The 144,179-nt window shown below is 44.3% G+C and overlaps 1 protein-coding gene and 1 non-coding gene across 8 annotated transcripts; one reads left to right on the top strand and one right to left on the bottom strand.

The window, feature by feature from the left end:
* Positions 1–32,833: 32,833 nt before the first annotated feature.
* Insc (INSC, spindle orientation adaptor protein) lies at positions 32,834–140,301 on the bottom strand. Of its 7 annotated transcripts, none has more exons than XM_063285287.1 (14): positions 139,981–140,301; positions 114,442–114,542; positions 90,718–90,782; positions 90,437–90,642; positions 89,457–89,509; positions 87,573–87,696; positions 76,388–76,501; positions 70,348–70,473; positions 53,082–53,253; positions 47,601–47,779; positions 41,274–41,340; positions 38,214–38,369; positions 36,918–36,994; positions 32,834–33,406 (listed from the first exon to the last, which is right to left on the bottom strand). In XM_063285287.1, the coding sequence occupies exons 1-14, from the start codon at positions 140,074–140,076 to the stop codon at positions 33,278–33,280; spliced, it is 1,665 nt and encodes a 554-aa protein (XP_063141357.1). In that variant the 5' UTR covers positions 140,077–140,301; the 3' UTR covers positions 32,834–33,277. The 7 variants fall into 7 exon arrangements, with proteins under 7 accessions (XP_063141357.1, XP_038962368.1, XP_017444461.1 ...); XM_039106440.2 differs by lacking the exons at positions 114,442–114,542; positions 139,981–140,301 and adding exons at positions 33,737–33,766; positions 137,888–138,361; XM_017588972.3 differs by lacking the exon at positions 139,981–140,301 and adding exons at positions 33,737–33,766; positions 137,888–138,359 and having other exon boundaries at positions 90,437–90,782.
* On the top strand, positions 50,058–50,185 carry LOC120100423 (small nucleolar RNA SNORA17). The gene has a single exon (XR_005500181.1). It is a non-coding gene; the product is annotated as a small nucleolar RNA SNORA17 (small nucleolar RNA).
* Positions 140,302–144,179: the final 3,878 nt, after the last annotated feature.

Genomic DNA, 144,179 nt, shown 5'->3' with positions numbered 1-144,179 from the left:
CTGAAATTGTCCACAAAGAATAGAGGGCATCTTGCTGGAGGCTCGCAAACACAATGCAGTATAATTATATGCTGAGACACTTAACCTCAAGAACACATGGAAAATTTACAAAGATCAATTGCTCATAAAAAAAAAGAAAGAAAAAAGTTGCTAATCAAATGAGAGAGTTATCTAGTAAATGGTTAGAAAATTGATGGGAATTCCTTTGATAATACCATTTTGATTTGATTAGTTGTACTATTTTTATATCTTTAGTAAACAGAGTTTGATTAAAACCACTGAGCTCTTTTACTGCAGAAATATTACAAACTCATTAGTAGCTAAGAGAAAAGTGTAGAAGGGAGATTCAAAACTCATTTTTCTAAAGCACCGACTACAATCTCTCCTCCCTGCTCTCTGCTTGTCTTGTAGCAGTCATTAAAGTAAGCTCCCCTGGCAGCACAGTCGGGTGATTTAAGTAACAAAGGTTGTGAAAAACTAGTGAGGGACTGAGGGGCCAGTGGGGTAGCTTTCTTTGACAGCCTCTCCTTTTGGCTGTGAAACTGATACCTGGGAACACACACACACACACACACACACACACACACACACACACACACACACCCCACTGCACCAGGTTCGAATCTCATAATTTAAAGAATTTAAGAATGGACTCAAATGGACTTTTGAGCATGCTTTTATTAGAATTTTTAAAGAACAAATCCCAGGGTAGACGGGCTGCTATTTTGGCAGCTTCCAAGAGGAGAACGGAGGAGAAATGGGGCAAGACCATGCCATTTGAGTGACAGATGTAAGGTCTGCCAACACAGCATCAGACAAACATATAGATGAAATAGGTGGTCAGAGAAAGAATAAGGAAGCCCAAAGATTGAGAGAAAGCATACTCATGTTCTAGCCAGCGCCCAAAAGAAAGAGATAGGAAAAAGGAAATTTTTCATCTGACTCCAAAAGGTAGGCAGACTCTGAACTTCAATGGCTGCTTAGGTTGTAAGGACCTCACTGGGGAGGAGGGAATTCTGGGAAGAAAAAGTTAGTATACTAGAGGAATAATTACTTGTCCTATCTCTTTAGCATGGCTTAAGGTGGAATAGCCCCTTTAGGGTTGGTCCCGAGGCCTGGCAATGGGCCAGTACACCTGGAATGTAAGCTGTTCACCCAGGTCAGAGGCTCTATTCTCCTGACTAGAAGTTTCCCCTAAAGGGCCTTGACTGCTGCTCTCACGAGATGACCATTTGTCCTGTCTTCTCGCTGTAGCTGCCAATGTCTGAACTGCCTCTTCTTACAAGGACCCTCATCACGCTGAATTAGGTTTCAAGATCTGTCTCCAACTACAGTCATCCTATAGTACGGGGATTGGGGGTGGGGACATAACTGGATGTTACATCTCTGTCCCCGTTTTGAAAGAGCGTTGCTTCCTTAACAAAATTACTCCGAAAGAGCCACAGGATGCAGGTCTGTCACCTACATCGAATCACTAGCGAGCCTCCTGACTGTCAGCTCCTAAGATCTCTCCACCTCTCACATGGACTCTTAGAGCAGCTTCCGGTCTGGCCTCTGCTGACATCTAGCAGCCTGAGTGATCTCCCACAGAAAAGTCTTGCAGCTGCCGCTTGCTTAAAATACCTCCTGGCTATTTAAGTATCCAAAAGTTCTAAAATGTTGTCAGTTATATTTATGTGTATTTAATGAAAGGAAAGAATCAAGATATGCAAGTATACATTTGCAAGAAGTTCTATTAAAGCATCATTTACAAAAGACAAGACAAAAAATCACCTAGATCCAGCAATACCTTAATACAAGGTGGCTGAACAGCCGTGTGTGTGTGTGTGTGTGTGTGTGTGTGTGTGTGTGTGTGTGTGTGTGTGTGTATGTGAGTGAAGGTACCTGTGGGAGTCAGGAGAGAAAGTCAGATCTCCTGGAGCTAGAGTTACAGGCTGTTGTAAGAAACCTCACTTGGGTGCTGGGAGCTAAAGTCTGGTCCTTCAAGATAGCAGCAAGTGCTCTGAACTGTGGAGCCGTCTCTCCCCGGCACTCTTCATTCTTTAAGTTCTGAAAACTCCACAAAGCAAAACCTTGCACAGCTCTCCATTATCCGCCTTCCTCGCTCCTTACCCTCTCCGCACAGTGTAAGTTTGGACTTCTTACACGTTTAACAGTTACTACTCCTGTTTCTGAAAGATATTCTGATGTGACTATAGGTGTAAAATACACATACCACGAGTAATGAATCGTAAAGAAATGCACTTAAAAACAATTGCTTGACATACATATAATTTTACCATCAATTAAAGATGGGAGTGAATCTGTATCCTAATGAGATGGGTGTGCTTTGTCTATTTTAAAATTAAAGATTAAGCCAGGGTTTAATATTTGATACCACAAAATTTAGATAATCTCTAATGCTTTTTAAGGCTACTAGATATTTGGATATTATAATCAATGCTAAGAACACCTCTGTGTGGTTCAAAATGGCAGAAGGATGGTGTGTATCATTCAGAATTGCCAGAAATTCTGTCCAAATCCCAAGCCAAAACTCACTGAATGACATTTTTTTAAAAAAAATGAAATCAAGTCAGCAATTCAGACAGCACTGTTAAGAAGATCAAACATTTAAATGAAGTGCAACCATAATATACACTAATTTAATGATTATATTCTAAGAAATAATGGCAGAAAATATTAAAAGACTTTGTTTTCTGCATTTAGAATGTTATGATTTTATTAGAAAACTTTGTATGTAGAGAGAAGGCTTCTCAGTGTAGGAAGCACATGAGTCTCAAGTCTGAGCTGAGGTCTTTGGGGCAGCTGTCATTGACAATGGATGCTGTGACAGCTAGCTCAGTGCTAAGTGTATAGGCTGTGTTCTCAGACCCAAGGCACGACATTACACAGGCGATCACTGTTAGAAACACCTTGGATTCATTACACATTTGATTTTGAATTAGTGTTTTGTCATTGAACATTCAGAAACCTTTAGCTGTTACCAAATATTTGTAGCCCCTGCATTCAAGTGTGTGACAACCCCATATGGGACATAGCCCACAGCATAAGAAGCTGGGATCTAAGCTGCCATCATCTACCTTCTGGATCAATCCAAGCACATGTTTAATTCAACTGGCATGTTGTAGCAAAACTTCCTATTAAAGAATAAATGAGTATTCTGGAGAAAACGACTTATCCACCTGCCTGCTACTTACAGATTACAGGACAGCATCAGCCCATAGACCTCATACTGAGTGGCATACTATACATTCTTACATAGCAGAGTATTTCTTTATTGATTCAGATAATTTATTTGGTATATAATACTGTGTGTCCTGATATAAGTATATAATTTGATAGCCTCTTATATAAAACTCTTGTCTAGTCACTGCATACAGATACCTATTTTTGCATACCCATAAGGCTCCTCTCATCCTTCATGTCAGAGATAAGCATTATCTTGACTTCTATCACCACAAATTAGTTTCCCTGTTCTTGAACTTAAAATAAATGAATCAGTCTATGTGTGCTACCACATGCAAGGTTAAGTTTGCAATAGTCAGCATACAGAGAGAGAGAGAGAAAGAGAGAGAGAGAGGAGTGTTTTAGGTGTTTTAGTGTTTCTCACGGCTCCTAACTTTACATGTAATCTCTCCCCTGTTCTGCCTTTGCATCTGATCTTTCATCCATGAGTCCGTCAGGCACTCTTCAGTATACACTTCTGCATACACGCTTACCTTCTTCAGGCGCTCAGCTCTAGGTTGCCCTTCGGTCTTAAGATTCAATCCTCCTTCCTTAACTCAAATTTTTTTCTGACAATCCCTACCCTTGCCTAAGCCTAGACCAATTTGTCCATTCTTGTCTCAAGTTGTTCTTTCTGCTGAGACTGCTTCCCCTGAGAGCAGGAGTCACACATGCCCCCTGTATTGACCACTGCACCCCACCACCATAGGGACTCAACTCTTCAACAAAGAAATACCAAGAACAGTATCCAGCTTAGCGCCTGGCCCACCTCAGGATATAGGCATGGTGTTCTCTTCCCTTTGCCATGGCATCATGAAGTGTGAATACTAGACAGTGTGTTCTCTGCCCAAGCCATGCCCATCTTGTAGAGGAGGCCCAGGAGAAGTCATACCATAGTCCCTCTACACAATGATCCTTGTGCACAAGAAATGAGGGGAGCTCTAACACTGCTTCACAGTGGACTGTGACTTGTTTTTCTTTACAGCACTTCCAGGAGGGACCCCCGTGAAGATCATTATGGAAAGTGTGAACAAGGATGAGGAGAAGGGGAAAATAAGGATCAGGATAAAAAGAGAAAGACAATGTGAACACTGGCTTCCTCAGTGTAAGACCGTCTTTTCTGGACTTTAATTTCTAAATTCTCTATATGTAATATGCTTTGCATTCATGATAGTACAGTGTAAACTCTAAGAAAAAGTCAGCTCTGCATGATCTGCAATGATCATGGGGGATTAGTTGAAATGCATTCTATCATCTATACACAGGGCAGTTCCCACAGCCTACGGAATGGAGCCTTTTCTTAGACAGACTGGGGAGAGGCAAAGGAAACCCAAATAAATATAACCACAGGTCAGTCCCCTACCCAGATCATGGTCTAAGTAGAAAGTATGTGCCCATGTAAGCATAAGATCTCCCACTCGCTGGCAAAGCTCTGAGCGGACAGAACCTCAGAGAGTTGCTAGGTCCCAGAGACGAAAGTCCCAAATCCCTGCAAATAGTTGAAGGCTGTTTGACCAGCCACTGCTCTGGGTGGTCCTGTTGCCCATTTGAACTCCCCACCTTGAGTACACTGACCTTCTTGTCACTCACTTCCCTACTTTGTCACCTCCATGCAGAAGCTTCCAGTCTCAACAGTTAACCTTGAAAGCAGCTCCCACAAGCTGTGCACACCTCTGTTCTGAGTTGCTCACTAGGGTCTGCCTCAGGACGGTGCCTTCCTGCCCCCGAACACTTTAGATTCACTGATGATAAGATTCTGTGACAACAGAGGGGCTTAAGGACAGAGGGTCTCTAATTAGAGTGTCCTGTTCAAAGCCAGCTCTAACACTGTATGACATTGACTAAAACCCTTGGACATCTCTGTACTCCTGCTCACTGTTCTGCAAGACGGTGATGCTGATCACCACTCCCACCTCAGAGGCCAGCAGGGAGGATCGAGGGGCTCACCTGAGGATGAGGAGGCCTCTTCTGCTTTGTTTTTAGGAAGAAAAGGCAGGAGCCTCTAAATCTCCCTCATTGACTGACGCTGAGATTACAGTTAAATACCTCTCAGATTTCCCCACCACTCCACCTAGGAATTGTTAATTGCTTTTTGGTTCTAAAGGAGGCAGAACAAATTTGCATCTTCTTTTTCCCAGAGAAATTCCAGAGGAACAGTGAGAGACAAAATGAGAGAGGAGCAGAGAAAGAACAGTGGCAGAGAAAAGAGAGAGGCAGAGAGCCGGTATACATAACAGACTGGAATTGCCAGTCTGGCAGCAGGAACGAAGCCTCGGAAGAGATGCTCACTTGCCAGCTGGGTTTCACCAGCCAGGGGAGGCTTTTTTTTTTTTTTAATTTTCTTTTTCATTTGTGTTCACACTTCCCCCTCTTGTGGCTCATAAGAAAATCACAGGTACTGTCTTGCTCTCAAAACTTAGGGATGCACCTGGCTAAAGGGAGCCAGGCAAAAATAACTAGGTCAAACTCTACTTGAATTATAAAATACGGGTGCATGTGGGAGGGGCAGGCTGTTATATACATGACCCAGCCCCCAGACCTTTCTCCAAATGTCATGTGAGCAAAGGGAGCCTCCGATTCTCATCTTCAAGATGAAAGGACAGCTCCCAGAGACCCATAAAAAGCCGCAACCTCTGAGGAAGACCCCCAAGGAGCTTAAGGAACTACCGGGATAGACTCACTTAGGGACAAGCCAGCAGAGAGACAGATGATATGTACAAGAGAGCCCAAAGGAGAACTGACCCTTTATTGCTATACTTACCACACCAAAGCCAGCTCACATCAGTGGGTTACACTGTCGTGGATACCCAAAGTGCCCTTTCTTCAAAGGGTTGAGTAAATGTTACTTTTCCTCGTGTCGTCTAACACGCACCCGCCCCCGGCCCCCAGTCCTTACCTCTAGTTGAAATGTGTTGCCCTTTCCCTCCTCATTTTACTTTATCTCTTTTCCTAATGCAGCCCCAGCCTGGCCTGCTTGCTATTGCAATTATGTTTGCCCTGGTCCCACCCTCCCCTAGGAATGGAAGGAAAAAGTCTGGGCTTCGTGCAGCTCCAGGGATTCAGCCTCCTGAAGGAATGTGTGCAGTAGTGTTTCATAAATGTGAGTCATCCACATACAGCCCCATTCCATACCAGACAGACAGACTAGGAGAAACTGTGTCTGAAGCTAGACACAGTTTAAATAAATAAATAAATAAATAAATAAATAAATAAATAAATAAATAAATAAGTAAATAAGTAAGTAAATAAATAAATAAATAAATAAATAAATAAAGTTTTCCCTGAGAACTCTGCAAAGACAGGCGGCGGGGGGGGGCGGCGAGAAAGAAGCAAGGAAGGACATACAAATAGTGAGAGGAAGGAGGGAAGAAATAAGAGGTTTGGGAAGATGAAAAACAGGAGGGGAAAGGGAGGGAAGAAGGAGAAGAAGCTGGATGGGCAGTAACAACCCAGCTGCAGGATCCCTGGCTATCTGTATGCACCGGAGTTTTCTTTATTATTAATTATTTTCTTTATTATTAATAATTAAAAACTGGAGTTTCACAGACAAAATATTAAGGTAAATGCAAAATCAACTGTATTTAAGATAGCTTGCAAGTTTAAAAGTGAAGTAAGTATGTGGGTTAAAAAAAACACAAGTCAAAATGAATTTTCCATCCCAGAGCACAGGTGGGCTTTAGGGCTTATAAATAAAACATAGGTGAGTATAAGTTCTGTGAGTGTGTATTTTTCTAGGAAGACATTATTTACAGCTTTTATTAGGTTTTTAAGTCCCATATTCTCCCAAAGTGTTAAAAAAATGGCGACTTATAGAGAGACAAAAGAATTGTTATTAAGGAGCCAACAGTTGTAGGATAGAGTAAACCAGTCAAATTTCAGAGACAAGAAGTAGCTTGGAAAGGGTTCAGCTTTGACACCTCCCACCCCATCCACGTATGAAAGGCCAGCCTAAAGCAAGCTCAGTGAGACTGACTCCAACAATGTAACAATGTAACAATGTAACAATGTAACAATGTAACAATGTCACTGATTGATAAATACAACTAGGACCGAAGTGATTGTCTTATGTCACAGGCCTCCCCGTCTCCTGCAAAAGCCATTCTGAAAAACATTTCCAGACAACAATGGCCATCTTGTCAGCTCTCGTAGACAAGGGCATGCATCTTTATTTGAAACCAGATGAACGCATTCTCACAGGGCTGATTGCAGAGGAAGCTTTGTAGAGCGGGTTTGAGGCATATCACGGGGACCACAGATATTCTCAGCTGTAAGCTACAGGAAGCCATTAACTAAGATTGATGGACAGTGCCAGCCCTGGCAGACCGAACACAATGCTGGGACGGCCAAGTGGGGGAAGAAAATTAGTTTGCAAGATTAGAACATATTAACACAAGTCAGACAACTGTCATGTCACAGCTCCTCACCGTAATGCTGATTGGCAGGCAAGCATTTCTGATTCTGGTGGTCATGGAGGCGAAGCGTCTGCAATCTGTCTCGCATGACATTCCGCCGGCTGGCAAGTCCCCGCTGCTAGAGAAGTCAGCTTTTCTTAGAAATCTGTCCCCTCGAGTCTTGTTTGTCAGAACCCCAGGCCAAAGGTGCACGGTGAGGTGGGACAGAGCAGAGTGGATATACCATCTATCAGTAGCATCAGCTGCCAAAAACAGGGAGGCTTTCTGAACTTTAGTAAATGCTGTCGGACAACTCATAGACCTGGTACTGGGCTGGTGAGGGCAGAAAGATACAAGAGACAAGGCCTCAGCCCCAAGGAGCGTCTTACATCACCAGAGAACCCTGGCCTACATGTATGGTCAAGTTCAGTATTGAAGCAAAGCAGGCCAGTGTTAGCATGGTCCCTTGGTTAAACCTCATTTGGTTGATTCCAATAAATGCCACCATCTTGCCTCCACCTCTTCTCTCTGAACTCCACAGCTAAGAAGCATATTTGTTGACATTAATATTAAGCTAGAGGAGTTGGAAAGCAGTCATGATTCAGTGAGACCCAAGTCCTAAGTGGCACTGTGTGATGGGTTTGTACTGTATGGTATTTTCAATACCTGTCTTTTATTTGTTTTTTTTCCAAGATGTTGTTTTATGTGTAGCCCTGACCATGACCCAGACATATAACCAAAATAGAGGCTGGATGTGTAACCAGAAAAAATGCTACACAGTCCCCCTGACCTACACCTGGCAATGATGTCATTATGGTTTGGGCCTTTCTAAACACTGTACTGCTGTGCTTCTGGGCCTTGAATTCTCTGGTGCAAGGGTCTGTGCCTCTCACCAGCTAATGAAGGACTCTAACTTGTCCTTATATGCATGGTGGTCTGTAACTTTCTTGCCTGGACTATAACACTTTGTTCTTCTAGCTCCTTCATTTCAGTGTGAGGCCAAGAGTCACACACATTGGCTCTTTCATTCACACACACCATTATATACACACACACCTAATCCGCCCAGTGCCTCTATAGTTCCCTGGCTTAAACCAATCACATGACATTGCTGAACTTCAAGGGCATTTAAAACAGGGAAGAAAGGGATTAGAAGGTGAGAGAATGCATGTGCCACAGCATGCTAGCAGGGGGTGAATGGTCTCATAATGCATGGAGTTTAATTAAAAGAACCTCATTAGTAGATTGTTATGTGTGCCTCTCTTAGACACCAGCCTCCCCTCTTCCAGAATTTTTCCTCACAAATAACCATCATTCTGATGGTTAAGAAAAGATCTCTTCTTGACCTAATCATTTTAGCTACATGGTACTATTACTCTAGGCACCATGTGACTCGGTATTAGTTCCTACTAATGGAAAAATCACACTGCATGCATTTTGTGACTTTACATTTTACTCAGCATTAATAAAATTTATTCATTTTTCTGCACAATTGCAATGTATTTTTCAGTGTTTTAATCCATTTCCACCGAAGGATTATGATGATGAACTGTGGGCCCACACCTACTGATGAACCACTGCAATGCCCTACCTACTACTGAATGAATGACTACATTGACCACACTGCCTGTTGAATGAAGGACCACAATTACCCATGCCTATTGTTGAATGAAAGGCTACAATGCTCACACCAGTGCATGGACACTTAGATGTCCCCAGGTTTGGACAACCCAGAGATATTGTGTGCTGTGTATATTCTTGATCATGTCTCAAAAATAAATTTGACCAATACTGTCTCTACAGAAAGTTAGTAGAAACAGAATGTGTGAGATGTAAGAATGGACGAAGACACTGGTTAATATGTGGCTATAAGCACATTTTGATTATACAAAATAGCAATCTCTAATAGATTATAAAACAAGCAAGAATATGGATTCAAAACAGTAATGATTCTCCAGCAAGAATTGATTGAAGATGTATCCTATAATTTATTGCTTAATTTGGGGGCTCCATTAGTTAACCATACATCATATAATTCTAGAGTAATTATAAAATAGAAATAACAGATAAAATTACAAGGCAAAAAAAAAAACAATTAGAAAACAAGCAGAGGAAATCAATCTGACTATTTTACTCCCGATTCTAAGTGAGATTCAATCATCCTTGCTTGGGCCTTCCTTCTCGTTTAGCTTCTTTGGGTTGTGGAGTATATCCTGGGTATTCTGTATTTTATAGCTAATATCCATTTAAGGTCACCATGCATGGCCTTGTGGGTCTGAGTTACTTTACTCAGGATAATATTTTCTAAGTCTGTCCATTTGCCTGCAAGATTCATGATGTCTTTGTTTTTAGTAGCTGACTAGTACTCCATTGTGTAATGAACCACATTTTCTGCATTCATTCTTCAATTGAGGGACATCTGTGTTGTTCCCAGCTTCTGGCTGTTACAAATAAGGCTGCTATGAACATAGTGGAGCATGTGTCCTTGTGGTATATCAGAACATCTTTTGGGTATATGCTCAGGAGAGGTAGAGCTGGGTCTTCAGGTAAAACTATTTCCAATTTTCTGAGCAATCTCCAGAGTAGTTATACAAGTCTGTAACCCTGTGCGTGGTGGAGGGTTGGTCACCTTCCTCCACATTGTCATCAGCATCTGCTGTCCCTTCAGGTTTGATCTTAGCCATTCTGATGGGAGTAAGATGGACTCTTAGGGTGGTTTTGATTTGCATTTCCCTGATGACTAAGAATGTTGAACATTTCTTTAAGTGTTTCTCTTCTATTTAACTCTGTAGCCAATTTTTTAATTAGGTTATTCGGTTTGTTGGAGTCTAACTTTTTGGTTCTTTATATATTTTGTGTATTAGCCCTCTGTCGGATATAGGGTTAATAAAGATCTTTTACCAATCTGTAGGTGTGGGACCAAAGGGTAGCCTGGTCTCCAGTTGAGCTAAGGCTAGTAGCCGGGGAGACCCTGAAGGGACAGTAGGCACTTCGCTTGTTCCTGGGTACCAGGCCCCTGTCACTATCCACAGCCTCCCATAGATTTGTGGCTATCAGTCACATAAGGGCAAAGCCCCAAGCCCCTCCACATGTAGAGGATGTGACCTGTGGTCACAGATCTCCAATTTAATGAGGTACCTAAAGGCCTGGAGGGTTTAGACAACTAACTTTCCTTCCCAGACATTCCACCGTGCAAAAGGTATTTAATCTCGGGCCCACCCTGAGAAGCGGGGTACAGTTCTACTCATCCATTTTCCACCATGATAATAAATGCCTTAAAATCATGGACTGCCTCTTTTTATCGGGATCCGCCATGGGGAGCCATGGAGAGGTCTTCACCTATAGAGCCACCATCTAGTCTCCCATAGAAGGCCTCTCTACGCTCCCAGTCATAATGACCAAGCCACCCTCAAGCCTCAAGCTATCAAGCCAAAGACTCTCCCCACTAGACCGGCCGGAGCTCCCCTCTTCACATATCCACCCTGACCCGGGTTAGATCCAACCTGCAGCCCCTGACTCTGTTCTCAGTTCATCTGCGGCTTCCAGCGACAGTTGGATGTCCAAGAGACTGAGAACCAGACGCTCTGGCCTCGTTGCACGCCTGGAAAACCTCCAAGCCAGCAGTGTTCCAGAGCTTCCCTACAGCCAGACACTAGTCTGACAATGATGGGTTGGGGTAAGCCCAGTCACTCCCCGTGTCCTGCCCCCCTAAATGGCCGTTCCTTGAGGCGGAGCAGACCTGGGACCCCACAGCCCTACATGTAGGCTGCCATTTTGTTCTATTGACAGTCTCCTTTGCCTTACAGAAGTTCTTCAGTTTCATAAGGTCCCATTTTTCAATTGTTGATCTTAGAGCCTGAGCCATTGGTGTTCTGTTCAGGAAGTTGTCTCCTATACCAATGCATTCGAGGCTATTTCCCACTTTCTCTTCTATTAGATTTAGTGTATATGGTTTGATGTTGAGGTCTTTGGTCCACTTAGACTTGAGTTTGTGCAGGGTGGTAAATATGGATTTATTTGCATTCTTCTACATGCAGACATCGAGTTAGACATGCATCATTTATTGAGGATGCTTTCTTTGTTCCATTGTATGGTTTTGGCTTCTTTGTCAAAAATCAGGTGTCTATAGGTGTATGGGTTTTGGGTTGCCACTTACAAAATTTTCTGATGAATATAGTTTAAAAAAACAATAAATTTTCTTTTAAAATAACAAAAACCACACTACCCCAAAACTATAATAAATGTTTAGATGGAAGTTAAAAATGAGTAGATTTGATGCTTAGTTGTCCCCTCGGTCATGTAAAAAAGAATTGGGCATTAATCTGTGCCTAAGCAGGAAGATGGGAGGATGAAGATGAGCATAAGAACAAGAACCAGATGCTCCCAGAGGTAGAAAGGCATCCAGATAAAGGACTTCTATCTCACGAGAAGCAACCATTCTCTAAGTTTGTGAAGAACTTCACAATGGAAAAAAAAAACACCACTGAAAATCTAAAGATCATCAATCTGCAAGACCTCAAGGTTGATTAACTATACAAACTCACCATGATGATTCATAAAGTGCTGTTGAGTCTGATAGTCAACAGTTTGCTTCTGAGTAATTAAAGGATAGCACGGCTCAAGAATACACAGTAGAATACCGCCAAAGGCTGCCGCACGACTGTCCCACATGGTGAGCACTGTTCCCTGGTACTGTGTTCAGTGGCGGATGCCTGCTGAGTATGTCTGAGCCACAGAGTCCAGGCTCCAGTACCATACAAACAAACGAGGAAAAAGTGAAACGCCCAGTGAAAACTGCCTTCTACACATGGTGAGGTCCTCTTAGCTACTAGCAAAGACATTTCTCTAGGATTCTTCAAAGAGAAAGAAAGAAAATGCAAAAGACATTAGGAATTGCAATCAGCTAGAAACAGACAAAAGGCAGCACATCACTGCTAAGAAAGGACAAAGGCAGACAGAAGAAGGGACGCTGAGTGTATTGCACTGCGAGTACCCAACAATTAGGGAGAGCACAGCCATTGTGTAGAGATTACAAGCAGCAATAGTGGTGCCTCTGAAAGAGGCTCAGGGCCATGATAATCCATAACTATGACTAATTTAACATTTAATAGGCTAGCTTAATATATAATAAACAAAGATTTAATCAAAGTACCCAATCCAAAAGGATTATGGAGTATTCTGAATACCTGAGCACCTGGAAGGAAAAACCTGTTACCACACTGATGACATAATGACTGCTAATGATATATACATATATACCTTTGAAGACAAAATTGCAAGCATACTGAGTGGAATATCATTGTTTCACAAGCAGTGACTGTTAATTAATTGGCATATTTTATTATAAGGAATTCAGATTCAAATGAATGCAAAAATGTAAAAATTGCAGATTACCCTGTACTTATCAGTATGAATAGCAAATGTCGCATTTTCTGTATCAATTTGAAGTTAGCATTGTAGATATTTAGGGTAAACCTTACTTTTAAATAGCATTCTAGAAACTGATGTTATCAGGAAGGCTGCGGTACGTAGTAAATATGCTATTCATTATCACACGAATGTTAGCCCCCATGACCATTTCAAAAGGACTAGGCCGAGGTTACAGTACTGTCCTAAAAATTCTGTAATTAAAATATGTATGGATATATTCTAAATTACCTGAGCTAATTTACTAGTCCTGGTGGAACAATAAACAGTGTAAGGCTTAAATGATTAATTTCTTGATGTCATAGCAACTCCCATCTCTACCACACCACCTCTTCTGCATGCTGAAGATAGACATTCTTCCAAGGCCACGGAACAGCAAATATTCCAAATCACTTTTTAAAATTTGCTATTTTAGAAGCTTTCGCTTCTGCCATTTTGATTTTCAGATTCCTATACCTAATGATGCTCAACATGGGCTAAGTTCATTGTCTTTACTGTTCATGGTCTTTACTGTTCATGGTCTTTACTAGTCAAGGGGCATCTGTCTTAAAAGGCTTATTCCAGTCCTGGGTTAGCATCACGAAGATGACTGCTGTGTGTTGTACTGTGTGTTGGAAGACAATTTAGCAGCCAGAGTTTTCAAATTATGAGTTTGTTTATCTTCAGTGAATGTCTGTCTTCCGATTGGCCAAGGCTTAAATAAGGACTTGGGTTACACTCATCTTAAATAGTCAAAAACTCAGGTTATTGACAACCATTTGAAAGTGAAAACTCATTTTTCTCCTAGGGGGTCTCCCTGGGGAAACAAACTACTCTTAAGGACAGGCCACATACCCAGCAGTAGATGGACAACAAAAAATGGATTCAGTAGCATCTTTAAAGGTTCCTTGTCTCATAATGTCATATCTGGGCCTTTTTTCTTCTTTTTTTAAATTTTATCTTATTTTTATTATATTTCCACATACTTTCCTCTTTTTGCCCTACAGGTCCTGTGTATATATACTATGGCTCCCAGATTAGTGTTTTTATAGAACTCCTGAGGGTAGGAATAAGAGGGTCTCTATGTCCATATTTGGTTTTGTTTGTTTGTCTGTTTGGGGGGTTGTTTTGTGCGTGTGTGTGTGTGTGTGTGTGTGTGTGTGTGTGTGCTCATGCAGGCGTGCATGCATGTGTATGTGTGTGCATGCATGTGTGGCTTTTCTTGGGTTCTTTTCCTTCTGCTCATTTTGTCCTATTCCAATGTATTAGTTTTGTTTTATCATATCATATTGTATTGTATCATATCATATCACATCATAACATAATATATTATGACCCCTTAGATGTCTGCTTTTCTAATTAGAGACAGAAAGGAGGTAGAGATTGATTGGGGGATGGGCTGGGAGGATTAAAAGGAAAAGAAACTATAATCTATATATAGTATAAGAGAAAATTTTATTTACAATAAGAGGGAAAAGTCAAAAGTAAAGAAAAAACCTCAGGCTAAACATAAAATTCAGTTGTTTTTAGACACCAACAAGACATTAAACTCTCTGAGAGAGAAAAAAAACCAAAGTGACACTCTTGATTGCCCCTTGTTACTAGCTGATGAGTTTTCAAGACACAGAATAAGGAGATGGGATACAGGCAGAGCCTGGTAACCTCGCTGAAGTAAAAAGAGGGACTTGGAGGTATAAAGCACACAGAATTAAAGCGTTCAACTTTGAGAGAGTGGGACTAGGATAGAGATTTGAAAATTAGGTCCTTTTCAAGGTTTTCATTAATTAGTGCTTACTATAAACATATAAGAAAGTCACTGAGGGCTAGGGAAAGAAAGATTTCACAGGGCTTATTATGAGTACAAGAGTGAAGATACCTAGTACTCAGAATACCATGTGCTAACTACGTAGGAAAGCAGTTCCAAAGTAGCAGGGAAAATGTATCCACACACTAAAGGTACTTCGGTTCTCTCAGGCAAAGTTTGTAAGCCAGCCTTGAAAGACTATGTCCAAACCCTAACAAAAATTAAAAGATGTTTACAAAAATGCAAAAATAATCCAACACTCAAGAACGTAAAATCCACAATGTTTTGTATCAAAGCAATAATAATAGGTTGAGCATGAGAGGATGACCTACACTGAAGAAGAAGAAAACACACACACACACGCACACACACACACACACACACACACACACACACACACACACACAAAATGAAACCTGATTCTCAAATTGCACAGGTGATAGGATGGCAGAATTAGTTTAGAAAGATACAGAAATAACTTCTGTAGAGGTATCCTGTATGTTCATGAAGGAAAAGGCCATTAAGAAAGTAAAGGAATGACAGGACATATGGAGACATAGTATCTAAATCAAGCATCTACAGGTAAAGCTTAAGGTTGTGATGAGAATTTGTTGGTTGGGGCCACCAGCAGACTTGATACTGTAACATAAAACATGCATTAACTTGAATATGTAGCAATAAACACTATCCAAAGTAAAGCACAATTTTAACACAGACGGACAAATACTGAAGAGTGTATGAACGAGCTGTGGGAAACTATTGGGCAGCCCAGTATGCATGTGCTTGGAGTCCTTTGAATGAAAAAGAACGAGAGTTTGTTAAACTTGTAGAGAGGAGCCTAGCATGGCTGTCCTCTGAGAGGCTCCATAGAGCAGCTGATTCAGATGGACGCAGAAACCCACAGCCAAACAGTGGATGGAGGTTGGTGACTGTTACAGAAGAGTTGGAGGCCCCAAAGGAAATAGGCTCTCCACAGAAAGACCAACAGAGTCAAGAAACCTGGGCCCTTGGGGGCTCTCAGAGATTAAACCACCAGACAAAGAATATACATGGGTTGGACCTAGGCCTCCCAACACGTATGTAGCAGATGTGGAGCTTGGTCTTCAATGTGGGTCCTGATCAATTGGAGTGGGAGCTATCGCTAAAGCTGTTGCCTGGCTGTGGAATACCTTGTTCTAGCTGGGCTGCCTTGTCGGGCCTTGGTGAGAAAGGATGTGTCTAGCACTGCTGATATGCCAGGGTTGGGGGGATACTGGAGGGGTTCCATCCTCTCCGAGGAGAAGCAGAGGGGCAGGTGGAAGAGGATGGGGGTGTAGAAGGGGGATGGGAAAGAGGACAGTGATCAGGATGTAAAGTGAATAAAGTTTTTAAAAAGAAAAGAAAAATTAAAAATGTGAGTGGACAGCCTCCCCCTAGTAAAACCATTTGAAGAAACAATATCTCAAATCTTCTCAAACTCGATAAAAATAAACAGATCCGAGAAACCAAAGAAGCCCAAATCACAATATTCATGAGCAGTCATATCTAGTCAGCCTTTCATTGCTGTTCTACATAACATAAGCAAAGGCAACTTGGGGAGGAAAGGTTTTATTTCACCTTGCAACTCTTAGGTCATACTCCATCACCCAGGGAAGTAAGGGCAGGAACATGGAGGCAGGACCTAAAGAAGAGTCCACGGAGGCGGCTGCTTAGTGGCTGCTCAGCGTGGCTTACTGACTCTGCCTTCCTACATATCCGTGACCACATGACCATCATGACTGCTTCATTGTTTTGACCATGGGTTTCATGTGAATGACTGCATTGTCACTCACTAAAGCTGGATTAGCTTCAGCTTCTCTTTTACACTGTTTATATCTAGTTGTCTCACTTAGAAGGTCTCTATTGCTGTGATGAGTCATCGTGACCACAGCAAGTCTTATAAAGAAAAGTATTTCATTGGGGCTGGCATACAGTTTCAGAGGTTTATTACATTATCATCATGGTGGGATGCAGAGTAGACAGCCTTGGTGCTGGAGAAAGAGCTGAGAGTTCAGCCTTGGGTCATCAGGCAGCAGGAAGTGAACTGGCTTCAGCTTCTGAGACCTCAAAGCCCTAGTGGTGCACGTCCTCTAACAAACCTACACCATATAACAGTGCCACTCCCTATGGTCCTATTTTTATTCAAACCATTTTTATCCAAATCACCACACTAGTATAGAACACAGATGGGTGTTGCCTTTTGTTCCAATAAAATATTGGGGGAAATGAAACATCTATTCGAGCACAGTTTCAAGTAGCATGTTCAAAACTTTGATGTTTGCATCAGGATTCTCTAGAAGGATAGAAGGATAGAACCATTAACGTGTGTGCGCGCACATGCGCGCGTGTGCGTGCGCGCGCGCGTGTGTGTGTGTGTGTGTGTGTGTGTGTGTGTGTGTGTGTTATAAATCAGTTCATTAAATTGAATCTGACCTGAATATCCGACAATGGATGTCAGCAGTCTGCGGAGTCTGATAACCTGGTGATAGCTCGGTCCACGAGTCTGGATGCCTCCGAGCTCCCAAACTGGTGCTGAAGCCCTGGAGGATTCCCAGTGAGCTCCTGGGAACAGTTTCGGCCTATGTGGGAAAGCCAGAGAAGCTGGTTCTGGTGTGACTGAAGGATGGTAGTAGCAGTGACAGTGACAGTGGGCAGGTAAACCCATCAGCTCTTCCCTCAAGCTCCAATACATCTGGGATGCCACTGAACGGTGCCATTCGCTCTGGGAGAGGGTCTTGCCTTCTCAGGTAAGCATTGCGAAAATTATATCCACAGACCTGCTCAGAGGCACACATTGTAGTTGAGTCTAGACCCAATCAAGTCAACGATCACTATAGTATCATTGCTGTTCCCACACTCGCACCTGTTTTATATGACTGGAACCTTGATGATGCTTATTTGATGAATTATCAACATGCAAGTTGTTATCACATTTGGATATGATAAAGTAAAATTGTGATGTTTCTCTTTTCTTCTAAAATTTTTACTACATTTATTTTTGTGTGTATGTACACAGGCATGTATATGTGGTGGTCAGAGGACAACTTTCAGGAGTAGTTTCCTCCGTTCATTATATGGAACTGAGGTCATCAGGCTTGATGGCCAGTGCCTTTTCCTGCTGAGCCATCTCACTGCTCTTTACATAAGTAATAGAACTGCTTGTATACAGCCTTTAAAACATCAAACAAAGCTTTATACCACCAATGATGATGCTTCACTGAGAAACCATGGTCTCAATAACTTCTTCATCCCATCTTGGGTTACCATGGAATACAGCATCCCTTGTTAATTATATATAGATGCAAGATATATATAGATCTTTTATTGTGAACCAAAATGGCATTTTCATATCTACTTCAGTCCTTTCCAAAAGAAAAAGAAATCCATAAAAATGAAGCTAGCTTTTGAGTAGATTTATATGTATCTAACATTTCTGTATATCTAAAGGTCACTTTGTGACTCAGTCCCTATATTCTTGTTGAATATACTCTATTGCTGATACTTATTCAATGTCTGAGTTCTCTGTGGGTCTGTGCTCCTGTGCACACTTATAGAACCTTCTAGATTGGCAGAATAAGACTTATTTCATTTCCATTTTCAAAGAATGTCAGATACTTTTAGGTTTTAAGTTGATTTTTATGATTACTGAGATATATTGCTAAAATATAAGGATACAGAATAAACATAACATATCCCTGAAAAATCCTGGCCATATCAAAGTCATAATTTTTAACGAATTATAAACAAACATAAAATAGAAACTGTAGGCAAAACCATGAGTTGATTCTTGGAATTAGCTAACAAATTTGCAAGCTTCTGACAAATTTGAACAGGGAAGATATTTTTAAAATGCTCAAAAAATACTACAAATTACTAATGGGTTATAATCTAGATTCAATAGTATTTAAGAATATTAAGAGTTTATTCTGAATTTTGTGAATTTCCTGGCAATAACCAATTGAATAATTTATGAAATTCAACTCTACATAAGATAACCCAATCCAATAATTTCTAAGTCTGTTGAATTGTCACTTAAAAAATCTCCAAAAGAATACCACATGGATTTATTGATGAGTTGCAGTGACAAAACCATTAACATAACTGATTAAGGAATAAAATGTACATAACTTTGATGAAGACCACATCACTTTGAGTCAATATCCTAAGTATAAGAGGTCTATTGAATTCAAAGAACATACATATAAACTTTAGATTACATTCAATCCGTCATTTAAAAATTGTTGTCATGTATTTTCTTTCCCTCTACGTTTATTTTGTGTGCATATGTATGTAGGATTTCTTTGGGTACAGGTATGCATGCGTGTGCATTCATATGTGTAAATAAAGACGTAAGTGTGCCTTGGCAACCTTGTGCAGTTCAGACAACTTCAGAACCTTCCACCTTTTTGGCTGAGTTTCTTTGTTGTCAGCAAACTTACCATGATTCCCCTCTCTCTGTCTCCCTGTAGCAGTGCTGGATTATAGAAGCTCACACTACCTACATGTAGAGATTTTGCATACGTTCTGAGGGTTTGAATTCAGCAAATACTTTTCCCCACTGAGCCACCTTCCTGCCCCACATTACTTTAATCTCATTTTTCTTAATCCACAGACACCTTGCTCCTTCCTGTCTCAACAGCAATCACTCATTCCCACTCACACGCGGAGATCTGTCACTTTCTTACTTTTCATTCCTTCTTATATCTCATACTTCCCTTCAAGACCACATTTCTTTATTTCAAATGCACTCTTCGTGATTTCCTTCAGCAAGGATGTTTGATACAGTCTCCTAGTCAGCCTTTAAGTACTATTTTCCCTTACTCTAAAAAAAATTTTCAAAATAAATATTTTCTCTTAATTTTGGGCAAAAAAATGTTCATCCCAAAGATGCCCAGACTCTAATGCCTGGAATCTATCCATAGATTACACTCTATGTCAAAAGGGCATTTACAGGTATAATTAGGGTTGGTGACCTTTACATTTGGAGACTATCCTACAGTATCCAAGTAGGTCCAACCTAGTCGTAAAGACCTTTGAGAAACAGAGAACTTTCTCTGTCCCTAGTGAAAGGCATGCCACAGGAAGAAGAGAGCTTCAGGGAGTCTGAAAAAACATCCGCATGAAAACAATTTCTGTTGCTGGCTCTGAGATAGGGAGGCCTGAGTCTAAGAACCAGAGAGAGGGCCTTAGAAGATGAGGGCTGTGATCAGGTGCCAACCAGCAAAGAGAAAAAAATCTCTAGCCCCCTAGATAAAGGTTGTGCTAAAGACTTCAATGAGCTTGTTAATGGAGTCTTCCCATTCTGAGAACTTAGGATGAAGTGCTCACAATAGCATGTTAACTCCAACTCTAGGATATCTGATGCCCTCTGCTGGCCTCCTGGGGCACCTGTACATATGTGGCAGATGCTTACAAAGACACACACACACACACACACACACACACACACACACACTTTTAAAAACAAGTCACACCCTTGTCTTTCTAGGCAACAATAAATTATAACGGCAACTAGAGCTTCGGGTGGCATGTACCCAGCCTGCCTCAGCTGAAGGCATTTGAGGGATCTTAGTCATCTGATCCTCATCCTGGTTCATGGCTCTTTAGTTACATCTTTATAAACCCCCCTATAGGACCCAAAGAAGCAAATGGTTTTAGATGATTCTGAAGAGACAATTGGGGCAGAACATCTAGGGGCCAGTGGACTAAGACTTGACAGGATTTTCTTTCTTTCTCTTTTCTTTTCTTTCTTTTATTTCCTACACAAAGGACAGAGCAATTGCTAAGCCTGATCCTGAAAACAAGGTCTTTGTTTTGTGTGGTTACCACATGGTCTCGTCCTCTCTCTTTGGAATCTGACAAGCAAATTGGCATTTGTGTTTCTGAGACTGTCATAGAATAGTGATTGCTAATTATACCCTAGATGTCCTGCCTCATTCTGCCATGGATGTATTATGCTAAATGTGTTTAGTGAGCAAAAGATCTTAAATTTGATTTCAAGTTGCCTATCTCAGCATGCCAGTCAGACCCGCCCCAGGTCAGAGAGCTCTTGAGGGGGCTGCTGGGAGTTATCCTGCTCCATAATCCCTGGTTCTAACATAGAGCAGGACTTATCCAGAGGGTCCATCAGATGTCAGTATGAAATTCGTGAACCTCTTTGGGTTGCATATTAACATATGGAATTATACTAAGTGTTAATACTAAGATACTAAGTGTTAGCTTCAGAAACAGTCATTTGCTTGAGAGTCTATCCCTCTAACTGGTAAAAATTCTGACCTTATATCTCAAGCCTAAAGCTGGATAAGAGATGCAGTTTCCATGTTGAAGGAATTTCATGAGATGAGATGTGTGAATAAGGTGTCTCTCTAAAACTAAATCGACTGATACCCACTGTCTGGTTTCCCCTGACAGCCCCACTGAGTTGATTCTCAGCACCTTTGGTCTAACCTGAGATGTTGTCACTTGACAGTCATAGACAGACACCCATAGCCAGGGTTTTAAGTTATTTGGTGTTTTGTAATAAGCAAGTGACATTGCCACACCAGTCATAGGTATGTCAATATCAATATGCCTTTAAATTTTTAATTAATTTTAGGATTCTTTATATATTAGGAAAATGACAGAGGCTATACAACAAGCATCTGTAAATCCACTAGTTGGATTTAATAATTGTCAACATTTTGCTATGGATGTAGACAGTCTTTTATTTTATTTTATTATTAATTATTATTAATTACTGTACTCCTTCCTAGTCCCAGGCATATCCCTCTTGACATGGTGTAGGTATTACTTTAAGTTAATGTGTATTATCCATGTGGTTAATTGTTATCTGAAACTGATATAAAAAGGCACTGTAAGGGGCTATCTTAAGGAACAGGAATGTATCATCCCATGTTTCTGGAGGCTAGGCCCTCAAGGAGATGGCAACCCCACAGGAAGACCAACAGTGTCAACTAACCTGGACACCTGGGAACTCCCAGAGACTGAGCCACCAGCCACAAAGCATACATGGGCTGGTCTCAGTACCCATGGACATATACAGCAGAGGGCTGCCATGTCTGGCCTCAGTGGGAGACGATGAACCTAATCTTGCAGAGACTTGATGCACCAGGGTTGTGGGGAGGGATATGGGGTGCGGGGGCGGGGGTGTCTTTTCAGAGGCAGAGATGAGGGGGTATGGGGGAGGAGCTGTGTAAGGGGAAGCAGGAGGCAGCATTTGGGATGTAAATAAATAAATAAATAAATCTTAAAAAGAGTTTGAGATAAAGGTATCAGCAGGACTGTGGTGGTTAATATTGTCAACCTAATAGGATCTAAAATCACCTAGGAGACAAGCCTCTGGGGTATATGTGAGGGATTATCTATATGGTGCTGAGGTGGGAAGACTGTAAATGTTCTTCTGTGTGGCTCACAGGAGCTCTCTGATTTTGGCCCTTGCTGAGATTGTGTGTCTCTGTTGCCTTTCACAACCTTGTAGTGTGTGTGAGCTCTCACTTACTAAGGATGTCCCAGGCCCCAAGAAGAAAGCTGCTTCGCAATAAATGTTGGTGGCACCATTCATTGGGCTGGGGGCCTGAAATTGAGCAAAGGGTGAATGAACCAAGTGCAGTCACTGCTCTCTCTTTCTTGACCACAGCTACAATGTGACATGCTACCTCAAACTCTTGCTGCTGTGACTTTCCAATTATGATGGACTGCACCCTCAGATTGTCAGCCAAAATAAACCCTTCCTTCCTTAAGTTGCTCTTGCCATATAGCTTGCCACATAAACAAAGGCAATCAGTAATAAAAGGGTGTCCTAAGGAGGCCAAGGCTAGCTCAGATCTTGCCATCTAAGCTCCTGGGACTTCCTTGGCTGGGGCCAACTTTATATGATACCCTTTGCAAGTGAGCCTAAACTTCCTTATTTTACAAAGTACCTATCATATTTGATTAGAGGCCCAGCTAACTGTGATAAGACTTCACATTAATTAATTACATTTGCAGTGACCTTAAGCTCACATTCTAAGGAATTTCATCATATGAGTCTCAGGGGAATAAAAGCCAACCCACACCACCATCTGAGTGTTATTGCTTTCATAAAACATAAATTTCTAATAAGTGTACTATAATATAGAATGCATTGCCAACTTTCACATAAATAGCATTGAACTGTGCCTATTTTTTCAAAACCTCCGTTTTTAACCAAGGATATATTTTGTAGAAATACTTCTATTTCCAGCACATTCACAGCATTTTTCACCATGTGACTTTGTCACCAACAATCTATTCTCTCTACTGAAATATAAAATAGCTACACAGTTCAAAATGGCACCCAACCAGGAATAAGAAAAGCGCGTATCTTCTGCGTGGCTCACAGGAGCTCTCTGATTTTGGCCCTTGCTGAGATTGTGTGGCTCTGTTGCCTTCCACAGCCTTGCAGCGTGTGTGTGAGCTCTCAGCTATTAAGGATGTTCCAGGCAGCAAGAAGAAAACTGCTTCACCACTGCAAGGTGCTGTTATACAAGGAAGAGGTTTTAGCCCATGCACAGGTTTAAGTGTGTCTTTGAAAGAGTCTCTGGGACGTCAGCTGAGTGCCCCAAGCTAAAGGGATAAACCTTTTGGGAGTAGGTGGAAGACCCATTTCCTTGACCTCTATGAGGGTCTTTAAAGAGGAAATTGATCTCTTTTTGTTTTTTTTTTCTGAGTGAATATGTTTATTTCGTGCAAATCGCCGTCTGCTCATTCTGGATTGTTGCATTAACTTTTCCAAGGTAGAAGAAAAGATTGAGATTGGAGATTTGGAAGTACCACTTACTAATAGCTTTTTCCTGGTACAAAAGATCATTCCACATAATTGGGAGGCTGCGGCTGCCTCACTGACCCTCTGTTTTTTCACTCACTAAATTTAAACAATGTCTGGCCAGTGAAGGCACGTGCCTTGTTTATTTGAGTATATTAAACATCCCTATGTGTGTTGCTAGACTGTTCAGTGTCTTTTCATATGCTTTTAAGATGTTAACACCATGAGGGTGTTTTTGAAACTTTTTATTGATTCTTTGTGAATTTCACACTGTCCCACTGCTTTGATCATGAGTCACACCAAGCAGTCAATCTGTAAGGCTTCTAGAACTTCCTGAAGACATGCCTCATGACCTCTCTGCTTGTCTGCAGTCTGTGTTGCTCTGCAGCTTTCCCCAAGATCTGGGGAAATGAAGTAAATCTCAATCAGAGTCAGAAAACATGGCATTCCTGAGGTGAGTTGCATTAACCCACAGCAGAGGTAAGAGACCAATGACTCTGCAAGGTCATCTAAGTCATAGATAAAGGAAGGTCACACTTATAGAGAAATCACAAGATCTCTGGTCACAGAGCTCCCAGGATGAATTAACATACAAGGCTTCCCGGGCAGTTATTTCAGACAAAGAGATGTCAATGCCATTACTCAGTACCACTTCTTAGATGGTGCTGTGACATCCATGTCTGATCTGCTTTTCTGAACCCTAGTAACTAGGCATTAGAACATCAAAGCAAATCCCACTCCCTGAAGAACCCAGGAGAAAGCTCTAGTACACTCCTAGACACTGGATGCTCAAGGAAAATACTGGGAAATAGGATGGAATCTACATTCCGGAGGCTAAAAGGGATGTTTCAAATGAATCCAGGGAAGAAATCCACTCTCTTTGCCTGGTGCTCTGACTATTAAAATAACTCATTCGGGACAAGTATAGGGAACAAGAAAAATCTTGGGTGAATGAATGTGTATTGTTGACACGGGCATGACCATGTCAAGAACCCCAGTGCCCCAGATCCATGCAAGTGGTGAAGCCTTCTCTGAGTGAGGCCCAGAGGAATGGCAAACCTTTCCTCTGGTCTGAGTGTGAATGATGAGAACGTGTGCTTTCTCCCCATGTTTACAGCCTGAAGATTGCTCCCTACATAGACTGCTTCTAAGGAGATTAGTTAAACCTCCCTCCTATTCAGCTGTAATTAGTGACCCTGCCTTTTAATTTATCTGTATGCAATAATCCTGCCCCCTTGTTCAGCTGCATGTAACAACTTCACCTCCCTGTTCAACTCCGTATAATAAATATACTGAGTTTCAAAGTGCTGTAGCTTCTCCACCAGGAAGCCATTGTACCCAATCCCAGCATTTCTCAGTACACATGCTTATCATTCATGTCCTTGCTGCTGACAGATAGGCTGATCTCTGGAGATATGCAAGGACACCCAGCTGGTGAAATGTCTCAGGCAATAGAGCTAAATCCCCCCAAAGCCCTGTGAAAATACCAGGTACACAGATGCACATCTAGAATGCTAGTGCAGTAAAGGCAGAGACCTGAGGACTCTGCAGGACTTGGTGCCGAGCCGGTCAAGCAGAACTGGTGATGGATAGTGATAGAGGAAGACAACGCCATGAACATTTGCATCTGTATCCTCCACACATACACCAGACATTCAAACAAGCAAACAAATAAAAATAGTTTATTCAAATTTTGGAAAACCACTCAAAGGACCTTCGTACAAAAGTGTCAAGTAAAATGAAGTTGTGTGTTAGATGTTTGTGTGATGTGTCCTCCAGACATACCATATAAATGGATCTCCCCAGGTGGACTTTGAAATGCTTCAGGGGTACAGCTAAATTCATTACCAAGTCTTAGCATGTTAAGATCTAAGGAATGAAAGTTCAAGCACCCTTAGAATTAGCACCCACCTCCACCTACCCCACCCCCCAACCCCAGCCATTGCATTCCTCAAGAGATAAGAGAATTCAGAGAAAGCACAGCTCTGCTGGGAGCAGTGAGTGGGGCTTATATTCCAGAAGCTGCTCTTTTTCCAACCTTCCCTGAAGACAGATACCCAGTGAATCTCACCCATCTACAAGGGAATTCACAGCCATCACCTGTAGTCACCAAGCCTCACCCTATGGTGAGAAATGTGGTTGTTTTACTTAATGGTGGATTCTGCCTACACTGAGACTGATTCCCTTCCAAACTAGAAAGAAGACAGGCCATGATACTGAAAGAAAATGTCAGTCTACTGTGTCCATAAAGGGATGAGAACCTTGATTCTGAATAATGACAGAATTTAAAAGTAAGCACACAGAACTTTATAGATTTTTCTATGGACTTCCAGTTGGACTCTGCAGTTTCCTTTGAACATTTCAAATCAAACAAGCCTCCCCCTACCTCTGTAAATATATGTGTGAGTGTGTGTATGAGTGTGTGTATACATTCACATTCACACATAAATATCCTCATTTCTGCTTCCATCAATCACGTAGAGCCCTCCCCTCAAACTCTCTGTAAGAAATCTGAATAGAAGTTACCACAAAGGAGATAATAAGATTATAAACATAGAAATTTCCACTGATCTCTCCATAGAGATTCTAAGAAAGGAAATTAATGTATCTCTTACCAAGGCTTTGGCACCTTGAAGATGGAATCAATAGTGTGCATCATCCGCCTTGACTTGTCTTGTTCTTTTGACTAAAGCTGGAGTAGAGAGGAGCCATTTAGAGATTTTTCTGCCATTAGTCAGGAGTCATCAAGAGCTTCTCCACTAAGTTATATTCACTTCCAATCCCATTCTTTCTCTCTGAAATAGTTTTCATGCCTACTTCAGTAATTTCAACAAATAAAGATTGTGAACAAGTAAATATGTATTAATTAACTTAGAATGTAAGTTATTTCGTCAATGAAGATACACACACACACACACACACACACACACATACACACACGCATCCAATTAAGTGTAGGTGTGCCAAGGACAGTGATCATCAGTTTGGTCCAATCCTGTCTACCATTACTAGTTGAATGCTCTTGGCAACCATAGTTTCTCTGATACTATGTGCTTATTTGTAAAAGGGGGTCAGTGAGCATTCGTGAGAGCTTCTCTAGAATTTAGTGATGCACGAAGGCTGATACAGACCTGATGCCAGTCATGGCAGCTGTCTTAGGGTTTTTCTTGCAGAGATGAAGCACCATGACCAAAGCAATTTGGGGAGGAAAGGGTTTATTTGATTATACTTCCACATCATAGTCCATCACTGAAGTCAGGACAGGAACTCAAACTGAGCAGGAATCTGGAGGCCAGAGTCAATACAGAGGCTGTGGAGGGATGCTGCTCACTGCCTTGCTCCCCATGGCTTGCTCAACCTGCTTTTTTATAGAACCCAGGACCACCAGCACATGAGTGGCACCTCTCACAATGGGCTGGCCCCTCCTACATGTGGGACCAGGAAATCTGGACAGATGCAATGGTAAAATTAGGCTATGTTTATTGAGAACTTGTTCTTAGACACTATTTCATTCACTTTCCAATCATGGAAACATTCAGTTATGACTACAACTCTATGACTTGGTGATATAATTTTCTCATCGTACAGATGAGGAAAACAAAGCACAGCGAGGCCTGCATCCTGCCCCAAGACACACATGGAACCAGGATTCAAACCGACAGCATGCGGTTTTAACCACTCTGCTTTACAGCTCACCCACCTGCACCAGCTCGCCAGCTCCTAGTCTGCATCTGAGATAACCCAGAACTTACTCAAACTTCTTTTCCTTCTCTGAGCCACCAGCAGCCCCTCACAGTATATCTGCTAAAGGACTATGGCTCTAGAAAGACCTCAAGCCTTTCTAGAAAGTGACTGCTACTAAGTTCCTGCTCTCTATGTAATTGGCCTCTGAAGTCACACAGACAATCGTTCAATCATAATCAGCATTAACTTTGATTTTAACATTGCTTCTTAGCATCTTCGAGCGTCAACTTCCTCAGCTGCAATGGAGACTATGCTTGGATCAGATTCACAAATGTGAGACTGAGTGGTCACACAGTCTCAGAGCACTAGACGCATGCAGAAAATGGATGCATCAGGTGCTTTTGTTGTTACCGAGACCCCAAACAATCAACAAGAAGAGAAAGGATTCATTTGGCTCATGGTTTGAGAGTACAGCTATCAGGCAAGAAAGGCGTGATGGCAGCGCTGTGAGGAAGCTGAGTCTGCAGTCAAGAAACAGAGATAAATGCTGACTTCGAGCTCTCTTTCCCCCCTCTCCCCCTCCCTTCTCCCTCCCTCCTCTCCCTCTCCTCTCCCTCTCCCTCCCCTCTCCCTCTCCCTCCCCTCTCCTTCACCCTCCCCATCTCCCTTTCCCCTCTCCTTTCTCCCTCCCTCTCCCTCTCCTTTACCCTTCCCCTCTCCTTCTCCCTCCCCCCTCTCCCTCTCCCTTTCTCCTCTTTTTCTCCCTCCCCCCTCTCCCTCTCCCTCCCTCCCTCTGTCTGTGCGCATGTGCATGATGCCTGTTCTTTTTATTCAGTCTGGAACCCCAGGCCATAGGCTGCTCTGCCAGCATTCAAGATGTGTATTCCCTCCTCAGTTAATCCTCTCTGGAAAACATCCTCATAGATACACCAGAGGTGTGTTTTCTGAGTAATTTTGAAGCCATTCAAGTAGACAGAGAAGATAAAACACCACAGTAGGATTAACATTAATCCAACTCTCTGGGACAAAATTAAACAGATCGACTGAGCTAACAGCTGCCTCCTTTGTCCCATTTTCGGAGTCTCAGATTAACATTTTTCTGCCTGGAGACTTCCTGCCTCTGTTATAACTTCCAGCCTAGGGCTCCCAGAGGCCCAGAAGCTGATGGTCCAAGCTAGCAGTCTCTGACCCAAAGACACTTTAACATCGCTGGGACTTTGGTGTTCTCACTAGTTAGGGCTCAGTCCGGTCATCCTGCCTAGGGGTTCTGTGTGCATGTGTAGGGGGAGGGTCATTTTCCCACATTACATTCTGTGGATTTGAACTTTAAAGTCTACCAGATCCTGATTTCTTTCTCTCATTCCTATTTTAAACTTTCTCATTCAAAAGATCACCTTTCTGAATAACATTGTCCTTTAAAGACACGTTAAGTCTTATTCTGAGCTCTTCATTCAATGTCCAACTCCCTTTCTTATTTTGCCTCCCTCTTTGAGTTATTAATAAAGCTTTGATTTATGTATAACACCATCTCTTCATACTATGAATGTGTGTTGCACAAAGACATTGCTGCAGGGACAGAAATTATTTTGAGGTTTAATACAGTCACAAGGCATGACAAAGCTGTGGGCTCCCTGAGGACAGGATCTCTCACTGAGTACCTTACAGTGGAGCATGCATGTTGTCTTTTGTATCTTGGTACCTTTGAATAGCCTCCTTTCTCACTCAAAACCAGGACTAATATTTGAAAATTAGACCCATACACCCACTGCTCCCAGCTTTCATTAACCAAGCAGAAAGCCAGTAAGACAGAAATGTTCTTTTTGACTTTTGAATATTTTCTTTAGCTCTCCCCTTGGAATTCTTTCCCTTGAGGTCAAAATTTAGTGCTGATGTTCCCTTCAGCTCTCAGTGTGTAACCTGTGCACTTACTCATGGCTCTGCTGTATCACAACTGGCAATTGTCTACGTAGACCCATGAAGGTGGAATGGAGGGAAAGGAGCTACATCTTTGGTTCTGGATGCTTCATTCTGATGAGACTAGTTGTCTGTTGAATGAAGGCTGAGTGATTTTGACACAGCCCAGTCTGTTCTCCATTGACTTCCATCCTGCTGTCTCCTCAAGGATTTGATTCCTGAATATTCCATCATCTGGCTCTCAACGCAGAGGACAAGACAACAGGAGACAACCAGTGGGAGGTGAGAATACAAGAGGGCATTTGTTCAGCTGCTTCTCTGCCCATATCATGGGTTGAGTCTCTGACATTCCCACAATTGCTCCCTTGGCCTACGGTAACTCAGATAACTTTGTTTCCCAGGGTTGGTAAGAGCAGTCTACTGTTAATCCCTGGTTGGCTCAACAGTGTCCATTGTTTCCCTGAACTTGTAAGTCCCTAAGCAGTTCTTTCGCTAGACTTCTTTATTTGAACTGAGTTAAATTCTGAATGACTCTGCCTGATATTCATACACAATCACAAGTGTTACATTAAAGATTTTCAATATATATATATATTACTCCCTTTTTTAATCTCAGCTATTTTTGTCTTACTCACCAACTAGCCTGCAGAATGAGCAGAACTTTGACCTGCAGTCCAACAAGTCTTCAGTCTGTGTGTTTAGGAGAAAATCACTCTCTTCCTGCCAGCACAGGCCCCAGTTTCCTTAATAACTAAACCAGTGGTGCTCCAAGTGGAGGCCACAGTCTCCAGGAATTCCCAAGATCCTTTAAGGAATTCTCAAAGGTCAAGGTTATCTTCATAACACCAAGGACTTATTTATTTACCTTGTATTTCCACTCGATGGCATTACTAATGGGACACAAGTAACGGTAGGTAACACTGCATTCAAGGTTCAAGACAGTGGCACTAATGGCACTCCTGTTGAATTCTGCCACATCTTACAAAGTCTGGGTAACAATTTCACTCAGGAATAGTCTTATTGCAGTACTAGAAAATGTTGATTTTATTAAATATTGAGCCTTTGGTTTTAGTTTCTGGAACTCTTATTGACAAAAATGAGAACCAGGGGTTGGGGATTTAGCTCAGTGGTAGAGCGCTTGCCTAAGAAGTGCAAGGCCCTGGGTTCGGTCCCCAGCTCCGAAAAAAAGAACCAAAAAAAAAAAAAATGAGAACCAGAATCTAAGTGTTTCCACTTTGAGATATAAAGGGAGTCACCTCTAAGGAGAAGCAGACTCATGGCTGAATTGTGATCTAGCCACTTGCCCCACTATTTCTACTCAAAAGATTAGCTGACAAGCAAACTACAGCTGCTAAGACTGAGACATTTGAAAGACAGTTTTAAAAATATGAACCAAGTGTGGCTGTCTTTCGAAAGAAGATAACTGATAATATTTATTCTGAGTAATATGGTTTGTACTTTCAAGCATGGGGCCTTCCCAGTTTTCAAAGGCTGTTCTGATGAGACCAGCCATAGTATTAACAAGTCATGAGTTGCTGTATGGTAAAAGGTGTCAACATCCAAACAACCATCTCATGTAATTTAGTGAGATCCCTGAAAACACGTCTTCCTGGGGCTGGAGAGATGGCTCGATGGTTAAGAGCCCTTACTCTTCTCACACAGAACCTGGATCGAGTACACTCACATGGTGCCTAATAGCCATCTATAATGACAGTTCTGAAACATCTGGTCTTCATGTGTACCGCACACACATGGTACAGAGACATACATGGGGGAAAAGAGTCATACCTATAAAATAGATAAAATCTTTAAAAATAAAAAATGTCCTAAGTGTGCAAACTTTGGACAGGGACTCAGAGCCATTTACTTGGTGTTTGCACTCAATTGTCTCAGCCAGAAAGAGAGTTTCTTTATTTCCTCATCTGCAAAGTGACCTTGCCTGTCTAGAAAAGAACTAAATAAATGATATATGGATAAGTATTCATAAATTATTGCAGAAGCTTCAAAGCAAGTGCTTGGACCTGGTAAATGGCATGCAAGTGTCCCACTATTCCCACTGTCACTCTAGGGGTCTTTGGAGCGACAATAACTCTGGCAATAGAGGTTGTCACAGTCATATTCCAGCATAACTTACAAGCTACTGACCTCAGCCAAGTGAGCCAGTAATATGATCATGTATAATAATATGTCCACGAACAGTGATGAACGGCCATGTGATTATTGTGAGGAATAAAAGATGTTAGGTCCTTGGCCCACGACCTGAAGCATTATATTAACTCATTTATATTAGTAATTGGGTGTTTGAGAAATCTTTCTTGAACTTCATAAAATCATTATCATGGGGCAGGCGAGATGGCTCAGAGGGTAAAGGAATTTACCACGGAACCTGAGGAGCTGAGTTGCAGCCCCAGGACCCATATGGTATAATATTATAAACAACTTCCACAAGTTATCCTTTGACCACACACACACACACACACACACACACACACACACACACACACACATACACACAATCATATTACAACACAATGATATCTTAACTTTCAGGTCTCACAAATTTATAATACTATGAGCAGTAACATTAAAAGAGTAGCTGTTGGAAGAAGTTGGGAGGCTTATCCCTGTGGTGTGGATGTTGTCACCATGATTGGTTTTAATCTGTGAGTATGAGGACCCTGGACACAGAGCTGGTAAGAAATTCTCAGTCTCAAAGAAAGGCCATCCAGAGACTGCCTCACCTGGGGATCCATCCCACATACAGAGACCAAACCCAGACACTATTGCAGATGCCAAGAAGTGCTTGCTGACAGGAGCCTGATATAGCTGTCTCCTGAAAGGCTCTGCCAGAGCCTCACAAATACAGGTGTGGATGCTGGCAGTCAATCATTGGTCTGAGCACAGGGACTCCAATGGAGGAGGTAGGGAAAGGACTAAAGGAGCTGAAGGGTTTTGTAACCCCATAGGAAGAACAGCAATATCCACCAACAAGACCCCACCAGAGCTCCCAGGGACTAAACCACTAACCAAAGAGTACACATGGAGGGACCCATGGCTCCAGATGCATATATAGCAGAGGATGACCTTGTTGGACATCAATAAGAGAAGAAGCCCTTGGTCCTGTGAAGGCTCAATGCCCCAGTGTAGGGGAATGACTGGACAGTGAGGTGGGAGTGGGTGGGTAGATGGCGTAGCACCCTCATAGAAGCAGGGGAAGGGAGGATGGGATAGGGAGTTTGAGGAGGGAAAACCGGGAAAGGGGCTAACTTTTGAAATGTAAATAAATAAAATATCCAAATTAAAAAAAGAAAAAGAAATCCTCAGTCTTGGGCTACTTAGGCACCACTGCCTCCCCAGCAGCCTCCTGTTGGAGGACTTATGTGCTGTGTCTCAGTTTAGGACACTCATCACCAGAAGGTGTGGGTTTCCTGGGGCAAGGGGAAGCAAGGGAAACTGAGTTTGGGCACATTCACAAACACATTTTAAATGTCCTTATAAAAACAAGACAACTCTCTCTGTACTTTAAACAGATGGAGACATGCCTTTGGCATGAACCATGAGAAGCAAAAACTGAGTTTAAAGACACAATTCAAGCAGAAAATAAGGACATATTTTCATGATTCCATTTATTAAAGAAAAACATTTCCTTACAGTATGTCTTTTCAACTGCATAATTCACTTTAAATTTCTGAAAAGAGTAAAACTAACTTTTAAAAAATGCTGGGCAGTTAAAATGCCCTGGTTCAAAGTTGAGCTGTTTTGTTTTGTGTTTTTAAATAGGCAAGAATATATTCAAGAGAAAGGAAGCATTAGAAAGGGGAGTCACCTGTGACAACCTGTCATGTTAGCCTTGACACAATTCAACCTCTGTACCTACACAGCCACAGAAGAGAGAGAGAGAGAGAGAGAGAGAGAGAGAGTATGCCTGAGGACCCGCTACTCACTGATGATTTCCCTTTCTATTTCATGTAAAAAAATAAATTATGTATAAATAGGGAGCTGAGGAGGGCTAGCATGTTGAGTGCGCACAGTGTGTATCCTCTCCCATGCTCACTAAACAAAACTCTCCTCCATATTGCTACACAGCAAGAAGGAATCCACAAGCCGAGGCTGGACCAGCTGCTGGAAGTCAGAGTCCTGAAGGCCTTCGGGGCAGACCCCAGCCAAGCGACGCAAGGCAGCCTGGGAGAGAAGAGAAGACACTGTCAGACTGTGCCCCATGTAGGTATGTGCTTCCTTCAGCTGACTTGGGAGATACATTTGAGAAATGTCATGCACTAACCAGGCAATTTGATCTGATTACCTGACACTTGTCCCATGATACTTTTTAAAAATCACTCTGGGAAACTATTCATTTTAAAGATCTATTTTTAAGTATCTAGTCAAGTAATGATGTATGTAAGTTCAAAATGTGTTCCACCCAGAGACTGGGACTTCCAGAAGCACCCATGAACTCAAATTATTGCTCTAAATGCTGTGAGTAACTTACAGAAACAAGGGTTATTCACTTACCCAAAACTGCAGCAAGTTCCTCACAGAGCACTGGAAGACGGGAAGGAAAGAGAAAGGAAGTGGGAAACTTGGGGAGTCAAGGCAGATAAGGATGCTGGGACTGAGAAATCCAAGTCAAAAGAGGGAATGCTGGAGAAAGGCGGTGACAGCACAATGAGACAGTTCGCCTGATCACCCCACTGAGCACCGGGCTCACCTCTACTCCTGGGCGGGAGCCTTGGTCACACATTTGCCTATGATATGTCCCTCCTGTTCTTTCCCAGTCAGAAGTAGTCACCTATTGTCACCACCCCAGCAAAACCATCTTTGGTTACCCTCTCCCCATACACCTTCCCCAAGCCTTGTTCTCAAGGCAGTCATCCCTGGATCTCACTCTTGGATACTCAAGTAGTAAATGAAGACAGTTGCCCACTGCCAGCAACTATGGAAAAATCAATCTGTTTGCTAGAGGCAATCTGTACTATCACTTTTCTCAACTCATGAGATAATAACTGAATTGTCCTCCCTCCACCAGAGGGCAGCCTTTAGGTCAGAAAGACAGCTTGGGAACAGAAAAGAGGCTCCCAACTCCACCTGCCTAGCAGACTCCATGCATCTCTCACCTTGCTGCCCAGAGGCCTGCACCCAATTTTGGAGCCTTTAATGAACTAAGCAATGACATCCACCAGCATCAGTGACTGCGGATGTGGGGTCAACCAACTGCAGTCAGTAGACAATAAAGATGAGCTAAACTCAAGGTCATGTAAAAATCCAAAGGTCAATACAAAGGTTTTTCCCCTTAGAACATTCTAGACTCTGGGGAGAGATGTAACTCCTCCTCCAAGTCAAAATAGGGAAACCAGTGCTTTGAGAGAGTGGAAAAGAAAGATGGCTAGAAACAAGAGGGCCTGTTCAAAAGGCCCAAGACTCAGCGAATTTCAAGAGTCTACATCATGAGTGATACAGATTATATCAAAAGACAAGCAGGGAAAATAAGGTTATGCACTGTATATTTCCTGTTTTTGTAGCACAGAGGGATCCTGGGAAATGTCATCAGATGGGGATTTAGATCTGAATCTCCAGGACTGAACAACAGAGTTGTTTGTAAAGATGGTGTCTGTTTGGGGTGTGGGTCAAGACAGTGCTACCAGACAGAGTTGTACAAGACTTGGAAACAGTAGGTCAGGCCTAGTGCCAGGACAGAAAGTCAGTAAGAAGGTCAGTAAGTGGATGGTATGTGGAGAAACTAGTGAAGAACATTGGAAAATTCAGGCATGTCTGATAAAAACATCATGAGTCGAACTCTCAAAGGAGCGTGCACTCAGCACCCACATGGGGAATGGGTTAGAAAGGGACCCCCCTCCATATTCAGCCACTTGTCCACAAGACAGTGTAGTCCCTTTCCAGCTGAAAGTCCTTGGAGAGATTAAAGATAGAGCCAAACCTCTATGTACTCTTTCAAGAAACAGTAAAAAGCCAGTAGTAATAGCAAGAAGCCCTCACAACGGAGGCAGCCTATAGAGTCCCAAGTGTTCCCTACGTCCTTAACTTTAGCTATCAGGCCCTTTAGTCTGGCAGTCTGCTTCACAGAGTGGTGAAGACGAGGGAGTTGGGACCAATGATGATGTGTTTGTCAGCTACAAATTTCTCCTCATTTTGTTTGATAGAAAAATAGACCCAAGAAGGCCTGTGAACTTGGGGGAGAAAGGTTTTATCTCTCTCTTTTTTTAAGCTTACTAGTTCTTCTCCAAACAGCATCTCCCTTGTTTGTCAATGTTGTAACGAATAGGATCTGATGTCTGACATTGCTCTTCAACAGAAATCACAGACATTCTTGATATTGAAGGTGTCTCCAAATAGTATTTACTACCATGAACAAGCACATTTTATTATTCTATGTGCATAAGTATAGGATAGTTTCAACATAATTGGTGCCCTTTTAAAACTCCATATTAATTTTCTATGCACTTAAAAATTACTCAAAGATGGGAGGAAAACTTATTAGGAACAAGGAATCCAGAGTGGATGGTGGGATAAAAGGGGTTAGTGGGGGTGAATCTGCTTGAAATACACTACATAGATGTGTAAAATTGTGGACAAAGGATTCATAGAAAAGATTAAAAATCTTCCCCAGACTTCCAAAGGCACAGTGGAGATAAGAGTGTCCCGAAGGTTCCAGAATAAAAGCAGGAAAGTTTTTTTCCCCAAGTGTCTCCACAACTATATCCTCAGTCTAGAAGAGGAAGTGGCACATAAATTCACTCAGCAAATATTTACCAGATAAGAGTTAGAGCACTTAGATCTACTCAATGACACACAGCTCCCAAGGTACAGGACAGGCCCACTGATGGCAAGGCCAACTGCGTCTACAAATGCACAGTACCCATGTGGAACTCCCAGAAACGAGCTGAGCTCAGTGTAGGAGGGGCCAAGAGGAAGGGTTTGCAGCAGCGACTCAACATGAAGAAACCCTCCACCCGCTGCTTCTCCCACGTGTTCACTGAGGGCCACAGATCTGTCATTCTCTTTTGAAAGCTAATAGCTTCTCCATGAGCCCATACTGTCTGTTCTGCCACTCGGCTCTGTGGATCATCATAGCCCATAGGAAGATAAGTGTGAACAGAGCATGTGCTTGCTGCCCATCAGCAGGTTAGTTCAAGGTGGACCCTAGTCCCCAGAAGTGCGAAGCTCCTAGGATTATACTTGCTTGGGTTCAAGGAGGAGATCTTAGCATCTGGTTGAGTAGCCCTCACGGCCTGTCAGGCCCTCTGCAATCACAGTTACAGCAGAGGGCCGGGCAGAGGTTTCTCCCAGGGAGTAAAAGGAGAAGACTTTCTTATAATTGTTCACATTGGACAGACAGCTGTCTACTTCCTGGCCCCTGTGTTCTGGGACTCCATGATATCAACACTACCACCTAGCAGCCTTCCAGCTCACCTCTCTGGTCTCAATCTGCTGTTCGTAGTCCCTGGAACCTAAAGGGTCACTGGGGTTGTAGGGGTTGGATGGAGGACAGCTTCTCCATCCTCACATGGCCTATGGCTTTCATCACATCAATGGGAGTGAGCATTAGCATTGCCATTTTAATATGAGAAGGGAGAAGATATCAAGGCTTATCCAACTGTGGCAGAACCAGCTGCCCTGGCCTCAGTCTACCTTCCTTAAGGCCCTGTGATGATCTGAAGGCAGGCTGACAACTCACCAGGCAGGCTACCAGGACGGCATCGCTGCTGTTCCTCTCAGAGGGGGATCTGCAGAGCTCAATCAGGCGAGACATACCTGTACAAGACACAAGCAGATCACCACAACTGAGTTAGCCTAGCCAGGTGAGCCAGACTTAAAGGCCAGCTTCACCCACAGTACCTGTCCACAGAGGAGAAGCTGAACAACCTGGAGGAATATTTCCAGGAGACTTTCTACTTCCTACTCAAGGGCAAGAAAAGTAGAGTGTCAAAGTCAAACCCACAAGTGCCAAAGCAATGGCCTGGGCTGATGGTCACCAAACATTGCAGGCGCATTGCCCAGTTTCTCTGAGCAAAGCCTTTGTAATACACGCTTCCTGTTTCACAAGAGCAGTGTTTAACATTCATGCCTTTCCACTGGGAGACCCCAGCTACAGTGCCCCAATTGGCTAGGTCAGTCAGAAAATATATTTTAGCTAGAAGTATAGAAAACTATAGACCCCAATAACATTTCCAAGAGATTTATGAGAAAATGATGCCACAAGCCACAAAGATATGTGACCTTCTAAAACATTCATCAACCCATGCAGATAAGCAGGGCCTGCTCTGTCTACCAGATATGCTTTGAGCATCAGTCTCCCAATTCTTTCCTGCAGACCATTTTCCTGTAACCACTCAGGGCAAGTGCTGAAGGCACCTGTAGGGCAGTGGTTCTCATCCTTTCTAGTGCTGTGACTTTTAACACAGTTCCTTGTGTAGTGGTGACCCCTACTAATAAAACTATTTCATTGCTGCTTCGCAACTGTAATTTTGCTGTGCTGTAACATAAATATCCCTCATGCAGGGTGTCCACAGGTTGAGGACCATGCTCTAGAGCTTTGCATAGAGTAGAGGTTCTGGGAATATTCAGGTAAATAGGAGGCTAACAACAATAGATAGAATTCCTGGATATTCTGATCATAAGTAAGTGAAGTAGTGAATAGATAAATAACATAGTCAATGAATTACTGAGAGAATAAACCTATGAATGAAGGAGTAAAAAAGTGAATAAAAGAATAAACGGTTAAGTGAAGGGAGTAATCGGGTTCTGAATGACAGGAGTCTGCAGGTGAGTGGCTATTTTGGCCAACGTTTATCTCTCGTTACAATTTGGACAAGGAGCTATGCCCAGGGTTTCTACGCCAGCATCTCCCAGCACATAAAGAATGGGGCTGACCCTGGTTAGTCCTAATACTCTGCACTCTGACAGCACCATGAGATCACCATTACCATCCCAAACTTCCTATTCCATTCCAGCCACAGCCAACACCACTCACAGCTGAGCCGCACAGCCTCCCGGGCCACATCTGGGTCTCGGCAGAGGCGGGCCAGGGTCACTGCAGCTTTCTGCTGTACTCTCTCACAGGCTGCCACTTCAGCAGGCGTCCCAGACCTTGGCTTCTCCGACAGCATGCCCATGATGAGCTGGACACCTGGGCGAGAAGCAAAAGACAGACAGTTTGGACAGTTTAGACTCACTCCCAGTGTAGAGCTTTCTTAGTGGAGCTAGCTAGAGGATGGATGCAGGCCTCAAGCAAAGGCTTGGGGTAGGAGAATCTCAAACAGAGGTGCCAATTGGATATGGTTACCTCTTGCCTTTCCCCCTTCATAGGGATAAGCCTGATTCTAGGCACCAAGTCACTAAACTGGAAAGAAACTTCTAGAAAGACAGCTCCACATTTTGAAACACCATTATTGACTTTATGGTGTGTCTCACACTGTGTAATATTCACAGTAAATAAACAGTCCTCTCAAACATCCCAGCAGGGCCCAGCAGCCTCACGGGCATGACCATGGTAATTCTACTCTAATGTCAGAATAGGGCAAGCCTCTTGCCCAAAGCATGGGGAGGATGCTGGGTGGAACTGAGATGACTGGCCCTTGTCACCTGGTGGGGCTGCATCTGAGACAGGTCAGAGGTGCTGAGTCCCATAGAAGGAGGTGTCTTGGGTTTAGGCTAGAGAATCACTATAGCAAATGCAATCAAAGGGGGAGTGCCAGATTGGGGTTCTGTTTAATCACTCAGGGGTCTCCTATCTCCTCCCCAAACAAGATCTGTCTCCTGATTGTTCTATAAAGCACACGCACACACACACACACACACACACACACACACACACACACACACACACACACACGTGCATGCGCTATCAGCCTGCCTTTGCTTACTCTTTCTGTAGGGAATGGCCCTTTCCCTCTTGTTCTCATATGCCTTCTATCCTACAGGTTCACAGCAGAAGCCTGTCTCCTGTGTAAGCTGCTACCCACCCCCAGCATCCTAGTCCCAGTCAGCCAGCTAAGAACTTAAACTTGACATGATCTAAAGATAGGCTCTACTTCATGCTGTTGCTTCAGGAATTATGTTGTATGTGAGCTGATGATTTCCATAAAAATTTAGATTTCTGATTTCTAACATCTACCTTCTGAATTGATAGTAGTAACTCTGCATATCTCTCTACATGGCTAGAAGCTTGTCATTGTTTGTTTGTTTGTTTGTTTCTAGCTAGTTTTGTAGTAAGATGGGGACATGCTATGTATTTCGGGCTCCCTTGGAACTGACTACAGAGCTGAGGCTGTCCTGGAACTCAAAACCCTCCTACTGTAGCCTCCTGAATGCTGAGGTTAGAAGCATGCACCTACACGCCTGTCTTAAGTTTACTCTTATCAATGAGATTGGTCTAATCCTTGTCCACTTCATCCATTTCATTATGTGTCTGGATCCTGCAGGCATCTATGGTTACCACCTGTGACGTAGTAATGGGCTTTCAAAGTCAGACTATTCAACAGGGTTTTTCCTTATAGAGACCTAGGAGGCTCCTGGCTTTTAGTGGCCTCTGGATACATCACTATCATTCGGATCTAAAAGTCCTGCCTTCCTCAAACTCTCCGCATGAAGTCCTGTGAGACTCACACTGTTTCCTGAAAGAGAAGGTAGGCCTGGTGCAGGGCTAGTCCTGGGTACAGACACTCTGCTGACACTCCTCAGGGTCGTCCTCACTCACTCCTGAGAGCAAGCATTGCCATTCACACTCTTCAGAGGGAAAAGAGAGAGCCCATATTGTTTGTAGATAACAGAGCCAGAATTCAAGCTCACCAAGTATGGCTCCAATGTTCAAGCTCTGCTACCCTCCTTCCTCCCTCTGTGACTGTACTGTTTTAGATGGCCTATCTTATACATCAACACTTCAGTCCAGGCAGGCCCTCCTTCTGGTCAGGGAAAGCCTTTTGGAAAAATGTGGGACCCTATTAAACTCCACGTCCTTGGTGTCCACCACAATGCCAGGCACACAGTAGGTTTCTGCCCCTGTAGACTCAGTGAGTCAGTCAACAGTTCTTCGTAAGCCACAAAGCACTCTCCAGATGGCAGCTATCCCAAACTCAAAGGCACAGGCAAGTGGCAGCCTGCTGTCATTGGCCACTTGAGCCAAGACTCCAAGTGCCTAAGGAGAGTACAAGTGACACCAGGCAGCCTCTCCTCTTGGCCTCAGCTGGCTCAGCACATTTCTCATTATTAGCTCAATCACATGAAATTAACACAAAATGGTGTGTTTCAATTAGTCTTGGGGAACTGGGAAGTGTATGTTTGTTCAGACAGCAGGGCAGCCTGGGGGAAGGGACTTTCAGGAGAGCAGAGGTACCCAGCCTCCCAGCTCACTCTCTCATTAGTGCTCTCTCCAACTGCTTGCTAATTGCTCCCTTATTCCTCAGTCACAGGAAGCCCTGGCCAGCCTAGCTCTGTTCCCAGCAGCAAGGCATCCAGCAACCTTGTCTTTTGACAGAGACTGCTTACAACAGCCTTCAGGCCGACAAGCCCAGTTCCACCTTCCCTTGATCAGGAATACACAAGGTGGAACAAGAGAAGGCCAGTTGTAAGGGAGAGGAGCAGAGGCAACCCTGCTGCCCTTTCTTCCGCCCCCACCCCTTCCCACACATTAGCTTCTCATAGAGTCCAAATGCAATAAGGCAGTTAAATAGCAATGTCTCCCCACTTTGGGACAACCTTACTTCCTTCCCTGTTTTATTGTCCCCATGCCACTATCCCTACCTGGCACTATCGTCTATGTTTTCTATCTCCCACTAGAATTTAAGCCTGTGAAGGCAAATACGCATTTCACTTTTGACTAGGTTATACACAGAATTCTCTCTCTCTCTCTCTCTCTCTCTCTCTCTCTCTCTCTCTCTCTGTGCATGTGTGTGTGTGTGTGTATGTGTGTGTGTGTGTCAATGCTCATACAGATATACAAACATATGTGTATTTATATATCTACACATGTGATTTATACAAGCCCAAAGGCTTATACTCTGACAATCCACATGGTATCTATCCCCAGACCTACCATTCTCCTGAATGATGTCAGAGGCACACTGCTCCAGCACAGACATGTTTGCCAAGATGGTCACAATCTGGGAAATGGAAATGAGAAATTTTAAAACAAACATGTATGATCCCCATGGTACTCTCTGCGGGTAGGTCATCTGGGGGCTGCAGAGCTTCCGTCCAGCCTGGCTCCTTCCTATCCTTCTGCCTATCCTTCCAAGGCACTGTCTTCTATTCTCATGGGCTCCTGCCTCCCAGATGTAAGCTCCAGTGACTGATGCCCATTAATCAGTGGATGGTTCTGGGACAGTCATCTGAGGTTCCAGTAGAGATCAGACTCACTGGATAAAGCTGAGGTCTAGTTTTTTTAATGCAGGGACCCTCAGTCTAACCCCTATGACTTCAGACCCCTTTCTTCTGTTCTGGCTTTGCCTCTTGACTCTTTCACCTTTGATTGGGTTCCCCAGTGTCAATTTCATTTCCTGATACTGACCCTCTACCTGAAATGAATTAAGGCTAAACTCAAGTCAGAGGGCATGCTGATGAGAACGTTCAGTTTAGCCACACTTTTCAAGACTCTGGTCTACAAGCCTCACAGATCACCACTGACCCTGACAGTGACACTGTCATTAATGATAGAACACTGACATTCCATGGACCTCCAGCCTTAGTTACAGTCTCCTGATCTGTGACACTTTCCAGTCCCACAGCATGATCAATGGGTCTCAGTGAACTCATAGCAAATAAGTAGATAAGTAAATAAATAAATAAAGTGCATTATGGAATTTTCAACAAGAGACACAGACTGTAAATGGGGTCAAAAAGATAGATAGATAGATAGATAGATAGATAGATAGATAGATAGATAGATAGTCAGCCAGTCAAGGATGGGAGTATGGTGCTGCGAACAGAGATGGCTCATGGCACTGTTCCTTAAAGAAACCACACAGTTGCAAATGTGCCTCTCTCTGCAGATACAGACAGTATGCACTGATGGTGATTGAAATAAATAGAAAGATCTAAAGTATTCCTCTCCACTGTGAGCCCACTCCCCAGAGAGCTTCTTCATAAGCTGGTGAGATGGTCTAACCAGGAACCATGTTCTGCCCTGAGATGGCAAGTGATTGTCTGCAGAGGACAGCACAGGAAGCTTCAGGCCTGAGGATGGATGCTAGCACAGTATTTGCCAGGAAAGAGCATTAGATGGATTTTAACTAGTTTAATTTTAGCTTATCACTCTCCTTAATAAAACATCTGAAAGCTCTGAAACAGGAAAAAGAAAGTGTTGTCACACCCATAGGATATCTATCCTTCCACCCACTCAAGACAAATGTTGGCTGTGGAAACAATATCTCTGGGCCTCAGCCTCTTCCCACTGACCTGATCAGGGACTAGATGGGTAAGTAAAAACTGGAGTGAGACATTGGAGGAAGGCAAGAAAGCCCCTCAAAAAGAAAACATTATTCTGAAGTCAACTGCCATGCCCAGTGTTTCACTAGAGGAGTGATAGGTATATATTGGAAGTTCTTTTTCTCCTCCTTTAGGATAGGGAGGATTTGTAGGTTCAGAGGAAAAAGTTAGAGAGAAGAGATGGAATATAGATGCAGCCCTCAAATGAAAATTCCCCAAGAGCAATAAAGTGCAGTCATAAGAGAGACATACAGGGCTGTCTGTCAGACTACAGTGTACTCCAGTGTCTCTGGGCAGCCAGTAATAGCATAAACAGAGCCTGTTCCCACCCTACAGGGGCTCCCATGCCCCTCCTATCACCAGACAAGCATTTCTATATACAGACTCTTGTTTGACCCGTACATTCATGAAGGAAGGAAGGAAGAGACGGAAAGAGGAAGAGAGGAAGGAAGATAAAACCTTTGTCTGCAGCAAGGGTTCATTATATGGCAATCATTAGCTGAGTCACAGGCATCAGGTAGGTCTTTGTGTTGGACTAATTTAGATCCTGTTAATGAAAATTACTTCCTCCTTACAGAGTCTGTACCCCATGTGGTTTTCTGAGGTGCAGATGAAGTAGTCAATTAAACACAATTTGAATAAATGCCAATTATACCCTGCTTGGAGTCTCCCATTTGAAACACACTTGTATGCACTGTGGTGGAGAGGGAAAAGAAGCCAATGTTTTCACCTAGCAGTTAGCCTCCCAACTGGGGTTTTAAGGACAACTGGTTTACCTGGCTAGAAGCAACCAAGCAATGCTGTGAGGATACAGGAATGCAGGAGCAAGGTTCATGGTTTCTCTTGGCCCAGGGTTATTCAATTTGTGTAAAATTAAGGCCTGTTTTTTTCTGACCCTCCTGTAGTTACCTGGTGAGCACAGAGAACACTGGCCTCAAGAAATACCTTGGATGAGATGTAGTGTAGGCTCATGTCCTGGTTCAATCTCTTGTTACCCACATGATTCTAGGAATACTACCCAGCCTTCTGTGCTTGGTTAATGAAAGGGTATATATTTCTTATTGCTGCTATAACAGATTGCTGAAAACTTAGTAGTTTAAAATAAAACAACTTTATTATCTTACAATGCTACAGGTCTGGGGTCCTAAGTAGATCATATTATTCTCTCTCTATCTGTCTCTCTGTCTCTCTCTCTCTCGCATACACACACACACACACACACACACACACACACACACACACACACACACACACAAATGGTAAGCCTAGATTTCTCTGTGGGAAAACCAAATAAACTGTAATCTGTGTGACATGGACTTGCCCCTTCACCCTGGCTCGTTTCTCTCTCAACTGGACACTGTGGGACTGGAGAAATGATTTAGTGCTGCCAGGGCTTGGACTCCAGCATCCAAATAACAAGTTGAGAAAGCCCCAGGTTAAAGGAGAGACCTTGCCTCAAAAGAAATAGATGGGAAGCTATCGGGGATGCCTGACATTCTCTTCTAGATTCTGCAATTGCTGATAGGTACATGCTTCTACACATACTTGTCCATACCCCTACCTCTTTAAATAAATGAATAAATAAATCAGTAAATAAATAATTCTTTTTAATGGCTTTGCATTTTATATATCTTGGAGAACCTTCAATTTGGGAGCTGCATTTTAACCAAACTTTTCTAACCCTTTCTACTCAGCCCACAAACATTCATTATCCTAAAATGAGAGAAAAAGAATTTTCAATAATGAAACCTGAGCCATTTTCTCTGACCCTGCTCCTCTCCCCTCCTCACATAAAATCATGCCATTACTTTAGACCCACCTGGATAACACTCCTTGGTTAAGAGCCTTAATTAATCACTGTGCAAAATCCCTTTGGCTATGTACAGGAAGTTATTCATCGATCTGGGGTAATAGCAATGGGTACCTCTGTGCAGCATCGCTTGGGATACCACAGGAGATCAAATATAGTCATAAAGCTATCATAAGCATTCAGTGTGTCTTGCCAATGACCTAGAACACTTGTTAAATTAAGCAAACATAACACACTTCTAAGAGGTGGGTCCTAGAAGGACCCAGATCTTGAATGATTTGTTAAAGGAGCACTAGCAAAGTGACAGGCACATTAAGGGGCTGATATGACCAAGAGGCACTAGGAATGAGAGATCCTCTCCAGGGAATAAAAGGTCTCATATTTGGAGGATTCTATGGTGGTTCAAATGGGAGTAGTCCACGTTCCTATATTTGAAGACTTGGTGCCAGTTGCTGGAACTGTTTGATAAGGAGTAGGATGTGTGGCCTGGTTGGAGGAAATATGTCGCTGGGGTGGGCTTTGCAATTTCAAAAGTCCACCATTCCCATTCAGCTCTCTGCCTCATGTTTGTGGGTTAAAATGTGAGATTTCAGCCACTGCTCCAGCATTATGCCTGCCTGTCTGCTTGTTGCTGTGTTCCTTGACATGATAGTCGTGGGCTCCACCCCTCTGAAACTATAAACCCTGAATAAACTCTTTCTCTTAGAGGTTGCCTTGGTTATGGTGATTTATCACAGCTATAGAAAAGTAACAAACAGAGCCTTCCTGACTAGAAAACAACTAGTGGCTTCTTTGGTAGCCTGAAATGATTTTCATTCGACTTACAAGGGCAGAGGGAAAATTTAAGTAGCTAGTCAATTAACGGAGACCATCAGGGGTTCTGCCATATCACTAGTTCAACAACAAATGTTCTGGTTGGGTAGGATGTGGCTTGGCTGAGACTTCTGACAGCAGCACACAGATAAAAGGCTCATCTTGCACTCCTCCAGAGCAAGTTATCAGGAGATACTTGCTCACAGGCAGACATGAAGACATGGCCCAGGCCGTGTCACATCCCTAGCAGTCTCAGCAGTCACTCTCACCACACCCTGACTCCACCAACATCCCCCCTCACCTGCTGTGCTGTAGGAGAGCACTGAAGATTACAATGCATAAAAGACATGTGAAGTGTATCCAGAACACCCAGCAGAGACAAGTCCTCTGGCCTGACAGACCTTATGACACAGGACAGCTGGATACATCTATCTGTGAATCTTAGTCCTACTCTATGTTGCCCAAGGATTCAGACCCAAAAAAAGCCAATATTCAAAAAAACTGTAAAATTAACATTATTCTTTAATCAGAAGCTGGCCAACCATATCAAGCATCGTTCTGGAATTCTCTCCTGCCCCTGCCTAGACTCTTCCCTATTTTAGGATTTATGTGACCATGTATGTATGCATGTGGAAAACAGAGTTTAATCATTCTCCAGCTGTGTATACTGAATGGGCTGGATGGAGCCTAGGACCTGCTAAGTCAACTAGGATGACTGGCCAGCAAGTTCCATGGACTCACTTGTCTCCTTTCAGCACCAAGACCACAGGCATTTGTTTCCATGCTCAGCCTTTTTTTGGGTTCAACAGATTTGAATCAGGTTCTCTTACTTGGGTAAAGAGCACTTTATCAACTAAAACATCTCTGCAGATCCAGCTTATAACACTTTTCAACCATACATATGTGCCACTGTACCCAGTTCTGGGAGTCAAACTCAAGCCTTTGTGCATGGTAGGCAAGCATTCCACCAACTGAGCTACATCCCCAGACTAGGATCATTTTCCTGGTGCTTAATATCCAGATGTAACCCATAGTATCTTCTTCTAGATTAGCAGACATAGATGGAAGACCCCCAGACCCACGGCTATGTTCATAACTGCCCATACCACAAGGGTGAGCACAGAATGGGCTTTGCCAGTGAGACTTGACTAATTAAGTGGACTTGGCCTGCCTAGATGATAGAGGAGTTCTCGCTGTCCAAACAGAGGTGCGCTAAGTACACTGCCAAGACCAGGAGGCTTTGCACAGCATTGGCGTCACTGGCATGCTCATTACCGGAAACCTCACTGGGCATTTAATTTCTTAAGTATTTCAGGGGGCGGTGAGCACTTCGGAGCCCAATTCATCTTCTTTGTCTTCATTACAGAGAGCCCTCTGATCACCTTAATCCTCCCTCTGCCACAGCAAAGAGCCATTTGTTTCTTTAATGGGTATGCTCTCACTAGCTAAGTGGCTGCTCAGAGCCAGGGCAGAAGGTGAAGCCATCCTGAGGACAGTGGGAGATGTGCCTGGCTCAGACAAGGTGGAAAAAACTCCTGAATCAGATGCAGGGGAGTGTTCATCTGCCTCCTACTTGACCACATTCTCACTGTTTTGAGGTGCCTTTTCCTAAGTGTTGGTAAGACTTCATGCAGGGTGGGGGGCTGCTGCTCCTCATAGGTTAGGGACTCTGCAGAGTCCTGGGACATTCACACAGGAAGCAACATCCCATTATTCTACACACAAGGAGACTGCAGTCTACACACGTTCCCACTCAGTGTGTGTTCAGGGCCATCCACTCACTTTACAGCATCTTTGTGACAGAGTCTACACCAAGAGTCCGCATCCCTAGTTTATTTGATTCCTACCTCAACTCTGCAATTACATATTTTACAAATGAAGGAAGAATTGCCCAAGGTAGCATGATCATTAACAGCAAGGATCTGCTGACCCTGTATCGCCTGTCTCCAAGAAGCTTGTTCTTATTGTCTCTATTAGATCTCATCTGACATGACCAGAGTAAGTCTTGGGTAAGGCACTTGATGGTGAAGGCCCCTGAAATAATGCCTTGTGGGAGAGAGGCTCAACAAGTGGAGGTGTCTAGCTAAAGAAAAAGACCAGGTATATAATGAAGCCCAAGAGAGAGCAGAACCTCCAGTTCTATGCCCATGCAATAGACACTGGGCATTGGCGTCACCTTGCAGTAGCCAATCAAACAGGCAAATACTTAGGCCTTCATGAACAGGATCTCTACCCATTGCTACCCTTACTATCTGTGGGCTTGTCCAGCTCTAAGAAGTAAACTACAAAGTCTGGGCCTTCCTGGGTTCTCACCTGGTCCCGAGTATAAGGTGTGTCTACTCTCTGTTTGTCACCACAGGCTTCCAGAAGGACACGGATTGCATTCAACTGCAGAAGCATCTCACAGGCCATTTTTTCGAAGAAGGTGATATTGGCAAGGGCCGCAGAAGCCAGCAGGAAGACTTCCCCTGATGAGGCCTCTTGGCACAGTTCTGGATAGTGAACAGGAAGAAACAGTTCAAGGTCAAGTGTTTGCACTTGGTCCCCACGATAGCTTTGGGAGACCATGTGGGTGGGAGTCTTGGTACTGTTTTTAGAGATGAATAAATTAGTTACTAGAAAGAGAACTATGTCATATGTATAGGTAGCAGAGCTGGGGTTGGAGCCCTTGTATGTGACTCCTGCTTACCCACGTTGTTTATTGAGTGAATCCTAGGTGCCTAGAGTCATGAGATGGTAAGATGGACCAAACAGGTAACATCCTTGTCCTTGTGATATACACTCTCTATGAGCAGGCAAGAGAAAGGGAACCTTTGAAAGTTGATATAAATAATTGCCAATTTTGATAAATATGAAGAGAAAAGAGACAAATGCTATGGTGGAGAATAAATGGAGACTCATGGGTCACATAGGAGGGGTCTCTAAGAACATGAACTGTAATGGTGAAGCCTTAAGAAAGGAAAAGGAGTCAGTCATGAAAATGTCTGGAGGAAGGACATGCTCTAGATAAGAGAAGTAGTGTATGCAGATGCCATGGGCAGAAAGGAGTTTCCGTCTCTCCCGTGATGAACACTAGGATGCTAAGTTTGCCTGAAGAAAGAGGCTAGGGTTAATGCAGAGATTCTGCCTTCCAGACACCTTTCAGTCTCAGATGGTAAAGTTCATCTGGCTTCAGAAAGTACTACACAAGCTCCTGGGTGCCATGGCTCTCTTCAGTCCTAACAGTAATAACTTAGCACTAAATGAATGTCCCCAGATACCATATGTCATTGTGCTAAGGCCTTTTTGAAGGACAGTGCCCATCCCTCCATTACTTGACACAGTTGTCTTGGCCTCCACAGAACCCATAGTGGATGCCCATCGCAAGAGGCACTGTCCATGGTTCTGCTTATCCCAATGGCACTAACTTCTAAGTCTCAGTTCCAACCAGTCAGGATGTGACAGATTAAGCTCTGTGCCACTTGTAACAAGTGTGTCATTTCTACAGAGTCAGGGGAAGGAAAACCAAGCTCCAGAAAACCAGCAGAGGAAGAAAGGACAGAGACAGAGCTGAGCAAGGCCCTATGATAGTCCATAGCTCAGAGTTCAGACACTGCTGTTGGCACCTCTTGGCATCTTCATGATGTAACCATGGATTCCCCCTAATGTGGGATAGGCAGGACTATCAGTCAAACACCTACAGTCTTCCTTGTGCTGTGCCAGTGCATTGGATCCATCTTTAAGGAAGAAGGGGTTATGTACAGATACAGAAACTGAATCTCACAGGAGCAGCCACAGATATTATTTCTTGATCATTTACTCTGGGCCAGGGACTGCTTTAATTTTCACATCCCCAGTCATTTGATCTTTACAGTAATTCAATTTTATTGTGACTTAATCAATTAAACACCTGATATTTTGACCTGCTGAGATCTTACACCCAGTAAAGAACAAATCTATGTCAACCTGATCACAAAATCCTTGTTCTTTCTATACTTCAGGTTGTCTATTGTTTCAGCTTCTCGACTCATTCTCAGTGATGCCCCCATGGACATAGGTATCTACCTACTGGGGAGTTAATGCCTGCCTCTAAGGTATTGTGTTCCCTGTAGAACACTCCAGATGAGACCACCAAATATCTAGATCTTACCACTCAGGATTAGGATCACAGATTAGCCAAGTAACATCCTCATAGTGGATGCTCCACTCATCCCCTGATGGGAGAAATCATTGGTGGCATTTGACTTTGCCCAAGCTTACATCTCCATACCTGGGCTTTGGTATGAGACCACTCTACCACTAGATTAGTCCCTAGGGGCCAATGGTACCCCTTGCCCTTGTGCACGTGCCATTGATACTGACACATTGATTATTAGCACAGCCATCTAAGTGCCTTTTAATTTTGCTGAACACTTACTTGAACTACAGTCTGAGTCACCTGGGAGGTGTTAGGAAGATTAAATTGAGGATTCCAGTGACTCACTTATAAATGTTTCCAGGGAATGGCAAGAAGTTGGAGGGTTATTTCCCACCAAAGAACAGAGCCCTGGCATCATGCCCAGAAGATACATCCCATCTGCTGACTCTGCGAGTGGGCTGCACAGTGCATCTTCCTGGGGATGGATTAAATAAGATGGCTCTTCTTCTCTGGGGATTAATACAGTCTGGGAAAGAAACAGGAGTGGGTATGTAGTAACAGTGAAAGGTTGATTGGAGTATATACGCTTTGGGTTGTTTATTATTTGGAGAGTGTCTCCAGTTTGGCATTTAGTTCTTATATTAAAATATGTCCCTGCCCCTAGAAATATTGCAGAGGTGGCTGCTGTGTCACATGTGTCAGTAGGTGGCAGAGAGGAGAGGGGCTATGTCTACTCTCAGTGTAGACCTAGGAACATCTGAATGATTAGCAGTCTCACTCACTGAAAAAAAAAGTGAACTGGAGAAGACCACAAGGTGGGGAACATGGGGAGACTAGAAGAATGCTACCTGGGACTGCAGCCTGGGCAGGAATCAACCTGAGACTGGTGCCATGGGGCCTGGATATGAAGCTAGCCTAAAATGACACCAGTCCAGTGTCCTGAGGGGAAGACCATGTCCAAAATGACCCCTGAGTGGTGACCTAATGGGCTAGTGTACCAGAGCACTCTTGAGACACCACCAGACACTCAGAGATCCTGGGTGCCACTAAGAGGAGCAAGTAAGTGGTAGAGAAATGGAAGAGAAAGAGAAACAGAAGGATGTGGGAACAGTGAAGAGAGGCAGAACTGGGGACTTGAGCCTGATGTGAGCAGCTGGTAATGCTGCCAGGGACGGAGGGTGGGTACATCAGCAACAGCAGGGGGCTGTGACCACCAATGGTCAGGCAGAAGTCTCTGGTCTGGGCTGCCATCCATGGATGTGTTGATTTCTGAGGACTGTGCAGAACTGTCCCCACCCCTCACCTGGGCATCATGGGCCCCTGCACATTGTGGGAGCTGTGGGTGAGCCAACCCCCAACCTCAGAGGGTATGAGCATAGAGAACTGGCACTGCAGTGGTATGGATGAGGGAGAGATATCCTGTTCCCCGCACTCCCCTTGCCATCTGTGACAGATGGAATACCTGACGCTGGCGTCATGAGAGCCCTGCCCCTCACCTGCTGCTGTGCTCAGAAAAATGGGCCCTGCACCTCATCTGGGCAAAACAGTAGATCTGACCCTAATGGCAGGGGTGAGGGTGAGCTGACTCCAAGAGTGTGAACATGGGAGAGTTGGTTCTGCTACTTGTCTGTTCTGTGAAGGTATGGGCAAGGAAGAAATGTCTCCCCTCCCCCTTCCCCTTAGCACCTACAGCAGGTGAGAGAGCTGGCCCTAGGGTTATGAGAACAGGAGAGGGGCCCTGCCCCCTGTCTGCTGTGCCGTGGCACAAATGAGAAACACCCTCCATCCCTGGCCACCTACACCAGGTGGGACACCTGGCCCTGTTCCTCACTAACTGCAACACTAAAGAGAATGGGCTCAGGACCTAGCATAAGCAGCAGGGTAGAGCCAGCCCTGGTTGTGGGGATTGCTGGTGAGCAATTCCTGAGAATGGGAGAGCAGGAGCGCTCTCATACTGACTATCTCAGATACCTCTCACACCCAGATCCAGGGCTTTGAGTTGGCCCACTCCAACATCAGTGTACTGCTGGGGTGCATGAAGGGGCCAGTCAGGCAGATCCAAAACTACAGGATCTCCATGACACAGGGCAACAACAGGATATCTGAGAGGATACTCAGTGAGGTTCCAGTATTGATTGTGTAGCAGAAGCCAGAGGCCTCGTACCAGACCAATGAGTCATTGCAATAATTATTTGCAAGCAGAGAAGTATGAACAAAACAGTATACTGTGGAACATACTGTGACACACTACAACCTCTACAACAAGATATTTTTCCCTCTGCTAGTGGGGAGGTTGCAAGGGTGGAGAGTAGGTACAAGGGAGTGGGGGGATGAGTGGAATTGGGCTGCATGATGTGAAATTCACAAAGAGCTAATAGAAGTTTTAAAACAAAAAATATGTCAGCCTTCCCTACAAGGCAATAATCAACTGTGGTCCACCCACGTCTGTCCATATTTGTTCTGTGCACATGCTTGTCAACTTAATGTAGGCTACAGGCATCTTGTTTACTACAGAGTAAGCATGGGCTTTGTGGTCACATGAGCTCCCTCTTGGCAGGGTTCTCTATGGATTGCAACTTTTCCTTGACTTTGAATCAATGTATATGTTGATATACCAGTTTCTCTAAACTTGGCCCATGGGAGACTCAGGCACTGTGACCAGGGTTGACTATAAAGTCCACCTAGCTGATATCTCCAAAATGCTAAGTTCTCTCTCAACAGTACAACCCTAGAACCAGAGGCCCCTTTAGAGATGAGGGTTACAATCCCTATTGTATGTCTGAAGAAAGTTGTCAAGTGAGATTTGCAAGGTGCCCTGGAAAGTGAGTGGTAGAATCCTACATAACCCCACACAGGGTTGCTGGCCAGAAGCTGTTTGTTGATGGATCAGTAGAAAGCCAGAACCCAAGCTTGGTTGTTCCAACTACTGTCTCAGCATCCTACGTTGTCTGTAACTCTAGGCAACAGCAGATACTCCCAACTGTGTGTGACAGCTCCAAGAGCCTGCCCTAATTTTCATTAGGTTTTGATAAGAGAAGGATATAGAGATGGTCAGTAAAAAGGTATGAATGGAAATGGAAACTCAGACCTCATCAGGCAAATTTCCTGAGTATGTTACCCTGATAAATCCTAGTTTCTGCAGTTTGGCCAAGGAAAGGCTAGAGAAAGAGAATATTCTAGATAGTTGACTTTGATTCTCCTGCCAAGCATATATAGGTCAAATAGGAAAACCGAAAAGATTCAATGTGTTCATGACCCCATGATGCAAGGCCAAAAGGTGGCATCTCATTGTGCCAGCTAGTTCTCTCTGTCAAGCCACTTGTGCCAGTTAGTACTGCTACTGTCATTAGATGCCATGACTGAATTTTAGGAATAAAGCCCATTGAAGACAAACTTGGAGTCTATATGTGTCCCTGATTCCTATGTTCTGAACTCCCTCTGAAAGGCCATGTGGTCCCTAAGATTGCAAGCTGATATTAAGGAACTCTTGTATTTCAATCAGAGACTCTTGATCACAGGGCTCCCTAGAGCTGGCTCTGACCCATCAATAATGAGCTCTCAGCTAGTGTGATTGTGAGTTTGAGCAAAGCAGATGGGAAGTCCTCCTGGTCCTTCTTGAAGATAATTGTGTTGAGGTCCTCTCACCTAGGTATCCCGCCCAACCCAGGGTAACTCACTGATTAGGGCTGTCACAATCTCCTCCATGTTCTCCAGAAAGCTAGTGAGGTGCTGGGTGAAAGACAGATGTGGAGAGGTAACCTGGGCTACCACGGCTGCAGCCTCAGCTCGAGTGGCCTCTGAGTGGCTATCATCAGTCAAGATGTCCGTCAAGCACAGGATACCATCCACCTGCAGACACAGAGAAAGAACTTCCTAGTGTACCTTGAAAGGGAGAATATTACTGCATGTGACAGTCAATGAGTCAGAACCAACTCCTCTCACCCTTCTGAGAAGAGCTCAGACACCTTGTGGAATCAGAAAAAACCTGAGAAGGAGCTCCTGACCCAAAGTTGTCTCTGCTTTGAGCTCATGAAAGATAAGTGACCCACTGTAGTCTTCTTAGATAGCAGACAGCAAGCCAAGTGTCTAGGGGCTGACCATGGCCAGGTATCACTGCAAACTGCAATAGAAACAATGGTTATTTGGTGACTTTTTAACCTTGAGCTCCAAGCTAGGCTCCATCTTTTATGCTGTGTGACTTCATATCCCTGATGCTATTCCCTCAGACACCCCAGGAGGTCAGCAGATGGTAAAAATAGTTGATGCTTTATCCAGAACCGAGTGTAGGAAGTGTGGGCTCCCTCCTCTAATTGCCGTCTTTGACAGCACGCTGCGCTCACTGCCCTCCTTCCCACCTCTGGTGCTCCACTAGGCTTCCCGTAGAAAGAGTGCACTGCTTCCATGGAACCCTTGCTCTCTGTCCAATCAGAGAAGTACAGATCTTCTTGGAAACATAAGCCAAAAAAGAGTTTCCCAGCCCTACCACAGCCAGGCCTGCTCTTGGCACAGTAACGGGAGCCACTTCTAGAGTACCTGTAGTGTGCCAGGTTCCACACTTAGTAGAATGTCCACGCCATTTTATCCCTCTGTAAAATATTCCCGTGTCACAGAAAGAAGAACTTACAAAAGATTGTTCACACGCCCTGGATTTTTAACCTTCAGACTCATGGATTTGGGACTGAATGGCTTGCTCTTCAACACCTGGGTTCTGAATAAAACTTCTTCCTGAAAGGTCACACCTGAGCTTAAAACGCAGCCTCCATCAGGAGTCAGTGGGTGGGCTTTAGAGGAAGGGGACAGGATCTTGCCACAGTTTACCTGAAGCTCCTCCAGGAGCTAAGCTGCTAGGAGGTTGAGGACCAGCACTGGAGGTGAGGAGGAGGCAAAGGATGAACAAGGAGGTGCCCTGACTGATTCTCCCCATTTACTATTGACTTAAGCCTCCTGTCTCTGCATCCCTACTTCTTGCTACTAGCTCTAGTGGCCCCCCAGAGCTTGCCTGTCGTTTGATGAATCACCTTTACCTCCACCCCCAGTCCTGCACCTCCTCTTAAATGGCCCTTGGGATCTGAGAGGTCCATTAGCTGTGAAAGCCATTGGCAGTTTCAGACTCAAAGGAGACAAATGTGGAAACAAGAGCCCAGGGAACAGTCCACAGTAAAACCCACCTGGAGGTGCTTAATAAAAGGAACAAACAGTAGTCAGCTGCCCCCGGCAGGACTGGACTCAGGCCAGGTATTTTATTAATAGGCCCTTGGAGAGGTCTGTTTGAGCCCACAGGGCAGCTGCAGGCCTAGAAACAGGAAGCAGCTCTGTTGCCAGCATAAGAAGCCTCTCAATTGACTGGCTTTCCTCCTTCGAGCATCAATCAAGAGTGTTGCTAAGAAGCTCCTGGGGTCTCTAATGGGACAATATCTCCATCGATCCAGTGCCCTCAAACTTGTCTTGACTGTAGTTACTGCTGCTACCCTGGTCTCTAACCCAGTTGAAACAGCAGTCAGACTCAACCCAGTATGCCACCCTGATGCTCAAGCAAATCTGAGTTGGTGGTCCCAGGACCCAGTGAAACTCAGTGCCCAAATAAGAACCCCTCTCCCGGAGCCAGGAGTAAGTCTGTGGCCTGATAAATACAGACCAAGTCCCAAGCCTTGTGCTTCGGGAACACTGACCCAGAAGAAAGTGCCCCTTTGGTGAAGGAAATTATTCTCATCACAGATTACCATCATGCAAAGCGATTTACCAAAGGATACTCTACTTCCCCAGGAAGCTACCCTTGACTTAACACACCCACAATCTAGCTTGGGAAGATGGCTCACTCTGGCTTCCATGCTCAAGTGCTTCTGATATCTTCATCATATTTTAATGGTGAAAGAACATTGTTTCTCCAAGTGGGATTGTGGCAGCATCAAATTAACTGTGGATTACTTAAAAGAGAACCTCTGAGCTATCCTACCAGATTCATGGACAGGCCAGGAATCTCCTTGGTAAAAGGTGCAACAGAACTTTTGTACTACTCCAGCATTAGCCATACACAATGGTGTGATTCTCTGATCCTATGTGTGCCTGAACCCCTGTTCACTTGGTTCACTTGGGTTGCCTAATGCCTGAGATATACTGGGATTTCAGGAGATGGGAAATAAATGGAGTAACATTTGGCCTAAAACTTGAGGACACATTGTAGATTAATATAAGTAGAAGAATGGCATTCTATACAGGAAGAGGCCGTGAGCAAAGACCCAAGAAGGACAGCATTAGAACAGAAGCCAATTCAACATCAGTTCTACAGATTCTTGACCCCAGGTGATGTGGAGCCTGATGCTCTTGTGGCTCCTAGATTTCCCAGAGGACCTGTGGGCCCCTGTACATTCAAATGATGAACTGCCCATTGTCTGCCTTCTCTGGTATGATGAGTATGCTTCAGTTGGCCTCTGATTGACTACTAATTATAAAATATTTCATTTCTTCCACATGAATCACATGAAGAGGACACTGGAACCCTGGCTTTTCCTCATTCTTTACCAGCCAGCTGCCATAAGGTGAACAGGCCTCCTCTGTAACATGCTTCCATGATTCACTGTGCTGCCATGAGCCAAAGCAAAGAGGCTATCAGGGCCAGTAAAACCAGGAGCCCAGACAGACCGTCATCCCAGTGAGGCAATTTTCTCCAGTATTTTGTTGCAATGAAGAAAAGCTGATGGACGAATTACCCACAGGCCCAAGATTCTCACATTTGGAGGAGACTGCAGAAAGGGACCTCAGAGGGAATCTCTCAGTCACATAGAATTAAGGAGAGGGCCTCCGGGCATCAGGAGAAAGCTAAGCCACAGTGGGTTGAGGATGGAATGATGTCACTATGTGGCAAGCACTGCCCATGCAGTCTCTCATTGAATAATTGCAATATTCCATTCAAGTTGATGTTTCAAATACCCATCTCATAAGAAAAATGAAAGCCATAGACACTGGCATTATTACCCTATATTTTAGGATAAAGGCTCAAAGGGGTAAGAAAGTTGTTTAGATTGTAAGAGGTAGGCAGGATTCAGACTAATAGGTCTGGCCCCAATGTCTGTACTTTCTGATATTCTAGAAATTGGCGTGAGGGCTAAAACGTCTCATACCCCAGTGATTGGAAGCCCGTGGTGATGAGTTGTAGTGAGCTGGGCTGGATTGGAGCTTTGGACCTGGTGGTGTGCGTAGAGACCGATTTGTGTGGTAGCCTGTTAGTGACAGGCTGAGGGAAATCAGCAGCATCAGAAACAAGGAAATTTGCCACCTACAAAAAGCCACCAAATAAAAAAACAAGCGGGCATATGAACAGGTCCCCCAAGCTTACGGAACACAAAGCCCAAGCAAACCACCTAAAGCAAAGCAAAACAAAATACAGGACTCAGCCTCACTGGTTTTGATCCACACAAGTTAAAATTCAGTTTTATGTCTCATCTTTATTAATTACTTTTCCATTGATGTGATTAAATGCCAGGACTAAAGAAACTTAAAGAAACAATTATTTTGGCTCACAGCTCTATAGGGAGAGTCTATAGCTGTGGGAAGGCATGGCAGCAGGGGGCCGGGACAGGAAGCTGGCTGATCATGTTTTATCTGCACACAGGAAGTAGAGAGAGGAGGAAGTGGGTGAGACATAAACCCTCAAAGCCTTCCCCCATTGGTGTAATTCTTCCAGCAAGGCCACATCTCCTGAAAGTTCCATCAGCACCCCAAACAGCACCACTACTAGAGACCAAGTGTCTGTGGGGTTATCGCTCATCCAAACCATCAACTTATTAAAAAGTATAAGCATATTATAAAACCAGAGAAGGATATGATGCTAGGTATCTTTCTATAGTGTCAGTAAGTATAGCTTGCTACAACATGGCAAGCAAATTAGCAGTACTAGTAGAGATGTACAAATGCTATGCCTTAATTTCTATGTTAAGACTCCCAAAGACACTGGCACATACCTGCCAGGAGACATTTAGAAGGGTATGTGTAACAGCACTGCCCAGGACCGCAAGCCCACAAAAGACACTCAAGTGACATTGTCAGGAGAATGCATGCATGAATTGCAATGGATGGACACAGCAGGATAACATACAGCTGCTAAAGCAAATGGGCCACAGACACACACGGTGACAGGAGGGAGCTTCATAACCACAGGGATGTCTGTGGGAGAAAGAAAATCTCTTAGCAGATGATGGCACCGTTTATATCTGTTGTAAAAGTCATACAGCTTAGATTATTAGACAGAGATCTAATAAAAACAACATAGAACCTAGGGTGAGGCCCTTTCAGTGGTAGGTGATCAGAGAGATGAAATGAAGAAGTCTTAGCTTAATGCTATTTCTAACATTTAGAATTTGTAAATATTCAGCATACAGAGGTCTTCCCATAGGCATCCATTTTACTATTGGAATCCTTTATAAAACATCTTCCCCTTTACACATTTATATATGCAATGTATTCAAATGCAAACAAATAATGATATATTTCTGTATTTTATTGTCTTACATAGATGATGTATCCTATGAGTATATGTGAATATTATGCCATCTCTGTCCTTGTAGCTGCCATACCACTGTGATCTGATCACAATTACAGTCTTCTGTACAATCTGTCCAGGTCACATGCACATTGGTCTCCAATTTGAGACCCTCAGGGAGAATGCTGCACTGAATTCCCTCTAGGTCCTTGACACCCAGCAGAGGATTCAACAGCCAGACTATAGTATGGGAGGAATGATAAGGAAACAAATAGAAAATTGAGGAGATTAATCGGGCCCCACAGGACAGCATGTTAACTCTGGTCCTTATTTCTGATCTCCTTGACCCATGCCTCCCTCTATGGAGCCTTTGAGAAAGAAAGGGAGGAGCTGGAGAAATGAGGTCATTCAGCTCAGCTCCTATGAAAGACTGAGGAGCAGTCCTGCCTGATGCCACCTCCTTCAAACACTAGTCCAATTCCAGAACTCTCTCCAGCCCCTAATTGCCCATTTCCCATCGCAAGTCATAAAGTTAGTGCCAAGACAGTCCTCTAATCAAAGCACTTACACATTCCTAAAGAAATGGCTGCTAGAAGCACTTCCAGATAATTAGCTCATACTAAAGTGGAGTGGGTCTGGGCCTGGCCTGGTGGATGGGTTCATATGTGGAGATGAGGTTGGTCCTGGGACCTGAACCGCAGGGCTCATGGACCAGGAGTCTGGCACACAGATTCTCACTGAGGGTAAAAGGAATGTGAAACTTGGGCATCTGGGGCACCCAAAGTGTAGGGCATGATGTCAGATTTATGAGTAGCATTCTCCCATTGATTGCCCAAAAAAGGGGTGGGGTCAGAGGTGGCCATTATAAAACATTGAAGGAACACAGTATATGAAGGCCCGTCATGTATCCCTGGTGCTAGTCAGCCATCTTGATTTTGTGTTAGAGCATTTGTTTTGCTTTTGCTTTGTGTTTACTTTTCAGTGAATGTCAGAGGAGCTAGCTAGTGGCTTATAACAAAGAATTGTGTAAGTGTGATGTAAACATTATCTCCTCCATGATTCTGTCTACTCAAATATCTAAGACCTGCAGGAAAACTCAAAACAAATGAGGATTCCAAAGAGACTAGAATCCTCTTCCTGGGTCCAGCAAGAACAGGTATATTCCTCTAGAACATAACCAGTTAAAAGGAAATTTGAACTCTGTTTAGAAAGAAACAAAAAGACAAACAGAAGCCAAGGACAAGGCAGAATATCATGTGGGTCAGAAGGAGAAAGCAAAATATGAACCAGCTTGGGGCAAGGTTTAAGACAAAGTCATGGCAATGTCTGTGGTCCAACCCCTTCCCCCCTTATAAAATGATACACTGGTTTTATGGCAGAGATGTGAACTTAAAAAAAAATCCACAGGAACTAAATAAGCCTGCAAAAGGTGACAGCATCCTCCCCTAAGCCAGCATATCCAGGCTCCACCTCTCCTGTTATTTCAAACACAAATAGATAAACACAAACATCAAATCACAATAGAAAATGGGAGAGCAGATAGCAGGGTTTATGTGGCCTCTCTGGGGGAACGAAAGCCAATAAGGCAGAGGGAGGAAGATGCACAGGCAGAGAAAGTAGAAAGGGGCATCTTCAGCGGAGAGCAATCGTGGCTTGAATCACTTGGGAGTGTAGCTAGAAACTAATCTCTTTATTCGCAGAGATTTTTTTCCTTAAAGCACATTTTAAAGAGATGTGTTGGAATGACTGTTCCTTGCGTCAGTGTTACTGGCCTTGTGCTATATAAAAATGCCAACTTTTCAACAAAGTCCCATGGAGGCCCAGCTGGGACCTGGGTGTAGCCAAAGTGCTTAGGTCAGCGATTATCTGATGATCAGTGCCATCATCTGGGGGAATATTAAAAATTATACTAGTTAGGCACTAGGGAGGCAGAGGAAGGTGGATCTCTAAGTTTGAGACCAGCATGGTCTACAAAGTGAGTCACAGAACAGCCAGGGCTACTCAAGGAAACCTTATCTCAGTAAATCTATACACACATACACATATATATCTTCAATTTAACGAACTGAATTTTTATTTTAATGACATGTCATCTTTTAAAAGATTTTTTTATGTAAGTCTAATGGACATCTTGGCTTGAACACCAGTGTCCTGGGACCATTGTGGTACAAGAGAGTTGACACAGCCTTCAGAGTTTGGAGAGTGCCTGCTTTCTAACTGGACTTCCTCAAGATACAGCACACACAGCCGCAATGAACCAGTCAACGACACATTAGCCTTCCTTTTAATTCAGCAGCACGACAAAGGAGTCCATCACCAGCATCTCCAACACTGTGCTTGCCAATGCAATCACCCAAGAGAAGAAATGATGGTTAAAAGAAGCAAACCAGCCATTCTGCATACCATCCTTTACATGTGGCGCAAATGTGCAGAAAAACATGAGGCAGTCAGCACTCTACGAAAATGTGTAAGTAGATTTAACACAACCACTGGATACAGTATCAAGTATATTTTCTGTGTATTAGCAGAAAGATTTCAAAAATGGTAATTTAAGGTACAACTCACATTACCATAAAGCATAGATATGAATAAATATTTAAAAGATATATGAGGGGGTCAACCTTTAAGGTCTACACTAAGCAGTAAGGCGCATGATGTTCATTGATCAGACTACTCTAATTGTTTGAGATGCCAAACATATAGAAATATAAAGAACTCTTAATTAAAATATTGGCAGGTATTTTGTAGACTCCAACAAGCTGGCTATAAAATGGAAATATGAAGATTTGCCAATATCATCTTAAAGAACAAAGAGAGTACTTGTACAACTCATTATCGAGATTTTTTTTGTTTTGTTTTTTGTTTTTGTTTTTGTTTTTTTTAGATTGAGGGCCTCAGTGTTACATTGGTAAAAGGACTAACAGAACAGACATACTGTATCCATCCCTTTGTTTACATAAAGGTCTCACTTCAACTTGGGAATGGTCTTTTCAATAAATGCTTTAGGCTCAACTGACTAACAGTATGAGTGGAAAACTGAAAGTTTAGTTTCGCACCAAGAGAGGTGAGTGGTAAGTCAGGATGTGAACAGCAAACCAATGAGCCTCCTTGCAATGGTTAGCTTTGCGGACCTTGCACAGCCCAGCATAGGAAGAAAGTTTCAATAAGGAACTTTCTAGACCAGATTGGCCTGTGAGGCATGTCTGTGGGGATTTGTCTTGATTGTTAACTGATTTAAGAAGACCTGGCCCATTTTAGGTGGCACCTGTCCCCAGGCGGGGTCTTCAGAGCAATATAACAAAGGAAGAAACTAGCTGAGGACAAGCAAGGGTCCATACATTCATTTCTCTCTGTTCTTGACTAAATATATGATCTCACCAGATGCTTAGAGCTCCTGCACTGGGGCAGCCAGATCCCCAGTGACAGACTGTAATCTAAAATTGCCAACTCAAACAAACCCTTTCTCCCCCTAAGTTGCTTTTTGTCTGGATATTTTGTCACAAGAACAGAAATGAAACAAGGACAGTGTCAAACCAAATACAGGAAAGTAGCCTCAGCATTCTGGGGGAAGCAGGGATTTCTTAAATAGACAGAAGCAGCACTCACTATAAAAAGGAAGATCAATAAATAGGACTGTAACAAAATCAAGAATTTCTATTAATCAAATGACAACATTAAGAGAATGATAAAGCAAACCACAGGCTGACAACATTTATTCTTGCTGCCTCTATCCGAAAAGGGATTTGTGTCTAGAATTCATTTGAAAATTTATAAATCAATAAGGCAAGACAAACGATGCAATGTTTTCAAATGAGACATTGAACTGACGTTTCACCAAAAGAAAGAAGAAGAAAAAACACAAGACAACCAAATGGACAGCAAGGATATGAAACAGAGCTCTGACTCGCTACTCATCAGAGAGACAAACTTCAAAATCATAATGAGAGATGAATTTGTGCCTGAGTAAGCCAGAGGCAGGGGACTGCCTCATAAATCTACAAGCATCTTCATCCCTGCTTCTGAAATGGTCTAGGAAGAGGCCCCAGCACAGCTCTGGAAATTGAACACACTCATCATGTCTACAGGCCTTTCTGCCCACCCACCCCCAGTCTCCCTCCCTTTCCCTGTGAGCCTCCTCCTTTTCCTCACAGCCCTTCCCTATCTGCAGGGAACCAACAGGCCCACCACCACTTGCTCTACACTGTCAGTACCAGAATGTGGAAGGAAGGGCATACTTCTGGTCCAGTTCCACCCCAATCTGCACTGATGCTCACAGAGGCTCACAGTCTCCCATTTCCTTTTGCTGCCACAAGCCCTGTGTCCCCTGCTCCCCTCCTAGTGGTGCTTCTCCATTCAAAAGCCAAAGGACAGCCCAGCATCAAAAGCAGCCAAAAGCATCACCTCTACCCCCAGTCAATTCCCCTTTGCTATGTCCCCTGCTCTTCACCACACCAGCATCACGTTCGCACACAATTTTCCATCTTTCTGAGTCATTTGGCTTCTAAGGAGGACGTGCACACCAAGTAACATTTTATCCACATCAGAGTCTCCTCACCCCTGGTCACCAACACACAGAGAAGGAAGGGAGTTTCCCAAAGCAAGGCACAGGGTCAAAAGGCTACAAGTTCTGCTTCAATGGCTTCTCTGGATCTCCATTCACACCCAGGGAACAGGTACCAGAATTCCCAGCTGAGAGAGCTCAACACCTCCTCGTTTTCCTACATCACATTGTCTTACAAAATTCATTCATACTCCACACGCTACCCAAAAACTTACTAAATGGTATTGGGAAACGTCCTTCTGGTTCTTTAGGGAACCAGTCACCAAGAGAGAACAGGCCTCACTACTCATCATGGCAACTTCTACCCAGGAAGCATCCTCAGTCTCAAGTGCTTGCTATTTATCTCAACTGTCTCACAGTGACTACACATCCTGGCTCACCAGCCTCCTATGTCTGCTTGGAGATGCAGTGATTTGAGTCTGGGGTCTGAGGAGGGAGGGAGAGAGGAGAATCTAGCATAAACCATAAGGCCTAGAGTGCAATGGAACTTAGCTCATATCCCACAGAAACATATTTCAACATTTTAGCCATTCTTTCCTCACTGAAGGACCCACCCCCACTCCTCTGTCTGCTGCCTTCACTTCACACAGGCTCCTGAAACTGCTGGCAAAGGCTTTGCAAGGAAGACCATCTATACCTCACCTCAGGCTGATGATAGGAATAGTGTGTGTGTGTGTGTGTGTGTGTGTGTGTGTGTGTGTGTGTGTGTGTGTGTGTGTCCATGCCTTGACAAGCCAAAGCAGTTATCAAGATAGTGGGGAGCAGGGTCGTTAGGGGAGAAGCCAGGCAGAGCTCTGGGCAAGAATGTCAAAGAGACAAGAGAAGCAGGTCAGAGCTGGCTCTGAACTTAAAGTCAACAAGCAGAGGTGAAAAAACAAACACAAAAAGAAGACAAAACAAAAAAAACAAACAAAAATTCTTCTGTTAAGATGTTCCAGCAGAGGCAGAGGCCCCACTTGAAGATACACACATACAAGAGGCCATAGGTGTCTGTCTTAAAAGCATGCAGAAAGATCATCCCTCCAGTTTTACCTAAAGCAGCTGAGGGGTACAAGGTTACATGTGTGGCTGGACAGCATCTCCAGCCCGGCATACCAAAGGGCAGTGGGTGGCAGGGAGCATGCTCAGTCATAACCTGGGAGACAATAGGGTTTCTGTGCTCAACAGAGAGAACACAGAACCAGAGGTCAAGCCTGATGACCTGAACTTGATCCCCTCAACCCCACGGTAGAAGGAAAGAAAGAACTCCCTCTTCCAAGCTGTCCTTTGACCTTCACATGCACACCGAGGCACATGCACATGGTCACTCTATTACAATTAATTAATTAATTAACTGTAAAATATGCATAGCTCATCCTCTGGGGAAGCCTCAGCAATCTGGGTTAGCGGCATAGTAGATTGCAAGATCTGTCTGCATCTTTCACCTAGAGGATGATATAGGAAGCATTGGTTATCTTAAATTTTAACCACTACCCAACCTTGGACATTGCAGGATATATCTTCTGGCCCTAACCGTTGATTCCAAGACCCAGAGCCCAGTAGCCACAGCAGTTCCAGGAAAATGCGGTCTTCGGCAGCCTGATAGTGGAGCTCTTGTCCACCAGGGGCCGCTGTTGCACAGCACATGGTGTCCCACAGAGTCCCAGTGTGAATCACATAGACTGCCACGCAGCTCCAACCCTTCCAATTCAGGTTGGAATTGATTGGCAGGGAAACCTCAGTTCCCAACCAGCACTCGGGACAGTACTGGCCTAGTAAAAGCAAGAGGGAAGTACATAGGATGGGGATGGGGTGGGGGTGGGGGTGGGAGTGAGAGGGCTAAGCTTTAATCATCTCTGCTCCTCCACCTGGAGACAGACTGGAAGGTAGACTGCGAGACAGAAAGAGCCACACTCTTCCAGAGAAGACTGAGTCACAGTTTTCCCCTCCTCTGCCCTGCAGTCAGAGCAGCCCAGCTAACTGACTGTGACCCTGAGGTCTCGGGTCAGCCCCAGCCTGTTCTCAGGGCAGCTGAAGTCATTGTTAGGCATGGGGTGGAAGCACCAGTTGAGCCCCAGAGAGGAGAGGGCAGCATCTGGGGAGTCTGTTTTCAGAGCACCCGGTCTCTTAATCAAGAGCTTCTCCTAGGGGAAGAAGAGTCAGTGAGGCAAATCAAAGACCTGATATCCACAGCGCCCCGACTCCACCCACACAGCCTCACTCACTTAACTATCAGGACTGGATCTAGCAAAGTAAGTCACTGCTTTGTGCTGGGGCTGCACACTGTGAACTCTATTGCAGCTTTTGAATCTTGGAGGGTTCAAGGGTCTACCCTTGTCAGCCTCTATTTGAACTTTTGTAAACGGGAATGGAGGTGGCCACCAATCCTGCATTACTTGAATAACAACTGTGAGATTCAAAAGGGCTAAAGGGCGGGCCTAATTTCTTTTAAATGTACTATGTCTGACTAGCGGCCACTGAGCAGAGCACCACGGTGGAGAGACTCCCAGTAAGCAGGCAATGGAGCGCCCCAGCCCCCTCACCCCACCTCCGCCCCACCCCCCCACCCCCACCCCACCCCCGCACTGCCACCAACAAGCCCATTTCTTCCTGCCCAGGGTCTTTGCCTAGACCTCCCTGTCTCTATTGCCCAGGCATAACCCAGCATGAAAGGTGAGCTTCTGCATGAGGTAAGCAGCTGTTTCCCTTCCCACATCCACCCTCACCCCAGAGACTTTCTGCTTGGACTTGAAATTGAGTTCTTCTACCTCCCCTGATCGTCCTTAATTTCTTTATCGATTTTCATTAAACTCTCCCTTTGGCTCCAGGACAAAGTAAACTAACTCCTTATTTTTCACAAAAAAAAAAAAAAAAAAAAAAAAAAAAGAGGGGGTGATGAGTTAGAAATAAAAGAATGTTCTTCAGGAAGTGGGACTTGCTCTTGTCTAAGGCTAAAGGGAAATTTCCAAAACTGTCTCGAGAGCTGGCTAAAGTTGGCTGAGCACTGGGCTTTGGGATGTTCCTGACCTCTCATGGTCTTAGACCTGTGCTTTTCTGCTCTGCAGGTGCACGGCTCCTCCTCTGGACCATGTGCTCAGTACTGATCCTGATCTTTGGTCCCGTTCTTTGAGCCAGCAGTACCAGGCCCTTACTTTAGTCACACCTGGAACTCTCCTATGGCCATTGCAAAATCCTTGGCACCCAGTCTCTTTGGAGGACAATGCAGAGTCTCCCTAGACCACCATGTAGGACAAACAAGCTAGATATAGGCAGGCTATGTCCCATGCACAGATTCCAACTGTAGACCCAATGCGTGTTTCCTAACTCTGACAAGGGAGGTACCACTTCATTTCTCAGAAGACAACGCCAAAAGTCAGAGGGAAGTAACAAGCTCCTTGGGACTCTCTTCCTCCACGAACTGTGCAGCTCTTGGCAATGCCAGTCTGTGTGGTGTCAGGAAAGCAGCCCTGACCTGTCAACCTTGGGAGTTGGGAGTGTCTGCTCTCACTCTATCCCAGGCTCCAGGTCATCTTGCTCCAGTCATCTCCCAAGTGTGGTCCTGAGAACATTATCATCTCTCTGGGCTCCTCTGATTCACTGAGTGTGGAGCTCCTTAGAGACACAAAGCTCCACAGATCAATGGCCAGCCACAGGGTCCTTTGCATCTCCTAAGACTTCTTTCCCTTGCACCTCTATACACCCACTGGGACCAGATCTCCACTAGGCTTTTGATTCTCTTTCACCAGGAATTCTGAAAAGAGGGAGCCTCCTTGAGGTCACAAGCCAGCCTCCACTCTATATGCACTTCTGGGCTCTCCACATTTGGCCTTTGAAGCAAGCTGCTTACCTTCTACCCTGAGTCTAGCATGGGACCATTTAAGGAGACATGACTATCTGCAGAGGACCAGGAAAAGCCTGGCTGACTTCGAGAAGTGTACTGATCCTGGTCCCAAAACAGTGTGGAACCTGTGGCTGAAGTAAACTAGATCTCTACAGGGAAGACCCCTTAGACCTTTCTAGAGAGACCTTCCCTGACTAATACCTTGATCCTAGCTCCAAGGGAGCCATTCACCTGTGGTCCCCACCTCCTCCTCCTACAGACAGTAACCTCCCAGAGTCCAGTCTCTTCCAAAGTCCTTGGTATTAACACTGCCCCAGGCCACAATCATGAAAACTGTGATTCAGCCCCACTGTGCCCTAAGTCCCATGAGATCTCAGTGTACTTAAATCAGGAGAGTGTCTAAAAGGCTCCAGAAGTTATCCCAAGTAACTTGCAAATTCTCCAAACTTAATAAGCATGAAGAATCAAGTTTAGACCAAGGGCAGCCTGTCCCTCGACATCTGCAGGGCTCAGCTGCACTGCAGAGACGGCTTCCCAACAACACATGATAAAAGAGTGCGTCTGGAGAGTGAGCACTGGACAGTATGAAGGGCGGAGTGAGTGGATGAGAATGGCAGTCAGAGGAAGGAGCGGCAGTCAGTGACTTAAAGTGAGTGACTGAAGGAGACCAGGACTTTTTCAACCCTTAGCAATCTGACTTGGAGAAGAGGATGCCACCCACTGTTTCTTTTCCTTTTTGGGGCTGGGGCGAGGGGACCTGGGTTAAGCCACAGAAACTTTTTTAGTGTCCTTCGAGTATCCATGAAGCAAGCAAGGTAGGGATGCAGAGTGGCTTTGGAACCAAGGTTTAAATCCTGCCTGACACTTGCTAATGAGGTGAGTTTTGACAAGTCACAAAACTCTCTGTGACTCTGGCTCCTCATCTAGAAGAAGGACGTATTTACAGTGCTCGCCCCATAAGTCACTGGTTTGATATTGAAGGCATGTGTGCACTGGAGTGGCCCAGGCCCCACCATAGGCTGAATTTCATTGATTAGCATTCTTTTCCTTCATCTTCAAAAAGCAACATATGATATTCAGCCAACCCAGCCCTGGAAAAGATGAGGTAAAGAATCCCCGCCTTTTTTGAGTTGCGTCAGATGGGGGCCATTGCACCTGCAACTTTCTGCTGTAAGCATGAAAGTGCTGCTATGTTTCTAACTTGTTTTCCTCCTGCTGCCCACAAAGGTCACTAAAGCCAAGCATCTGACTGCCTTTTGGAGGTCTGGTTATCTCAGTCCCCCTTCTTACTTCTCTGTGCTCCCTACCAAGCCCTAACAAGCCAGAATGAAAGAAAATAGGAAGCAAACCTTGTTTGGCCATTTAGTTACTATTAAAGAAAGATTTACAGGAGCCAGGGTGATGGTTGATTACGCATCACATAAGCTTAGCCATTCCCTTTATTGAGTTTATCTGTCTCGTCACTATGCAAGCAAGTGCACGCACAACACAGTATGCATCCACATCCAGACAGTTCTCCGGGGAGGAAAGAAATGATATCTGGTTAGATTTGGGATCTAGGATTTGATTTGAACTCTCCCCCAACTTTAGCTGTAAGTCCTTAAGCAAGTAGCTTCCCTCCTCCAAGCCCATTTGCTCACTGAGTAGCAGAACCCAGGCAAGGGTATCATTAACCTCAGCCTATTACCTCCAATATAGGGCTCTTAGCAAACCACTAAGTGCAAAAGCTTCTAACCAAGTGGGAAGAAAGCACAAATGGCTTCCCCATTCAGAGACACACCCTTGAGCTGTAAAAGACAGAGACTCACTATTCATCCTCCACCTCAACCTCATTTCCTACTCCTCTGCCTGCTCATGGGAATGGATTTGGAAAGAGGCAGCATGGGAAGGCAGGTGACTGGTTGCCTAAGCAAAGAAACTGGGGAGAGTTTGGAGCTGTCTGGGTAGATGGTTTCAGGCTATGGGTCACAGGGGTGAAGAGAGGAAAGCTGTTTTTCCTCCAAACACATTCTCAAGGACAGATACAGAGCACCCCAAATCCCACAGTCACCACAGCTGTCCTGACACACTGAGCTTTAAGTCACAAGAATATTCAAATTAGGTTGGGAAACCCTCTAATATCATTCAGGCTCCCCAGCCTTCCAGGCTAGTGTTCCTCAGATCCACATACAGGCCCAGACTCACTGCCTGGGCACGAGTAGCCAATGTTGGATTTATCGCCCCAGGTTAGGCTGACACAGAAGCACCTAGGGCCCCCAGAGCACCAAATTCGTCCTTTGACCCCATACTTCCTGTGATGCATTGGTCCAGGAAGTCCTTGGGTGGGTTTCAGTTCTCCTACCCAAGCTGTGCAGACCTCCATGGAATGGAACCCTCCCCGCATAATAGGCACCAGTGATGGTTAGTCCTGATTGTCAACTTGATTGGATAGGCTGACAACTAAGAACTTAGTAAAGCATAGGTCTGGGTGTGTCTGTAAGGAATTTTCCAGAGATCACTGACACGTGGAATTGGTGGGGAAGATCTCAATGTAGGTAGTGCCATACCATGGGCCAAGGCCCAGAGGGAATGAAAACAAAAGCCAAAAGTTCTCTCCGCCTGCCTGCCTGCCTGCCTGCCTGTCTCTGTCTCTCTGTCTCTCTTTCTTTCCATGGCTACCATAACATAATACACAATAAAGTAACCAAGTTTATCCATCTCCTCTACCACTGTGAACTACTATGATGCATTCATTGCCTTAATGCAAGCCAGTGTAATGGTTCCCATCAGTCTTGGACTGAACTATGAACCAAACTAACCCCTTTCCCTTAAGCTGATGCTGTCCGGTATTTTGTCACAAAGATGGAAAACTGACCGGTGATGGACTCAATGGCATCTTGCGCTGCCACTTTTATCCACCAAGATCTGGATTCACTTCCTGCTATGAAATGACCAAATAGCCCAAAACTTTCAAACCACTCTCTACCAGCTTTCCAACCAAAGCCTTGTTTGTTTCATACACTGAACACTTTTGGTCAGTCACAACCACCACCCCACCACCCCACCACCCCACCACCCCACCACCCCACCACCCCACCACCCCACCACCCCACCACCCCACCACCACCCCACCACCCCACCACCCCACCACCCCACCACCCCACCACCCCACCACCCCACCACCCCACCACCCCAGAAAATGCTTAGTGTCTCCTTCTGTTGCTGGCTATTTGATCACACTGTGAACCATGAGATTGTGTTATTTACTTAAAAAAAGTTCTAGTTGTGGTGTAGCTCAACCCTTAGCATACACCTTTAATCCACAATGAAGGTAAAGTTAGTTTGCAGAGGAAAGAAGAACCAATGTTTGAAAGTGATGTCTAATTGAGCGGCAGACAAAGTGATGAATCAGAAAGATTTGACAGAATAAGATACACCTAACCCTTACAAGATGAGAAAGGAAAGGGAAGTTGCTTAAGAGAAATGCAGGCAGAGAAAAAAGGAAGGAGAGAGGAGGTAGTTTTGCAGGAAGAGTTATAGAGATAGGCTGTAGAGATAGAACAAGCTAGACACAGGTAAAGACAGAAGGAGTCATAGAATAAGGAGCCAGAAGATTAGAACATATTGTCAGAGTTAGTTTGAAGCCAAGCAGAGCAAAAAGTCAGAAGCAGAGAGAAACCAGCTTATATCAGTCAGCTTGGAGAGGACTTTGAGCTGGAACAGCTGAGATGAATCAACTAGCCAGCAACCAGAAAGAACAAGAAAGGGAGACCTTATTCAGCAGCAAGTCTCAGTGGTTGAAAACATTGTAGGCCTAGATTGAAGTATGTGGAGGCTAGAAACGTCTAGAACTAGGCATAGATTAGCAGACAGAGGCAACAAGCTTCAGAGATGACAATTACACTCTGTCATTCCCAGTTAGACCCCAGAGTCACTTTCCACTTCATTCCATCAGACTTCAGTCAACATTCCTTATAGTCCCTTCTGAGAAGTGCCTGGTAGAAACACATTAGAATAGCCTTGCTATAGGGAGAGGACCAAATGGCTACACCAGGCTCCTAACCCAGCTGGCTCAGAGACTTCAGCCCATGAGTCAGCTGCCTTTACCTTTTCCAGCTGATGGACACCCTCTTCCACACAGCAGATAGAGGCCAGTGTGCGGAGCGCCTGGGGGTACAAACACCGGAAGGTGTCCTGCCGGCAGACCTTGAAGAGGGCTACAACCCCACCTTCCTGTGGAAAAGAAGAGAATGATGTTACCTTATGATCTTCCCTAGATTGACTCAATAATAACGACAGCCCTCATTTGGCAGACATGTTTTGGGTCACTCTTCACACACATTTAAACAGTGAAGTCCTCATCCCTGATTGTCCAAGTTGAAAGTATGATTTGGGGGCCAGCAACAGATGATTTGGTAGAGTTGAGGATCAAGACCCTTCAGGTCAGTCCTCTGAAGAGCCAGCCTGAAGTCACCAGAACAGGTCCAGTAAACTGGTGAAAGAAGATAAAAGGACAGAGTCTGAAATTCAGTGCCTGTTTCTATCCCATCAGCCATGATGCTTCTCCTTGTTCTTTCCCATTATGGAAGGCAGGCGGAAAAGGAGTTATATATCAAGTCCTTTATTCATCATACAATGGAAAAACGAGCCACTAAAGGCCATACGTGGCAGGCAATTCCTCTACTTCCACTTCACCCTTTCTCCTGCTTGTAGAAGAAAACAACTGTTTTCAGGACACTCTACAGTGAGGTGGGGGGGAGAGAGAGAAAGCACCTTAGTCTTTGGATTAATTCTCTCTTTTTGTGGAAGACTACTCAGTAGTGTGTATCCCAGAAGGAATATGGAGATAAGAAGTATTCTGAAATCATGACATCCTCCCATTACAGAGTGATAGCACCAACAGACCATACAGGGGACACAACACAGTACTCACAGACCAATGGCAACACTTGGGAATCCAGAGCAAAAGTTGGTATCCCCTCTGGCTTTGACGCCTTCACTCTCTCCCTTTTCTGAGGGCTAGAAAGTACTTAGAGATAGCACTGAGTGAGCAGTGCCCTCAGATAGTCACTTTAAACTTTGCCCATCACGCTTGTGTCTACCTATTCCAGCACCTGTCCCCAAAATGTTATAGAAGGTGAGTTCAACACAACACTATGCCCTGTCAGGTTTCTTTATAATATAGTTACCATGTGCCTGACTCTGTTCTATATCCTTGGGATACAGCTGTAACTGGCTGAAAGGATAATGAATAAGCATCCTCAGAAGAAACAAGGACCACTATAGCCCAGAATGACTGCACTGAAATAACCTTAGATCTTCCTCCCCTCTACTCCTAACAGAGGTTCAGGATCCCTACTTGCCCTAAGAGATTTTCTTCTGACCACTATAGGGATCAAAAATGAAGAGGTCCAACTCAGGGAGGTGGTTATTTACTAATTCCTGATGTTTTACAATCATCTAACATTGATTACAAACCTTCCTATCCCTACTTCCTCCTGGGGAAGGTTGCTTTGATGGGAAAGAGCTAGAAAAATTCATCCATAGATTCAAAATATAGTAGTTTGTTGCATCCCAGATACTGCCTTGGTTCCAATCCATATTGAACTCCTGGTTTGGCAGGGAAGGGAGACAGTTCTAAAATCAGGAACAAAGCTGGGCAGAGATGCATGAAAAGAAGACATGGGGCAGGGTTGGTTCCCGAGGCACAGAGTAGGAACCCCTCGATCTGGGAATGGTTTGTAGAATGACAAGACAGAACCTCTCTGATTTCAAATTCATATTATTATAATTAAACTTTGACTTGCTTTCTTATTTTTCCATAGGACACCTGTACATTTCACAGAAGAACTCTGCTTAGACAGCCAATAAAGCACAATCAAGTTAGAGAAGCATAACCATAACAGTTTTAAACTGTTTGCCAGTAGCCTCTCTGGTTATCGAGTCTCCCTCGTGATATCAAACATATGAATAGATATTTATATTTTGGTGTTTTAACATTTGTTCATCTAAGTTGCATAGATATGATTTTATTAGATTTTTCAATTGGTGATTAATATATAGTCACATTGGGAGAAGGCAATGAGGAAATGGGCCCAAAGAAACCATGGTTGGAGAATAGCATAGACCCAGGGATGAACCTGCTACTACTATTTTGATGCATAGATACTATCTCTTAAACTGCCTTCTAAATGTGTTTCTTCCTATCCAGAGGCAGCTCTTGGTTTTCATCAGAGAAGTTCATTTGTGTAGTGGACAAAGAAACTCACAGCATGTCAAAGTGCAAAGCCTAGGTTTCTGTGGAGTACTCAGCCTCAAATGGGATCTGTCCTACCCTTTCCTCAAGAACACAGAGTCACTATACTCAGGACCCACAGCAGGTATGGTTGTCTGCACAAGACCTATGCAAGATCAAGCTCATCAAGCTCCCACTCCCAACTGAGGAGCTAGGACAGTGGAGGATGGCCTCTCGGGGAGGAAGAGTCAGTTTTCCTTAAGGGTGTGGTTCCTAAAAAATACACACTTAGTAGATGGCTCCATACTCAGAAGTATATGGGGGCACAAATAGGTTATTTTCAGAAATATTTAAAGAAAATAATGGACATGAATTGAGAGTGAGTCATAGATGTCTTGGAAAAGCTAGGGGTTGGGAGTGGATATAATCAAGATAATTGTGTTGCGTTATGAAATTATTGAAGAATTAATAAAATTATTGGGTTTTGGAGGCTTGTTCTTGGTTTTGTTTGTTGTGTTGTATTGTGTTGTGTTTTTTCTTAAGGAACCCAAGACCAAAGTTGGAAAGACTGTGGCAGCCTCATTTGCCTCAGAAGGCACTGAGGGCAGCAAATATATCTGAGTTCTGAATTTGCACTGGGTCCTCATTATGACTTTCCCCAAGCCTGTGAAAAATGTCCTCCCTGTCATTTTCAGTTATAGAAAGAAAAAGTCCTAGACCCTGGCTAAAGGGATTCAGGTCTCAGGTCCTGACTCCACTTCTGCTTAGTTTGGGCTAAAATGCTGTGTAACTGTTTCATAGGAAAAGCAGCAGGGGTGATGTGTGTGGAAGGGCCTGGAGCTAGCTCTCTGGACAGTGGCCTGAGAGTTAGTCTATAGAAGGCTTCCTGACCAGAAGGTGGGTGTGTCCCTTCTTGAAAGGTATGTAAAGGTCCGGAGCATGTGAAAGTGGGAAGCAGAGAGGAGAGCTACCAAGGAGTTTAGTTGGATTATCTCATGGACAACCCTAGAGCCCCTGCCTGGGGCCTGACAGCAGCACTTATTCTGGGGTAACACTGGGTTCGCCTGAGCTAGCAGATCACACTGTTGGCTTGGGCTTGTTTAATTTTATAGAAAGCTCTGGGCTCTGAGCCCAGATGCATAACAGTATGAATTATTCAGACAGCTTGGATGAGCTGTTATAACGCTGGCAGGGGCCACTCTAGGGTGTGTAGGCTGTTGATGGAAGGAATCACAGAGGACCTGAGGTGACTGTGACGCAGCACTGTAGAGTTTTGTGTCCTCTGCTTGGGGAGAGGAGAGGGTTGCCACCAGCATCATGAGATGACTGGGCTCATTCATGGGTATCTGAGTCAAGATATACTGAGAGAACAGACCTCAGATTGCTCAATTGGAAGCAGGTTAGACATAGGAGTGGCCCAGAGCTCACAGCAGGCTCCAGAAGTGTCATGAGGAAGACCACAATGGACCTGTCACATGGGTTCCAATGTTAATTCCTTACTGAGTGTCTGAGGTAGGTTGTTTTCAGCACTGGACTCCTACATGGTGCTTCTGCTACTAGAACTCAATCTGCCATCTTCTAGACTGAAAAGATGGAAGGCAACCCCATGCCCTCTCCACACTTTTACTGACCAGACACAGTATGGTTGAGGTGAAGATTAGGATCAGAAGACCTGGTTAAAATTTCAGTTCTACATGAACTTCTGAACTCAGAACTTCAGACAAGCAATGACGCTCTGAAAACCTGCTTCTTCTCTTCAAAGATGTGTATTATAAGGTCTGTGGAGATGGATCAGTGGGTAAAGCCCTTGGTGCACAACTGTGAAGACCAGTGTTCAGATCCCCAGCACCCAGATAAATGCCAGGTAGTCTTAGGAACCTTCCTATAATCCCATCACAAGGATGTAAAGACAAGGATTCCCAGAATAAGCTGGCTAGCTAGATTAGCCAAGTCAGTAAGTTCTGAATTGAGAGTTCGCCTCCATGTACAAGATGGAGGGCCATCAAGGAAGACAGGCAACTTCAACCCCAGGCATTCAGAGGCATGTGAAGCTGCATAGACATGTGGGCCTACACACATGCACACACACATATACATCACATAATACACATATACACACAAAGAATGTAGGAATTATAACACTTAACACATCTAAGGGTGGCTGTTCATCAGATGGGATACCAAGTGGAAAAGCACAACAGTGTCCACGTCACTAATGAAAAACACAGAGACACAGGGAGTAGGAAAAAAACAGGAAAAGAGTGGAGGGGAGGGGAGGGGAGGGAAGAGGAGAGGGCCACTCTGATGAGAGAACATTCAGGATAGCCAGAGGCAATTCTGTTGCCTTTAATGCTGTACAGCCTAGTTCAAATTCTATCAGTTCCCATGTCCCCACCTATTCGGTGGGAGTGGGCTCCGGCTTCAACACAGGGCTTTGAGTAAGTTTAAATAACTACTCAGAACATTATCAGGCACATAGTAAAGGCTATAGAAATACTATGTTGTTTCTTAAAGCTGATGCCCTACATCTATTGCCACCACCACCACCACCACCACGTCACCATCACAGTGACCAGTTCCACCTTTAGAAAACCCAGGCTCTGTCTCCCTAGCTCCTACCAACGCCTCCCAGTCCTGACTTTCCCCAGGCTCACATCCAGGAATAGTTAATCATTCATTGTGCGATGCACCAGGAGCCAAGAAAGTAAAGATAATGATTGAGACAGATGGAGTTGTTGGAGCAGGGACTTTGCCTTGTCAGGAAAAGACTCTTACATTTTAAGCTATTAATCTTCTGAAATGCAGAAAACATGGGTAGGAAAATCTCGTTTCAAGCATGAGCTGGGCAAGGTGCTCCAATACCGTGAGTCCTAGAGTTTTTGTGTGTACCAGATCGCAGATGTGTGTGGACCAAACACTATAACTATGCAAAAAGTGCCAGCCTAAAGCCTCCACGGGAGGAACAACCAGAACACCATAGGTTTTTCTTGTTTTGTCATTAATATTCAATAAGACTCATGGCTTCCCTTAGAGAGGCTATAGTAGGGCGTGGCTCAAAGCACCAGAAAAAAATAAATGAAACTTCTAGCCATGGCTGTTAAATCTAGGATACACTGTGGGCAGTTGTGTAGGAAGAGAGTGGGAAAAGTCAGGAAATGGAGGAAGCAGTGACCAAATAAGGCAAACAGCTCACCATGGCTGCCTGCTGATTAGAGTTTGATAAAATGAGAATTGCAGGTTTATTTTTCCACCAGCAAGATTAGACACTGTGGTGGATTATGGATGTGTCTTAAAATGCCACAGTTCACAACGGTAGGGATGATGGTCCCAGGGCCTGGCCAGCCTCTTGCCACAAGCTAACAGCAGGGCCAGGATGAGAAGTGCCTATGGTCCTTGCCAGGTCTTTCTTGGAATCAACATTAACCCAAGGTGGGTTCCAGACCTCTGAGGAGACCAACTAGCAGGAAGTTAAACACTACCTTTGGCTTAGATACAAACTCAGGTCTGCCTTCTGTGTTTTCATGAAAGAGAAACACGGGGAAGGGGGAAAGTAGTAACCATTGTCTACATGAATAGCACCAGCACACAGCAAGGAAGTTTTGGGCCAACCAAGATTTACCATGTATTTTTTAAGAAGAAAATGCCCTTCGTTTCCAGAGAAATTCAGATAAGTCTGTATGAACTTAATCACTAAACTGGAGTTGATAGTTTGAAGAATATCTTTGTTCTGCACAATATCACATGACCTCTACAGGTCAAGCCCCTCCACCAAGGTGAATGATAGAGTCATAGAATCTGTGGGGAAGACAGCTCCAATACCCTCCCCACTTCCTTTGCCCCAGTACTACCATATGCATTCAAGTAAAATCACAACTAGTGCCTCCTAAAGAGAGTAGTAGCCATGAAATTCACCTTGGCTATGATGCGGCACAAAGGAGCCCCCTCCTGGGTCAGGCTGAAGAGGTTCCCTGTGGTAGATTCCGTGATGTAGATATTGTCTGAGGTATCGATTTTTCTCACAAGTGCCTAAGAAGAAAGAAAAATCAGTTAACTCTTTTCCGCCCATCCTCTGCTCTTCTCCCTCAGTGGAATACCAGTGGGTCCTTGCTTCTAATAGCCTCTGTGGGATCGACAATCCTGTCCCTTCTACTTGTGGGAGTGATAAGTCCCTAGCTGTAGGTGAGGTCTGAGCTCCTCTGTAAAGATGCAGAGATGAGGAATCATTTCAACCCCCTTGTGCATGGAGATCAAATGAGCTCTGTCCTGGTTCCTGAAGGCCTCTGAAAAATACCAGTTGATTGTGCTCTAAGTTCACAATGAGAACAGAAACCACAGTTGAAATACACACGCATCAGTGTGACAGCAAAGGAGTGTCCACAGCTATGTCCAAAGCATTGGCTCATTTTGGACGGCTATTAGGCAAGGACGGACTCAGTCCAGCTGGTGATAGGTTCCGGGGCTGAGACAAGCATGCTCCAATATCACAACCCTGCCTGGGGGACATTCGCACTGGATTATAACTATGACAAGTAGGGGCACCAGAATTCTACTGACAGACAGGTAACGTCAAGAGTAGTGAATGCTATACTCACTGAAGATGAAACACTACTGTGTGTGAGAGAGTTGCATATAGGACCACAAAATTTAGGAAGAGCCTGGAAAATCACTAACAAATAAGATATGAAGATGATTCCTAGAAGAGTTTGGCTAAGTTCTGGGAGAGAGAAGCCTTACAAACCGAAATCAGTTCATAATCAGCCATTAGCTTTGGCACATGTGACTTATTGATTATTGGCTATTCTTACCTACTAATGAGTGCAGTTGTTCAAGTTTTCCCTGGAAACTGTGGATTTGGAGACCTGCCTTCCTGGGCCTTCTATGAGAAGACAAAATCTGCAAAATATGGGTGCAAACCTCAGGTATCCTTTCAGTGGCTCTCTCTCTATATATATGCATGTGTATGCACAAGTGTGTATACCTGTACGTACGTGTCTGAGCATATGGGTATGCCTGTGTGCATACATATGTTTACATGTTTTCCAGATATGTGTGCATGCATGTGTGTATGTGTTTGTGCAAGCATGTATGTGCACACATGCATAAATATATCTGTGCGTGCATATGTTATATGTGTTATATGTGTGTCCCCCCCATCTAATATTTTGATACAAGGTCTCTCAATGAACCCAGAGATCACCAACTCAGTCAGTGAGCTCAAAGGGTCTTTCTGTCTTCCTCTTTAGCTCTAGAATGTCAGACATATACCACTCACCCAGCTTCTTTGGGTCTGGGATATTGAATTTAGGTCTACATTCTTGTACAGAAATAAATTTACTGGTCGAGACATCTCCCCAGCCCTTTTTTATTTTGTCTTGAAACAGAGTCTCATGCAAGTCAGGCCACCCTTGAATCTACAATCCTCCTGCCTCTGCTTCTGACACATACTGCAATACCTATACAACTTATTTTTAATATTAAAATGGCCATTTTTTAAAAAATAATCCCAGGGTTGAAAAAAGGACCCTTGAAGGAAGACTCAGGCTCTAGTCTCAGCTTGTCTTTAGCTCTCTGCGCTAATCAAGAATGCATTTGACTAAGAGCAGATTCTGAAACTAAAATGCCTAAGTTCCATCCAATCTTGGCTCTGCCACTTGTGCTGTGCCCTGGAGCAGATGATTTACTATAGCCTTTCTTTGCCTCAGTTTCCTTGTCTATACACTATACAGCATCTGTCTCTTATAATGAGGATGCTATTATCCCAACCTTGTCAGCATGCACAGAGAGAACATCTGGAGGAACCTACCACAGTGAAGAAAGCATCGTTGGCAGTCATTATTTTCTGGGCTTGGGAAAATGAGATAAACTTCTTAGGACTTGGTTTCACCACTTATAAAACTATTCAAATGAAGAGATTTGGGTCTCTTTTTCTTTTTCATTTAAACTCACACACAGCATATTAATCCTCTATATAGAATAGCCTTAGATTGTGTGTGTATTTAAGCAAACTACATTAAAATACACATTTTTTTATTCTCTAAGATCTGGTAGGTACCTCTTACAAGGGGCCAAGAAAAGCTAGAATTGTTAGCCAAGATTTGTCAGCATGGATCTTTGTGATGAACGTGCAGGTTATGCTCCTTCCCCCACTGTTTCCATGAGCAACCACACAAGGAATACACATTCAAATGGAGATGTAGATTTCATATATTGGGGTCCTGTACCTCAATGATAATTAACTAATGTTCCTGATGAGTGTTTGCACTTCAAGCAAATTAGCATTAAATTAAACAATTCAAGCCCAATGTCTTCTGCAATCAACTGCTAATATTAGACCATTTAAGTCTGAGAATAATTTCATGTTAATGTCTATACACATATACAGTAATTACACCCCAGATTTATCTCAAGGACAAAGAAAAGTTGTAGGCATACTTTCCTACAGCATAGATTTGGAAAAGCAGATCAAAAGCTCCTGCAGAATCCAGGAAGCTCTGAATACTGTCAATCTTGACAATGGCAGTCTTTAATTCAACTTTCAGTTCACATTTGAGGAACCTAAGGTGAACACAACTGATCAAGGTCAAACACACACAGTTCCTAGGAACTAGACTTTGTCTCCAGGGTGATGGCTAACCCTTGTAGTCAGCCTTATTGGGTTTTACAACCCTATGGGTGCATCTAAAAGAGTGTTTCTGGAAAGGTTTACTTGAAGAAGGAAGGCCCATCCTGAAAGTGGGTGGTACCATGCCATGAGACAGAGTCTCAAATAGGCTACTACCAGCATTGATCTCTACTTCCTGACTGAGGACACGATGTGACCAGCGCCCTTATGTTCCTGCTGCACTGTCTTCTCCATCATGATGGCCTGCATCCCTCTTTCAACAGTAAACCAAAACAACCCCCCTTTAAAGTTGCTTTGGTAAGACATTTTGTCACAGCCATACAAAAGTGACAAATACTCCCTAAGACTCTGCATTTCTACTCTGAAGATCAATAGTCCCATTACTAATGTATACATGACTTCCTTTAGACCAGAAAAGCTAGAAGGCAAAACAAGTATGCCATCCAGGCCTATCAGCAGCACTCAATGAATCCTGGTTTGCATCAGCATCTGTCAGTCAGTAGAGTCACCAGGTCTCTCCAAGAGACAGAGAACTGACCCAGAGCCCTCTGCTGACACCAGGATCTTCCATCATATTCCCGCTGAAGCCAGGCTTCCCCTGCATGACTTCTATGTGAGACTGAGCTCAGCATGTCTATGGTATGGAAGTTTCCCCCAACTGATGCCTTCTCTTTTTCATTCCCTGAGTCTTTCCTCCTACTCCTGTCCTTTTCTTTGTCCGACTTGAACACAGCTTTCCTGAGCATCATCAGATCCCTCTCTTTATCCCCAGGAACCTACCTATCTTGGTAACTCATACACATTAACACATTTCTAAAAGTCAATTTTGGGAGGGATGGTTTGGCCTAATTTTTTCTTTTTAGGAAATCAGGGAGATACTGGAAACATTCCACAAAGATACTTTATCCTAGATCATAAGAAGAGTAGTCAAAGACTGTAGACAAAATCAAAGGAGATTGACTTAGCAGGGTGAGTGACAAATACTTTCTTAAAAGACAGACCACATAGACATGAAACAACAACAATAACAAAAACAAAGCAATGTCTTTAAGACAAGGAGAAAAGGGCATGAAGGAGCAAGGATGTGTAAAGTCTACCAACTCTGAACAAGACACTAGATAGTAGAGCATGAGTCAATTGCATCTCAATCAGAAAGAGCTAGTGAATTCTATCAGTTGGGAGATAAAACGAACTGACTATAATGTATTTCCCAGAAGAAACCAGGAAAATATTGTGAGACTCTTCCTGAAGCTTTAGATGGAAAGTGGGTAGTTGGACAAAGTATGGGCCAAAGAGTGTCACCAGGCCCAGCAGATCTGCCAGGCAAAGTGGGATAAAGATAGACCCTGATCTATTCCTCTCAAAGATTCCTGATTCCTCTCAAAGAAGGTTACACTTTGCTAACTCCTCCCTTGAATTCTAATGCCTGGCTTGACCAGTAAAAGCCAGTGCCTGGCAGGAATGATACGTCAGGACTCTCAAGACTGGGTCATAAGAAGCCTTGAACTTTCAACCAGGCTTCCTGGGATAGTCCTTTCTGAGTCCTAGGTAGCATGGATAAAATTTGAGAACCTTGGAAAAGCTTCTTGAAGAATCACTGTCTATACTGAGAAGACATTTACAATATATGTCCACTGAGAAGAGATTTACAACATACATACATAGGACAGAAGCTACCTGGAGGTCATCAAACTCTTGCAGCTACATAGCATCTCACTGAAAAATGAGAAACATGGGGCTCACTCAGCTAAGCCCCACCCAGATCACTTAACCCTATGATCATGAAAACAATCATTGGGTTTGTTTTTATGCGTTAACAAGTTTCTAAACCATAGATAAATGCCACAAAGATCAGCATGGGTGCTCCAAAGGGTAGATGGGTAAATGTTCAGATGAAAGTCTAGGAGTTGGAGGGGGAACTGCTCATGTCCTAGGGAACAGACTGGAGGAATCATGACTCGGGCAAGAGTGGAGAGATGGCACAGGAAGAATGGATGTTGTGGGCAGAACCTGGGAAAGTGTCCAGTGAAGCCAGAGTTGCATTAACCATGTCTCGCAGGTGACGCATCTCTTGACTGACAGTACCCATTTGGGAAGGTAAATAGGACGCAAGAACCAGAGGCTTTTGAAAGACCCAAACATGGGTGGTTTCATTTCTTTCAAGAAGAAAAACTATCCCTAAGTTTAGACAAACATGGAAAACACAACAACACAAAAGAATGTGCCATAAACCTACAGTATGTGCGAAAAGCTGCCCAGATTCAGAGGCCATACAGAGCCTGAATGGAGAGTTTGGTTGTCTCTGGAGGTGATAGTGAACCAGTAGAAGAGAGAGAAGCAGGGACCCAGATCACTGCTGAAACACAATGATGTACTCAAAGAAAGACTACCCAAGCCTGAACTGTTCAGAGGCATGAAAAGATGATTCTGCGAGCGGTGTCTGACTCCAGAGCTAGTCCTCATGGCCCAAAGGTGCCAGGGAGCTGCCCGAGAGTGGAAACCAGAAAGAAATCTTCCAGAGGAGCCAGAGGACCAAAGTCCAAATCAATCTTCTAGTGGTAAGTAGGGACAGTAACCACCCTGACATAATGTTATTTGTGTCTATGATTTTGCTTATTTTTAATTTGACAGCTAAAGTCTTTCAGCATAGTATTATGTAATTTCCCGTAGATTATATGTATCGACATAAAAATAAAATTTCTGCATCACTCAGATGTAGTTACTGTAATTTGAATATCAAAACATCTTAACATCATCATCTATTTAAAAATATATGAAAAATATTTCTTTGACATTTTTATAACTTCTCATCATTAAATTTATATCTGCAGTGTACTTTCCTCTCAAAATTTTCCTTAATGTATTGAACTTAAATTTTAAAGTGTGCGATTTATTACCCTTGTGATACTTATCACTGATATTTGACATTTATCTTTACTATATGGTTCCAAGTGTCACAGACAAATGAATCCAAGTTTTTCCTCGTTGATTGACATCAGTTACCATCAGAACAACTGGTGAACATGCAAAAAATTTAATAACTACAAATCTTACAAACAAAAGTTTTATTATAAGCAAATCTTGATGAAAGAGGTATTTGAAATATATTACATTGTTATATATAATCAATGGAATTAGTCCAGCTGCTAGTAATTAATTTTATGATTTTAAGTATTAAATAGATATCATATTTCAAGTATAAATACTTTGACATAAAAGACTTTAGTTGGTCTTTTAAATAGTGCACATCAAATCTGAAAAAAATTAAAAACCAAGCCCATTGCATTCAGAATAATCTGCATCATTTAGGTCTTTGGCTCTTCTGTGATACTTTTCTTTCCAGCTAGTGTCACAGTCTAGGGATGAGTATGAAAAATGGCTGAAGGGAATGGCTTTCACTAAGTACTTACTTAAAATAGCCATTTAAAGACTTGATATACCCTACCACTCTTCTCTTTGTTCTTATCCAAGAGCCATACACTATTCCAGAATGAAATAGAAAAGATAAAATAGAGACTCCCACTCTCCCCCACCCCCAACTGTACATTCTACCATCTATCTGAATTCAGAATACCCCATACTGGGGACAACTTATAATGCCTGTCTCAGCACAAAAGAGCAAAATCCTTCAGAACTAGTCATGGTGGCTCAAGGGCTTTATTGTTCCTGGATAAAGGTTTCTCCTTTACTTGATTCCCCATCCCCAGGATTTCGGGGAAAGGGGTTCTGGGATGTGTGATAAGCATATGTTTCCTCTAAGAAATTACAGAAGTGCTAGCAAAACCCACTTGCATTCCTGGGAGAGAAAAAAAATGAAAACTGAAGATCTACAAATAGATTTACTTAAAATTTGATGTGCTTACATGTCTCCTGGGACTCTGTCAGGAAACTGAGAAATGCAGTGCATTCAATGTAGTTCAAAGATCACCAGCTCAGGTCACCTGAAAGAGTCCTGCCAATGCAACCCGGGGAGGGGAGGGTAGCACATCATACAGAGGGGATAAAACATGAAGGTTATTCAGCAGTGCAGGGTGCCAAGGAATGCACACCAAGCACATCCATGTAAAGTACTTGCAAATTCCTGACTTTGCAGGAAGGAGAAAAATGTCCAAATGTCCTTCTGTGAGAACAGGGACATTTTTCTCCCATATATGGTAAATGCAGTAGCATAATTAATCTGCAATGGCTCGCTTTCCCTCACAGGTATATGTTCCCATGTGTTGTGGCTATGCACAACTAAAATAAATACTGTGGCTGGCATCCAGTCCAGGCCACATCCAAGACGGTATTCGCTCTCTTTTTTTTTTTAACCTCAGCTGTAATGTACATTTAAAGCCTCTGGAAGCCCTAGGGATGAAATCTAAAGACAGAATGATGCCAGGAGTTTCTCCCCTCGGGACTGAGAACTGCCTATACCCATCTTCTTGGCCTGCATAACAGTAGTGAGGTAATCCTGGGTCTGAGGTACTAACTTTCTGGGCACTTGCATTAAGTTTGGGATGAACCTGTACCAGCCAATTTCCTGGCACCCCCTCCTCATTACCATGGAAACAGCCTAGACTATAGCCATGAAGAAAACCAGACTGCCTAGACTGTCTAATTTTGGTTTTCAACTGAACAGGCTCTAGAATCACCTAGGAGACATACCTCTGGGCGTGCTTGTGATTTCTGAGCTCAACTGAGCTAAGAAAACTCATCTTAACCGTGAGAGGCACCATTCTCCAGGCTGGGATCCCAGAGTAAAGAAGAAGGAGACCGTGAGCTAAGCCCTGGCTTTACCTTCTGCATCCTCACTGCAGTCTAAGAGTGACAAAGGGAATCAGAAGGAAATGTTAGGCCAATTGTCAGGAAATCTATACATGATTTCATGGCCATGACATCATGAACTGCCTCTCAGCCACCTAGAAGTAGACTGATGGCTGACAGTGAACCCACTAAGGAGCTGGGTTATCATTTGGTGCAGCGGCTTCAGGAAGCTGAAGGATGCTCCACAGACAGCTAGTTTCCCTCTGCTCAGCCTGCCAAGAACTTAAGCAATACCATCCTTACCAAGTAGTTAAAATAGTATCAGTACACAATTATGAAATTAGGACACTATTGTATCAAAATTACTGTGTTCTTTTAAGGCAGGGTATACTTACAGTCAATATACAATCCAGAAAGTGTTACCAAGTACCTTGTGTTATTTCATTTATCCCAACTCAACCCACTATAGCAGCAAGGAAATCTATGGTTAGAAAGATTAAGTGACTAACCCAAGTGTGCAGAAGGATTCCAAACCATATGCCTAGTCTACTACTGCCACCCCATAATTCATAGAATTATAACCTCTTGAGAGAGAAGGACATTCAGCCCAATTTCAGTCTTCATCTCTGTCCTCCAGTCACTGCTGGCCCACCATAACCATGGAGCTTCCCTGGGGCAATCCCTCCCACTGCCGGGAAGTCTCACTACTCCACATGCGGTATCCTGGAGGTCATATCCAATGACCCTAGTACACTTCTCTTGTGTACTCCAAAAAATTTGTTAGATCTTAATGTCTGTTTCTAGATTGAGCATCTCCTGCCCCCTCCAAATATTCTTCAAAACCTCCATCTTCCGAAACTCCCTTTGTTCTTGGAGCTTCCTCTGAGTGTACATAATGAATAATTGTCATTGTCAACGTGACTAGACTTGAAATCACCTAGGAGATACACTTCTACGCATGTCTGTGAGAATGTTTTCAGAAAGGTTTAACAAAGGTGGTTTAACTTTGACTGTGGGTTGTACCATTCAGCATGCTGGAATTCCAGGATAAATAGAAAAGAAGGAAGAACTCTCCTGAGCATTAGCTGTCTCTTCTCTACCTCCCTCTTCTCAGATGTGAGGAGTACAAGCTACATGTTCCTGTCACTGTGAACTACTGTCACATGGACTGGTTTTCTCTCAAACTGTGGGCCCAAATAAATCCATCTTCCCTTAAGATGCATTTTGCCAGTAATTCTGTCAATAACTAATCAAAGGTCCAGAATTGGACTTGATTATATGCCAGGATGAGTCATGACAATGTGGAGTGATATTATATTATTATTGTTCTTGTATAAATTTCTTCACTATTTATATGTGGCTTAAGAGAGATTATTCCCCCTTAACAGCCAACACAGCTCCATAGTGCTAAAAGAATGTCTCTGAAATGCATGCTGCCAAAGGCATTGCCCCAGGATTGCAGCAGAAGTAAATAAACATTTAACTTTTTAAAATGTGGTCCTAACAGTTTGAAATACACCACTTGGCCTTCTCCACCGGTATTGCTCAAATCATCAAGAGACGTGTGCCTTAGAAATACACGGATAAAACATAGTAAAATCCCTGTTGTGGGTAGACAAAAGTCTTGTGAATGTAAGAGCATACATCTGAGTTTGCCTGCGAAAACACTTTTAAAGAGGCTTAAGGAGGGTAGAAAGCCCACCCTGAGTCTGGGGTCCTTGGGAAGACCTGCAAAGGAGAAAAATGAACACCATAGAAGTTCCTATGCAAATAAAGAGATTTTATTTTCTTTATATCAAGACACCCCAGGTACAAGTTCCTGGTATTATAGGTCTCCCTAGCATCCTAGGGAATGACATTGAGTCCCTGGTGTAATAGACATGTGTGTACAACTCAACACCGGAGACCTTGTCTACGACCAATGTTTCCTGAAGTCACCCCTGTCTTTCTAGGGAATTTGCTAAGAAGGTGAGGGTCATCTAAACTTCAGGGTGAGTATGGCAAGCTTGGCCTATAAGAGACTTGGAAGACACCATGTGGAATTCTGGGAGGGAGGTTGGAAAACACCAAGAGAGGACGTTATCAGGAAGAAAATAAATATGCAGACACATCAAGGACAGACTTTGCCATCCCTCCCTGGAAAGCAGGGCTATGGGGATTTACCTGTAACATAAGAGTAACTAGTACAAATCAGCTGTCAGGCCAGGCCTCAGAGACCTGGGCAGTCATACCTCCCAGTAGGTCTGCAGCAAGCCAGGAATATGTTCCACCCAGAATAAATTCAGAATGAGGGACAAACAGAATGAAACTTGGCCTAAGATGTCAGATCCATGGCCAAAGTCTCCAGAGAGTCCTGGCCTTTCCTACAACTCTCTGACATAAAGGCAGGAGAAACCCTACCCCATGACTCCCTGTTAGCATGAGATGTTCTACCATTGCTTAGAAATTCCTCTGGTGAGATAGGACCCCAGGGTTTTAAGTATTCTTCAGACTTCAATATTTCTGTTCATCATGTACTAGATTTTCTCGCCAACATGGAAAGATGTGTTTTAATGCTTCAGTTTGTGGCATGAACCCTTAAGTGAACACCCTTGCTCCTCTTTGATAACACTGGTTCATTAACTAAGAGTGCCTATCTCAGAGCCCCTGTGCCCTAGAACCCCAATATCCTTAGGGTCCCAAAGCACAAATGCAGCCTTGAAACCCTCCTTCCATTTGTTTCTGATTCTAAGGACAGGAAAAGCAGCCTTTGAGGACCCTCCTGTGGCTGACGGTAAGAATGCTTAGGACCAGCTGCACTGGCACAGGACTGGGAACATGACAAGGAAGGACTATAGAGGATCAGGCCATAAGAGCCAGGCCCTATGCAACAGAAAGGAAGAGAGGAATCTCTGAGCTCATCAGAAGGCCGATTTTGGAGAAAATCAGACTTTTATTATTTATGGGAGGCTTTTATTTGGTGGTGGGAAAGAATGGTAAGTATGTGGCACAGTATTCCTGAACTATAAATAACATGTAAATAGCTCTCATAATGAAAACCTTATGGAGCCTGCTGTATTGGGAGGCATCAAGGATAACCAAGTCAGGAGAGGGAAATACTGCGTATTTAACCCAGCCTGTCCACCTGTCTTCACTTCTTACTTTCATCCCTGGGAAAGTTTCACCTTACAGATCATGCAGGGAGTAGGGAGGAAAGACATTAAGGACCCCGATGTAGACTCTGTTGTGAACCGGTTTATGGTACATCTGTTGTCAGACTACAGAGTATACCACACCCTCTTTCTGGAATCAAGTATAAGCCAGCCCAGAAGCAGAGGATGACTTTCTAGTGTTCTCTAAGGCCAGGACTTCAAAAATTGGTTTATCCCCATGCTGGTAGCTTAAGTTCTTCGGTGCACTGTGAATAATGGGTCAACAGAGAAGATTCGGAGAACTGAGAAAGATACTCCAGGCTCTGATACCACCTTTCCCTGTGACTTTGGCTAAATCTCTCTCCTCTCTAAACTCCATTTCTCACATCTGGAAACTCCAGAGTTGGATTAGATGTTCTGGAAACTCTGACAGAATCTTGACAATCTTCATGTCGATGCTGGCATGGACAATGGTGGTCTGAATAAGGTTCCTCTCTAGAAAGGCCATTTTGCATTTTCTCCCAGTATGGCTGAATCACTAAGTGCCCTCCCTCCATGCTCATCCCACAATGTCCTGTGTCTCCCAATCCACACTGACCTGCACTTCCCGTGTGAGGGCCAGTTCCAGTAGCTGGCCAAAGTGCTGGCCCAACATGCTCAGGGTCTCACTCACGCAGGCCTTCATTGACTTCAGAACATGCTCATTTTCCACTTGGAGGCACCTGGGAGGAAGAACAAGGAAGTGGGCCACCAGAGGGGTACTTGGTTGGACCACAGCTGTGGCTAGGGCAAACCTGGCTTGCTCAAAGCGTGCTGTGTGGGAAGAACAGACTAGAGAGGGAAGACACTGGTCCCATGAGAATCAGGGACGGAATCTGCCAGTCTGATTGTCCCCTGGCCTTTTGGTATATAGAGAAGTGCTGGACTCATCACATTGTCCTGTTACTGGAAAGTGCTTTCACCAGAGAGTGGCAAAGTCAGTGGGTTCTCCCTGGGATAGTGGGTTGTCATTAAGGTCAGGTAGTCTGGGCTCAGTGGTGCCGGGGGTGGAGGGGCAGTTACCTTTGAGAAGGTAGTGCTCTCTCTGTAGCACTTGTAAGAGTTGCTGCCTATGCACAAACAAGACTCAAACAATGGTGATACCAATGGACACAAAAACATGGAAAAGGTAAAGTTTGAGGATCCCACCTCAGACAAAGACCCACAGGCAATGAGTGACTCCTGGAGAAGAGTTAGCCTTGCTTCTTATTGGTTGTTCAGTCCAAAAAAATGTGGTCAGCCATGAAACTATATACACACACCACCAAAATAGAAAAAATAGATTTGGAAAGTTTGCGAGTGTGTGTGTGTGTGTGTGTGTGTGTGTGTGTGTGTGTGTGTGTGTGTGTGTGTTTGTGTGTGTGTGTATGTGTGGTGTGTGTATGTGTATGTGTGTGTTTGTGTGTGTGTGTGCGTGTGTGTGTTTGCATGTGTGTGTGTGGTGTGTGTATCATATGTATACATATATACACAGGTATGTATGTATGTATATAATAACAATATGATCAAAAGACAAAAGACTATTACGTTGACAGTGGGGCCATGAGAGAGCACTGAGGGAGAAAAAGCAATATGGTTCTATTTCAGCTTAAAATTTATTTTTAACAAGAAAAACAAAGAATTGCTCTCACAATATGAAAAAAAAGCTGCTTCCAAGGTTTTTCCTCACAGACAAGAAAAGCAGAGGGGATTAGTTGAAAGTCCAACCCATGACCTGAGACTACTCTACCAAGAAAGGAAAAAGACTCTCTGTCTTCCCACATTTGTCAGAACCCAGGTCTGAGGCATGAAGGGTTAAAGGAGCATGTCAACACACACTCAGGATATATGTCAATACGAGGTTGAGGGTGTATGTGTGCATCTGAGTGTGAACTCATGTATGTTTATGCTGTGAGAGAGTGGGGAGGGGCTGTGGATGGATTCTGTGGTGGTATGAGTGTGGATTTATATGTCTGTGTGAGAGAAAACGGGTGTCTATGAACAGCTCTGTCTCTGTGCATATGTGTGGATGTGTGAGATCAGCTTTCACCTTACTTGTCTCCAAGGGGGTTCTCCAAACCTGAAGCAAACATTTCCCCATTATCTGCTTACCTCAAACAACTTTCCACTAACACCCAAGGCTCTCTTCTACCTTTCCCTAGCCTCAGGTCATGGGACAAAAATCTCATGGGAATCTTTCATTATTTCATTTTACTTTTTGGTTTTATTATGCAACCCTTGCATTATGTAAACTGTACTGGACTTTTAGCAAACCTCCTGCCTCTGCCTTCTAAATGCTGCAACTACAGACATGCATCACTATACTGACCTCAAGATAAACTTTTGAGGTTTCTGAGAATGCACAGATAAAGAATCTTCAGCCTACCACCACCCAGAGAAGAGACTAGTCCCTTCCAGAGCCAGAAGCCAGGCTGGCTAAGCAGAGAGCACAGGGCGCACTTACCTCTCAGTGACCGCAGAGAGCTCGGAGCATTTCTCCATGAGCAGCTTCTCTGCCTGTAGTAAAAAAAAAAGATCACTGTGATTCTTTTGAGGACCAGCTGATGCACTGGGCACTCTGGGGCATGAAGGTGAAGGGAAAAACAGTTACAGAGATGAGAACACACTGTGACCTGAGCCGTGGTTAGCCAAGGAGCTCAAGGTCAGCTGCTTTGAGAGATTAAGGAAAGCTGGCATGCAATCAGTTATACTGTGGGGTCTGAGAAGCCTCTGGGAGGAAGAGCTATTTAAGCAGAGTTTAAAGAATGAATAGACATTCACTGCCTGCAATGAAGGAAGGAAACGTTGAAAGTGAAAGATGAAAAAAGAGATAAAGATCTCGATGAGGGATATAGATGCTGTTCAGTGGTTCACTTTTGACTTTGGGAAGATTCTAATGCATTTTGAAATTAGAAAGGCTGGATCTGAACCTTCTTCACGTCATCCCCTGCTTAACTTGGGGCAAGTGGCTCAGTTTCAAGCATCTATCTACTAAACTTCAATACTATAATACTAGTCTGTTCAGTCAACCGCTTGCCATGTTTTACATGTTATTTATTATGCAGTCGTTCTCTGCTGCTATACTCACCCTAAGCAGTAAGACACAGAGGAGTCAAGTAACTTGTCGAAGTCATACAATGTAGACTGACAATTGAAGCCACACAGTCTGTATTCAGGGTTTTTTGTTTTGCTTTGCTTTTTTTTAGTATGCTTAACCACTGTCAAGCTGCTCACATTGGTTGTACGGGTTAAATGAGATATTTATAAAAAAGGAAACACCCATCATAATGCCTTACACAAATATATATTCATTAAATATCCTCACCATCCTTCTTTACTTTGTGGCAAGACAAGGAGACTACTGACCAGGAAAGGTTCAGACTCCAGAACTCAGGAAGGCATTCCCACACCCATCACCTACTACTCTATCCCAGCATGGCTGACCTGGCCCATTTCCTGCGAGGTTGTCCTGCTGATGGTGCTGTACTCGCTGACCATGGAACGTGCATGGCACGTCAGACGCACACTCATGCTGTGCACGCGTGCCCAGCGGTCCTGGGCCAGCTTCTGCCCGATCCTTCGAAGCTCTGTGCTGATGACCCAGCCCCGCTTCAGGAGCAGCTGCAGAGGATCTCCTGGTCCAGGACCACCTGCTAGGATAAGGTCACTCTGCGTGTCTTCCTCCAGGCTGATGGGCTTTGCCTGCAAGACGCACATGCACTCACACTCGGTCATGAGCTTCAGATCCTCCATCCAGCGCTGAACCGAGTCCACCTGCATGAAGTGTAGCCTGCAACCAGGGGACAGTGGCAGAGTGACTGCCCACACCTCATGCTTCCCAGACAGTTCCCATCCCAGGCCACCAATGTTCATGCAGTTTAAGCTCGGCATTATATTTCCAGTTCTCCCCATCATTTCTCATGATTACCACCCAACAGCTAATAAGATGGACGCCCAATGCTTTGGGGGCAGGTGACCAGACTGATGAATGACAGGTCATGACTCCTGACAGAGGTATCAAATAAAACTGGCATGGGGTGAGCTGTGGCAGACCTACATGGGCATATTATATGCATTTTATTAAGATAATGCCTTCCAGAAAGTTGGTAGCAATGAAAACAGTTTCCCAAAGAAGCAGAAAAGCCAATATACAGAGAACAAAAAAAAAAGAAGAAGAAGAAGACAATGACACACAAATGATAATCTAGAGAAAATGTTCAAAGGAAAGGTAGAAATCCTTTGAGGCCAATGGCATCAAAGCCTTTTCTTCCTGCCTTTCAACTTTCCTCTAACTTCTAGTTTGTCTACAGTGTAAGCTTATAATGAACAGATTAGCTGCATTTACTCAGTAATTTCCAACGTAAGGAGACACTGAACACATTACAGATCAATGTATTTAGGATGGTGTGTGTGACTGTAGGGAAGCTGACACTGGCTTCCACTCACAAGGAACTTCTGGGCATCTTAAAAGAAGAAGATGTGTGAGGAATGAGAAGATGCAGGAGCCCTCGCCGTCATCTTCCAGCATGGCAGGACAGTTGATTACAGCCTTAGTCAGCCAAGTATGAACTACGAATAAGCTGGGCACCGGGATTCATGGCTCACTGCTTCTAGTGTGAATGCAAATGCGACTGTCCACTTCATGCCCCTGCTGTGATGCCTGCCCAATGAACTGAATCCTCTCAAACCATAAGCCAAAATAAACTCTTCCATATGTTACTTTTTCTCAGGTATTTGGACACAAAAATTATTTGCATGTACTTAATACATCTTCTAGTCAGAAAGACAAAGCTTTGTCACTAAGGTGTATTAATCCAATCCCCTCTCTGTGCTGCCAAACTAGGCATAGAGTTATAGCAACTGGAGCTGTTGCTTGCACACAGTGCTGATGATGGAACTTCGGCTGTTGAGGTAAACTCCAGAACCACTAGCATCATTTCTGATGCCTGTTAGCTACAGAACTCCGCCTGAAACACATGAGAATCTCTAAGCAGATTTTAATCAGCACCCTCCCAGAGAGTGTAGGTCTTCTGGGGATTGAGAGCAGGATGAGGCTGACCTTTCAGGCAAAGATAAGGAAAGGTACTCTCCGAGGAGTCAGCTGTGGAACAGGGAGGCAGAAGAGGTACGTCTGAGATAGGCCAGTCAAAGGGACAATGAGTCCGTCCCTCAGATTAGATTTGTGCGTTTGGAAGAGGAAGAATGGTGGGGAGACAGAACTGAAAGTCCCAACACACTGTTGAAGGGTGACAGGGCATCACAGAGAGCTGGAGAACAGAGGAGACAAAAGATAGGTAAATTGTAGCATTTAGGACACATGCCAGGACCAGCTTTTAGCATACTCCTTGAGAATAAGCATGAGCAAGAACACTAGATTTTCTAAGTGGAGACACACTCACCCCTAGCCAGCCAGGGTATGTTAGCCAGCTCTCTGTGACCGGGAGAAAGCACTCGAGGTGATTTATAAGAAGACAGGAACTGGTTGTGTTCATGGTTTCAGAGTTTTCAGCCCACGGTTACTTGGTTCCATTGCTATGGCAAGATATAAGTGCTTCTTTCAAGGCCCCTGACTCCAGCAATCTCACTTGCTTTCCCTAAGCCCCTGCCTCTCATTCCTCTTCTCAACAGCACTGGCTGGAAACAAAGTGTTCAACCAAGGAAACTTTGGAGAACATCTAGGAATCAAATCATAACAATATCAGGACCCCCAAGCAGCTTCCAAGTGGGGCGGGCGGGGACAGAAAGGAGAGGAGACTAGAGCCACAAATGCCCTAAGCCTAGACCCATCATGTAAAGTGTGTAGACCCAATGCTCAAGCATTGGTCAAACTCCTCACCTCCAACCCACACAGGAGGTACACTCAGTCCTTGCTCTTTAAAATCTATGATAAGGATGAGAAACACAGTGAGATTTTAGAAGTTGTGTAAATTAAAGTCTCAATCGATTCCTTTCTCCTGGCAAGAGAAGATTGACAAAATTATTGATTTCTCTGGGATATGCGTGTTTGTGCCTGTATGTGTCTGTTTGTGGTTATGAATTCATCTAGGTGTCTATATTACTAGATGCCCTCCTGTGTGTCTGTATGTGTCTCCCAACCTGCACAAGTACTTAGATGTGTGTGTGTGTGTGTGTGTGTGTGTGTGTGTGTGTGTGTGTGTGTCTTTACCAGTCTCCAGTCTCATGCCACATAAACTCGATTAAAAATAAAGGAGATGGAGCTTGAGCATGGGCTCAGTGATTCAGTTCCAAAGAAATGACTAGAAAAGGAAAGAGACACATAAGTCAGCGATGAAGACTGATATCGTATAGCCTGGTGATCCAGGTCAGCATCACAATGTTGGTTCATGTTGATAGCATGCATCCAGTACGTTAGGAGGGGCACGTCAGCACTCTGGAATTCTTTCTTCAGAATACATGACTTCAATCTCATGGTGAAAAAGCATCAGCAAATCCTAATTCTGGGTTTGTGCTGGCTAGTTTTATGCCAACTTGACACAGCTAAAATGCTTTTAGAACAGAGACACTCAGCTGAGAAAATATTCCCATTAGTTTGGAATTTGGGGAACCTGTGGTACATTTTATTGATTGCTGATGTAAGAGAGTTCAGCCCATTGTGGGTGCCACCATTTCAGCGTAGGTGATTCAGAGGGTGGGGAAAACCAAACAAACAAACATCTGAACAAGCCATGAGGAGCAAGCCAGTAAACAACCCTCTTCTACGGCCTCTCCTTCAGCTCTTGCCTTCTGGTTCCTACCTGAGTTTCTGCCCTGACTCTCAGGGGCATCCCAGATGATATTGTGAGTTCCAGGCCAATTTGGGTGACAGAGTTGGATCCTGTCTCAAAGAATAGAGAAGGGAGAAGGCGGTGTTACCAGCCCCAGGGCTCCCTGATACAGTTTCTATGTCATTCTTCCACAAGGCTCTCCAGGGTTCTGGTTCTCTTCCAAATAAGCAAGTCTTTTCTTAAGCTTTTTAAACTTCTTTGACCTTTGGCATCATCATACTCAAAATAAAACGAGTAGGACCCTGACAGGTTCTGACAGGCTGACTGACAGTTTGCTGCTCCTCGCAGTTGACAGGAAAATAACTATAAATGCAGTAATGGTGAGCATTTACTGAACACAATATACACACTGAGTCCAGCCCTGTGCCAAGAGCTCTATGTGAATTCTTGCATTTGCTCCCCAGAACAACCGTCTCCATTAGGCATCATTTGGCTGAGATGAGAAAGGTGAGATGCAAAAAACTAAATAAGAAAGAAGACATATCCCTGAGATCAAACCTTGATCCCTTGGCTCACCTTTACCTTTATGTTCATACACAGGCATCAAAAACTGTTACCTGAGACCACCGGGCAGGCATGAACAGTAGCCTTACAGTAAAAGCTAGAAATATGTTCTGTATTTGCAAGGATAGAGTGTATTAATATTTCTTGCTCCCTGTGGTAAAAATTTAAGACTTGAACAAAGTAACACCCCCCCAAAAGACATGGTAATAATGATTTCATTTTCAAATAGAAATACTTGAAGCAGATATTAAGAGGAACCAGAGAAAACATTTACAAATGTCCCTGCTCTGGATGGTAGAACTTGGGCCCTTAACAACTGCTGCCCCATTCCCTGAGTGGTGGTTCTTCAAGGAGTACCGCCTAAAGCTCCCGGGGAGAGAGACTGCCCCCACATGACATCAGTAATACATAAAATATTCTCTACCAGCTGGAAACAAGGCTTAGAATAGTAAGCACTATCTCTCAAGCAAGCCCGGGCCAGCCTGCTTCAATGACTCTCTGATGATGCTGCCTGCCAGCTTGTGGTGCACATGCAGCCAACTTCTTCGGTGCCATCATGACGGGTCATGGCATTCACTCAAGAGTCTCAGGAGCTCCCACAGTTTACCTCATGTGTGTTCTTGCCCTGGTAAATCACAGGAGAAGCTAACTCAAATTTGTCTCCTACTAACTCTTAGACCAAGTGGCCTCTAATGCCACGCCCAAGTATGTCCCCTCCACTTGGCTGCCTTCCTTTCTGGTTCAGGGCACGCTCTCCGTACAACAATGGACAGTTCTATTAGCACATCCTTCTACCTTTTAGATACTGGCTCCAGGCATGGCTCTGGGTCTTTTGAATATCGCTGTGGCTTCTGGTGGGCACCACTGTTTCCTGGCTTTCTTAGCTTCAGATCCCAGCTCTGACAACTGCTGAATGCCTGGGTAAATTACATGGCTTCTCTGTGCTCTAGCGTCCTTGCTGGCAAGTAGGGAAAAGTCATAGTGCCTCATTCCCAGGCTTTTGGCCATCATTAAGTAAAGTGATTGCTATATTCATATATTTAAATATTACGTGAATATATTTCTGCTGATATATTTATTTTATAAAATACATAATACTGGGAAGACAATAATACTATATGTGATAGTTATTGCTAGAGACATTTTAATAAATCAGTTTATGTTTCACCATTAGATACCTAGAAGTGAAGAAAACAAGAAACACTCTGGAAAGATGGTATGACATGGTTTTTCCATCTCTCCAAACCCCCACATAAAAACTCGACAGAGCAACTATGAAACAAAATTGTTCGTAGATAATAAGTACCAAAAGCTGAGATGAACTTGTTTTTCCACCAACTGCAAATATTAAGACTGACGATGTTGGGACAAACCAACAGCTGATGGCTCTTGGGAGAAGATTAGGGAAGCAGTGGTTGGTAACTGATGGGGAGGGAGGGAGGAAGGAAGGGAAGGAGGGAGGGAGGAAGAGAGAGAGAGAGAGAGAGAGAGAGAGAGAGAGAGAGAGAAAGCTCATAGTAGTGTCACAGCATTTACTAGAACACAATAGAACTGGTTGAGAACAGCAGCCATGAGGTCAAGGATGCGCTCACCTCTTCACTGTCTGGGGGTCAGATGAACAGTATGACCCCTCAACACTGACCTGCAGGAATCTCTTCTACCAAAAGAGGGGGAGGGGGAGGTCACCAGAGGCAAAGCGGGGGGTGGGGGGGAGGAGGTAGAGGTAGAACTAGAAACCCTGAATGGCCAAGGCAGGAAGTCAGAAGATCCTAAAGCCCACCTGCTCCTAAGAGCTCCTGATGCCTAATTCATATAATAAAAAGCAACACCAAGCACTAAAATCTCATCCTACCTACAGCTACTGTAAAAGAACAGAGAATATAATACTATTCCTACAGTGAGAAAATGAGAGATATACATACTCACGAGGACTTATTATCTGATTAAAGGCTTAAATTTTTAAGAAAATTAGGCAAGACTTGAAGGAGAAGCACAAATTCTCAGAATGAAGATAACCTAATTCAGGGAAGAATTAAAAATGAAACAAGCACATTCATTCCAGGCAGAGATGAAACAATGATAACACTAAACCCGTATGCAGTAATGCTTTTTAAAAGTCAGATAGAAAAGGGGAAAACCCTTTTAAAAAAAGGAAAGCTATAAAAGAATTTAAGGGAGAATGACAAGTGTTAAAGGTAGGTGGTGGGGAACTAGCACACAGGAAAGACGTTCCAGAAGATGAAATGCAAAGTGAGAAACCACAGACACTGAAAGCTGCACACCAGGGAAGCTTTAAGAAGATCTGAGAGACATGTTAAAAGAACACACTGCACACAAGGGAGCAAAGACATCCATCCTAGACTTAGTCTGTTAGAATACTGAACCTGCCCCCTCTACATTTAGGGTACGGAGGGAGAAGAATTAGATGTTCATGGTCATCATGACCTACATACAAGGCCAGAGGAGACTACATAAGACTGTCTAAAAGGAAATAAGTAATAAAGATTAACAAACTGAGAAGAAGGAAAGAAAAGAGGAGACATGTGGAGGGGTCCCTTGTACATCTAGAAAAAAGTACATGTTAATTGAAAAGAAATGTATGCAAACATTGGGTAATTTTGGACCAACATCTAATTATAAAGTAGTCACAATGAAATCCTCAAGGAAGTGACGTGATAATCAAAGATTTCTATCTAGTCATAAAGACTCAAATAGATAAGGAGGAATCCGGGGCTCCTATAGGAAAAATGTTCTTGAAGAACAACACTTCAAGAGTGGTTAAGAAAGAGGGCCAGAGAAATGGCTCAGTGGTTAAAAGCATTGGCTTTTCTTCCAGAGGACCCTGGATCCATTCCCTAGCTGCATATGACAGCTCACAGCCATCTGTAACTCCAGTTCCGGGAATCTGATGCCCCACTTTGAACTCCATGGACGCCGTGCATGCATATGGTGCACATACATGCAGGCAGGCAAATACTTATACATATGAAATAAATAAATATTTTTAAATAGTTAAGGAAGGGCTGAGGTGTTCTCCTGCTGCAGGGTGCTTGCCTATCATGTCCAAGGCCCTGTGTTCCAGTCTCAACAGTGAAGCAGACGGAAGGTAAAATCATGAAGACATTGACACAGGTTAATAAAGGTAATGAATAAAGGAAGAATCAGAGACTAGACCCTGATCTGCAGCAGCAGCAGTAGAACGGATGTAGAAAGGAACTTGGAAGCCAATGCTGGACTCTGATTGAGGCAGACTTCTAACAGACCTTCCATTTCTGCTTTTCGAGATGTTCAGTCTGTCACTGCCTTCCATGGAGCTTCATTGCACACATGCAGATGTGTGTCCCACGTGTCCTCACAGAATCCATCTGGACATTCGTTCTTCTCCTAAGCCATCATTTTACTTAGTGCCTGTGACGTGCCAGGAAGTGGGATAAGCCAGCAAACAAAACAACCGACATTAACCCCCTTATGGAGGAGACACGTGAGAAGTAAAGAATAAAAACGGAATAAATCAGAACTGTGTGGTATTTTGAGAACTGATCATTTCTACTGAAAAGGCAAGGCAGAATCAGGGACATCAAAATTCTTCTGTGAGGCACAAGGTATTGCCATTTTAAATGAGTGGTCATGGTACATTTCCTGAGACTTGTGAGTCATGAGCAAACTCTCAGGAGGCAAGATTAGCCATTATAAAATGTGGAAACTGAGTGTTCACCACAGAGGACAGAGCCCAGGCAAAGGCCCTGGGAGGGGACTAATAGAGAGACAGGGTGGCTATCGTGGAGTGAATGGGACAAAGATAAGTGGAAGGTGAGCTCAGGAAAGGGTTGGCCAGCACATCAGTGGCTTCTGAGGCTATATAGACACTTTGAGTAATAGAACACTTCTTGGATTCTCCTAGGACTATCATTACAAGTATCATTTGGGACCATCCATTTTCTCTCTGTGTCTATGTGTCTCTGTGTCTCTCTATCTCTGTCTCTCTTTTTCTCTCTGTCGTCCTCTCCTCCCCTCCCTCTATCCCTCTTTTCTCATCAAAACAAGTCCTAGATTAATTTAGAATAGCCTAACCTCTATGATGCAAAACTACACACTGTTTACTAGACAGCCAATTTAAGCATAATAATTTATGCAATGAGTTATAAATAATTGACAATGTGGTCGGGGTTTTAACTTCCAACCCTTCTGCTTCAGGCACTGGTGACGCCCAAGCTAAGTGTCGCTTACGTTTTCCACCATGTTGGTGGCTCTCCTCTGCTCTTCCTGCCAGTCCCACGCTGTGTGACATCAAAATGAATCTCTCCAGGCACTGGGCATACGAGTCTTGGACTCTGCTTCCCCATCCATACACAGTGGACTGGGGAGCTGACGGCCTTCATCCTTCTGCAGTACTAAATAGCTCAGACAGTGTGATTTCCCCCATTCACTGGGAGAGCATCTGTGCACTACTAGGAACATTAGTGAGATTTCCTTACCCCAGAAGACTATACAAATACTTCATTCACCCATTATGTGGTAAATGTCCCTTCTGCCCTTCCCTCGCCTGTCTCCATGCACTGACCTTCTTTCCCAAACTAAGGTTTTACCCCAAGATTATCCAGAAACTACCAAGTTTATTATTAATCTTGTCCACTTAACATTTGCTTTCTGTGCCCTATGACATTTTCTTTTCATTACTGCTTGGCATAGCATGGTAAAAGATTGGATCCTACATTCTGGATAACTCGAGGAGTCCTGACAAAGGAAAGTGCTACAGACAGTGACGTAGGATGCAATCATCCTGTATTCTGCAGTACTCTCTCAGGAAATAGGAGGCTCTGAGGTTATCTGAATTTCTTTCTTTCTTCCTTCCTTTCTTCCTTCCTTTCTTTCTTTCTTTCTTTTGAAAACTAACAGTTTCAAGCAAAACAATTTCTAAGAGAAACTATTTATTGAGTACTATGATGATTAATAACAAATATCAACCAGCTTGATAGGATACAGACTCCCATAAGAAAAAAAATCTGGGTTTGTTTGTGAGGAATTTTCTAGAATAGAGTAAGTTAAACAGGAAGAGTTTACTGAGGGTCATACCATTCTAGGAACTGGAGTCCCAGAGTCAATGAAAAGGCAGCAATTTTCTTTCTGCTTCCTATCCAGACACAGTGGGACCCTTGCCTTACACTGCAGCCAATGTCACGTGACCAGCTGTCTCCAACTCTGCTGCCATGGCTTCCAGATCGTGGTGGATATCCTCAAACTGTAGTTGACAGAACCCTGCCCTCCCTCAGTGGCTCTTGTCAGGCATTCTTTCACATGATTAGAAATAAGGCCAGTGCAAACACCGTCTGCATACCCAGGACATGTGATCCCTGACCTGTATTCACAGAAGCCCTTATCCTCACTCAGAGAGGCTCCTACAGAGTGCTGAGGATGGGACTAAACCTTGGGTCCAGGTCATGAGGCTCACTATTCTGTTTTGGGATGCTAAGGGACAAGAATCAGGCCCCTGTTTCTGGAATGATGAACTAGTATACACCTTTAACAGTTGTTTCCTCTCTAATGACTCAAGAGTCCTCCTTTGTTAACTCTGACATTCTAGGTGCCTTCATCTTGAAAGAAGTTACTGATACTCCCCAACTTTCATTAATTCATGAAGTTATCTTTGACATTGATTGATTGACTGTCTGACTGACTGACTGACTGACTGATTGATTGATCACATGTGTGAGCACTCTCTTGCGCAAATGTGGAACTCAGAAGACAGCTCGTAGCAGTTGATTTTTTCCTTCCACCATGTGAGTCCCAGGGGTCAAACTCGGTTAGTCAAACTTGCCAGCAAGCATCTTGACTTCCTGAGCTAGCCCATGACTTAGAACTTCTGTGAAGTTGTGTGTATGTTGGTTCTGTATGTGTCTGAGAGTCAGCAGGAGGGAGATCAGACTAAGAGTCCCCACTTATGCCACCCACCCACTTCCCATCTTAATGGCTATGTTGCACGACACTTCTGCACTAGGCCTCAGTCTCTCACCTTCCCCACTTCCAATTCCGGCCCCAAGCCCTTGCAATCTCTCAGTCCTGACCTCTTGCCTCCATCTACTCCTCACAGGCTGACTAGTCTCCTCTGAAGGAGTCTTCTGGATGAGTTCATGTCCCACATGCCCCACATGTCTGCCTGCATGCTCCATAGGACCCATGTCTGTCGCTCACTGGTCTAAACTGTTTAGGTCCTTGTAAATGATCTATCCACTAGATCCCAGATTCTTACACTGTGAGTCACCACCTCATAAGGGATGACATCACAAAATGGTTCCCAAATGCACCATGACCTAAGATTAACTCCAAACCAAAAGTGTACTAACTCTAAAGTATGCCTCAGACATACGTAGACAGCACTAGCTCCTGTTATACCATGAGACTTCACTGCAGAGTTGGTTCTAAACACACCGAGGCACACTTTGCCCTGTGGGTGTTGTCACACCACCCAACTGCAGCACAGAGCCTGAGACACCTCAGCTCAGACGCGAGACTCCTGTTATAGTTACTTAATTGGAGCGTCTCTGCTGCACACATGGTAGTCCGCTCGTGGGAAGACTTGAAGGCTCAACTGCAGAAAACAAAGACTCCTCAGAGTTTCCTATCTTCATCCTCTGCATGTAAATATAAAATTAGCATATCCTTGAGTTGTATTAGAACACTCGACTTTAAAATTGCTGCTCCAGTTGCTAATTTGAGCTTCATTAAAAAAAGTCATTAATTTCAGCTTGGGATTAGGATGGAATTATCTAACAGCTTCTGAAATGGCACATGCATACTTCTGCTATTTTGTACTGTGTACTTACATGAACAACATTCTCAGCATTGACAATGATAAGATTATTTAATTATAAAGTCAAAATACTAATCAACTCAAAAAACAGAAGTTGCCCTATGTTCTGCAAGGTCAGACACTCAGCTAAGATTTAATTTTTATGCAAGAAGAAACAGCATATCCAATCTCCTTAGCATACAGATATGTCTTTCCTACTTGGTAAAATTGTATACAAAATGTTGCTTTAAGATAAATGTATTCCTGTTATATAAACTAATAAGTATTTAATTGTTTATGTGCCCAGTTTATGTACCTATATACTTGGGGTTAAGTAAACATCTCTTTGGGTAAAATGGGTCATGGTAGGTAAACATTCAGAAGTCCTGCTATACCCTGAGGAGGTCCAGCCTGTGTACGCTCACCTCTTGCTTACCCCAGCTGCTGGGCCTAGCACACCAAAGCTGTTCCCAGTATATATGAACTAAGCTTAAACACCTTGTGAATGAGAATGGCAAACCTTGTAGCTGTCAGTCAGTCTGTGTCATAGTGTTCTGAGACTCTGGGGAGGAAAAGAAAGGCCATGGTGGTTTGGCAGCAGGTATTGAGGTGAGCCCTATGCCAATGATGTTATGTATGGTGCTCCCCATTTTCATCACATCAGGCACCCCCATGACCCTGGAAGGGGTTCTCTGAGAATATCTTACAGATTTGGAAACTGAAGCTTAGTGAGACTGAGTAGCCCATCACGCAGCTCAGAAGTAGCAATGTTAGGTGCAGAACACAACACTTGAGACTCTAGAGCCCTGTTCTTAATTGCTACATTGAAGGATCTTATGAACGGCTGCTGTCTGTTCCAAAGCAGAGCAGGGCAGGGTCCTGAAGTAAAAAATTACAAATATGTCTACACAGAGAGGAGCTCACATTCAGCTTCCTGACAGCTCCATGGAGCTGTGAACATTAAACAGGGATGAGCTACTCTCCCCTGCTCTGTTCTGTTCCCTGCCTCTTTCACTGGCATGGCCCACATAGGAGACCTCACAGATCTAACATGCCACTGGCCATCCTAAGACCACTGTGTCATTCTGTGGAAGGCAAGAAAGAAAGTAGGTGCCATCTATAAAGGAACCAGCCACTCTACCACCTGCCAGGCATCTGGCGCTCCCTTACCCTCCACTCAACGAATGGATCCCATTTCATCTACCTCACAAGCCTCAGGCTCTAGCACAAGTTCCCTGCCCCCAGTTATGGGAAGAAGTGAAGAGCTGAAAATCTTTCTTTGAGTCGCACAGCTGGCTCTGTCCTCCAACAGGTCCCCAGATACAACTATGAGAAGCTGTCCATCCTACCAAGTCCCCTAGCCAGGAAGTACCAGGCCCAAGCTATGATATATATATATATATATATATATATATATATATATAGATAGATAGATAGATAGATAGATAGATAGATAGATAGATATAGATAGATATAGATATATAGATATATATATATATGTATATATATATATATATATATATATGTTATTTATATACTGGCCCTACACCAGCACAGGCTCAAAGCTGAGTAAAGTAACAGCAACAATCAAATCTGTTAATGGTCCTAAGGGTAGCCAATGTATTATCCAGTGAAAAGCCAACTGGGGCCCTAAGCCCAGTCTACACTGTCTCCTTTCATACTGGCCACAACAGTATGAAGGAAGGACTATTACTGCTTCCAGATGAGGAAACTTCTGCCAGGGGAAAACACATGGTGAGTACACAGCAGGGCTGTCACTCAGACCTGGGCCTCCAGGGCCCAAAGTCTTAACTTTACTAAACACCAAGCTGTCTTCAAGAAGCTGTGAAACAGTAGCCCATGATCATGGAGGCTGGAGCTGTCCTAGCCTGGGAATATTTACACAAAGGAAATAGCATCTACCCTGTTCCCAGAGGAGAGGAGCTGGCCAAAATGACAAGAGTCATTTTGCAAGAAGATTTCTATGCAGAGGGGGACATGATGTTCAAAGGGCAGGAGGACCAAATTAGTACCACAGCAAGAGCTGCACTTCCGGAAGCAGGAGGCTTGCGACATGGCAAGGAAGGGATCTGAAGAGACAGACTGGCCCCTGATCAAAGACCTTGAATGCAGTAAGTTTAGGAATTCGATTTAGCCCTGGGCAGATTTGGAACCACTGATGGTGTTTTCAGGCAGAGGAATGACATGTGGTGAAATGAGTCAGGAGGAGGAGGAGAAAAGCAGGGTTAAATACCAGTCAGGAGGCTGCCTGAGAGACGGTGCTGATGGAAGGGAGAAAACACAGCCTGAGTGACGACAGTGCCTGTGGATAGACAAAACCAGCTGACTCGGGAGGGAAGTGGGGGACATGAGGCAAGGAGAAAAGATCAAAATTGATCCCTGGGTGTTAGGTCCCAGCAGCTGAAGCTTCCGTTGGAACAGGAACCACAGCCAAGCAAGAGCTGGTTTTCATTTTGTTTGGTTGCAGTGTGAGGAGGTACCATAAGTAGAGGCCACTGCAGAGGAGGGGGAGCAAGCCCTGCAGACTTGTACATCTGAGAGTCCTCAGAGTCTTCCAGGGGACAGACCAGCAAGATAACACGTCCCTTACCCCAGACGCAGTCCCAGCAACCACTCATCCATGCTAAGCTTGGTCACTGTGTCACCACAGAATTCGCTGCTCTCCTCAATTTCAGTCTAAGGACTGTGGCTCATTAAGGTTTGGACTATGTTAGCACTAACATCCCATAATTGTATAGCTTGCCTGACGCTCTGTCATTAGCTCTCTGGCTCTCTGAGCCCCACCTCTCTATTGAATTTGCTGACTGACCCCAACATAAAATGTGTAACTAACCAGAGCAGCTCTGGCTATGCGATGGGGGCTTCAGCTGCCCTTGCCCACCCTAACTGCTAGAGGTTCAACCGTCCTCAGCCATGAACTTTAAGCTGCCGTCTCACTGTGCATGAAATCTGTCCTTTGTAAGTACAGACAGCTGATTCGATTACTCACACAGAGGAGAATTGAAAATTGAGGTCAAGGCAGAGGGCCTGGCAATGAGTCACTTTCCCTTCGTGGTGGAAAATCACCAGTCAGGAGCCTTAAGGGTCTCTGCTCAAAGAGCCAGAGGAGCCGAGCTGGGACTGGGGCTCAGTTTTTGCCCTATCCATGATGAACAGGAACCTGGACCTGATGCTATGAAGGTCATTCCTGTGCCTGAGGGCAGGTGAGGCATCCTCCCAGGGTTGGGGCACCTAGGGCTTCTACCTCGTCCCTGAAGATATCCTGTTCCCCATATTGTTCCTCTATGCCTCAGACAGAGGCTTTCCTAGACATCTAGAATGGGGTGACTAAGCCCCCAAATCTGGATTTTCTGGAGTCTTCGCAGACTGCAAACACAACTCCAGATGCAACCACAGTCTTCTCCGCACACCAGACTCCCAGCCAGATGAGGCTGTTTGGGCTGGAGTTACCCAGGGTGGGACTGGAGGAAGTTACAGGACTCATCTTAAGGAACTCCAGAACCAAGCAATTCACTCCTGACACATTTCTCCAGACCTTCTCTAGGCCAGAGGGAATAGATTACCCACCCAACAAGTGAAGGATTGCCAATTACAGATCACCTTTATATTATGTCATCTGTCAAGGTGGTTTGGTGATCGGAATTAGCCATTCTACCTTACAGATATAGAGACGGGGATTTAGGGGCATTGTGTAATTTGTCTAAGACACCCCCACCCCCAACAACTGTTTTAATAAACATCCTGGTCACTGTGCTAAGTGCTTGACCCAATCTCAGTCGCTCACTGTAACCCTCAAAGCAGGCCTTTGAAACTACCATCACTGAAACTGACTTGGCCAATGTCACACAGAGAAATGGGAACAAATCTCAGAAACTGTAAGACTGGCATCTTGATCTTCTCTATTATGCTATACCCTAGGGTGGGGTCCAGAAATTCAGTAGATGGTTCAACCCCTAGGACCTGAGGTCAGCTCCTACCACGATGCAAAACTGTTCTCGTGTTGCATAGTGGTGCCTTTGTAACACTTGGGACCGTCTGCAGCCCATGCCGTGCTAATTACTTCTCAAGTCCTTCACTCTCTTCTTCCTGAGAATCAATGGGTATGTTAGACTCCAGGGCTGGCTTGGCCCCATTTTATATCTGATGATATGTTATATATTCTGTAGCAGAGCAGGGAATCTAGGGGCCTCCATCATCAGTAGTGCTGAGAAAGTCACTCCATCAGAATTCTGAGAGCCTCAGGGTCTCCCCAGCTCTTCACTATCCTCAACCCCATCTTGGATTTCTCCCTTCAATCTTTGAAGTCCAGCCCTGGGGAAAAGTCTCTAGGGCTTATCCTTTCCACACCAAAGGGAAGGCTGGTCCCATCTCTGCAGACCTGTACCTGACTTCCAGCTCCTGGCACCATTCCACATCCCTAGCTGACCTTCTGGTCCTGTGTAGAGTGTTCTCCAAACCCCTGGAGTCAATAGTTAGTGGAAAGCTTACATCTATTCTCTGCTTGGCTCATTTTAATTTACTCATATTTCAAGTGGACTTTCTGATTCAAAGCCTTCCAAGTCTAGAATTTGGATTGCACACACACACACACACTCACTCACACACACACACACACACACACACACACACACACACACACACACCCTTTCCTATTTGCTGTGCAAAGTAGGTTCTATGTAAAGAAATGCATAAAAAGCACTAAAAAGTAGTGTTGGAAATTTACCACATACTCTGAGCTAGGTGTTGGAGGATTCCGCATAGGAGATACTGGTGATGATTTAAATGAAAATGTCTGCCCTGATAGGCTCAGGTGTTTGAATATTATCTCAAGTTGGTGACTGTTGATGGAGGCTTAAAATGCATAGCCTTGTTGAAGGACCTATGTCACTGGAGGCAGAATTTGAGGTTTTAAAAATCTAAGCAATTCCCAGTTCACTCTCTTTTCCTACTACTTGGGGTTCAAGATGTGTGAGAGGTCGCTCTCAGTTTCCAGCTCTAGCCACCATCTTTGTGACATGCTGCCACGCTGTCTCTGGTATGATGGTGAAAAGAAAATTATACAGATTTAAGGTTTAAAATATAAAATTAAAAGAGTAAGTTTCTAAACACTGTCCAGGCAGGGCAGGGCCTGCCCTACAGCCAGGACTGACGGGCCACTAAGATACAGAAGGGCACCTCCCCCAGTTTACTCAGAGTCACACCTTAACCAGATGTCCTTCAAACCCTGATACGCCCCTAGCTTCTAAAATCCTGTACGCCCCAGTAAGCACGTACTCTTCTGCTGTGTTGTCCGTTTGAATGAGCCAATCACTTATAGCCACGCCAAAAATTAGCCAATTGTGTGTAACCACGCCAAACCCCCTAGCTTTCCCTATATAAACCCCTGACTTTTAAGTTTCGGGGTCGACACCTCTGTCTCCTGCATGGGGTACGTGTCGGCCCAGAGATCCCCATAATAGATCTCCGTAATAAACCTTGCCTTTGCTTATTACATCCAAAATGGTCTCTCTGTGTCTGGGGTCCGCGATTTCCTGAGACTTGAATAAGGGTCTCTCTCTGCGTGGGATCTTTCAATGGGCCCTATCCTTCTGATGGAATCATAAGCCCAAAATAAACCCTTCCTTTTATAAGTTGCCTTGGCCACAGTGTTTTATTACAGCAACAGAGAAGTAGCTAAGACAGTATCAGAGTAAGAGCTCCCATGAAGGTGGACCCTTTAATTATGCAGACATGTTTCTTCCTCCCCAAGTGTGTGCTACACGTGGCATATGGGAGTCAGCAGTGATGAGAGGATAGAAAAGGGGTGCTGGACTAGAGCTATGGAGTCCTTGTAAGTTTCTTATCCTTATAGCACACTCCCAAGTCAGTGGGATTTGGAAGATAGCTCCAGACAGAAGTATCATGTGCCAAGAAGGAGAGGTGTAGGACCATGTACTGTGGAGGTAGTGAGTAGTAGTAGCCAAAGGGTAGGGGAGAGTTTGAAAATGACTAGGTAGGATTCAGAAGCCTGCTGGAATGCTTTTGCCTGTGGCTTTATCAGTGTTATATCTAACAAATCAGGGCAAAGCACTCTTTCTTAGCATGCATCCGGTCAGACCAAGGAGTTCCATACAAGTAAACAGAGCCTACCCCCAGGGGCTGAAAGGACTATGAAACTAGGACTACAGTTTCACCCCCACTACAAGGCAGATGCTAAGCCCCACTGAACATCTTTTTTTTTCTTTTTTTAAGTTTATTTAATACTTAATAATAATTCTTTGGTTTCCGGGCAAACATCCCCCTCCCCCCTCCCCTTCCTTATGGGTGTTCCCCTCCCAACCCTCCCCCCATTGCCGCCCTCCCCCCAACAGTCTAGTTCACTGGGGGTTCAGTCTTAGCAGGACCCAGGGCTTCCCCTTCCACTGGTGCTCTTACTAGGATATTCATTGCTACCTATGAGGTCAGAGTCCAGGGTCAGTCTATGTATAGTCTTTAGGTAGTGGCTTAGTCCCTGGAAGCTCTGGTTGCTTGGCATTGTTATTCATAAGGGGTCTTAAGCCCCTTCAAGCTCTTCCAGTTCTTTCTCTGATTCCTTTAATGGGGGTCCTGTTCTCAGTTCAGTGGTTTGCTGCTGGCATTCGCCTCTGTATTTGCTGTATTCTGGCCCACTGAACATCTTATAGAAGAGACTAAGCAGGCCTCTTGCTAGTTAATGAACTGCTTTCCCAAATTGTGCCACTAAAGATCATTTTGTTCCAAAAGGGGAAAAATCTAAAACTCAGCACTATACTCTCAGAACATTAAATCTAGGGAAGCCTTAGGAGAGTTCGCTTCATCTCCCAATTCCCTGAATGAAATAAACTGAACCTGGAGGAGAAGGTTTGTCCAAGGACATGCAGCAAGTTGGTGGTAGGCTTGCCTCTGGCTCCCAACCCATGCTCCCTGATGCACTGTGCTCTCCCACAGGAGATTAGATGAGCAAATTATAGACTTTCTCTTTTCCAATGAACTTAAAAGCAAAGGCTAAAACTATTTTTGAATCATTCTTCATTAGATGAAGAAAAAAAAAAAGGGTTTCTCTCAACTCTGACTCTTTCAACCAATTAAGCCTCTGGCTCCCAATCCAAAGTCTTAAGATAAATAGCTTATCATTTCCCTCCAAACAGCATTTTTCTCTGAAAGAAGAAGAGAAAGAAGGGAAGGAGGGATGGAAAGAGGGAAGGGAGGGAGAAAAAAGAGAAGAAAGGAAGGGAAGAAGTTAGGAGGGAGGAGGGAAGACTAGCATGCTGAAGACCGAAGAAAAAAGTGCAAGAGAAAAGAACCAGTCCCATTGCTAGGTTGTGCGTGTTTAATTCCTCTCACGTGAAGCTTCCTAGAGAAGGGATTATTCATTCATTAAACATCTGTGGGGATTTGAGATGAGGGCCATACACACAAGAGTCTGCTTATGTATGCCCATGTACGTGAGTGCAGATGCTGACCAAGAACCGGTGACCTTCTTTATTGTCCTTCACCTTATTGCCTTGAGACAGGGCAATGACCTGAACTAGAAGGTTGCTGTTTGGATAGGCTGGACAGCCCAGGATATTCCCGTTTACCCCCCACATCCCAATGCTGGGGTTCCAGGTACTATATAGTCATACCTAGAACTTTATATGGATCATGAGTGTTTTAACTAAGGTCCTCACACTTGCAAAGCAAGCACTCATGCCGACTTAGCCATGTCCTCAGGCCACTAAACAGTTGATAAACACTTATTCATTCAACAACCACTTACTGAGCTCCTATAGTATACATCGTAATCATAGGCAGGAGAACCAATATAAATGAGATACCCATTTGTCCTGGGTGCTAAAAACACTCATGATTGGATAAGGTGTAATGTCCCCAATCAAGTAAACTCTTGATCTCACTTGACTGAAGGAAGAAAAAGAATGAAATTGCTTCTCTATAACAAATCCCTGCCATGGACAATTGCTGGAGGCAGGGTTGGGAGATGAGTTTATGAAATGTAAGCCAGGGAAGAATTGATTCCTCAAACGTGGGGAAGGCACCTGAAGATGAACCAGCTCTGAGCCTCAGTTTCCCAGGTTTGCATTAGAAGGATGAGCTCAGAGGGAACTCAAAGTAACAACATCCAATGTCTCTGTAGCCCCAGTTCCCAGAAGCGCACGGGAATTTATATTCAACCTCATCTTAAAAATAACTACTGAATCACTCCTGTCTGCCTTTTCAAGGTCAAACACCATTGTTGTTGTGGATTTCTCATGGGAAACAGGAGAAGGGAGGGAACTTAATGCTAGCTTTGATTGGTCTGCCTTTTGGCTTAAACAAGAGAAAAACATACAATTATCCCATTGACAATTACAGTCTTCACTGTTCACCGCAGTCACAGAAAATGACCCTCAGCAGCAGAACAGCAGCCACAGAGCAGAGCACACACATGTAAGTCATTATTGACTCAGAGACAGGCTAACCTACAGTGGCCCCACTGGATCTCCAGAGTAAGCTGGACAACCAGAGGACCACTCATCACTAGCTGCAGAGGACCCCAAGCCTTGGTCATCTCAGACCTCTGGTTAAACAGAATTCTCCAGACAAAGAGATTCATGCTCTGAGAAAGGTCACAAGAGCTGCAAATCAAATTCAATTGGACTTAGAGGAAGTCACTGGAGAGAGTGTGAGCTTCTTGCTGGCAAGGACCATATCCAACTAAGTCATTACTGGTCCTCAGCTACACTGTACCGTAGAAGGTCTGTGATTTAAATTCAATACATATGTGTACAATAATTTCACAGGAAGCTAATAAACAGGACTGCTTGCATGTTTGAGTATGTGATGTATTGTCCAAAGAAAACTGGAAAAACAGACTGGTTTGAGTCTGACCAGCACTAAGCACATCCTGGTTCTGCTATTCAGCAGCTCTAGAACCCTCTCAAGCCTCAGTCGCAGTGTTTCCAGCCTTCTTTATAGAAAGATTTGTTACTGAACTGTTTGAAGCATCACATTCTGATGTCTTTAGCTGTAAAATCATCTGTACATGTCCTCAGAGCCCCTCCTATAACTGCCCTTTATTCAGAGAGAAACTGTAGACAAAATATATATCATAGAACGGGATGGTTACTACTGCTTGCCAGCATGTCTGGACCTAGAGCAGTGGTTCTCAACTTTCCCCCATGATGTAGCATTCAGTTCTTTGTGTTGTGGTGACCACTGACAATTGCATTATTCTATTGCTACTTCATAACTGTAATTTTGTTGCTGTTATGGATCTGATATGCAGAGTATCTGATAGGCAACCCCCAAGGGTTGGGACCCACAGGTTGAGAACCACTGATCCGGAGGGTCTTAGGAGAATAATCTCTGCCCACAGCTATGGGCAAATTTCTAAATGGGATTGATTAATCTAGGAAGACACATCAAAAATATAAGCAGCAGCATCCCGTGGTTTGAAGGAAACAGAGAAAGCAGGCTGAGTACCGTCAATTATCTAACTTGTTCTCAACCTGTGGGTCATAGCCTTTTGGGGGCAAAACTATCTTTCCACAGGGGTTAAAGACCACTGAAAACACAGAGATTTACATTATGAATCATAACAGTAGCAAAATTACAGTTATGAAGAAGCAATGAGAGTAATATTATAGTGGGCGGTCATCACAACATAAGGAACTGTATCAAAGGGCCTCAGAGTAAGGAAGGCTGAGGACCACTGCTCTAGTCCTATGTGCTTCCTGAATAGGAACACAGTGTGATCAGCTACTTCATGTTCCTGCTAACACACCTTCCCTTCTACAGTCAGTCAGCACCCTCAAACTGTAAGCCAAAATAAACCCTTTCTTCTTTAAGCTGGATTTGCTGTTTGTTTGTTTGCTTCTTGCCACAGTAACAAGCAAGTAACTGACACAGAGAGTTTATTTGAGCAAAGCATGGCAGCACTCTGAACAGAAGAGGTCACAGGTCTGTACTGAGGCAGCATGGGCAGTGAGCTTTCACATGCTGAACTCACGTGGGAGACAAAATCCCCCTGGCTGCCACAATGGAAAGACTCCAGTCAGAGAGTGGCTGGTGGCTTCTGATCCATCACATCCTTAGTTTCATTTGTCTGGTGTGAAACAGAAGAGCGATTCCAGGCAACTGACTTACGTTTTACTCTCCAGTGACAGAGCAAGGAGGAACTAAAGTCCTAGTCACTTGGACCTATGAACCATTCTGATTCCAAAGCTCCCTGTGAGGTCAGTGAGCTCCCACCACAGGTCATGATCCAGTTTAAGTTCTCTCCCTCATACAAGCATTGACCGCCATGTGGCCTCCCAACATCTATCCTGGACTTTGAACACCGCCTCAAAGGCTGCTTCAGAGAGATAGCAAGATTTGCACAGGCCACGGTGATTGCTCCTTGAGCAGCGACAAGCCATAGAAAGAACTATGTGTGTGAGCCAATGAGGTGTGGGCTGTGGTTAAAGCCAGCCCTTTATCTAGCTGTGAGGACCATAGTGCAGTTCACCACTAGAGAGGCCTCTGCAGCATTTAACATAAGTCTACTGCTGTCTGCCAACAGTATAGTATCCAACTGAACAAACTAAGCACTTCTCACATCCTGGAGGCAGGAACTAGCTTTCTGTGTGAGCAAAGCCCAAAAGTACAGCCCAGAGCATACATGATGGGTCTCCAGACCCAGTGTTTTGTTTTGTTTTAATCTCCCAATATTTTCTTGTCTTTCTTTTTTAGTTTTTGTGTTTTTATTTCAAGACAGAGTTTCTCTGTGTAATCTTGGCTGTCCTGGAACTCTCTGGTCTCTGTAGACCAGGCCAACTTCAAATCGAGAGATCCACCTGCCTTGCCTCCCAAGTGCTGGGATCAAAAGCATGTGTCACCACACCCAGTTATCACCTAGTATGTTCTATTAGCTTCGCAATGCTAGGGTAGGACTCTGCAAAGAGAAGCACATATCCTGTCTCTTGTACTGATTTACCACCCCATCAGATATACAACACTGTAACCTCTTGCACAGGTCACAGCTCTTATGCCCAGTCTGAATGCCCAGAGTTCCCAAGGTTGCCATGGATAAGGCAAGTTGGATTACTACATCATGTTCATGCAATCTAACTTCTGCTTCCCCTTAAAACTTCTGAGGGTGTTGGAAGCTGGAGAGAGGAAAAGAAAGGTAAGCAAAGAGACATAAAGGCTACTAAGATCTGATCGTATTCATTTTTCAGAGAAGCCTATCCCTTCCTCATCTGAAGAAGCTAACCAGTTAAGAAGTTCCTATATTCTAGGCTTTACCTCGCATAGTGTGTGTGTGTGTGTGTGTGTGTGTGTGTGTGTGTGTGTGTGTGTGTGTGAAAGAGAGAGAGAGAGGGAGACAGAGACAGACAGAGACAGACAGAGGCAGGGACAGAGAGACAGAAAGAGACAAAGAGAGACAGAGAGCGAGACAGACAGACACAGAGACACACAGGGAGAGAATTTATAGTCTCATTAAAGTAACCACTGCTATAAGTGTAAATTATTCATAGTTCACAGATAAAGAAACCAAATTTCATTTATGGCAGAGACCTGCATCAAGTTGGGGCAGTGTGGCCTCCTCTCCACTGTTCCAAACACTTCTCCAGCCCGAGGACAGGCTTTGTCTGACCAGCTCAGGACCCCATCACAGCCCAATTTAATGTCACACAGGGCAGGGGTGGGCAGCTCAGCAGCAGGCAAACTGTACCCTCTCCACCAGGACTCTACCAACTGTGCCCGGTTTAAAATTCTGTCACCCACTAATGGAGGAGGGGGTCAGAAGAGAGGACCCCAGAATTCTCTGACAGCACCTACCCAGAGTGATCCTGGCATTAGCAGACATTTGTTTAGCAGTCTCTTATATGGCTCTGACATTTTGCCCATATTAATTGGATTGGCCCTACATCACCCCTGCATGGTATATACTGTTGTTATGCCCATCCCAAAATGAAGGGACTGGAGGACAGGTAAGACTCCAGAATTTTCGCCAGCCACATGGTGAATAAGAAGTAAAACCCAGCCCTAAAGCCAGGTAGCCACATACCGTAGATGACCGCACTTGATCATGTTGGGAAAGCTCTACCACCAGCTATCCCAAGCTGAAGCTGCCCCACCTCTCAGGCATGCTGACAGCCATGTCTTACTGCTGCCTGAGTTTCACCATACAGACTACAAAGATTTGGCCTCTTATTTTCTGCTTCTGGCTGTACAGAAAACTTTAAATTACACTTCTAGTAGTGTTCTGTGTCCTAGGGAACATGCAAGAACTATGTGTCAAATTCCTATGCCTCTCCTAATAATGGCTTTAGGAGAGCTGTCCATACCTTCAGAGAGAGGGATTGGCTCTGCCCCACTAGGGAGTTTTAGCAAGCAATTAATTTCTTTTTCTTTTCTTTTCTTTTCTTTCTTTCTTTCTTTCTTTCTTTCTTTTTTTTTTTTTGAGGCAGAACTCACTCTGTAGACCAGGCTGGCCTCGAACTCAGAGATCTGCCTGCCTCTGCCTCCCAAGGGATCAAAGGTGTGTACTGCCACCACCTGGCTCATCCTTTCTATTTTAAAGAGTCAGATTATCTTCTGTGTACCCACCTATCATTCATCATCTATCTATTAATATATCTATCTATACAACACACACACACACACACACACACACACACACACACAAATGCCTAATCAAAAATCAAGTGAGCAGCATAAAAATGAATGTGAAGTAATTCAGCATCCCTGGCAGCTCTGTTGGAAAGTTCCAGCTACAGGAAAGGTGAGATTTAAGTGAAACAAAACAAAACATGACAAAATAGAACTCAGCAAGATTATATTTTCTTTAAATGGTCTGTCAAAATGTTTCAGAAATCAGAAATGATATTTTAGTCATTGCTGGCTGATGGGGCTAAAGACAAAGCCCCTATGATGACAGAGTGTATAAAGGATCCAAGGCTAGCCCAGCTGGCAGAAGTCTGAAACACCAGGTTGTGCAGCTCCTATAGAGACCCAGCCTATGTACATCGGAGTCACCAACTGTCCCCGTACCTGAGCCTAAAGAATATCTAGACACATGGGGTCTTCATGTCACTCAGGGCTGTCACACAAACAGCTCATCTAGCACCTTGGACTTCCACCCCTGCTCTGGTTCAGATCTCCGTGGTCTGCCAAGTCAAACATGCACTAGTGGCTCTGTATGGACTTTTCAGCGGGTGCAGGCACTTCTGGTGGCCTCACGTCTCTCCTCCAGTCTAAATACACTCAAAACTTCTGTCGTTATACGCCGCTTTACCACCTCCCTACCTTAGCCCACACCAGTCCGTTCAAAGCCAAGGACCAGGTCTCCTAACAGTTCTCTTCTGGGTAGACTAAGCGGCCTGACTTACCTCTGCTCTTGCAGAGGAATGGAACCCAGGTGCCGGCCTCCAGGTAGTGCCATCATGTTCATTCCAATCTGCAGTAGTGCCTGCCCACAGCGGTCTGGCCCCTGAAAAGACAGGCCAGGATGGGTTCGTTAAGAGAGGAGGTCCAGTCTCTTCACTTCTCAAATCTGGGTTATAAGAAGCCAAAGTAGGTGAGACAGAAGGTCTACTGGGCCTCCTCTTCTGAGCTGATTCACACTCTGATGTCCTCATACAGGTAAGACAGGACTCAGATGTGACCTTCTTTCTAAATCCCTGGCTTACTGTAACCCGCTACGATCTTTCCCTTTGTCCTATTGTCAAATATTTACCCTTTTGGTGTGTGACTGACATTGGGACACACAAGCCAGCCAATATTGTACAGGACATACGCATACTTAAAAAGCAGCCAATGCACTCCGCTTTAAATGACGTCATTTCACTTGAACGGCAAGTACAGAGCTCAGGATGTGACCTAAAACTCAGTTCAGGCCATTGAGTCATGACAGAGTAGATCTTAGGAAAGGTTTTCTTTCTCTAAGCAGAGGCATCAGGTGAGAGAGACAGTCTCCTATTAGACCCAGAAGACAACTCACTTCTACTTCAATAAGAAGAGAATTATATAGTCATGAGAGGAGCTAACTGCAGAACAGAGCTTATGTGCAGAGGAAAATTGTCTGGGTCCCAGATCACGGACTCTCTGTAGTCCGGCCCACCTCTACACTTCCTACATCTAAGATCATATCAATTCTTGTCGGTTAAGTCAGTGAACATAAAGGTCTCTGTTCTGTTCAGACAGTAGCATACCAATGGAAAGAAGTGAACGGTTTCAAGACTTCCAATTCTGGACCTGAGAGTGCACTTGGCTTTCTTAAAACTCATGGTAACATGTTACAGGGTCAGCCCTCCTCCCTCATAAAACTAACTGCCCAGCTGTTGAGCTCCTCTGACATCTCTCCTACAGGGATTCAGAAGGAATCTTCTCCGCATTCCCTTTTCATTTTCTTCCTGTAGAGTGAACCTCTAATTCAAGCAGAGAGTGGATCATTACTATTTTAATAGCAGTATTATCCCTGGTAGATATATCTTACCAGGCAGGTCCTCATTGTAGCTTATGGATACAGAATTGTGTAAAAACATTGATGTTTTTTCCCTCCCTTAGAAGCTTAAATAGCACCTTCCAATGCTATGAAGTTGAACCAGCAGGAAGGAAATTCCAGCTCAGATCTCTCAATGTCATATAACCTGAATAGATAGTGTCTTCAGCAATAGGGTTTTACAATTTCATTCTAGTGGGTAACTAAGAGCATTGGCAATTGCCTATAATGTTCTGGGTCAAGGAGGCCCTAGAAGTCTCCTAGAACACAGAGACTATAAAGAAAAGCCCCAGTTTCCCAGGGTAAAATCTAATTGTGATGAGATGACAACATGAGAGCATTCTATCTTACTTCTAACATTATCATGAAGAAAAGGCAAAAGCAAACAAACCAAAAATATTGAAGAGGGAATTGTAGGGCAGTGGACCGAGCCACGAGACAGAAGAGCTGGAAAGGTAGTAGCAAAGTTCCCAACCCCAATAAAACCTGTAATTGAGAACAGCAGGTGTTCAGACTAGCTCCTGATCAGATACCTGTCCTGGAACATGTGACCATTGACATCCCACTAAGAAGATCATGACATAGTACAGAACTAAACCAGAGCCCCCAACCCTGGCTCATCGCAGACCTCAGGCCCCATTCCTAAGTCCTTGTGGTTCCCAGCGGCATCTGGGTGCCCAGGAGCTTGAGAAGCACAGCCTCCCAGCACCCCCTATTTCCCACCTGGAGAAACATTGGCTGAGACCCCTATCTTAGACTGTGCTTTGCCTCCTCTGAGAGGCACATGTTGTTGTCCCATGAGCCTGATACCCCAGAGGCCAGGCAAAACAGGGACCCACAGGGAATTAAAGCTTATGGTAGGTTAGACGACTGGAAAGAAGATGATTGACAGCATCAAGGTCCTTTACAGGATAAACCAAAGGATTCTGAAAGCCAAGGAGAAGGAGCTGTAGAACACTAGAGGAAGCCCTGGAGATCTGATTCCATTGACTCTGAGGGACCCCAAGGAAGGACAGTAGTTATGAGCAGATAAATGTTTGAGTTTCTCTGACGAGATTCCAGAAATATGGCTTAGAGACCACAGCATTCTGGCAGCCATTTCTAACCCATTATCTGTGTGTCTTCAGACAGGAATAGTGGGTGTTTCATTCACAGCTGCCCAACGATGATGCAGGTGAGGCCCACAGACCAACAACCCTTCGTTAGGGTGTTCTCTTACATCCCGTGTCTTTCTGCAGGCTGGGATGTCCCTTAGGGACATCTGAAGTTCCTGTGTATCACTCACTAACCTAGTCAGAGGCTCTATGTTAAGATTTTTCATTTTCATGGTGGGACTAAGCACAGGACTCTACACAATGACCACCACATAATCAGGGGTCTCTGTAGAACCATAGCTGTCACTCATGGGGAAGACAAACAGATGAGGAGACTATCTGCAAGGCAAGATAGTAAACAGCAGACATTCAATCTAGGTGATGTTTATGAAGATCCCATAACAATTTTAATAGCTAATATTCATGGAGCATGGACTGTGTTCCAGGTGCCCTTTTAAATGCTTCATACATGATTAACTCATGATATATTATTATTATTGTGTTACAGGGGAGAAAAGTGCGTACACTAAAATTCCCATCTGAGACTGGAAGACAGGTACTGAGCACATGAAGATGGGGAGAAGCATGACTCCATTCCCCAGAGGTTATGCCCATCTACAAAGGCCTTCACTGAAAGCCCCAGCTAAAGTATCAAGTATGGCTGCCACCCTTACTTTTAGTTGTGAGAACTGCTCAGAATACAGCTCTCACAGAATTCCCCTACCAATTTCTCTACCTACTTCTGATGCCTACATATTTCCTGCATCCCACTGCCCCAAGTACCACCCATCCTCTATCCTTGAAGCAAAGGTTCACAGAGTTAAGAGCAATTCAAAGCTACATTGTCTATCAGAAAACCAAGAACAGTTTCAAAGGGACACCCTACTTCTTACTAATTATGAAAGAGAGTTTAAACAAAGAGGGTGATAAATTCAAACCTCAACCCTACTTAACTATCACCTGACTTTGGAAAATCAACACCCCTGTGACCGTGGTTCCCTCAACTATACCTACTCTGGAAGTTCTTTGAGGATTAAGTACAGGCAAAGGGCTCTGATACTGTGCTCAGGTGAAGGAGGGAATGTCCCTTTTCTTAGGAAATGGAGTTGAGAAGTGTAGATGAGGTGGAAAGGGCACATGTAGATGTAAACAGGAAGGAGGAATCCCTGCCCCCCACTACATCGCTGCCTGGATTCTCTGTTTTATACTATCAGTCACTGTGTTTTCCTGGACGCCATGTCTCCCACACCATGAGTGTCTGTTCATGAAGACTTGAAGCCTTGAGTATCTCTGACTTAATTAAACTCAATAAATCAATTTGGGGGCTTAGTTCTGTTCCCAGTTCCCATTAGAGGCTGCTTTGCTGCTCTCCAGTTGGCAAAGGTGACTGGTCTCATGCAGGAAGTTAAGGTTATTTACAGTAAAGGATTCCACTAAAACCAGCACCAAAGAGTGTTTCTGCTCCTGTCTAATGGGACAGTCTGAGGACAGCTCACAGCACAGCTGGGATTGTTTAATCTGGTGAGTTCTGTACAACTGACCACAGGGAAAAGACAGTAAATACTGTGGGAAACACTCAGTCCCCGGAAGTAGTGTTAGGAAGCTGCTTGGGGGAGGAGAACTATCAGATATGCTCTGGTCCTCTTTCTCCAAGACTTCAGAGTGCACAGGCTAAAAGTGATGGAACCATCTTGATATCCCACTCTTTCTGTCAGTCCACCTTTAGAGCTAGAAAGTCTCTTAGAGAATATGGCTTCATTCAGGAAGCAAATAGGACTTTTTGTGCCTTCATATCTGTTTGCCATGGGCAGAAAGGGAACCTTGTAATATTGTAGGCATTAACATAACCCATGGACAAACATTGTTCCTTTGGTCTTCAACATATGCCTCTTCTTCCTACATCTGAGAAACAGCCCTACCATTATGAATTTTCATGAGATAATATATAAACAGAAAAGACTGTTCATTTGCACCCTGAAGCTTTTACAGCAGTAACAAATACCAATCAGTCACTGGAGATGTTTGGGTAAGGAAGTGAAATGATTAGACTAGAGCTTCCAAGCCATTGATGGACTCCAGCAAGGAAGAGCAACACCAAGGGTCTAATTCAGAAGATGATGGAAGCTTCCAGAGAGAACACTAGAGTCCTGCAAACATGGGAGAAACAGAAAGACTAGGGAAAAGCTTTTCAGATAACAATGAATCTCCTTCGACCTCTGAAATCGGGGCCTCAGATCTGGGGTAAGAGTGGAGATAGTCATTGGAGCTACCCCTAAATCACTAGCCGGGATGCCAGGCATCTTACAGCAATCAAATACTTCAAGGACTCTCATCCCCAGGGGAGGCGCAAGAAACCAAGCAAGCTGCCACCTGGCCCTTCCTAATAGACTGAGCCTCATGAAATATAGAAAGCTCTGGCTCCCTGGAGAAAGCAATGGTGGCTTCTCACAGCTGTCAGGCCACAGGGGCCCAGAAACAGGCAGAACAGACCTCAGGACTCACAAAACAAGTCTTATCCCCTCTAGGCCTCCACAGCCCTGTGTGACACAGAACAGCCTCAGCAAAGCACACAAAGGGTCCAGACCCTCCTCTTGACAAACTGAATCTATCTACCTTTAAGACCTTACCTAAAAGGTCACAAAAATTCTATTTATGAAACTACATCACAAACTAGTCAATACAAACACTGTGGTGACAAGAAATAAACAATCCAATCTTCCTAGGGGACCTTAAATCATATTCTTAAGTTATTAGAACTTATGGGAATCCAGGGGACCAGCCCCTAACCACAGTAATAACAGCAATAACCATGAAGAGAGGAGAGGAAGAAGCACTTAAGGACTGCAAGACATTGTTCTAAACACTTTATACTCAGTCTTTACAAGCGTTCACTACGTCATCCCTGTTTTTCAGATGCGTGACAGAAACAGGGAAGAGGCACAATAGACCTCAGGACTCACAAAGCCAGTCTGATCCCCTCTAGGCCTCCACAGCCCTGCGTGATACACATATGGAGAGACAGGTTCACAGGGAGGAAGACCAAAAACTGGTAAAAATCACAGCTATGCTTCGGACATGCACATGTCCCATAAACTGCTTGTTATCCCCTAGAAAATGCTGAGGAGACAGGCTGCAGGAAGACCAATCGAGGCCTCACAGTGTCTGCAGGAAAAACAATGGAGCTTTGGAAAATAAATGCAAGGGTCCTGATTGCATACTGTCCTTTGGAGTGAGATAGATCAGGTAAGCTAGATCAGGGATGTGTGTGAGTCTCTAGAGAGTCAGAAAGAAAAAAAAACACGTATTGCTAGTTTGATGCTAACTTGACACAAGCTAGTCATCAGAGAGGAGGGAAGCACAATTAAGAAAATCCGTCAATAAGATCCAGCCATAGGCAATTTCTTAATTAGTGATCATTGGGGTATGTCCCAGCCTGTTTTGGGTGGTCCATCCCTGGGCTAGTGGTCCTAGGGTCTATTTTAAAATAAATCAAGCAGAGCAAGCCACAGGGCGCAAGACAGTGAGCAGCATCCCCCCATGACTCCTGCCTCCAGATCCCTGCCCTCACTGCTTTTGATAATGAGCTGTTATATGGAACTGTGGTTAGTTCTGGTCATAGTATTTCATCACAGCAACATAATTCTAACTAAGACACATGGCATCACCAGAAAGATGTCCCTACTGGAACTCATGCTTACCAGTGCCTGATTTATACACTACCCATTCTCTAAATGGCATCATCCATCCAAGCAAACCACCATGCGGCTTCCACCAAGCATTTTGTTTAGAATCAGGAAACCCATGGCTGCCTCCATGGTGTGTCTTGAAATGTAGCCTCCCTGGTTCCAGGGAAATGATTACCCAGCTTCTCCTTGCTTTAAAAGCTGCCCAGGAGCCTATTGCTCTTGGTGCTTAATTAAGCTGGGGATTCTTGCCAAAGGTTATGACTGAGGACTGACAGCCCAAACTCTGAGACTTGGAGTATTCCCTGCAATAGGGCTTGTCTGGGCTTTTGAGCCTCACCTGCCAGAGAGCTCTGTGCACTAAGAATATACATTCAGGGGTTAGACTTCCAAGGTCACTAGTATATGACCTTGGACATCAGGTTGTATTTTTCAATAAGTTGGAGTACATAATTAATATAAAATGAGAATTCTGCATATACCAGTGAATATATATACATATATATATACATATATATATATATACATATATATATATATATATATATATATATACACTTGGTATAAAGAGTATGGCATGTCTCTTTTGGCGAAAGCACATAAATGCAGAAAGAAGCCAGAGGCCATTCTGCCAACTCAACTCTAAGTATTCAAAGGCCTTTACATCTTCAAACTTTAAATGATTACTTCTTACTTTCTAACTTTCCCTGATATAAATATTACCCAACTGCTCAAATGCTGCTTATCCTTGATTTGCAGAAGAGAGAGACCTTCCCCACTGGGCCCAGATCCCAGGGTGCTAAAATTAACCATCACCATGTTCTAAGCTAATGACTTACTGGTTGTAACTGCCACGAATAGACATAACTCTCAGATAAAGGCTATTAGAGAAAATTGAATAGCTCCAATGTGGTGAAAATTTGAATATATCTTATTTCATAAATCACATTCAAAGGTCACACTGGGCAAGCTAGTTCCCTTTCTGAATCCTGCTGAAGACCCAGTTGAAGGGGTCTATATAGAGTACTCTTGAGAGGGAAGACATAGGAAGGAGAATTTACAACACCTTGTATCTTCATGAATACATTTTTTCTTCCCTCCTAGTCCATGAAAGGATGATCACACAACACCAACAACCAGGACGAGCCTCTGATTCCTTCCCCTCCCAATCCTCTGCACTGGAGTTTACTATGTGCCTTGAATCCATGACTGCTTTCACTTCAGCCCCTCTGATCTTTGGATTTATTTTCTCATCTGTAATATCAGACTGGAACCCATTCTGTGTTGTTAGATTACCCTAAGAGCATAGTGCCTGTATGACACTTCAGAAGCTAATAACAATCTAAGAATCTACCCTGACCCAAACACCAATTAAAGAGATATCACATGAGAAATTTCATGGCATCCCTCTATGTGCCTGATTTCTTATTGAAATGTCAAAGATCTGTTCTTCCCCCAAAAGGCTAAAAGGCAGACTCTATTAAATGTATCCGAAAGAAGCAAAGGAAATTTGAGTAGAAAGAAAAATTAGTATGTAGAAATGGCTACTGTTTGAAAATTCAAGTTCCCATCAGGATGCATAAAAATCCAATGTGTTGTTAGCACTAGGAGGTAGAGTCTAGGGAGATAAAATAATCACAAGAGTGAAATCCCTGAAAATAGATGAATACTATTATATAAAGAGCTCGCAAAAATGGGTTTGTTATCCATATATTTCCATCTCCTGCCTCAAGGGGACCAGTCCTTTCTCCCCTCTGGAGGATGCAGCATTCAGGGATCATCTTGGAAGAAAAGAAGTACCTCTCCAGATACAAACTGGGGGGTTCTTGATACTGGATTTTATACCCTGGTCCAGTGAGACAATACATTTTTGCACATTATAATTACAGTCTTGCCATTTGGGGATAATAGCACAGGACAGAAAGCGTCCTATGAATGAGCACAAACACTAAGATATTTCTGTGACTAGCAACATTAGCCCTAAAGAAACAAATACCATCCCAGCTCACACACTGTGTGACCAAAGGATTATGGGACATTCAACACAGAAGTAAATCTGAATTAGAACCTTGGCTCAGTCACAATGGTAAAGTGTTCGTACCAGCTTATTAGTGAAAAGAAATCGTAGACAAGACATAACCAACTCCGAGGCTTGACTCATTCTGAGTTTATAAACAGAATAAGCCAGAGTATGAGCAAGCACAATTATTCTCAACATGCTATTGACATTGCGATAATGTGCATAGCTAAAGAACCCTTTAAGGGGACCCTTAAAAGATCCCCCTTTAAGGGGATGTCAGATACACTGTCTACATCTGCCTACTTAAGTTAACTATAGAGACCTCAAACAAGAAGGCCAACACTCTGTAGAGTGCTGCACTAGCAGGACATCACTATTTCTAGCACACCACACGTCACAGCAGTACTTGAGCAGTGCCTACCGCAAAGTAGGAGCTCAGTCAGAATGAGGGTGGGCTTGAATAAAGTCCTATCCGTCCTGAGACTTTGAATCTGTCTCCAAGATGGCCATCTCTGCTCTCACATATCCATACATAATAACAGCCACTATTGCTGCAGCCATGCAATTCTAATATGCATTTTGACATACTCTAACCAATGGTTCTTTGTCACAGTTTATCTACAGCCATCTTTACCTGTTATGAAGCAGCAGGCTGTCTTTCATTTTATTATATCTTAAATGCAGTGAATTGTCATATCTGACACAACTATGTGCCAAGAACTTTTCAAAGTGGTTCGAATAAATAAGCACATTTACACCCCCCAAACATCTAAAACAGTCAGTGCTGCTGTTATCCCTACTTCAGGGAGGTAGAAAGGAAAAAGAGAACTCCCTTAATTTGCTAGCTTACATCGTTACAAAGTTGAGTGGGGATAAAAACACTACCTTCTCTGCCAATCCTCCACAGTATATCGCCGTTGTCCAACAGCTAATTTTTAGTTGGCAACAGAGCACATTTATCTATCATTCTCTCTCTCTCTCTCTCTCTCTCTCTCTCTCTCTCTCTCTCTCTCCCCATTTGTTTATTTTAGAACCCCTTTCTTACACAGAAAACCTACATTGTGTTTTTAATTTCAGTAAAATGATAGATCAGATAGTCCAAATAGTTTTTCCATGAAAATTGCTTTCTTTAAGTATTGAGATATTTATAGGCATCAGTTACTATTGTTTCTGTGACAAAATATCTGACAAAGCAACTTAAGGAAGGGAAAGGTTGGTCTTGGCTCATGCATGGCTGTGCAGCTACCATGGTAGGAGGTCACAGCTGCAGGAGGACAAGGCTCATATGTCCACAGTCAGGAAGCAGAGTGATGAATGGACGTACTCAGTTGGCTTTCTCCTTCTTTCCCTTTTTATTTAGGCCCAGACCCTAGACCAAAGGATGCTGCTACCAACATTCGGAATGAGTCTACTAAACCACTATGGAAATGCGTCATAGACAAGTATCTCCCAGGTGCTTCAAACTCCAATGAAGCTGACAGTGAAGACGAACCACTTTATGGCCTTAAAATTATAACATTGATCTGCCAAAAAATAAATCTGGAGAGACAGAAATAGGATGAGTTTTCCATTGATAGCATCTGTGAGATGTCACGGCCATTAAACATACGTTTCTTTTGTGTGGAGTGCAGGTACTAAAGCCTAGGGATTCTCCAAGAGGAAGAATCAGATACAAGTCCAGAAGAGAAGAAACTCCATGCATAGAGAAATGGAAACTGAACCCTTCTCTGCAAAATGTCAGCTGTAAAAGCCGAGAATTAATCACCGTGGCCTGACCCCCATAGAAGTCGTGGGTTGGCTTTGCGTCGCCTGTTAGGGAATTGATGACAGAGCTCAATTAGACAATTTCATTCCAAGACACGAAATAGAGTTCTTGGAAACAGATGCAAGAAACAAAGACTGCAAATTACAGTCAAGCAGCTCCAAGAAAGAACCAAAAAGAACTAAAAGATGTAATGGTCAAATGATAGAACAAAGGAATTACCCGCAATGCAACTCAGAGGACCTACTTTTAGAAATGAGAAAACTAAGGCTAAGGGCAAAAAGCGGCAATGTGGTCTAGTGAGCATTTCATCCCTGTTCCAAGAAAGTAAGAGAGTGCGTGTGTGAAGCAGCATTCAAAGAGAGTAGCTTCCAGGTTCAGAAATAACAATGAATATCAAGCAAAATAATACAAAAGGTGCATACACCTTAGAACATTAAAAAGACTAAAGAATATCGAAGACAAAGAGGATTGTGGAAATACCCAAAGTTAAGCAAATGCCACTGCACAATGGTTAGCATGCTGGACACATGCAGAGAAAAACAGGAATTAAATGAACAGAACTGTTAAGCTTCCATGGGTATGCACAGAAGCAGGTGTATCTGCACACACACATAAATACTGCACACACATCACATACATACCACACACATGCCATACACATACTGCACATACATCATATACACATACACACCATGCACGCACACACACACTATATATATATATAAAATAAAAAGAACAACAGAAGAACGAAGATATATAAACCTATCCTATATATAACAGAAAATAAAATAAAATATGCTAAATTAGACAACAAAGCCCAAGAGTGATGGGAAGAATAATACAGCCTGGACATTACAGTGAAACTCACCACATAAACAAAATAGAAAAACCATGACTATTACCAATAGACAGAAATAAATTGATAAAATTCAATAGCAACTTAGAAAAAGAAAACTTTGATCAAACTAGGACTAAAGGGGGCTTTCCTTAGGCAGGTTGATCAGTCAATGTGCCCCTATGGGAGACAGTATCATGGATATTATGCTTCACCCATTGAAAGCAGGTTCTGTGAGAACAGATGCCCCATTTCACCACTTGGATCCACCATTGCATTAGAAATCTGATCTGGGACAGAAAGAAAGCAATATGAGAGAAATATCAGAATCAAGACTGTTGCTATGTAGCACGCCGCCACAGAGGAAATGGAGGTTAAAACTCACCTCTGCTTTGTTCACCCGCACACAACCACCCATGTGTAAACCTGATTCCCTGGACAAACCAAGAATCAATGCATCTGTGTCCATCCACAGTTCTTCTGATAATACAGACGAGTTTGCTACTCACTGTCCATGTATAAAACCCAACAATGTCTACAAATAAATTGTCCCTAAGTTATAAAGGAACTTAGAAAGTTGTCAATAAATATACAGAATTCAGGTGTAGTTCCAACAGCATATCAGGGAGAGGGGGTGGCAGAGGAGGAAAGACCTTCAACAAGAGCAGTAAAATGCATAAGGAAAATGGAAATGACTCTTCTGTGCAAGCTCTTGATTGGGAAAATTGTAAAACACTACTACAAGATATTAAGAAAGGCCAAGGTAATCAAGAGATCATTCAGATAGTGTGCCAATGCTGAAAGTGCTAATCCACCATTAAGAGAAAGTCCAGGTAAACCCCAACAGGATCCTTCCTTAGACTCTGACAATATGAATCTAAAATGTATAGCCAAGATATATTGAAAATAGGGGACTTTCCCTATTGGTAACATTTTTTAAACTGGTAAATACAAAGGAGCTTTGATCCTAGAATAAATTTAGGAAATTGAACAATCATCTCAGGATTTACCCCAGAAATATTAAAACTTGATTAATACCAGTGATAAGGAGACAGAGGGTGATGGATTCAGGGCTCACACATCTCCCAACCATAAGCAGAAGTGAATGGAAATGAGGAGGCAGAAGGCTGCACTGTGGCTCTTGCTTGCCCTCATATTGCTGCTCCTGCACCCACTTTTGCACCAGAGCAGCAGTGCAGCCTGCCTGGGTCAGAGAAACAGAGTACGTTTTGGGAGCCTCTTCTGCAGTGATAAGAAATGAGCCCCAGCTCCAGCACCAAGACTATGACAAGTTTTCTAGACTATTCTGAAAGAAGTGGCTTTTGGGTCTTTGAGACATGGGGAACAGATAATCAGGTCTGTCCAATTCCCAGAGACCAACCAAGCCCAAGGCTAGGCTGAGCAAAGGACATAAACCCCACCCCTGCACACACACATGCCAAGTGCCTGCTGGAGGTCAGAGGTCTTCCAGTGCTGTTCTCCCTCTGAAAGGGAAGTTTTTTCTTGTGGTGCCAGGGAACTTCACAACAAAAGCTACTGGGATTTTGCAACTGTCTGTGAATGAGAACTGTCAGAAACTGTTCTTGAAGAAAGCCACATGAATGCACTTGGTCCCACCCACAGGCAGAACTTTCTAGTCAACCCTCTGAGAGCAGTCTCATGGCCATCATAGTCAAGGTCAAGAGAAAGACGCAGTACCGCATTCTCTCTGCTTCAAGCCCCCATTTTATGCTAAAGATGAAGATGGATAAATTACTCTTTGTATAGGATTTCCTCTGTCACTGGCAGAGATGTGCAAATGCATGATTAAGTAAAGCACAGTAATTTCGATAGCATGAGTTCGGTGAGATGCTTAGCTTTTTCTCAACATGGGCATGAGCACTCTATATGCAGACATCCTGGCAGGAATGTACAGACTCTAAAGAAGCTCACGTGCCTTGACTATCAGGCTATTGAACAACCGTCTCCAAGAAGTGGGAGTTCACCCAAGAGAAGGAAGAGCTGAAGCCTGGTGCTGGCCAGGAGAGGTTGTTCCCAGAAAAGAACCTAACGCAATTCTAACGCAATTCTGACAACTTGTCATTCAACTTTGCAGGAAAGACTGGAGCTAAGACAAAAAAAAAAAAAAAAAAAAAAAAAAAAAGACAGGACCACACTTTGACCAGGACTAGTTAGTTATGCTAACAGTAGTTTCCTTCAATTTAGCTGCAAACCTTTGCTCAGGACCCAGAAGATGGGGATGTTGCTGGCACGCTTTCTTCGTTCCTCGTCCCAGTGTGACCACACCGGCTATCTTTCTCTGCTGTGCAGTGTTTTTTGTTATTTTAACTGAAGCCTACCGGGGATAGATGGCACTGTAGTGTTAGTTCAGACAGGGTCCAGGGTCTTAATAACTTCCATAAGATATAATGGCCTAGGGCCATGTATGCCTCTTCTCTAGACCTCCGATTTCCCCTATATGAGAGGAGAGGCTGGGACTGATGAGGGCCCCCTGCAGACCTAATATCTCTACTTTCTAATGCCCCCTGCCACTGGAAGCTTGTGACAATCACTCACTACCAGAGACTAGACCCCAGTCTTACTCTGCCCAGAATCCAGGCCACTTTATGATTTTTGTTCAAAGGTGGCTTTAAGTGACAAGAGACACCAGGAGTTTATGCCAATGATGGATGTTCATTTCTCCTGCTGACCTTGTTAGCCACTGGAGCCCCCACGTCCCTGCACTCCCAGCTACTGTACCTCCAGGAACCATCCTAACAGCATCCGGGGTCCTCACCCAAGGGGACAGTCTTGCTGGTTTCCAGCCCATCTCACCTGGCTGTGCTAACATCAGTCTCAATCTCTTCAAACACAATTTTCCCAGCAACACCCTGGAACCTGCTATACTTCCATCAGCTCCATGTCTCCATACGGATCTAAGTTCTGCATTCTCCTCCCAGCAGTCAGACGCTGGCCCCAGGTCTCCCCAAATCTATTAGTATCACCATCATGTACTCCCTTAGGTTCCAGCCTCAAGAACACTGCCGTGTTGTTCTCCAGACTGAACTGCTCACCTTACCGGCCAATACTTGGTATAAACATGTCCATGACTTGAAGCTTACTCTGGCCCACACAACAGGGCTACTGCGAGACTGCAGTGTTGGCTCCATTTATGCTAGATTTGCTGAGAATGCTTGACCTCCTAGCTGTCCAGTGACCTCCTATAACACATTTTATTTTCCTGTTAGGGCCAAAGTCCCACAAAGATATGTCCATGACAACAAGTATCTGGCATGGTGTTCCGTGTGTTAGAAACCACCAGGCCTGGGGCTGGAGAGAAGGCTCAGTCATTGAGAACACTTATTCATCCTCTGAGGACATCAGTTTGGTTCCCGGCACCTACATCAGGCAGCTAACATCAATCTGTCACTCCAGCTCCAAAGGATTTGCCAGCTCTGGCATCTTCCAGCACCCATGCACACACACTCCTATCCACATGCAGACACACATTTGTACATACTTAAAATAAATTAAAATTAAGATTAGAAAACTCATGAGGCCTGGTGGAGAGATCCTATGGGATAGAAACAATGGATGCTCAGTGAAGACAACCCTCTGTCCTTTGAGTTTTTCAAAGAAGCTCCTAAGTCCTCTCCCTTTTCTAGCTCCCCCTTCCACAATCTATTCTGTTCATAGCAGCCAAAGCATGACAGTCCTCCACTTAACCCTTCCAATGTCACTGTCACTCAGACTGCTGCACGAATAGAATGCAGGAAGCTTCTGAATCTTGCTGCCACACTTTGCCTCCTTTGGACTCTTTCCTCACTTCACTCTGTCTCAACTGACCTTCCTCACAAATGCCTCGGGGCCTTCACCCTTGCCTTTCTTCTCCAAAATGCTCCCATAAGCTTGCATCTTTCCCTCCTCCAGGCCTCTGCTTGATCTTAACCATAAGGCTGAGACAATGTTGGCCCCCTCTTAAATGTCTGCTTATCCAAACCTCCCCAGCTCTTGGAGCTCCTTCACCATCTCTTACATTTCTACATAGCACTGGGAACTGTGTTTGCATCCTGCACATGACCTGTTAGCTGTCCTCCCAAACCAAAAAAGCAAGTCTGGTAAGGACTTGACACTAGCGTTTGCCCACTCTTGCTTCTCAGGTGTCTAGAGCAATGCACAACCCATAGCAGATGCTAAGTTGATGCTTGAATAGATGTGAGAGTAAATAAGTCTGTAACTTAGACCCTTGGCACCCTGGGCATTGTTCCAAGATGTTGCTATCTGATGGGGCTGCTATTGTCCTCTCCTGCTCAGTTCCAACCTTGTCTGAGACACCAGATGGACGGCATGCATTTGGAGAGCTTTGAAAACGACAGACCTCAGAAAACTGAAGTGACAGCATCTAGAGAGGCCAGGCTGGGGTTACCACTGCCTGGCTTCTAAATGCTGTATTTTAAAGCTTGCTCTCCCCATGTCTTTAGCCTCCCTATAAATTCCACAGGACTGAAGAGCAATCAATGAAAAAGAGATGAAAATAAAGATTGGTACCCCGGAGGGAGCTGTTTTTTATCTTATTCTTTGGGGCCTGACCCCTGACCTCCTCTGCAGAGCTCTGTAATACCTACTTGGTGATTGGGTTGAGGATCCAGTTCCCTAAGCTATCATGGAAGGGAAGTCAGGAAAATGGAGAACGAGAGGGGACCCAGTAGTGGGAAGCAAGGAAGAGAGCAGGTCAGCAGGAAACGAGACAGAGACAGAGAAAAAGCTGCCTGCTGCATTAATCAACAGTTCCTAGTCAGCATGGCACCCCACCCCTGATGTCTCCTTACCTGAGCCTCTGGACTGTGAGGACAGTGGATGAAAATACTGTAAGAGAGGAGGGGATCAGCTTCGAGTGTTGCATATAAATCCAACACCCATTCTTGTTTGTGGATGGCTGGGTAGGTGGCAGATGGGTGGGTGGGGAAGTGACCAAAAGAAGAGGAAACAGATTGATAAATGACAGGAGAGTGAGGAATGCAGGAATGAGTGAGCCAGAGGGACCACATGGCCTATTCTAGTACTTTACAATGGGGGTTGGCTGGGTCTGTAAGCCCCATTCTCTGTATTCCCTTTGGGTTTCCATCCCGCAGAATTGCATGCTGGCAGCTGCTGATCCTCATAATCAATCAGGAGACTCATTCAGGCTGCCCCAGGGAGCCTTCCTTCCATGGTAACGACCTTTCACACCACTCCTATGCTGTATGTGTTCAACAAACCAGAGGTGGGAAATACAGAGATCCTACTTGAGCTCAGGGATACCACTGGAGGTCAGCTGCCTTCTCCAGAGCTCTCCTTGGGATTATACAGGAATTTGATCACCATCTCCACAAATCTTCTAGATGATAGATAGTCTGTTTGATTGTTCCATAACACGTCATTCATCCATCCACTCACTCGACATCTATTCATTCATTCATTCATTCATTCATTCATTCATTCAGTGTGTCCCTATGGCATGTGTCAGTAATGTCTACCAACCAGGATAAAGCAATGTACAAAGTAGAATGTCCCAGATAGCACAGAGTACCTTAAATTTAAAAAAAAATAAAATAAAAACAAAAACAAAACAATATTATTACAGGAAAACAGAAATCCCTAATGGGCAAGGAAGGTCTTGAAGGATCTGCAATGTGTCTTAAAACTTTATAAAACAGGTTTTGATCCCGTCATGGATGTGTGAAAAGTGAACTGAACTGAGAGATAAGTGGAAATTAGTCAGGTGATGAGAGAAAGGAAGAATATTCTAGGCAGAGGAGCAACCCTTGAAGATGAGGGCAGAGCCAGAAAAGGGAGACCTGGAGAGTTTACATGGGAATTTCATCTTTATCTCAAGATCAGTTGTAAGTAGAAAAGTGACAAAACCAGAATTGTTCTGAAGTCTCCTTTGAGTGCTTTGTGAAGAGGAATTGGAGGGTAGCCAGTGTGACATGATTGAGTCACTCAGGTGTCTAGAGTGGTACCTTGAACTAGGGGACGCTGATGAAGATGGGGAGAGATGATGGGCTTGAGCAATACACACTAGCACAGCAGGTATGGAGATGATGAGGACGGTGGCTTCATCTCTCTGGCTTGTGCAGCTGTAGGGACTGAAAGGTCATTCAGTGAGATCTGAAACACCTGGTAAGTGTCACGAGTGCCTAAGACTGACAGTGCAGGAGGGAAATGACAGGAATTCCATTCTGAATGTGTTGTGCTTGACAGGCCTTGAAGACTTCAACCTGCGAGACCCCTTGTCTGCATCTGTGACAAACCAATTATTATGTAGTACTGACTCTGTCCTGACTCCCTCCATGCTCACTCAGACCCCTATAATTATTCCCTGTGCAATTAAAACAATCCTATGATTCTCTCCCCTTCCAACTTCTCCTCTTCACATATAAGTCTTTTTAGGTACATCTCCTCAAAGAGGCTCGTGCTGAACTGCCCCTACCCTAACATACCCTCTCCCTGTCAGGTTCACAGGGTTCCCGCTTCTAAAGAACACTTAGCAACAGGGTGCGTTGGCCTACTGTGAAAGACAATAAGACATGCATGTCCCAGCTCTGCTAACAGAGCTTATACACCAATAAAAAAGGGCACAGGTCACCTCCAGTAGGGTTTCTAAATGCCATTCCCCCATAAAGAGCCCACGCTCTTCCAAATGAAGGCTAATTCCAAGGATGGGATAAGGAAGAATCAAGAGTAACCCTCACTTTTCGCCACGTCAGATAATAAGCAAGCACTCAGAGAATCATGGAAGCAAACTGAAAAGAAACAGAAGCTGGTCTATAACACTGAATCAGCTTCCCACGGACTGAATCTGAGATCATGTGACCATCAAACAAAAATAAACACAGCACTTGACTCATCCAATGAATTAAGACTATATGAGACCCTACTGATGGAAGAAAGGGAGGAGCAGGTGAAAGGAGAAAATGAGTAGTCTGATAGTAGAATAACAATAAATAATTATAAAAGAAATAATGAATTCAAAAGTATGACTGATATATAACTGTAAGTTTGATGGCAAATATGGTATTGGCTAGAGTCTCAAAATATCTCTCCACAAGTCACTCATCAACTGAGGACAACAGCAATTTCACTGTGAACATGATAGATACCACCCGAAGTGAGCAATGACAGCCTTGGCCACCAGGAGCCAGAGAAGTCCCATTCTGTGGCTTGTTGAAATGAAGACTCTAGAGAACACATTTGCCTGCCCAAAACATACAGCCTGACTCCAGCCATGCAGATCACCCAACACCCAAATCAGAGGATATTCATTGTAATGACCACCTGCACCATTCAACCAAAGGGTCAGGAGAGAAAGCAGAGGAGACTGAAGAAGCATCGTAACTAGCAGCATCCACAGACGAGCTCTGGGAGGAAGATGGTATAGACACGAAGATGCTGTCAGGGCTGTGAGCTTTATCGTCAACTTTACTGAAACTGAAATCAGCCAGGAGACACACTTCTAGGAAAGTCTTTGTAGATGTTTCCAGAAAGACTTAACTGAAGAACAGAGACCACCCTGACTACAAAGGGGGAAGTAGAAAGCCAGATGAGAGCAAGAGCTCTACTTTCTGTGCCACTACGTTCATGTCTTCACCAAGAGACTATGCCCCTCAAATCACAAGCCAAAAAAAAACCCTCCTGTTCCTTAAGTCGCTTTTGTCAGGATGGCCACAGCGATATATTACGGTAACATATTTATAACCATGAGACATAAATTATACAAGCAATAAATGTGAGTATATGTGAGTGGGATCTATTTTCATGCTATTGGAAAGAAAGAAAAGCAGAATGGTAAAAAGAAAAGGTATGCCATGCAGTCAGCTGCAAACCATAGATAAAGAGGGATTTCTTAACTAGGATTTCAACCTTTCTATATACAACCATTGAAAATGTTCAGTGCCTTGCCTATAAATACTATCTGGGTAACTGAACAAGACCCAATACCCTTTCCAAGCTCCCTGAAGTGTCTTCTGTCTCATTTCCACAATTACTGAACACTCCCCAGTCACAGTCACTAAACTCCCCCAAGTTACCGCTAAGAAGCGCTTAGTGGGGTCTGGGGAAATGGTTCAGAGGATAAGCACTTGCCTGAGCATGGAGTCTGGGGTTTGGATCTCCAGCACATGAAAGCCAGATGGGGACAGCAGCCCAGTGGTAATCAGTGCTCAAGAAGCAAAGATAGGATCCCTAGGGCAAGCTTACTAGCTAGACTAGGCAAAAGGGTAAACTCTGGGTTCAGCCACTCAGCAAAGAAGGTGGAAAGTTTGAAAAAGACATCCCACAAGCACACATGTGTACACATACCTGCTCATGTGTCAACGAACACACACACACACACACACACACATACACACACACACACACACACACAGCCTAGCACTGGAGCACATGCTGGTCTCTCTGCTACAACATCCTCCTCTTCAGTTACTAAAACTTCCTATTTTTCAGGGAACACAGCACAAGTGTCATCTCTGGAAAGGCCTCTCCAATGTACACGCTTGGAAAGGACCCAGCCTGTATGGACCATACCCTCAAATGGGCTTCAGTGTGCTGGTCTGTCTTGTCATGTGGTCAGATAGTGACTTGGTGACTGACCTTTGTCCCTCTATCTCATGTTTAACCTGGACCCTAGCGTAACGAGGGTTTCAATATGTCAGACATGAAGTTGGGAGTCAGTATTAACTGAACTTCTAGATTTGCCCCTAAGTTCTTCTTTGTTATCTTCAAAACATACAGAGGGATGAGAAGAAAGGAACTTGTCTTTTGTTTTACCTAGAAGGAAGGGAAACTACAGGGAAGGTAAGACAGCAAGCTCAGAGGCTGAGGAGAACTGGCATCCACCTCTCTTGCCGGTCCAGCACTCTTTCATGAAAGTGGATGGGACAGGAAACAGGGAGATTGTCTTTCAGGGTTTGTTTATTCTATGAGGAATGTTAGGTTTCTAATAGCTTTCCTGTCTCCATCACCACTGCTCTAATAAGGTGCATCCATTTTACAGGTCAGCAAACTGAGACTGGACATCAGATCTTTCTGCCTGCAAAGCTTATGTGCTTTTCTTCTTACATCTGCAGTGTATGCTACCAACCCCTGACTCTATTAGGATAGATGGCCAGGATGAAATGTTCTATCCTACAATGGCATCTGTTAAGCCAGCAGGGTAGGGCTCACAGGCCCACAATGCAGCTCACACTCGAGACCACAGGCCGCACTTCGCAGGGTTTCCAAACCAAGATATTTGGTTTGTAAGACTAGCCTTCCATTTTTCCAGTGCAAACTGAACACTATACACAATTACTCAGCCAAACTGCTGACGCCTACAGACACTGCATCACGCCTGGCAGAGTCCTGTCTGCCCAAAGACAACCTCAGGGGATCTGCAACACCCCAGAGCTTGGCACTGGGGGTACCTAGAGCTGGAGGAGGGAAGCTTGCACTGGCTGGATCGAGGGGTTTTGGTGGAGGCTACATTCCAAGACTAGAGATTATTCCAGGGAAGAATAAAACCTCAGAACCCCAGTGTTCCCCACCCTATGATGTTGGATGGGAATTCCTCACCTGGTCTCTGAGGCCTTCTCTTGCCATGCACCTCTGTGTTCCAGGGGGTGACTCTCCCCAATTGAGGCTGGGAAGGCCAAGGATGCTGCTGAGCCAAAATTGCTGGTGACAGTCACTTCCTAGTACCAGATGGAGACAAGCCCTTAGCACCTCCCCTAGTTTACCTGAACAGGTAGTTTTTCCTACAGGCTTCCAAAATTAGAGAGTTCCCTGTCCCACTCAGTGGACAGTTGCCATCCCCACAGCAGACTCCAGAGTGGCAGACCTGGCAAGGAAGGGATAGCTAGTCCTACCCTTGGCCTTATTTGATTTTGCTATACTTTTTTTTCCATGTACCCACAAATGCAAGTACCCACTTCAAAAGGTGACAAGGAGGTTTCAACAAAGCAAAAGATTCAAAGAGCCAAAGCCAGAGAATAGGAAATTGCAAGTGGCCTTCTCACTTGAACACTCTGGTCACCCTTATGATACTCTCTTGCTGTTTTTAAGCCTCTTCCCTAGGTCAAGTTTCAGTGTCGGAAGCCAACAGAGCATAACCAGAACAAATCCTCAGCAGAGGTACAGTCTCCTCTTTGAGGTTACATTCGTCTAGAAAGGACCAAAGCCACTAAGCCTTACCCAGTAGCAGGCCCAGGGCATTTCCGCTTTCTCCTTCTGTGGTGAAATTCTTCTCATATAGTTAGCCTTGAGTATGAGCAATGGCCACCAACATGGTTGGCTTAGCATGCCTGGAGAAGCAGTCACCCACACAGGGCATGAAAGGCCACCATCAGGCACTCTAACCACTGCTCTGCACAAGCATACCCGTGCCACAGGATCTTCCCAAACACAGCAGCCTCTACAGGTAAAACAGATCCCTCAGCAGGAATGAGAGCTTTCATCAGCTGTGCACTAGCCTCAGTGTTGCCCTGGTCTCTACCAGTCGAAAGAATGAATGACTTTCTGACTATCTGACAGTCTTGGGACCCCTTCAGTAGGAAGAGATGGCACTGACCACCATCTTGTGGCCTCCAGACCAAGTGGAGGAGCCAAGATAACCCTTCATGGGCCCCTGCACGGCCTGCACTCCCACATTCTTCATTCCAAGCTTTGTCTCCACAAGGCCTCAGTCATGCAGAGGGAAGCAGGGCTCAGACCCAAGAGACACAGTCCTCCCAGCAAAGCCCTGTGTAAGGCAGGGTCACATGGGCATGGGGAAGGGACAGTCATGGAGCCATGGCCAGGTTCAGGGCAAGGATCAAATCCCTTAGGGCACCCACACACTAGGGCTTTTGAGACACAGAGGGGCTGACAGCTGAAGCCCTCGGAGCAGGGGAGCTGATCAATGCCCCAATTCATTCTAGACAATCCCCATTGTCTGAACCAGCACAGAGATTGCCATTATCCCCACCAGCCACTCAGGAGAAAAGCCCCAAGACATGGTTACCAATCAGAGCTCAGGGACAAAAGTCACAGTTGAGACATGTGAATTAAAAATTAGATGAAATATTTCCAACTTGGGATGTCTCAAAAAAGGGAGTTGGGGGGAGTCTAAACAATATGGCTTCAATCTTCAGAGCTAACATTTTTTAATTCTCATTTCTTCTATAAAGGTAATCTATAAAGTTACTGAAGTCAAAATCAAGTGATGACTCTTCTTAACTGAGTGGAATGGAGGGAGCAGCATGAAATACCAGGAAACCCTAATCCAAGGGGAAAATACTTCCTTCTCTCTTCAGCAAGCCTGGTAAGCTCTTCACAGCCAGCCCTTATTTAACCATCTCTAAGGGCTGGGTCTAGGATTGGACCAGAGGAAAGACACCCTAGTGGACCAATTGAACCTGGCTCATTTCCCACTTCAACAGACTAGGAGGGCAGCCTTTAGGCCAACTCACAAACATTCTTCCCTAACTTCCCAACCAAAGAAGCACAATGAACATTGACACATCCCAGAAATCCTTGAAGAGGAGGATGCCCGAGGCGGAGAGGTCTAGCAGCAACAATGCAATAATAGCCATAAATCTAAGTACCAGCCCCTGGCGTTTGAGAGGCACTCACTGTTCCCTCAATGGTCTCCACATAACTGCTGAAGGAGAGAGAGGAGGGTTGAAAAGTCTGTCCCTCAGCAGCTGAGACAGGGTGACTGAAGCCCAAGAACAGAAGGAACGGGTCCAGTCCCACTCCGCATACTGCCCCGTCCAGCCCCATGGTCTCACACCGCCCTTCTGCAGCAGGATGAACTGAAGTCATGAATGTGAGTCTGGAGGAAGCTGCAGGAGCTGTGGCTTACTCATATCCTCCCTTAGCCCATTTCGCCTGCTGAGATTGGCCTTCTCACCTCTAAAAGAGCAACTGCTGTTTCAGACCCAGACCTTAAGGCCAAATAGTGCTCTGTGGTTGGGCTCCATGGACAGCCCTTGTGTAGATAAGATGAAGTAACCAAAGGCATCCTATCGCCTCCTGTCTTAATCCCCAGCCGAAGCCCGCAGTGGAAAGTATTCCCCTACTGAGACTATTTTTTCAGAGATGACCAATGAAGGGTACAAGAAGCAAAAGGGGTTGGGGTTAAAGGCCATGTCAGGTTCAATTCCAGGCTGTGTGGGTTTGCATAGGCATCTAGCACATGAGTGTATACTGCATACATGCCATTGGTCATGGGTGTAAGTCTGTGTGAAGTGTGGTTGCACTGTGTGTGTGTGAATGAGTGTCCCCTGTCCCCTGTCTCTCTGGTTATGAAAGTGGAGTTCCGCCCCTGGCCCTGTGGAGTAATAGAAGTCAGAATCCCATTCAATCTGATATTGGATTAGAGCTTTGAGCTCCAGTGTGGCCCAAAGCCCTAAGAAACCAAAGCTGCATGACCTACAAACAATACAAGCCAGTTAAGGACAACAGCTGGGGACAAGTCAGGTCACCCCAGAAAGTTTGAGTTCAGATATCTGTTGCTGTTTATCCCCTACCCTCTACCTATCACCTGTCTCTCAACTTCAACCTTCATCCTGCAGGGTCCTGTCAGGTTCTACTCCTTTAGAGCCTTCCTGTCCCCTACACAGAGGCTTCCACTGTCGTAGCTAGAGTCACCTGTGTGACACACTTGTGACCTGTGGGCATGCTTCAGGACACACACACACACACACACACACACACACACACTGAGAGAGAGAGAGAGAGAGAGAGAGAGAGAGAGAGAGAGAGAGAGAGAGGAGAGAATTCCACATGATGACGTCCCATGCTCCACACACTCCCTCCCACTGACACCCACACTCCTACTCACAAACTCTTACACTGACACAATCACACCTGCTATCCTATAAGTCACAACCGTGCTAGCAGCTCCAGCCCCAGCCCCTGGATCCAGCCAAAGGAGCTAGCCATCCCCTCTGTTACTTACTCTGATCTTACAAGGCAAAGAGCAGTGTGTGCAGAGTCCAGCGATGGGTGTCAGCTCACAGCAGCTGGAACTCCAGAGGCTAGGAGCAAAGTGGCCGCGGGGGCGCTGAGGACTGCGTTGTCTTCGGCCCCTGCGGCTTCCCCCACCCCCAATCCCAGACTCTTTCCTGGCGGCGCGCGCCCTGCCAAGTGTTTGTCCCGCGCCAGGCACCGTGGCCTGCAAGGCTCCGCCGGGGCGCGAGGGCTATTTCGGAGCCCCTGGCCACGGTGGAGACCGCGCGCTGTCATCTGTGGGAGCTCTGGAATGAGAACGTGGTCGGGTCTAATTAGAGACCCGGCTCACCCCTGGGTTGGGCCATCACCCGGAGGCTCCAGAGCCGGCCAGGCGAGGGCGCCCACATGTGTCCTGCATGCCAACATCTGGAGTGGGAAAGGGACTATGCTGCCACGATAAGTTTTCTGGAGCTGAAAGAAAACAAGGAGAGATTTGGGTCCAATTTACATCCCTGAGGAGGGAGCGGCCTCGCTGAACAGCCCCAGAAATAAGCCTGGGTTTGTCCACTGCAGGTGCTTCCCTTAGGAAACTCAGTTACTCACTTAAGTCACCCTCCAAATCACAGATTTGCCAAAAATGACAGGGGGTGTTGATGAGAAACCCCGCCACCTCACCCTCACCCTGGGCTCCGTGTCAGATGGCTAAGTCCACAGAAGTCTGGTCCAGGCCCAAAAGCTCTGGAATGCTACATTTTTAGACCAAAAGGAAGCTTCTAGTTCATTCTATCCAATGCCTTCCACTCTGCCATGAATCCCCAGGGCCTGAAAAGTCTCTACCTTGGTAGATTGCCAAGAAAAGACAGTTCTCCAGCACCTGAGGCCCTGGCAGGAGGTTTGCTTACATTACATGTTCAGGGAGAGGAGGCTCAGTACCCCACCTCCATGGTGCAATGTCCTGAGCTCTTAATGCTAAACCTCCCTGTTCCTTGCTTCAGGCTCTGGCTGGCACTGCTGCTGCCTGGCCTTGGGCTTACCACAGCTTTGACAGCAAAGCATCCATCTTGGCTCTCTAGGAGCTTGGGGCTGCAGGTGGCCCAGTCATTCCCAGGAAAAGCCAGTTTCAATTCCAGCCTGCTTCCATCCAAACAGCATGACTTTGCCCCCAGTTATGTGAGAGGACTTTAGTCCAGTAACTCTGGGTCTGTCTCCCTCTCTGGAATGGGGCTGGGGCCTCTAGGCAGCATTGACTGGGTGCTGACATTACATCATACCTTTTTCATGTGGACAGGTTGCAGAATCGTCTCCCCATGTGCTGCTGGTGGGAGAAGGGGTACACAAATAACCTGTCCTTCCTCCACTACCTACTTTCCAGCTGTATCTGAGTCATGTCAGCCAACTACTCTGAACTTTACTTTTCCCATACATGTAATGGGATCATAACCATGTCTGCCTGCTCATAAGGTGTGCAAGAGCTCATGAAATGTCCAGGAAGGTTAAGATGGTTTGTAGCTTGTTAGAAGTGAAGGTTGAGTCTTAAAGAGCATCCCTGTTAGCAAGAGGCCTCAGAGGGCTTTTATTTCTGAATCTGAGTTTAATCTTATACCTATATTTGAGAGTAAGGTTTGCTATATGTACTCTTGAGGAATTTGTGGTTAAAGCTTCAACCCAACGCACATACATACACATCATACACACCACACACACACACACATATTCATAAACACACACAAACACATACATATGCACACACCACACACAAACACTTACATATGCACACACCACACACAAACACATACATACACACAGACACATATGCACATATGTATACACACATGTACACCCATAAATACACACATACATACACACAAAGACACACCCCCCAAAACACATACATGCACACATGCATACACCCACATATACACATACATATGCATAACATGCATACAAACGTGAATCATGTACATAGAAACACATGAGCACACATATACACATAACACATATACACATGTGTATGCATACACAGACACATGCATGCACACATGCATACTTACACATGTAGGCACACAAATGCATACACACACACCCTTCCCAGATACCTACAACACAGCACAGCCTCCTGGACTCCTGGGCTCCCCATAAGCCCCAGTTTCCTGGGCCTTCTCCGGTGGAGTCTCCATCCCCTGGGGGCCGCCTCATGGTCACAGTCTGGGCTATAGTGATTTAGGTGTTCTTACGGAGGCCCCTGTGAGCAGCTTCATTCTCTCCACCCATCCTTCTGGGCCATGGACCTGAGAAGGCCTGAGATTCAAAGCAAAGGCCAATGGGCAGACTCTCAAGGCTGCTCAGGACTAAGGCTGCCGCAGACGCTCCGAGTTAAAGTACCCTCCCTTGTACCTCTGTCTGCTTGGCTTCCCAAGCACTGCCCTGCTTAATTCTTAATGGAAATTCCATCCCCTTTGCAGGCTTCAGCTGGCTCAGGGAGCCCAGGCAGGAGCCAACAGCAAACTCCACCCTAAGAGAAGGGGGCCTGCCTGGCCATATAAGCACATACAAATGTTCACGTACACGTGGGCAGGGACATTCCCAGAGTCAGAGTCCTCCCCAGACACAGCCACACTGGGAAGAAAAGTGGGACTTTAGTTACTAAGTTTACATCTAATACTCAATATATACTGGCCTTTGCTTTAGCCATCCTGCCAGCACCAAGTTCACTATCATTCCCATTTTATACACAAAGAAACAAGGCAGGGGATGCAGCAGCTCACGCAAGGCAGGCAGTGACCAGCCTTACACCTGAGCACCAGGAGCTGTGCAGAGAGGGACATGCTCTTTGCATTCTGCCACCACACTTATTTTGCAGCTTTCATTTCCACTACACAGGCAGGGAACACAGGTGGCTCAGATCATACATCCATCCTCACAGCGGGTGATATAAAGGGCATGGTGGCTTCGATGTGAAATATCTCTCACGGGGTCATGTGTTTGGACAGACTGTTCTCCAGCCTTGGTGCTGTTTGGAAGATTGTGGAACTGGCTAGCCAGAAAAGTAAGTCATCAGAGGACAGAACCTATGGGTTATAGCCCAGCCCCACATTTAGCTAGTTAGATCACTCTGGCCCTCTGCTTCCTGGTTCACAGAGTCGAGGTGTGGAGAAGCTCCACTCCACCTGCTCCTCAGTGCTCCCCCACCGTGGTAAACTATACCATCAAACCGTGAGCCTAAATATTTCTTCTCTTAAGCAGCTTTTTGCCAGGTCTTTTGGTGACAATGACAAGGAAAAGTAACTAAAATAAAAGCACAGAGATGTTCATGGGAACCCACAAGGATGCACAGAAGACTCACATACCCTAAGTATAATCACAGGTCCTTTAGGCCACCTAAATGATTAGGAATCTGGGAATCTTGTCCAGAGCTGCGTCAGGCAAATGTCTATTCCAGCCTAACACCAAGTCTCTCTCCTCCCAAAGGGGCTATCCTCCACCCACCAGTTTACAGGTTGCTTAAATGTTACTTCTGGAAGCAGAATGGATTTCCAAATAAATGAAAGACTTGAGGTTTACTGTCTACTCAGTCAAGTCCATAGCCAATACCTAGGCTTGGTCCGGGTTCAGTGTTCCTTACATTTTCTGCCTTTTCTCCAAGAGGAGGACAAAGCGCTACCACATCCTTTTGATTCAGTCATACGCAAAGGAGCCTGGGAGAATATAAGTGAGTACTGCCCACACACAGTCTGCTCACGGAGTTCCCAACCCCCACACTGTGAGTTCTGCTCTCCAGACTTAGATAAGGCCAGAGGCAGCCCATGGGAGCTCACAACATGGCAAAGGAATATCAGCACCATTCAAAACAGAGCCATGTTCCAGAGGTAGAGAAGAGGGAGGGCTCAGCAATGAGTCCGGGAAGCCATCAAAAGCCTGAAGAGCTGAGAGAAGACACATACAGAAGCCAGGATCAGTCGAGTTCAGCCGTTCAGGAACTTGGACGCCGCCTGAAGTTCCCTGCTTCACTAGCAGCATCTACAAGTTAGGCAAGAGACGTGCATCCTCCCAAGAAGCCTCCAAAGACCATGCCCAGGGAGGCCTGAGGATGGCTTTGCAAGACAACCTGGATTGAGGGGCTTGTAACTCTCAAAGTCATTTGTCTAGTGACTCTAACCAAATATCTAAAACAGCATCTCAAGGGACAATGGGTCGTCTTGGCTCACAGTTTGAAGGGATACAGTTTATTACAATACAGGATATTTGGTTTTAGACTCCAGGACAAGGGGTCGAGGTTCATATTTTATATACCAAACCAGGCCTGGCCTCTAGGTTCTTCCAGCATCCCTCAGTCCCAACCTGGCATCCACTGCCCCCAGCCCTGAACTTTCCAGCCCAGTGGCTGGGCTGCCCTTCCCCAAGAGGCTCTTCCCAATATAATCCAGACACTTTGGTCTCTTCTCTCTCCTTCTGTCCTTCCATCTCTCCCTCTCTCTAAGTGTACACTCTTTCTGTCTTTCTCTTCACCCTACCCTCTTTTCCCTCCTCATGACAATAAACCGATGTATACCTAAATCTGGCTCGAATTGGCTCATTTCACCAGTAAAGAAGTAATTTATCACAGAAGGTGTAGTAAAGGACTCTGTTCATCGTGGTAGGAGCTTACAGTGTGGCAAAAGCTTGTCCATGGTGGCAGCAGTGTGCAGTTGGTATTCCTCACATCTTGGCAAGAAAGCTGACATGAGATGGAACCAGGTTGTAAAATCTCAAAGCCCACCCCTTGTAACCTACTTCCTCCAGAGAGGCTGCACCTCTAAAAGGTTCCACAGTCTTCCTGAAACAGTGACACCAGCTGGGGGCCAAGTATTCAAATACGTGAGGCTGGGGTGCGGGGGGGGGGGGGGGGGGGGAGTGGGGGGATGACCTTTTCACATTCAAACCACAACACCTTGATCAGACTTGGCCCAGTAATTTGCACTTCTAAGGAATTCATTTGGAGCTTTAGGAAGTTCTGCCTTCTAGAACCAGAGAAAGTCAGGGAAATTCAGCTCAAATCTAAACTTCCAACCTTACTCCAAAGTAAAGAATCCGGTCTTGAGGACAGTTCGTTCTTTCCCTTATACAACCACTTTGCCAGCTTCTGTGCCCCTCCACCCCACCTGTCAACTGCTGGTTGATTTTCCTGCTCCCCAGTGACCTCTATGTTTCAGCTTTCTTAATGACAAAGATACGATATTCTACTCTGTCTTCCATCAGCAGAGAGAAAGTTATCAAGATCAGGAAATTGCACAGAAATACCTTTGAACCAGACAGGCTTTCAGGACTTGGGGCAGAAATATCAGAAGGTTATGGTGGCAGCAGCTAGGCTGACAGCTCTACCCACAGAAAAGAAAGGAGGAGCAGGATTCTGTTACTTGGTTGCAATCTACTGCCCTGGATCTCTCCTGTATCCCTGAGAGACATTCCTAGATGCTCAGCATCTGGAAGGGACAGAGGGACAGGTACTCACAGAGGACAAGGGGAAGTGCATATGGACAGAGCCCCAGACAGGCCAGAATGGACACACTGAAACCCAGGAAATTTAGATCCTCTTTTGTGGTTCCAATTCTCATTAGTAAAAGAATTTAAGAATGGCCTCAACAGAAGCCCCCAGACAATTTTATTAGAGTTTAAAAGAAATAAGAAGATAAACAAACAAAAACACAGAGCAGACAATCTGTGAATCTCAGCAGCTTCTCAGAGAATAATGGATGTGAGAAGGAGAAAAGCCATGCCCTTTGAGGTGCCAACATGGGGGACTGCCACATAGCAGCAGGCAGTCACAGTGGGGGTGGGGCGATGTATAGAAAAAGCATACTTAGGTTCTGGCCAGCATCCAAATGAAAGAGACAGAAAAAAATAAAGTTTATTCAGAAAGGTGGTCAGACCAGCCAAACCTCATGGCTGTGCAGTAGAGACTGTGAAACCAGGGAAGGAAACATTTACTATCCCATTAAAGGAATAATTATTTCTCCTATCTCCTCAGCATGACCTGAGGTGAACCCAGGTCATTAACCTTGTCAAATTAGGGTGTTAGGCCTGCACTATGGTTCAAGATGCTACTTTCTTGACCAGAAGGTGTTTAAAAGGGCCTCTGTTGTCCTAGCAGCCCACCAATCTCTCCTGCCCGGCTCTGCACTTCCTCAAGAGGGAGACGTTGCCCAACTTCCATCACTAGTGAGAGGACTGTAGTTTAATTAGAATGGAGAGAGAGAAAACCTGCCCAAGTCTCCATCCTGGATGCTACAATCCTGAAATCCAGGTCTCTCTCCTCAGAGCTT

Source organism: Rattus norvegicus, chromosome 1, assembly GCF_036323735.1.
Source record: "Rattus norvegicus strain BN/NHsdMcwi chromosome 1, GRCr8, whole genome shotgun sequence".
In the NCBI taxonomy this organism is placed as follows: domain Eukaryota; kingdom Metazoa; phylum Chordata; class Mammalia; order Rodentia; family Muridae; genus Rattus; species Rattus norvegicus.
Note: the sequence above shows the minus strand (reverse complement) of the source record. Positions and strands in the feature narration are given on the sequence as shown.

Coding starts and splice junctions, on each gene's coding strand:
- Insc (NM_001106285.1), bottom strand. CDS start 140,076: ATGAGGCGGCCCCCAGGGGATGGAGACTCCACCGGAGAAGGCCCAGGA. Junction 70,474..76,387: donor TGTGCCGCATCATAGCCAAG/GTGAATTTCATG, acceptor TCTTTTCCACAG/GAAGGTGGGGTTGTAGCCCT. Junction 47,780..53,081: donor GATTGTGACAGCCCTAATCA/GTGAGTTACCCT, acceptor TTCACTATCCAG/AACTGTGCCAAGAGGCCTCA.